The following is a 144179-nucleotide window of genomic DNA, read 5'->3' on the forward strand; positions in this document are numbered from 1 at the left end:
GTTTACAAGAGCCATTAATAATAAGAAAAACCTTAAACTCCTTCGCAATCAAGATGGCGGAAGTTAAGGTTAGAAATGTGCTGAGTCAGGCCTAAGACGACTTGAACAGACATCGACAATTGTATTCTATTGAAAAGCTGTCGCAGCTGAGTCACATAAGAGAAAATATTCACTCAAAAGTCGTTGAACGTTACTTCGCCCTCAATGAATACTAGAAAAGATCGAATCACAAGTCCTCGTTTACACCTATAGATTTAATATTTCTTACCAGCGCTATCAAGGATATACAGTTTAGCATTGCAGACAATCGAGCAACGAAAACTGATGATATTCAGAGAGCCCCACAAAAAATCACAATTCTCCTCAACTAATGAACTCAGTAGAATTCGCATTGAAAGATGTCCTTTTCAAAACATTTTAGACTACGAAATGTCCTGCCAACTTAAACTAGATAAATCTGTAGTTCATACGAAAAACTTTCTATCTGGTCATACTGTAACGAAAGACGATTTAGCAGCTAAGGTTGGTGTAGTATAAAAGCAGCATGTATTTGGAAAATATTGAAGAAAGATTTGGGGTTTGATGATCCTTTACACGAAACGAATTTTGTATAGTTGAAGGAGAAAGCAGCAGCGTTAGAAGAGTTGGAATCGAAATAGGGCGATTTCATGAACAATTGCTACAACATTATTTTTTCTAAATGTGGAAAGAAGAAGATCTTTTTATTTGCTCTTTATATGCTTTAGGGCCACTTAATCAGATGGTTAGCATTTCTCATTGAAAAAAATAAATATCCCCTTTTTTTCTTGACTGATAATTCTGTCACATTAAAAATCATAGATTAGCCATGTGCTGCAAATGATGCAACCCAGAAATTGTATTATGAAGAGCAAGTCCCTTTGACTGCCAAAAAGATGAAGATTCAAACATATTGAAAGTGATCTAACAGACCTCGGACGGTTCGGAGTAAGCAAGCTAAAATAATTTGGCAATATTGTAATCCACCATTTGAGACGTTAAACTGCCTCAGTGCAGTCATCCGATTTTAGTATATATACGATTTTTTCTGGATAGTTGATGGGTTAGAGCACAAGGCTGTCGTTCAGAAGATGGCGGTTCAAATCTCACTGGTGGCAGTGGGACTTGCATCGTGATTCGACGTCGGATATCAGTCGACTCTACTGTGAATGAGTACCTGAGTCAAATCAGGATAATAGTCTCGGGCGACCGCAAGGTTGACCACTTGTGCACTTGTAGGAAAAGTCGAGGCATCTGGAAGAATACTTAATACCAGATGCAAAGCTGAGAGATCTGAAAGTAGGGAACATAATAAAGTTCCCGACGGTTATAGGCCTGTTTGAGATACTATGATCAATAGGTAAACTATAATCAGTAAAAGGGGCACAATAGTTCTTTAAGGACGCGGTGCGACTTTCCATGAACAGAATAGTAATAATAATAGTGTATCGTTACGGTTTTGAATGAAGTGCTGCAACACACTTCAAGGTTCTGATCCAATTGGATTGCTGTGCCAACGATTATTACTATTATACTGTGTATAAGAATGTGTTGACATTCTTTTTGATATCTGTTCTGTGGTGTCTGTTTAAGGGTTGTCTTCTTTTGAACTATTGTAGTCATAAGTACACTCGAATAAATCAATCAAAGAGTAAGGTATCATCATCATCATGAACGGCGCAACAACCGGTATCCGGTCTAGGCCTGCCTTAATAAGGAACTCCAGACATCCCGGTTTTGCGCCGAGGTCCACCAATTCGATATCCCTAAAAGCTGTCTAGCGTCTTGACCTACGCCATCGCTCCATCTCAGCCAGGGCCTGACTCGTCTTCTTTTTCTAACATAGATATTGCCCTTATATACTTTCCGGGCTGGATCATCCTCATCCATACCGATTAAGTGGCCCATCCACCGCAACCTGTTGAGTCAGATTTCTCCGGAAGATTGTTGTAGTCTCCCATTTTTATTGTTTTCGTTTGGCCAGTGCGATTCGATGTTGTCCGTTCTTTGGTTTTTGGTGCTGACATCGCCACTATGTACTTCGTCTTGGCTTCATTAATGTGCAGCCCGAGATCTCGCGCCGCCTGCTCGATCTGGATGAAGGAAGACTGTACACCTTGGGTTGTTCTTCCAATGATGTCGATTTCGCCAGCGTAGGCCAGTAGTTGCGTAGTTTTGAAGAAGATGGTGCCTCTCGAATTTACATCGGCATCGCGAATCACTTTCTTCAGAGGCAGTTTAAAGAGGACGCATGATAGGGCATCCCCTTGTCGTAGACCGTTGTTGATGTTGAATGGTTTCGAGAGTGGTCCTGCTGTTTTTATCTGGTCTCGCATATTGATCAGGGTCAGCCTAGTCAGTGTTATCAATTTCGTCGGGATACCGAATTCTCTCATGGCCGTGTACAGTTTTACCCTGGCTATGCTATCATAGGTGGATTTAAAGTCGATGAAAAATGGTGCAACTGATGGCCATATTCCAACAGGATAATTTAATTGGAGCCAATGTCTAGTTTTCTTTCTTAAATGGCTTTGGAAATAGTTAACCCATGTGTTACCAGTTAAAATAATCTACGTTGCTTACCACCCGGGTACCTACGTTGAAGTATTAGACAGATATTGGTCAACCTAGGGTTCGCGAAGGTATTTTCAGCTGAATATAATATTGAATATAGTGGCTTTTGTATTATATTATTGAATTACAAATAGTGATGTTTGTAATCCTAAATCGGGTATAAAGCAAGTGTAGATTCCTTGAATTGAAAAGATAAGTAAAAACTAGGGTCTCTATATTCTTTGACATCTGAGAAACATTCTGGAACAGTTTTGGAACGAATGAATATATTCCGGAAGCAGTTTAGTATAGTATATGTCATTTGCTCGAAGAAGAAAGATATAGACGTTGCGCAGCTATTAATAACCACTATTATAAAATATCAGACAATATTTTGTATGGGGCATTTTGTAGATAAGCTGTCCAACCTACACAATTTCGTTCGAGATCTTTAGCTTCTTGCTGAGTATAAATTGACTAATAGTGTAATTACTATAAGGAAAAGTACACAAAAACCATATTTGTTAATCTTAAAACTAATTTTAAACTAGATAAAAGCAAATTAATAAAATTACTTAATCTAACAGAACCTTCTAGAGGAGGAGAAGGCTGTTGGAACTACAGAGCAGACAAGCGAGGACGGCTTTACGGTTTCTTACCAGAGCATTGCACTGTAAGACTGTAAGAGATTATATAAAGGGAACTTATCTGAACGGCGGGGTCGATGGGGACGGGCCCCTCGCTTAGGGCTTGCACTCAAACATTTCAAAAATGTCAAGTGATGACGGCTTTACGGTTTCTTATCAGGGCAAAGGCAAATCGTCAGACGCTGCCCCACCTCCGCCCTGGGAGCAGCGTGACCGTAGCGGCTCGCAGATGTTGAATGCTCCTTTATATAATTCGTAGAACACGACATGCCTACGAATTATATTGAGCGCAAATCCGCCTTATTGACCAGAGCTTGGTCAGAGCTGAAATATTCTTAGGACCCCATCATTCTCAAAACGAATACAGAGCAGACGTTACGGAAGAATTGTTGAAACTGTTGCTTCCCTGGTGAAAGTAGATGAAAGTTTAGCTATTGTATGTTGGACTTTGGCAATATTGGCAATTTGATGAATTTGAGGCATTTGTTTTGGGCAATTAGCACAACGATGCCACACTGGGGCAGCGTAATGGTAAAATTGTAAAATTGTAGTAATTTGTTAGCATAAAAAAGATGGGATTTCTTACACATTAGAGGGTACAGCGTGTGTATATGTACACTTTGAGACTTTCAACAAAACATTACCCATATGGTCTCTGAAAATTAGTTTCTTATCTAAAGTTAGACTAAGACAGGTTATGTAAGAATTCCAGGTAATATTTGTACCAAGGAAATTGAGATTTCTTTCAGGCAAGTTTTGTTTTTCAATTTTTCTGGGGTAAAAAATTGCTTGAGTTTTGGTAGCATTAATCTTTATACGCCATCGAAAGAAATATTGGTAAAATTTGTACAAAAAATTTTCCAAGTAGTCCAGTGCCAGAGTTGCCTCCCGACCGCTAGAATATGACATGTGTCGTAGTCGAAAACTGCTAGTTGACAAAGTATCATAGATCTACGGGAATGTCTGCAGTGAATATACAGGGTGCGGCAGCATAACTTTAAAATGCGCGCCACTCAGTTAGTTGATGTCATAGCGGAGCGCTAGTGGTCTCGTTCAAGAGGGGATACTGTAAAGTGTTGTCCCGACACGGTTCAGTCGCCATCATGCGTTGAAATAGTGGGGAGCGTGCCATTGCCGTTGAGGTTTACTTTTCAAGCGGATGTTCGGTTATTGCAACACAGCGTGCATTTCAGAATCGCTTTAATTTAGCCCCGTTGGCTCCCGTCCCAGACCGCAAATCAATTGTTACATGGGTCACTACATTCACCCAAAGTCACAGTGTGGTGTGCAATTGCCTCAGCTGGAATTATTGGTCCCTGGTTTTTTGAGGAAAATGAGGTTACAGTGACAGTGAATTCGGGCCGGTATGTAAACATGCAACAGAATTTTTTTTCCCACGGCTAGAAAATTTGAATTTGGGGGACACTTGGTTCCAACAAGACGGTGCAACAGCACACACTTCAAGAGCATCGATGGCTGTTTTGAGGGAACACTTTCCAGAGCGCCTGTTAAATGAAGAAATGCGTGTTTAAAATGTACAAGCTAAACTGAGACAAAATATGAAATTTATACCTCTCACTTATTTCGTGTTCGAAATGTGCAATGAGAGTTTAAGTGTTTCCGACTCATTGATTATCAATGCGCAATCGGATGAAAATTGTGTAATTACATAAGAGTTCTGGAAGAGGTTTAGTTAAACGTGTAGGACGAGCATGGTAACACGCAATTAGTAGACGTACTAACTTGTTACTATAGCTTGCAATCCTACACAGGAAAGATAATTGGCAATGGATCTTGACGAAGATCTTCCAAAATAGATGTGTTGTAAATATTTGTATGTGTGAAAACAGGTTTAGCTTGAAACCCTTCCGAGTCCAGTTTACGCTTGGAAAAGATAAGATCTGTTATTATTGTTTTAGATATCGATTGTGATAGATACGACGCGAGGAAATACAATAAACGTTAAGAAGTTAGATAGATTTGTTTTATTTTATTACAAAAAGTGAAATTAATTACTTTACATTTGGTCCTTCGAGCCGGATCTAGCGGCACTAATTAATTATTTTGCAATTGTTTAAAATTTTGTGAAAATGAGTGAAGTGTTGAAGCAAAAATCGATGGACATCTGTGCGAAGTTGCAGAGATTTGGGAAATTTCTGGAAAACATAGAGGAGAAATCCTTTGAGGAGATTGAATTACGACTCAACGATATAAAGGAACTGAAGCATAAATTTGAAGGTGTTCATGAAAAATTGAAAGAAATTGGTGAAAGTGATGAAAATGAAGTGGAGTTGTTTGAAGAGAAATACTATGAGAACATTAGCTTAGCAACTCAAAATCTTAATAGAAGAAGGAATAGTGATCTTAGTGTTTCACCTTTGCGATTTCATTCAACGACAATGGAGTCAAGTGCAAGAAGTGTTAAATTACCCAAGATTTCGTTGCCAGAATTTGATGGTGACATTTCAAACTGGCCATCGTTTAGAGATAGTTATGAGTCACTTGTGCATAAAAATGAATTATTGAATCCAGTATATAAATTTGCTTATCTTCGTAGTGTACTGAAAGGTGAAGCATTTAAATCAGTTGATGATCTTAGTGTGACAAACAATAATTATGATTTGGCCTGGAAGACTTTATTAGAGAGATATAACTCTCGTAAAAAGTTAATTAACATAAACTTGACATCATTGTTTGCGCTTCCACGAGTTTATCGGGAGAATTATACTGATTTGCGAAGGTTAGTAACATCTTTGAGTAAAATAGTTCATTCTTTGGCTGTTTTAGATGTACCGGTGAATTCTTGGAATGCAATTTTTGTGCATGTGGGAGTTGATAAACTGGATTTGGTCACAAAGAAGCATTGGGAAACTCAAACTAAGGATGTTGAGGATCCATCCTTCGATGACTTTAAGAGTTTTGTATTGGGACAGTGTCAAATCTTGGAGAATGTTGAACCAAAAATGCGTCCGTCTACCAGCCAAGGCAGCATCAAGAAGCCGTTTAAAAAACCAAATGTGATGGTTGCTCAAAGTAAATTCACTATGAAATGCATCAAATGCAATGAATCGGACCATTTAATTTATAAGTGTCCAGAATTCTTAAAGTTAAATATAAAAGATAGAATTAATATTATTAAGAATTTAAAAGCATGCTTCAATTGTTTGAAACCTTCACATTGCTCCAATATTTGTACGAAAAGAGGGTGTCAAAAATGTAATTTAAAGCATAATACATTGTTGCATATTGATCAAGAGCAGCCACTTGAAAAAAAGCCAAGGATAGAAACGAGTGTTAATAATGATCCCATATGACTAAATAATGTAAGTGATGCAATTCATCATCTACCATTCAAATCAAACGAAATTAATCAGGTTATAATTGGGACTGTGTTATTGAAATTATTTGACAGTAATAATGTTTGTTGCTATGGAAGAGCTATTTTAGATTCAGGTTCTGAGTCAAATTTTATAACATCTGAATTGTTGAGAAACATGAATTTTAATACAAACTATGAAAACATAAAGGTATACGGATTCAATGGCAAGGAGTCTAAAATTTCCAGATCTATTAATGCACGCATAAGCTCTTTGGATAATACGTACACAAAGCATTTGAACTTTCTATGTGTAGACCACATTATGAATAATGTTCCGGCTCAAAATATGCCTAAATTATTCTTGCCCATCGGGGATGATAGGTTAGCGGATATTAATTACTTTATATCAGCTCCTATTAATCTGTTGCTAGGCGTCGAATGCTTTTATGAATTTTTAAAAGGAGATAGGCTAAATTTGACTAAGGGATTACTGCTTCAGAACACTGTTTTTGGTTGGATGGTAACCGGTCATACAAACACAAAATCAAATGACAAAGTGTCATTATGTTTAGATATTGAAAGAAGTCAAGTAGAAATTTTAACGGAATTAAATAAAACTTTAAATAGATTTTAGGAATGTGAAACTATTCAAGATAACAAAATTGAAAAAGATAATCAAATTGAATTGCTTTTTGAAAAAACTAGTTCGAGAACTAATGAAGGTAGATTTATTGTTCAGCATCATTTCAATGAAAACATTAAAAATTTAGGAAGCACGTATACAACTGCTTTGAGAAGATTTTTAGGATTGGAGAAAAAATTACAAGCAAATAATGAATTGAATACACATTATTCAGAGTTCATGATGGAGTACTTAAATTTAAAACACATGAGGTTGGCATCGAATCAAAATGATTTTAGTGGCTACTTTTTGCCACATCATGGGGTATTGCGCCCTTCAGCTGAATCAACTAAGCTAAGGGTGGTTTTTGATGCATCTTGCATCTCATCTAGTGGCCTATCATTAAATAATTGTTTGTCATTAGGCCCAAAGTTGCAACAGGATATTTTTGATATTCTAATCAGATTTAGAAAATATAAATATGTATTAACAGCAGACATTAGAATGATGTACCGTCAAATTTTAATGAACGAATTAGATACCTGTTATCAAAAGATTTTATGGCGTCCGAATAGAAATGAAAAGATACAAATTTTTGAATTATTAACGCTTACCTATGGTACTGTGGATGCTCCGTATCTTGCAGTAAAATGTTTACAATCCCTTGCTAATTTAAATAAGAGGGAATATCCCTTAGAAAGCCAAATTATACTTTCTGATTTTTATATGGACGATTTAGTAACGGGAGCAAATTCTTTGAAGCAATTGGAAAAAATAGCAAATAACATAAGGGGTATACTATCACAAGCAAAACTTGAATTGCATAAATGGTATTCTAACTCTTATGATATAGTAAAAAACATATCACAAATGAGTGTAGACGATTTTAATTCAAAATGTAACTCAAAAGTACTAGGTGTATCATGGAATGTCTTGCATGATTATTTTGAATTTCCGAATTATTATTTTTGCAATATGAATAACATAACAAAGAGAAAAGTTTTAAGTGAGATCTCAATGATATATGATCCAATGGGATTATTGGGTCCAATATCGTTTAAAGCTAAATATTTAATGCAGCAAATATGGAAGTGTGAATTAAACTGGGATGATAATATTCCAGTTGAAATATTAAAAACGTGGACTATGCTTAAATCTCAATTTGGACTTTTAGAGAATATAAAGATTAATAGACCATTTGAAATGAATGAGTCCGAAGTTGTTGATTTAATTGGATTTTCGGATGCATCAACAATGGGATACGGTGCCTGTGTTTATATCAGAATCAAGAGAGAGGAAAATTATGAATTAAAGTTAGTATGTTCCAAATCTAGAATTGCTCCAATAAAGGGATTAACGCTACCGCGATTAGAACTAAATGGAACTGTGTTGTTAGCTAAATTAATGAAACGGGTAGTAACTACTTTAAAACTAAATCCCGACCCAAAGATTACACTCTTTTCCGACAGTATGATTGCCTTAAGTTGGATAAAAACTAAGGTATTACGTAGAGATATTTACATTAATAATAGGGTAAGTGAGATTTTGAATATTTCCAATCCTGAGCATTGGTATTACACAAATACGAAATCAAATCCAGCTGATTTCGTTAGTAGGGGCATGTTCCCAATCGACTTAGTTAAAAATAAAATGTGGTGGTATGGTCCAGATTTTTTGAAAGATTTTTCAAATTCTTGGATTTTACATAATGAGAAAAGGTTTCATAATAGCATAATTGTCGCGGAATCTATCAATAAAGAGCATGAAAAAATAGTTCAAGTAACAAACATTCAAATTTATAGGTTGGAGTTTTTAAAGAAGTATTCCTCTTTTTCAAAAACTAAAAGAATTCTTGCTTACATTTTAAGATTTTTTCATAACTGTAAAAATGCGGATTTAATTTTTAGGGGGTACTTAACTGTAAAAGAATTAAGACTCGCGGAAATGAAGTTAATAAAATATATACAACAACAATCATTTTCAAAAGAATTGATTGAACTGGAAAAAGGACAAGAAGTATCAAATCGATCCTCGTTACTCAGTTTAAATCCTTTTTATGATCAGAATAAAATACTTAGAGTAGGAGGAAGATTAAAAAATTCTTTATTAAAAGAAAATAATAAATTTCCAATCATACTTCCAACTAAAAATCACTTTGTAAACCTAATTATATTAGAGAAACACAAGGAATTGCATCATGGATCATATCAATTATTGTTATCTGAATTGAGACAGAAATATTGGATTCTTAACGGTGCGAATTACATAAAAAATTTAATTTCAAAATGCGTAGAATGTAGAAAATTCAAGATTAAAACTTATAATCAAATTATGGGCAATTTACCAGAAGATCGTGTTAGACCAAGTAGACCTTTTTCGGTTGCAGGCGTAGATTATGCAGGGCCGTTCAATACCAAATTTGGACCTTCAAGATCCACTACGTCTTGTAAGTCATATATTGTCTTATTTATTTGCTTCAGTACCAAGGCGATACATTTAGAATTAGTTCAAAGTTTAAGCACTGATGCCTTTTTTGCGGCGTTTAAAAGATTTATCGGTAGAAGGGGATTGCCTTTAAAAATATATTCAGACAATGGAACTAATTTTATTGGAGCTAGAAATGAACTGAAGGCTTTCTTAAAAAAATATACTGAAGAAGAAAATGTCCTAAATTTTATGAATGTAAACGAAATAGAATGGAATTTAATTCCGCCACGAAATCCACATTTCGGTGGATTGTGGGAAGGAAATATTAGATCCGTAAAAATGTATTTGAAAAAAATGACAGGATCTATTTTGTTATCATATGAGGAGTTTAACACAATTATTATTGAAATAGAAGCTTGTTTAAATTCAAGGTCAATTACGCCTATTTCGAATGATCCCGATGAATTGATGGTATTGACGCCAGGCCATTTCTTAATAGGTGATTCCTTAAGAACCATAAATATACCTAACGTTGATGAAAATATTAAATACTCAGAACGATGGAAGTTGTGCCAACAACAAGTTCGAAAATTTTGGAGAAATTGGCAGAAAGGATATTTAAATTCATTACAACAGAGAATTAAATGGAAAAAACCGAAGGTCAATATTGAATTGAATAATATAGTTATTATTAAAGAAGATCATTTGCCGCAGCAACAATGGCTACTAGGTAGAGTAATTGAAATTTATCCTGGCGATGATCAACGAATTAGGGTTGTAACTTTGAAAACCAAATCAGGAATTATAAAACGAAATATAACAAAACTTATTCCATTAATAGAATGCTGAGAAAACCAATTCTTAAAATTATCAAAATGTGAAAAAGGGCAAATATATATAAATGCACTCCCGGGCCGGGAATATGTTAAATGAAGAAATGCGTGTTTAAAATGTACAAGCTAAACTGAGACAAAATATGAAATTTATACCTCTCACTTATTTCGTGTTCGAAATGTGCAATGAGAGTTTAAGTGTTTCCGACTCATTGATTATCAATGCGCAATCGGATGAAAATTGTGTAATTACATAAGAGTTCTGGAAGAGGTTTAGTTAAACGTGTAGGACGAGCATGGTAACACGCAATTAGTAGACGTACTAACTTGTTACTATAGCTTGCAATCCTACACAGGAAAGATAATTGGCAATGGATCTTGACGAAGATCTTCCAAAATAGATGTGTTGTAAATATTTGTATGTGTGAAAACAGGTTTAGCTTGAAACCCTTCCGAGTCCAGTTTACGCTTGGAAAAGATAAGATCTGTTATTATTGTTTTAGATATCGATTGTGATAGATACGACGCGAGGAAATACAATAAACGTTAAGAAGTTAGATAGATTTGTTTTATTTTATTACAAAAAGTGAAATTAATTACTTTACAGCGCCTTATCTCAATTAGAGGCGATTTGGAATGGCCGGCACGCTCTCCCGATCTGTCCCCTTGTGATTTTTTTCTATGGGGTTTTTTGAAATCCCGTGTTTATGTGAACCGTCCAAGAACCCTACAAGATTTGAAGACCAACATCCAAGAAGAAATTGCCAACAAAACACCTGCTATGCTAACAAGAGTCATGACAAACGCCAGAAATCGGTTTACGCAATGTATGGAGAATGGGGGACGTCACCTAACAGATTTGATCTTCAAAACAATGTAAATAAAAACTTTAGACATGTAGCTGCTTTATTAAAAAATAAATAAATATTTTCCGATACATACAATAGTTTTTATTGAGTTTTGAAAAAAGGAAGTTATGCTGCCCCACCCTGTATTATATAATATAAGAAAGGGCTAAGACAAGAACTTTGCGGGACACCCGAGTGATATTTCTTTGCAGAGAGATGCAACCATTTATTTTCACTTTACATGTACAGTTGGCTAGGAAATATTTAATTATTAGAATAAGAAGGAGAGGAAAAGTGAACCTAATCATTTTACACAGAAGCCCAGCGTGCCATACTGTGTCGAACACTTTTTCGATATCAAGTGTCACCATACCCACAGATTTCTTTTCGTTAAATGGGGTTCAAATATCGTTAGTTACTCTAAAGAGCTGGTGAGAGACGGTAAATTCGGGATTATTTGTAATGTTCGCCATTTTCCAGGTTACTAGGAAATACAAGAGTTTGGGGCAGGAGTTAAAAATGGATGATTGAAGAACAATAGCTTACATACAAATTCTTTAAAACAACAATGGGAATCTTATCGTGACCGGGTGCTTTCTTAATGCTGATGTTTTTTTAAAATTCTGCACAAATCGATTTGTTTACAAAGATGTTTGGTAGGAAGCGGCGTGTTGGATTGTTTGTTCAACCAAAATATCATTAGCCCTACAACCTAAGTGGGCGGCTACCCTGGATCGGCGGCGAAGTGATCAGCAAGGAATTTCGCTTTCCCAGAATCGCTAATTATCAAGTTGTCGTCAGATTGCAGGGTTGCGATAGTCTGATTTCTAGTTTTTTTAATGACTTTGTAGACTTTTCAAAATTTATTGCATCCCTCCTCGCAATTTGACAACAAAGTATTCCCTTTCGAGTTCCGCATGGAAAAAAGTTTATGCTGCATCAATGCATTAAGAGGAGGAGGTGGAAATCTTCAAAAGACTCTGGCCTGGGCACCTCAGAGTGTGGCATTTTTACCCACTAAAGCCACCCCCAACTCCCCCTCCTACCCTGTGGAACCACCTTTAGGTATTACACCATGGGGCGGAGTTAGCGTACTTTAGCTAGGTCTCCTTCCGCCTACCCGCGGGTTTCGTAACCGCGCCGTCCTCACTTCTTCTGCTTTTCGTAGTTTATCCTGGATTACTGCAATCATGGAATTGAACGCATCCCAGTCTTCCTGAGAAGCTACCATTCTCCGGCCAAAATTTTCCGGTGCTAGCACTTCACCTAAAGCTTCCTCTAAGTTCTTCCTTTCTTCCACGAACTGGACACTGGAAAAATATGTGCGCTGGGATCCCGTCGCAGTTTGGAAAATTAGGTGAAGTGTCCAATTTAAACCTGTACAGGTATTGACGGTATCCTCCATGGCTGGTGAGAAAGTGGCTGAGATTATAATTGACCGGAAGGTTAAGCACATTATTATACATGACTTTCCACAATAGTGGGCCCAGTACAGAGCCCTGTGGGACACCCGCGGAGACAACGTACTCCTTGGGTCCATCATCGGTATAATACCACAGTGTTCGCTCTTTCAAGTAGCTATCGATAATAGCGGTGAAGTAGGTGGGAACACCAATCGTCGCCAGAGGCTTTCGTATAAGGCTCCAATTGGCCGAGTTGAATGCATTCCTCACATCCAGGGTGACCACCACACAATATTTGCTGGTACAACCCGTTCCGCGAATTGCATTTTCGGCCAAACCAGTAATCATTTTGATAGCATCAATGGTTAATCTGGTTTTACGAAACCCATAATACCTATCTAAAAGGCCCCTTGGCTCTCGACGACTGGCAGTAGTCTATTATAAATAACCCGCTCCAACGTTTTCCCCAGAGTGTCTAGAAGACATATGGGTTTATAGGAGGATAGTTCCCCTGGCGGTTTGCCAGCCTTAGGCAGCAGCACCAGCTTCTACCGTCTCCACGGTGCAGGATACCCTCCGACATGCACGTTTCGGACAGCTCCGCGAACATATCCGGGCTACATTTGACGGCAAATTTGAGGGCCTTATTCGGTGTGCCGTCCAGACCCGGGGCTTTACTGTCGCCTATTCGACTGCAGATCTCCAGCAGCTTGTCCCGGTGACTGGTGGAATCGGCGTCACATTAAGGGCATGCTGGAAAGTGTCAGTAACCCCCTCTTGTTGGGGCAATAACCCCTGGATTATTTTCAACAAGAGTGCGACCTTCCCTATAGGCTTGCTCCTTTTGCCCTTGATCGATCCTACCTATTGCCCTCTGAGCTATTCGTCTGTGGTGAGGTAAATTTATCGAAGGCTGGCAAGTTCACTATTCCCCCAATAATTGGGTCTTCTAGTGGGGAATGAGCATTTCCTAGGCATCGTCGTGTCACAGAGCCTTAGAGATGCTTGTTGTAACATGGAGAGCTCTATCCGTGGAGATGCCAGCTTTGCTAGACAAGTCTAGCCACACTTCCATGAATGTTTGTTCATCCATCGCTTTTGCAGACCATCCTGGTGTTCTTTTGGATTTCGGCTTCCGTCCTTAGTTTAAGGTGGTCGCTGTAGGTGAAGTCTTCGCTAACTTGCCAGGACAGTTCACGTGCCAGCGCAAGGCTAAAAGTCAGATTTACAACTGAACCAGTTCCCTTTTCGATATGTGTCTACATCGCCTTCGTTGGCCAGAACTACATCTAACTTGGCAAATACTTCTAATAATCACCGCACCCTTGCGTTAGGCTCTTTGCTGCCCCACTCGATAGGCGACGCATTAAAGTCACCGGCTATCACCTTTCGACCTCGTATCCTTGCGTCGTGAACAAGATCGTCTACCAGGTCTTCAAACTCAGGAAGTATGAGGCTCGGTGGAGCGTAGGAGCTGTATATGAATATACCGCTTATTTTTGGCCACACAAACCCACTAGACGCCTCACGCATGCTATATTGTATGGCTTGACGACGGTACGCCCATATCGCCGCTCCACCAATCGAATCTGTGACCCATACACCACTGTACAGATTTCTGTACGGTTCACTAATGATGGCAACCACCATCGCGGATTCGTAAGTGGTCTGCGCAAGCAAATCTTGTGCGACCCTGCAATGATTATGGTTTATTTGAATTAACCTCATTTTTTCACTCTAGTTAACGTCTTCCTAAATTTACCACTTCCGGCAATATGCCGGTTATCCCTTCCCTCCTTTCCTTCGGACAAAATGCATTTGGGGTCTCTATTGCACTCCTTGGCAATATGTCCTTTCTCCCCACACCTTCGACATCGATCGTATCGGTATGATCGATGCCGCTAGTGCATGCCTTCGCGAACTGTCCAAACATTAAGCATTTGAAGCACCTCTTTAAAGAGATCTGCTTCCTTAGTCGGTGAACAACCCATCCAATCAGAACCTTCCCTAAGGCCAACAACTTCTGCGCTGACTCCACTGGCAGTCGCATTGTGACCGTTTGAGCACCAACATACGCTTTTCTTAGGCTCAGAATAGATCCTTCGCTGAATTCCTCCAACTTGAATTGCTTCATGGCAGTGCAGATCTCTTCTCTGAATGTTACCTCATCGAGATCCTTGCACTGGATATAGATCTCATGTTTTTGGGAATGAGCCGCGACATTCTCCCCAAGTGAGTTTAAAATTTTGGTTACGAAGGCCGTCAGTTTTCCCCACGCTGGATTTTTTCAGCTCGAACATGAGATCCCCTCTCTGGGTCCTCCGGATTTTGCTGGCATTTCCGCCTAGATCTTTCAGGTCGGGGTCAGATTACACCTTCTTCAGTATCTCCGCATACGTTAGATGTTCTCTGTTGGAGATTACAATTGCCTCCGGGTGAATTCGCATTTTTGGTTTCTTGTTTATTTTCTTGTTCACCTTAGTCCGCTCTTATTTATTTTAATTCTTTGTTGGACTGGTCAAAACCCCTTTTTTAAGGTTTTGTGTGAAACAAAACCTTATTAGAATCGATTCGATGTCTGTCTGTCCGTCTGTCTGTCTGTCTGTCCTTTTTTGTTTTTTTTTTTTTGTTGAGGAGGTGGAAATCTTCAAAAAGACACTGGTCTGGACACACCAGCGTGTGGGATTCTTACCCACTAAAACCACCCCCGACTCCCTCCCGGCCCCCCGGAACCACCATAAGGTATTACATCACGGGGCAGAGTCAGCTCACTCTAGCTTTGTCAACTTTCTTCTATACGCGGCGCACGTGACCGCGTTTTTCTCCTTTCCTCTGCCTTTCGCAATTTATCTTGAATAGATGCGATCATGGAGTTGACCGCATCCCAATTCTCTTGATGTGCTAGCATTTTCGGTACCAGATTTTCTGGTACCAGCACCTCTCCTAGAGTCTCCTCTAGATTCCTCCTTTCTTCCACAAATCTCGGACAGTGGAAGAAAACATACTCTGGGTCATCTGGGACTCCATCACAATTTGGACAGTCGGGTGAGGTCTCCAATTTAAACCTGTGAAGGTATTGGAGATATCCTCCGTGCGTGTCCCGTGAGAAACTGGGTGAGATTATAATTAATCTCACCGTGTCGTCTCTCCAACCACTCCTTGATGGCAGGAATGAGCCTGTGAGTCCACCGACCCTTTCCTGAGTGTTCCCACCGCTCTTGCCATCAATTTATGGATCTCTCCCTCTCAGCCTTCTTCGTCTTCAATAAGGGAAGAGATTGGCTTCGCATGGTATATATTCGCCATCTCATCTGCCAAGGTGTCAATCGGTATCATTCCAGAGATGACGAATGCTGCATCATCTGAGACAGTCCTGAAGGCAGAGCATACCCTCAGAGCTGTCCTCCTGTAGACTGCATTCAGTTTGCTAGTATTAACTGACATCCGCAACGCCTCGCTCCAAACTGGGGTCGCATAGAACATGATTGTGGTCACCACCCTGGCTATAAGCAACCTACAGGTATGCCGTGGCCCTCCCACGTTCGGCATCATCCTGGCCAGGGCCATACTAGCTTTGGATGACTTATCACAAACATACTGTACGTGTTGCTTATAGCTGAGCTTCCTGTCTATCACCACCCCCAAGTATTTGATGGTCGGCTTGGAAGTGATGATATGATTCCCGATTCGAACACAGGCGTAATTTCTCTTCCGGCGCTTCGTGATGAGGACCGCTTCGGTTTTTTCCTCCGCATGCGTCAAACCAGAGCTCTCCAACCAGCATTTGACAGCACTGATTGCCTCGCTTGAGTATAACTCAGCATCTTCGAGATGCTTTGCGACAACAACCAGTGCTATGTCGTCAGCGTAACCCACCACTGTGGCTTCCTCCGGAAGGGGAAGATTAAGTACATCGTTGAACATGATGTTCCACAGTAGTGGGCCCAATACGGAGCCCTGCGGGACACCCGCGGAAGCAACGTACTCCTGCGGTCCGTCATCAGTGTCATACCATAGCCTCCTTTCAGTTAAGTAACTATCGACGATAGCAGCGAGATAGGCGCGAATACCAATCTTCGCTAGGGATTTCCGTATTAGATTCCAATTGGCCGAATTGAATGCATTTTTCACGTCCAGGGTTACTACCACGCAATATTTGCTGGTACTACCCTTTCCGTGAATTGCATCTTCGGCCAAGCCAGTAACCAATTTGATGGCATCAATGGTTGATCTGGCTTTTCGGAACCCATACTGCCGATCTGAAAGGCCGCCTTGGCTCTCAACAACCGGGAGTAATCTATTATAGATTACCCGCTCTAACATTTTCCCCACCGTGTCCAAAAGACATATGGGTCGGCATGACGATGGTTCACCTGGAGGTTTACCAGGCTTAGGCAGAAGTGCCAATTTCTGTCGCTTCCAAGCCGCCGGAAATATTCCTTCGGACATGCACGCTTCAAACAGGTCAGCGAACATGTCCGCCCTGGATTTCACGGCAAGCTTAAGGGCCTTATTCGGCACTCCGTCCAGGTCCGGCGCTTTATTGTCTCCTATTCTGCTGCAGATCTCCAGCAGCTCGTCTCTGGTGACTGGAGGAATTGCCGTCACATTCAGAGGTGGTTGGAATATGTCGGTGCTCTCCTCTTGCTGGGGGAATAACCCCTGGATGATTTTCAGCAAGAGGGTGGGATACGTGATCTGCGGAGAGGAGCGGCCTCTGAATCGTCCCATCACTATTCTATAAGCACTCCCCCACGGGTTGATGTCCGCTTCTGAGCAGAGCTCCTTAAAGCATTTTGTCTTGCTTCGCTGGATGGCGAGCTTGAGGGTTTTGCGGACTGCCTTATAGGCGCACTCTTTCTGCCCCTGATCGACTCTACCTACCGCCCTCTGAGCCGCTCTTCTGGCTCGGTGGCTGGCTGATCGAAGACCGGTCAGTTCATCATTCCACCAGTAGTTTGGTCCTCTACTGGGGAATGAGCACCTCCTAGGCATAGACGCGTCACATGCTTTGGCGATGCATTGAGCCAGATGGACGGCTCTTTCCGTAGAGGCGCCCGCTATATCACGTTTATCTAACCACACCTCTAAGAAGCTCTGCTCATCCAAAGATTTTGCAGACCAGCCTGAAACCTTTTTCGGTTTCGGGCATGATAGCTCTTTGCCCTGTGGCGACACATGTCTCAAAGAAGATTGCCTGGTGATCGCTGTGGATGTAGCGTTCGCTGACGCACCAGGACATACCACGCGCCAGCGCAGGGCTGATAAAGGTCAGGTCTACAACCGACCCTGACCCCCTTTCTGAAAGGTGTTTACGGCGCCTTCGTTAGCCAAAACCATGTCCAGCTGCGCAAAAGCCTCTAATAGACTGCGCCCCTTAGCATTTGATTCTCTGCTACCCCACTCTAGGGCCCAAGCATTGAAATCACCAGCAATCACCTTTGGACTTCGTCCCCTTGCGTCGAGAATAAGATTATCAAGCATTTGCTCGAATTCAGGCAGTGTCAAACTTGGTGGGGCGTAGCAGGTGTATACATATACACCACTTATTTTCGCCCACACAAAGCCACTGGCTGCCTGACTTGCAGTACATTGTATGGCTTGTCGACCACAAGCCCATATCACCGCTCCACCAGTCGAATCTGTGACCCATACGCCACCGTGGCGGTTTCGGTACGGTTCACTTATGATGGCAACCTCCATCTTAGATTCGAACGTGGTCTGCTCAAGTAAATCCTGAGCGACCCGGCAATGATTGAGGTTTATTTGAATAAACCTCATTTTCTCATTGCAGTGAGCGCCTCCCTAAATTCCGGACATTTGCCACTTTCGGCAATGTGCCGGTTATCCTGTCCCTCTTTGGCTACGCACAATAGGCATTTGGGGTCCCTATTGCACTCTCTGGCAATATGGCCTTTCTCCCCACACCTTCTGCATCGATCGGATCGATCAATGTTGCTGGTGCATGCCTTCGCGAAGTGCCCAAACATGAGGCATTTAAAGCACCTCTTTAGTGAAGTTTGCTCCCTTAAACGGCAAACAACCCATCCAATCCGAACCCTTCCGGCAGCTAACAACATCTGCGCTTCCTCCGCTGGCACTCGTATGGTGGCCGTTTGAGTGCCACCATAGGCTTTCCGTAGACCGACAACAGACTCCTCTGTAAGTTCTTTCAACTTGAATTGCTCCTTCAGAGCAGTACAAATTTCTTCTTTCGATGTTACTTCATCGAGATCCCTACATTGTATATACGTTTTTAAAATCATTTTTATTTTTAAGAAATAGGTAACAATAGTATATGGATTGAAAAAATGAACAATAAAAAACAATCTTTTAAAATAACAAAAATAACTTAAATCTAATGGCCACTGTGGGCTCTCAAAATTTTTGAATAACGATTTACAGACAGAGAAGAGAAACAGTAAGAAATGAAAATCTAATTTTACAATAAGTTGTCGGGAAATGGTCAAAAACCCGACAGAATTCACTTGGCCTTAGTGGCAAATAAAGAAATATAAAAAGTAATAATAATTATTTAATCGCTTCAAAAGACACTTTTAACTTAAATTATTGTTCTTAAAACTATCATAATTATAGATTTTATATTACACATTTTTTCTTTTTTTTTAAAATAATATCCATACAAAAAAAAACAAAGAATAATAACGTATGTATTTATAAGTTACAACTGGAGACAAAATCAGCACCCGTTCAATGTATACATATTTACAAAGCCCCACCAAGAAACAAATGGCAGGACTGAGCACGGCCACCGCTAACCGGCATCCCGCAGCCACCAGTACCAAGATTTCTCTTTTTCATCCCGCTTAATGTCAATTGCTCTCGCTCTGGAGTATCTCCAGTCGAATCCCGGAGGCCCCACTGTCAAATTCGGGGGGTATTCTATCCTTTTGTCCGTGGCCCGCCTATGTATATGATACATAACCGGATCACCGGCAGAATCAAGAATCAGACCATTCCTGTCAAGATACACGAACGCTTCGGGAGGAATGAAGCCTGTCGTGAGAGTTTTCTCGAAATACCCATCATTTGGGTAGAACGGCTGCGAAACCCAAGGGTTTTCACCATGCGAAGCAGATCGCACTATATGATTCCGAATCAATCTGACGATAACTGTATCGATTCTTGGCACAGCAGCAGCTGCATACATCACTTCATTAGTTACATAGTGCTCATAGTTTGACGAAGCAGTCCTATTAAGCCCCGTGCAAGCACGCAGACATTTCCTTTCAAAGATCCTTATTTTCTCCATTTGGCTAGCACTCAAATTAAACCAGATAGCACACCCGTAGGTAAGCACCGGTCTAACCAGAGTAAGATAGCAAATAATCTTAACCTTCCGGCTAAGATGTGGAGCATAAAAGAGTCTTCGAAGAGACATGAATGCCTTGCGAGCGCTTTCTAGCGCGACTTTAACGTGCTCGTTAAATTGGAGACGCTCGTCAAGACGCACACCCAGGTATCTAACGCACTTCTTATGAGGAATGCGCTCTGAACTATCCTCGTTCGCGACAATGTGGAAATCTCTCCAATTCCTTTTCAAGTTCCTACTGGCATACGCCAAGGAATTTCGAAACAGAATCGTTTCACACTTTTGCGCATTGATTTTCATCCGCCAACTGTTCGTGAAGAACTTAATATCATTGAACATCTTCTGAAGTTCAACTTGCACCTCAGTTACCTTCTTGTGCGCCGTGTAGGCTATCAGATCGTCAGCAAAGGCAACCAACGACCTTTTAGGAGATTTATTAAAATCGAAAGAATTGAGCAATTCGCCGGCAAATACCGCAAAAAGTGTAGGCGCAGTCACTGTCCCTTGCTGTAATCCATTCAGAACATGAAATTCTCTGTTAGTAGTGAGATTTCCGTCCGTAATAACAAAGCACTTGCCATACAGCATACTACACATCATCGCTACGAGGTGACTGGGAAACTCATTCTTCAGGAGCCTGAAAATCAGTCCATCCAACCAGACGGTATCAAAGGCTTTCTCCATGTCTATAAGGCAAGCGCCTACGCACTCACCATTGTTGATTCGCCAGCAAATATCAGACGTTACCTTCGTTATTGCATGTATTGTCGAATGTCCAGATCGAAATCCGAATTGCGCGTTCGGCAATAATTCCTTCTTCTTGATATGCCCGTTCAAGGCTTTCAATACCAAAACCTCAAACACCTTGCTGATGTTAGGCAGCAAACTGATTGGGCGGTAGCTTTGAGGGCTGGATGAATCCTTCCCTCTCTTTAAAATCGGGAATACTCGGGCTTTCTTCCATTGTCCTGGAAAGAAGGAATTGTTCAATAAATTATTGAACAAAATGCAATAATTACGAATGGCAATGTCTGGTAAATGCCTGAGGACCACATTGGGAATGCCATCCATACCGGATGATCTTTTATTGTTTACTGTTCTAAATATGGTGGTTAATTCCCCACATGAGACAAAGTAATCAAGCAGATTATCACTCGGTATGAGATCAGCCTGCAACGCAGAGCTAAATTGGAGAACTGTGGTGCCGTTCAGGCTATATTTGAAATTGTGGACATCTCGTTCTACAATTTCCGAAAGTCGCGTTGGCTCTAAGTCCGTTCTGGGCCGATGCACCGATTCAAAGTGCTCCCCTATAAGTTCGAGTTTCAGAGCATCATCCATCACGATGTAATTGCCTTGCGCATCAGCAGTTACACTATTCGTGTCTATACCTGAGTCAATAAGGTGTTGTATCTCGCTGCCACCGACTTTAATTCTCGGCACAGTTATTCGTGACTTCTTCCGGAATAACGTATTTATCTTAGTAAACATGGAATCTGGATCGCTTGGTGAAATACCCTTTAACTTCTCCCGCCACTGGGAGTTCACTTCATTTACGTAATGTTGACGGATAAGATCCCGCGCGATCTTTAGAAGTGATTTGAACTCAACCAATATGGGATGATGATAGTCCCCATATCTCCGATAGATTTTGTTGACGCGAGTGAGCAGAAGGCTTTTCACTTTTTTCAACCGTTTTATGGCTGCAGTTTCATATCCTTCCATATTATTGCGAGGTTTAATTTTAGGGACGATTTGTTCAATTGTTTCCAGCGTCAAGTTCTCCAGCTTGAGAAGATACTGAAGTATTTCCTCGTTGCTCAAGTTCCTGTCACCTGGTGCAATTGTACTATCGTTTTCCCCATCAAGAGGTGGGCATTCCTCTCGATATCCCCGAATAAACCTCTCTTGGAATTTCTTCCAATTTGTTTGTTTAAAGTTCAGCCTGTGGACACCACTGTCCATCGGCAGAAGGCGAACTCTTCGTCCATCAAACAGAACTTCAATAAGAATAGCGTTATGATCGCTATCGTAAGGAAGAGTCTGTAGTTTCCGTTGAGGATTCCTAAAATTAAAGTTCAAGCGCGCGTCAGCAATGCACAAATCCAGATAGGAATTTGCCCTGGGCCAGGTTGGACTCTCTGACCCATATAATTCGCATTTATACTCTATCTGGTATTGCTCTATCCAAGATTTGAGGAATACCCCTCTGGGATTGTTTGTGGCGTTTAGCCACGAGGTATGCTTAGCATTCAAGTCGCCAGCTATAATATAGTAATTATGCAGCCTATTCAGTTCGAGTATCGTAAACAGAGAATGGAATTCCTCCCTGAACTTGGCTCGGTTGTTTCCCACTGCATAGACTGACAGAATGTATAAATTCCCTCCTCTAGGCAGTGAAAAAAGAATACATGAGACTTCGATACACTCAAAGGTTTCAAATTCAGGCCTATTAATATGCCTGAAACGATAATGGCGACCCACAAGTATTCCGGTACCACCTCCCCCATCACAATTTCGTCTATCGTTCCTCACGAATTCAAAATCCTTGAATGTTATCGAATGCCTCGGATTGAGGTGAGTTTCTGAAATCAAGACTATGTCAGGCTGTTGTCTGGCAGCGAAATCAAGGAGCTCCGCTCTTCGATGGATTCCTACGATGGAATTCACATTAATCGCGATGATCCGGAGACCATCCAGTGGTACCGCTGTGACTGCAGACCTAGCAGCGGGCATGCTGTTTGTGTAAATATTCTGTTATGCTATTTATTTTTGTATTGTGTACGTGTAGCGTATGCTGCATGTTTTCACACATGGTTAGTATTTTATTGAGGATAGTGTTCATCCCGCCACTTGCATCTTGTTGGGGCTTCTTAGCTCCCCCTTGTCGAACTACTTCTGCAAATGGGATCCCCGAGACGATTGGTGCCGAAGGGACGGTACCATCCAACGCCGCTGACACCTTCGTTTTTTGGGCCGATCTCGGTGCTTGCTGCCTTGTGACCTTAACATTGCGGTATGCAGGACATCCACGGTACGAAGCCGGATGCCCTCCGCTTCCGCAGTTAACACAGAAAGTTTTTTCCTTGCCATCTGCTTCAGTCAGCGAACATTCAGCTGCGGTATGGTCTTTCCCGCACTTTACACATCGTAAGGTCATTTGACAGTTCACTGCCGAGTGACCATAGCGCTGGCATCTTCGACACTGGACTATTTCGCCCCTTAGCAGGCGCTCAAAACGAATGGCCTGGTAATTAAGCGACCTGATGCCGATCAGATCGCTTCCCCGGCTCTCCGGGCTTATCTGCACGAGGAAGTGCGGCAGGATTTGTTTTTCTAAAACGGACCTCCTCGTACTAAACCGTGACACTGAGAGGAACTTAACCACAGTTCCCGTCTCCCGGAGCATTTTGAGCACCTCGTCGGGCTCTTCCTCCGCATCCAAGCCTTTCAGAAGGAAGGTTTGCACCTTCTCTTCCTTTGGAGTGTAGGTGAAGTGAGGAGCCTTCACTCGCTCGAGGACCTCCCGTGCTTTTTTATAATCTGCAATTTTATTGCATTTGACTTGGGCTCTCTCGGCCCCCGTCTTTTTAATAACAAAATTTGAGAGCCCCGCGCTCCTATTAAGTAGAGTGGCTAAATCTCTACCACCTAATTTATAAACATTAATGGGGGGCACCCTTTCCCCCTTTTCTTTATTTCGGGTGCTAATTGTATCCCCAGTCGGACCATTTTTTAAATTTTCACTCGTACTTGCATTATTTTTTAAATTTTCACTGGTACTTGCATTATTTTTAACATTATTTAACATTTTTTCTTGAGTTTTGTTTTTTTTCTTTAATTTTTTGGAAACATAGACCAAAAACTCACCCAATTTTCCATCTTCACTATTGCAACTTGCCTGGTTAGCATCCTCTTCTGGGACATTTCCCTCGCCACCGTTGTCGCCGACTCTCGTATCGTCTGCTTTACTGCTCTCTATGTCCTCCATACGGACAGATTCGCTGTCGAGAACTTGTTCGCCCTCAAGGCAGCCCGGTTCTTCCATGATTGCAAAAGTAGTCGAAGATAGCTTAACCTTTTTTCTGGCTACCTTTGGAGACGGCGGGCCCGCCTCCCCAGCCATTAGCTGCTCTGTAAGCTTTTCATTTTTTTTTATCAATGTTGTCATTTGCTTTTTGAAATCTTCGAGTGTCTTCGCCAGCTCGCCATTTCTCCTTTCAAGATTGGCTATCCTCACTTTGGCTATTTTCAAGTCTGGATCCTCCTCGTTGCGGACTCCACGACCGATCCGAGTGCCCCTAGACCTTATGGTGGGGGGCCGGTCTGGCCCGCCACCCGCCGGCGGCTCACCGCTCATTCCCGCCAAGCCAAAAAAAACGAATGTTTTCTCAAAACTTTTTAAGGAAAAGTAACTTAGATAATAACTCAAAAGTAAATTAGTTTCGATTAAGTTTTAAATTATATATTATTAATTAAGTAATATAAATATCTTTTTATATTCTTGATAAAAGTTAATTTAATTTCAATTTTAAATTATTTTTATTAATAATATCAATTTGTAGACACGTCCGTTCTCTACAAATGTCAGCCTACTACCCTACATTGTATATAGATCTCATGTTTTTGGGCACGCACTGCGGCATTCTCCCCAAGTGAGTTTTTCACTTGAGTGCGAAAGTCATCAGTTTTGCCACCGCTGGATCTTTTCAGCTCGAACATGAGATCCCCTTTCTGGGTTCTTCAGATTCGGTTTACATTTCCGCTCAGATCTTTTAGGTCGGGATCAGCTTTGACCTTTTTGAGTATCTCCGCGTAGGACAGATTGCCCTTATTGGAGACGACGAGTTCGCACTTTTGCTTTTCGTTTGGCTTTTTTGTTGGTTACTTTAGTCCATCCATCGTTTTCGTTCGTCTTGGGCTTCGCAACGCTGGTCGAGTTTCCTAGATTCGCTGTATGCTTTCCTACTTCTGAACTGTTGGTGTTGGTTTTCAGGATGTCCTGCCCGCCTTTTTTTCTCTTAGGCGCCTGCTGATTATTTAAAGGATCCCCCTCTTTTTCACGTACTCGCTTATTTCGCTGGGATTCGATGGTAGTACGGTTAGGCGTCACTTGGGTCGCTTGTGATACTGTTGGCACAGCGGGGTTCGGCGTGTTGTTATTATTCTTCTCCTCCATCTGTGATCCATTATAGAGGACTCGAATGGCCCTCACCATATTCTTTTTGGCTTGGTGCACGTTGTGCTTGTCCTTGATAAACTCGGACAGCTCAACTATCTTTGCCCCAAGCTGGGTGAAGGGTAATTCCTCCGGATCGAGACTCCGCTCCTTATAAGCCCCGACAGGGTTACTCCTTTTATACGCTGTTTCACTTTTGCCAGTTATTGATCTTGCCTGTACTTTTTCCTTCATCGCCTTTAGCATTGGTGGAGATCTCAAAGTTGATGAGTTTCTTTTGAATGGATCCTTATCTTGTTCCTGGAGCACCTCTTGCTGTCGCGCATCTTGAGCATATGCTGTGGGTGTTGTTACAGTTTTTGTCGTCCAAAGATCCATCTTCAGTTCATCCTTGGTTGTTCTTGCTACTGATGTTCTCGGTAAGGTCGTACTTCGCTTGAACACTTCCTTCTCCAGATCCAAATCACTTGTAACATTATATGCCAAGGTGGCCAAGTTGTCCAGGGATATCGACGACCGGGAGCCCGCTTGCTCACTCCCAAAAGCCGCCGGTACTGGGGTTCTGAGCCCCTCCACCGTAAGTTTACTCCTTCTCTCGTCTTCCATGGTGGTTTTATGTTCTGGGTATCCTTCCCATAGCCATTTTGGTCCACGCACCAGAGATGAGCAAACACTAGCCCATACACAGTCAGAAAAGAAAAGTGCATGAACACATATTTACACATCAATAGGTATGCCCCTATCCGCCACCTGGGGTCGCGCCTGATGGGAGATCTGGCGACTCCTCACAGGCTGTCTGTCTGTTTGTTTGTCAGTCAGTCTGTCTGTCTGTCTGTCTGTCACAGGCACTTTTGTCAGAAACTGCTATACCGATTGACACGAAATTTGGTGAGAAGGTGGGACCCGTGGACTCCCAGACATGCAGTAAGTGATATTCTTCTACGTTGAGATTTAGGGGGGGGCCCATACATGTAAAAGGGGGGTGTAAACAGTTTTTTCACCAAATGTAGTCATGTGGGGTATCAAATGAAAGACCTCGATTAGTTCTTAGACGGACCCATTCTCAGAAACTACCCAACTGAAAAATCTGAAAAAAATCATGAAGCTGCCTCTATACGGTGCCCAGGTCTCAAAATACTCTCCATGTCTATATCTCTTCAAATTAAGTTATTAATGGTATATTACCATATTTTTGGGAAAATTCAGTAAAACCCCCCTTAAGTTTATCTCAGAGTTATGAAAGTTGGTAGTAGTATGAAATATAATATGAGACATATTATCCCCAAGTTTGATCGAAATCATACTATTATTAACAAAATTACAGTAGCTCAAAGTTGTCTTTACCGTGTAAATTTACAACCCGAAGTACTAAATCTGAGATGCTAAATGCATATTCTTAACGGGCTACGCACAAATGGGATAGTTCTACACTCAAAGATACTCACACAAGAAACAAACAAAACCTTTCATACCTGAAGCGCCCAGCTCCGGTTTCCCGATTTGTTGAAGGTTTGTTTGCAAAACAAAACCTTATTAAAATCGGTTCAATGTCTGTCTGTCTGTCCGTCTGCCTGTCTGTCTGTCTGTCTGCCTGTCTGTCACAAGCAATTTTCTCAGAAACGGCTGTACCGATTGGCACGAAATTTGGTGACAAGGTGGGAACTGTGACAGACATGCAGTGAGTGATATCCTTCTAGGTTGAATTTAGGGGGGTCCCCATACATATAAAAGAAGGGTGTAAATTTTTTTTCACCGAATGTAGTCATGTGAGGTATCAAATGAAAGGTCTCGGTTAGTACTTTACGAAGCCGGCCTTAGTTTTGAGATTTGTTAAAAAAGCGGGGAGTGGGAGGGGTGGAAATTGATGATTTCTTTAAGGGATCCATTCTCAGAAACTACCCAACCGAAAAATCTGAAGAAAATAATGAAGTTGCCTCTATGTAGTGCCTAGGCCGCAAAATACTCTCCATAACGATATCTATTCAAATTAAGTTAATAATAGTACATTACCATATTTTTGGGGAAATTGAGTGAAACCCCCCTTAAGTTTATCCCAGAGTTATAAAAGGTGGTGGTTGTATAAAATATAATATGAAGCATATTATCCCCAGGTTTGATCAAAATCACACTGTTACTAACAAAGTTACAGTAGCTTAAAGTTGACTCTCCCCTGTAAATGCAAATACATAACGGGCTACGTACAAATGGAATAGTTCTACACATAAATATGCTCACCGAAGAAGCAAAAATACCTGAAGCGCCCAACTTCCGGTTTCCTGACTTGTTTTGTTATGAATTGGGTTCAGGAAGTTACTAGTAAAAATAGATAATATGTTGCCAATAATGTGGGATTCCCTGATATTGCCTACGTTTAGGGATTTCAATTTTCTAAATGCACTCCAATTTGCGCGATTAAAGCAAGGCATTTCGGAAGCGGGAATGGATTCATCGAGTCCAATGGAAGTAATGACTAGAAGATGCGAATTCGGCGGACATAAGACTCTCACGTTGCCTATATGGCTTTTAACATCGCTAAGGAAACAGTCGAACGTCGAACCATAGCCATTGCCCGCGTAGAAGGTGTGAAAATGAGAGGCATGGATTAGCAAGATTCGTTCTCAAACTAAATCAAAATGGATCTTGCCAGCCTTGTTTGCTCTTGTGCAATTCCATAGCCTATGCCTAGCGTTTAAGTCTCCACAGAATAAAAATTTCTTATCGAATGTGGGAAGCTCAATATCCCTTTTGAAGGAGTCTAATTTTTCTCGAGTAAGTTTCGTTCCTGGAAAGTAAACAGTAAATAAATGAATAGTTGGGCCCGATAATTTAATCCGAACAGCCTCAATGATTTCAGTCTTGAGGAGTAATAGTGCTGAAAGCTGAATCGAATTTTTAACGCAGAGTGCACCACTTTGTCCTCTAACGCCTTCTCTGCCGTTTCTGTATATTTTATACCCATTAAAATGCAATTTGTCGGTGGTATTTAGCCTAATTTCTATAGTAGCACAAAGTTCTATATTAAGTGAATTGACAAAGTTATATGTTTCGGTAATTCTACTTTTGATGCTTTGTGTTTCCATGGTGACAGACTTATTCTCCTAGCCATAGATATACCTAACAGTAAATCTAAAAAGAGCGTTTTACTGATCCACACGGGTTTACAATTAGCTAAATTCTTAACTAGTTCTGCTGCTATTTTGGTTAAATCATTTGATGTGAACAGTTGTAGCCGAACACTAGGTTGGCTGCTATCTTTGCTGAGCGGAGCTGTTATGACCACATTTTTGGAGAGAAAGGGGAAACTTTGCTGTCAAACTTCAAAAGCTTTAGACACAAACAATGATACTATGATTCTAATATTTCTATTCGGTCCAGCCAATTTTTTTGTTATTTTGTTATACTTCAATCTCTTAGAACAATTGGTGTCGTTCAATAAATGCCGCTGGTGCATTCGACTTTATTTGTTTGATTTTCCTTGACGGTACATATTGTGTTGTCCACTACAAACGAGGGATTGCGCTCGTAGATGGCAACGGGATGAACGGTGCCCATATAATTGACAGTTCCTACATTCGGACCGGTATATTTCTGAGTGTGATAATTCCAATACGCAACAGTATGCACAATCGTTTTTAGGTTTTGTTTGCAAAATCGGTTCAATGTCTGTCTATCTGTCAGTCTGTCACATGTACTTTTCTCAGAAACGTCTATATCGATTGACACGAAATTTGGTGAGAAGGTAGGAACTGTGAACGCCCAGACATGCAGTGAGTGACATCCTTCTACCACCAGCTGTCCTGAATGGCACACATGAGCCCCTCTGTCTCAGTAAAGCTCGCCAGCACACAGTCATCTGTTCGACAAATGCAAATCGACAAATGGCTTCCAAAGACAGTTTGCGTGTTTACCGTGCATTGCCTTTGATTTCGATTCATTGATCCGCTCTTGGTCCGACTTCACATCACTCAGAGGATTGAAAGATCGATCCTTCAAGTTAAGTGGAGTCAGCCGACAGTCCGCCTTACAAACAGCCGCATGCAAGGAACTCGCCTACTCCTTCCTGTAAAAATAAGCTAGCGCTAGGAGTCGACTTGACGATGATGTTGTTGCGCTAAGTCAAATGTGTCAGCTCACATTTAGCGCGTAGGCCGTATTTTATTGCGAAATCATGCCCTTTAGCATCATTCAGTAGTCCTGAAAAGTGCAATGCAAAACCAAAGGGGTCTCAACGAATCCCACTGAAGGACGCGTCTCCGTATATGGATAGAGTCTGAGGTATTAGTACCCTCAGATTAACTCATTGACAAACTGGTATGCCACCCTTCCATTACTGTTGGCTAAAACTTTATTGTTTTCGGATCAATGCGATACAGACATAGGACATCGATTAGACAGGTATGCGGGATGCTGTCGAAAGCCTTGTCATAATCGATATAGCAACTAAAGGTTTCATCTAGTTGCTTATCCTACAACTACCTAGTCGATACTGAGTGACTTTTTGCAAGAATGCAGAATTCAGAATGCTGTTGATCTCGAGGTGCGTATTGGCCCTTCCACTAATAACGGGCTTTATGAGTTTGTAGAGGGTTGGTATGGAAGTGATCGAACTTGCGTCTGCGGGGTCCTGTACCGTGCCCTTTTTAGGGATAAGGTAGGTAATTCCCGCCTCCCCCCTCCGGCCGACTAATAACCTGATTTATGCTATGTGCCTACCGACTGTGTAAAATGCTAAATTCTTTATAGCAGAAATTTTGCACCCGATCCACACCGGGACCATTCCAGTTCTTCGAGGGGAACCTCCTCCTCGGTAAAAATTTACCGGAAGCTGGCGCTTTGGGTATAAAGATTTTGTGTTAATCTAATGTGAGAAACTTTCTACGCACATTTTTCTATTCGTATATGGTTAAAAGCCCAAAATATTCCTTCATGTTTTTTTTCCAAACTACAAGAAATATGTACATATTACAGACCCTCACCCCAAGCAAATAAACATTGCTTATGACCGAATACTGTACATATACTTCGTGCTTAAAAGAATACTGTAATGATACGAGTGGAAATAGGAGATCAGGCCGATCATCCTGAGTGGCCGATAACGACCTAGAGAGCAGAGCTATCCCCTATAATCTAAACAAATTGGCTAAGTTAACCGTGAAGGTCCACCCACAAAGATTGAAGCTCCATCAAAGTGCTCGGTCGACACGTTCTTGCACGCCTCTGTGTTAGCCAGGCTCGGGAATGTGGGGGAGTCCTTTGAGCGCTTTGATCCCTCACGCTTCAGTACTCAAAACAACGTGTCTATTCCGATGCGTGGGTCCGCACCGGATTCTAAAATAGACGTTAATCAGGATTTCGCGACGGCCTATCGAATGATAAACAGAACGCGAACTAAATTGGAAAATAGAAAGGAAAAGAAAAAAAAACGGCTCGACCACGGGCGTGGAGCCGTAAGTCTCCGGACCCGAGTGCCGCGATCAAGGAGGGGAAGATCCAGGACGGATCACCGCCTCGGATCTTGTACGAGGCGCGGCCCCTGAGGTTCCCACCCTTCCTCGACATCCTCAGGCCAGTTATTCATTTTGAGGATGTCCCTTTAAAAAAGAGGGGAGAAAAGAGGATACGAAAAGGAAGAAGTCCTCAAACTATGATTAGACTATTCACGCATCATTGTTCATTGTTCCAGCAAACTTCATAACATTAATTATAGCAAAAAAAATGAAAATAAAAATAAACAATAGGTAAAATTCAAAGAATAAAATAATTAAAAAAAAAGAATAAAAAAGAAAATAAAAACAATGACTCACCCAGGTCGCCACTCCGAGCTCGGATTGATGCTGGTTTACTTTGTTCAAAATTGTTTACTCTCTATTTTTAAGTAATTGCTTAAATACAAGAATTAGGAAATTAATGATCAATTTCTGCCTCTTCTGCTTTTGTATTAAAAAAAAACCAAGTCTCTTCTCTCTTGCATGGAAAACGATTATAATATATATATGCATATATTAACAACTCTAAGTGCAAGTTATGCAGCTAGCAGCTTTCGCCGTTGCGCATGCTCTGTGTTTTTCTCTAAATATAGTTATGAACATTTTTAATTCAATATAAAAACTACCTAAAGCCGTAATTTTCACTCTTGTGCACTGTGCTTGTTTAATTTTAGATTTATTCTAATTCGCATTTCAAATATTTCCGGTTAGAGCATTAACGAAAACGCAAAATTCACATAAATAATTTTTCCACCAATTCTCCTCCTCCATTCCAATGTAATTTCAAATTAAGTATAAACCTATGTTCTTTTTCACTTATTTACTTTTTTCTTTTTAAGTTTTTTGTTCTCCTCAGTATTTTGTATCCGCACGTTTCTTAGCCACAACAAAGCACTCTCCCTTTCTTCTCAAAACTTCACTTCCTTTGTTTGTCGCCGGACTCCTCCACTCCCTCAGAAAAGACCCTCTTCCTTCCTCCAGCCAACAACCTCCTCTTGCGCACTCCTTCAACGCTCCTCCACCTTCTTCCTTTTCATGCACCGCTTCAACCTCTTCCAGCCAACAAATCTTTTGCGCACTCCTTCAACGCTCCACCTTCTTCTTTTCCATGCACCGCTTTAACCTCTTCTAGCCAACAACTCTCTTGCACACTCCTGCAACGCTTCTCCACCTTCTTCTTTTCCATGCACCGCTTCAACCTCTTCCAGCCTTCTTCTTTTCCATGCACCGCTTCAACCCCCTCCAGCCAACCACTCTCTTGCGCACTCCTTCAACGCTCCTCCACCTTCTTCTTTTCCATGCGCCGCTTCAACCTCCTCCAACCAACAATTCCTGTAATTAACTCCCGCAAAACTCTCGGATGACCAAAAAGCCATCCCAACCTCATAAATTTTTTTCATCTGTGTGCAGAAAACTTCTACACACAGTGTTTTTAAGGTTTTGTGTGAAACAAAACCTTATTAGAATCGAGACGGTGTCTGTCTGTCCGTCTTTTTTTTTTTTTTTTTCCCGATGGAAGGTGGAAAGCTTCAAAAGCTACTGCAGGCTCCTGCCACACGGTTATGTGGGACTCTTACCCACTAAAACCACCTCCTTCTCCTTCCACTCTCCCCGCGGGACTCCCATTTGGTATTACGTCGCGGGGCTGGATCAGAATTTATTCTGCGCTCATGTCAACATTCGTGTTCCTCTCGCGTTCATTCTTTCGGATGACTTCCTCCTGCCTAAGCTTCTTTCCGATGGCTGCAATAACTTTTTCAACTTCGGTCCATATCCCCTTGGCTTTCACCATAAGCTCCATGATATTTTCGGGTGTAAAGTGCTCCCCGGTTGTAGCTTCTAATGTAGCCCTTTGGGTTTCGAATCTGGGGCAGTGAAAAAAGACATGTTCTGCGTCCTCTGGAATGTTTGCACACTGTGGGCAATATGGCGAATCATCACGCCCAAATCGATACAGATATGCACGATAGCCTCCGTGTCCGCTCAAGAATTGAGTTAGGTCGAAATCTACTTCGCCGTGAGGTCGTTCGATCCATTTCCGGATATCCCATATGATTTTGTGAGTCCAATCTGTCTGTCCGTCTGTCTGTCTCTCTGTCTGTCTGTCTATCACACCCGATTTATTCGCAAACGGCTGGACCGATTGTCACGAAAATTGGTAGGAGTATGTAATCTGCCGTTCCCTTTACATGCAGCAACTGACGCCATTTTGTGTTAAGTTTAAGGGGGGGGGGGGGGCTCCCCATACATGTGAATGGAGGGTGAAAATTTTTGTGGGATACCAAATGAAGGTAGGTCTCAATTAGCACTTTCCGAAACTGGTTCAATATTTGACATTGGGTGAAACATGGAGGAGTGAGGGCTCAAAATATGACCCCCAAAAAGTGTAACAGGTCTCGTTCTCAGAACCTATCCAACCGAAAAATCTGAAAAAAATTATAGTGGTGCATCTTTACGAAATCTAGGCCTCAAAATATATCCGGTTCCGATACCTGCACAAATAAAGTTAATAATAGTATATTTCCACATTTTAGAAATTTACCCGGCACCCCCCTTGTGTTCACCTCAGAAGTACAAAATTTGGCATGCGTGTAATGAAGAACATAAGGCACAATTTGGTCAAGTTTGAAGAAAGTCCAATTATTATTAACAAAGTTATAGGGGGTGAAACTTTACAATTTTTTGTGAATTTCGTGCAGTCTACAACCTGCATGACGTCATCATGATATATCAATTCGTCAATACCACAACGAAATGAGTTCTTATGAATTGGGTCGCAGAGAATTATTTTGTTTTAGTTTTTTAGTTATTTGCCAACCAGACATGTTTGCATGTAGGTATATAATATATGCGTGCTAATGAACTTTGCGGGTAGTGCCTAATTCAAATAGATATAAGAAGTAAATCGGAAATACGGGTACGATCAATTTATATACGTGCATATGTGTGTACAGTATTTGGAAATAGGCAGTTTGTTTGTTTAAGGTGAGCGTAATATCTTTGGCTGTAATATGTACGTATGTCTCGTAGTTTGGAAAAATATGAAGGATTATGTTGGATTTGTAGCTATATGCGGATAGAAAAATGTGCGTTGAAATTTCTTACATAAAATGAACACAAAACCTTTATATCCGAAGCGTGAGCTTCCGGTATTCCGACTTGTTTTTTTTCATGAAGAGACAACAATCGAGTTGCTCCCCGTCGCAGAATATAAAAAAAAACAAGCAAAAAGGTATCGCGAGAATTCAATCTTCCTCGTCTGGAGTTAGAGAACAAAGTGAAGATGAATCATTGAGGACGGAACGGCACAGCATATAGCCGACTACCTCCGTATTCCATCAAGGACTCATCTCACCCGTCACTTCATCCCTACGAAGAAGAAAGAATATTTAATTTTCTTCAAATTCTGAAACGAAGAGATAGCCGTTTCACATAAAGGTAGGGAAGGACACTCCTCAGAAGCTCGGACGGCAATACCTTTCAGCTTATAGCCGCAAAGGCCCGTAGATCCAGAGGCTTCCGGGAGGCAATCACCTACGAGACGTTAAATCTCAAGACAAACACAACAAACGGCTAGCTCTGATGGTATTCTACCAAGGATAGGACAGGAAACTCTACGTTACAAGGTGGGAAAGGAAATCGAGGCTTAGGAACACTTGCTTCCGGGGAAAAAGGCGTGAAACCTAAAACTAGAAATCTGAAGGCAAGTGTACGTGGAGCCTAGCCGGGAACAATATTGAGAATCTATTGATTCTCTATCCGACACCACCAAACGAAGTTGTGAGCCGGAATAGGCTATCTTCCACTTGATTCAGGAAACCTGCAAATAAGAAATTATGTCTGAATCCTGGAAATGTTGGGCCCCACGTTGGGCGCCATTTGTAATGATGCGAGTAGATAGAGGAGATCAGGTCGATCATCCTGAGTGGCCGATAACGACCTAGAGGGCAGAGCTATCCCAAAAATCTAAACAAATTGGCTAAATTGACCGTGAAGGTCCAATTTAGTTCGCGTTCTGTTTATCATTCGATAGGCCGTCGCGAAATCCTGATTAACGTCTATTTTAGAATCCGGTGCGGACCCACGCATCGGAATAGACACGTTGTTTTGTAGTAGTGAAGCGTGAGGGGTCAAAGCCCTCAAAGGACCCCCCCACATTCCCGAGCCTGGCTAGCACAGAGGCGTGCAAGAACGTGTCGACTGAGCATTTTGATGGAGCTTCAATCTTTGTGGGCGGACCTTCACGGTCAATTTAGCCAATTTGTTTAGATTTTTGGGATAGCTCTGCCCTCCAAGTCGTTATCGGCCACTCAGGATGATCGACCTGATCTCCTCTATCTACTCGTATCATTACAAATAAGCGTGAGGGATCAAAGCGCTCAAAGGACCCCCCACATTCCCGAGCCTGGCTAGCACAGAGGCGTGCAAGAACGTGTCGACCGAGCACTTTGATGGAGCTTCAATCTTTGTGGGCGGACCTTCACGGTCAATTTAGCCAATTTGTTTAGATTTTTGGGGTAGTTCTGCCCTCTAGGTCGTTATCGGCCACTCAGGATGATCGACCTGATCTCCTATTTCCACTCTAATCATTACAATACATATGTACATATAAAGTACGTATATTGAATACCGCTTTTTCAATGTACAAATATATCTATCTAAATTAGGCACTACCCAAAGCTTCATTTACATATACATATAGATACATAGATATGTCAGCCTGGAGTAATTGATATTGATATTTAAATGATTAAAAAACTAAAACTAAATGTTTCCCTGCGACCTCCCATTCACAATAGGTTACTTTATTAAGGTATTGACGAATTGATCTTTATAATGACGTCAAACACATTGTAGAATACACGAAATTCACACAAAATGTAAAAGTTTTAAACTCTGTAACTTTGTTAATAATGGTTGGATTTTCTTCAAACTTCCCAAAGTGATGCCTTATATTATGCCCAATTTTGTAGTTCTAACATGAACTTAAGGGGGGTTTACGGCAAAAACATCGGAACGAGGTGTATTTTGTAGCCTAGACTACATTGAGATGCACCACTGTAATTTTCTTCAGATTTTTCGGTTGGATAGGTCCTGAGAATGAGACCTGTTACACTTTTCATGACAATCGTTTCAGCCGTTTCCGAATAAATCGGGCGTGACAGACAGAAAGACACACAGACGTTGCCTCGATTCTAATAGTTTTGTTTCGCACAAAACCTTAAAAACGGCAAAATTGGCATGGTGGCATGGTGGGTGCTTTCGGCGGTGATCTACTCAGCATGCTGGGCGAGTAACCCCTAAAATTCAACCCAATATTCTTTCGCTTCCGTCACCGAAAACTGTCCTGTATGGACGCTCTGTTGGAATTCCTCACGTACGTTGCATTCTGAACACGTCTGGAGTGACTTTCGCCTTACCTTCGTAACCGACTGCATATGAGAGAAAGTTTCTGTTTAATGTATCCAGATTTCCAACTACGGGTATCTCACTGGAATGGCGTAGTTCCTGTAAACACTCTGCACTTTCACCCGTCTGTTGCTGCATTGCCAGTGCCGATTTGAATCAGCCTTTGTGTGTCAAGCCGGTGTTGCAGACAAATTCTCCATGGCTGATTTCTTCTGTTACTCCAACCAATAACGCGAAAGCGAATACTCTGACTCCGCAATCTGATAGCCGCGACTGCACCACAATGCATAAATGATTGTAGTTATCCGTGCCGGAATATTATTCTTCTCCTTTGTGGTGGTGCATTTTATACATAACTGCCAGGTGTGGTGATAGGTTCCTCATTGAGTAATCTGCAAAACTGCAAAGTCTCTGCACTCTCCTCGCCTACCCCCTGAGACGCCGCGGTGGCGTACAGCCATTCACACTGAAGCTATCCATCCCTCCTCCTTTCACAACCAGGCTTGCGACCGGCTACGGCGGAGTTGGATTTATTTTTTTTTTGTTCATTATTTTTAGTTATTATTTTATTTCCTTTCCTCTGGTTCTCCTTCTTACATAATTATGATAGTTAGCTTTTATTGATAGTTACTTAGTTGTATCATGAAACACGATTTTGCTTGAATCGGTAATTTAAATTTCGGAATATATAATATTTAAGTTAATAATATTATATTAGCATATTTTAGAAATTTAGTCTCCCTTAAATCATATTATAAGTACAAAGTTTGCCAGTGGTATAAGGGATAGCATGACACACAACGCTGAGAAGAGGGAAGGAAATAAAACTATTATAAAGTTATAGCATCTTTTCGTTTATTCTGAGTATTTTTCAGGACCCAGTGCGGACTGACACACCGGCAAAGACACGTGAATCTTTGCATGATGACACGTAAAGTATCGACATGTTCAAAGAACCCCCCACATTCCTGTCCCTGGTTAGCGCAGAGGTGTGTAAGCACGTGTCGACGGAAAACTTCTATGGATTTTGAAATAATAAAAAACTTGTTGTTTCTTTTTCGTTGGTGTAAATATTTATTCTTGCGAATACTGATATTTCGGTTTCCTTCGTCAGTTCAGCATGTACTGATGAAGGGAACAAGTGGATATTACACAGTGCAATAATTATAAAGGTATCACGTTGCTGAGTACCATCTATAAGATATTCTCCGCTATATTGCTAGACCGGATAGCCCCATACGCCCAGAACATCATTGGCCCGTACCAAAGAGGCTTCAATCCAGGCAAATCAGCAACAGATCAGATTTTCTCTTTGCGACAAGCGATGGAAAAACTGTTGGAATATGCACAACAGTTGCACCATCTATTCATCGACTTTAAAACCGCCTATGATAGCATAGCCAGGGTAAAACTGTACACGGCCATGAGAGAATTCGGTATCCCGATGAAATTAATAAGACTGACTAGGCTGACCTTGGCCAATGTGCGAGGCCAGATAAAAGCAGTAGGATCACTCTCAAGACCATTCGACATCAACAACGGTCTACGGCAAGGGGATGCGCTATCATGCGTCCTCTTTAACCTTGCCCTCGAGAATCCATGATGCTGAGGTAAATGCAAGAGGTACGATCCTCTTTAAGTCCACCCAACTACTGGCCTATGCTGACGATATCGACATCATGGGAAGAACTACCCGAGACGTACAAACTGCCTTCATCCAGATCGAGCAGGCGATAATCGGCGCGAGATCTTGGGCTGCACATCAATGAAGGCAAGACAAAATATATGGTGGCAACGTCAGCACCGAAGACGAATCAACCAACAACATCAAACCGCACTGGTCAAACACAAACACGAAGAAGAATAAGGATAGGAGAATACAACAGGGTCCAAAATTACAACCGATAACAGCTACGATGATGAAATCCGCGCACGGTTGTTGTGAGCCAACAGAGCCTATTTCAGCTTACAAAGACTGTTCCGTTCGAAACGTCTCACCATAGGGTCAAAGCTCTTACTGTACAAGACAATGATCTTGCCAGTCCTCATGTATTCCTCGGAAACTTGGGTTCTTAGCAAGAAAAATTGCGAACTCTTGGCCGCGCTCGAGAGAAGAATTCTCGGCCCCCTACATGAGGATGGACGATTCCGTAGCCTACATAACGACGAAATCTATGAGTGATACTGTGGCGCGGCCTCTCGTCCTACTCGGCCTTCGTACAACCCGCCGAGAGGAATTTGCTGCCAGCCCCGCGGAGCTGGTATACGGGGAGAACCCAAGACTCCCAAGCGATCCGGTCTTCGACAAGAGATCGGGTCTCACGGAGTCGGGGTTGGTGCGTCTGCTGAGGGACAATCTCCGACGCATCAAAGCGCCACCACCCACTCGACACTCGTCCATACCTGCTTGTTCGCCCAAGGAACTGGACACATGCACGCACGTGCTGATCAGGACGGATGCCGTCCGGAAGCCGCTGCAGCCTCCATATGAGGGCCCGTACCGCGTTCTCGAGAGGGGAGAGCATTTCTTCCAGCTCGAGATCGGTGGTCACAAAAAGGCGGTCTCTTTGTCCAGGCTGAAACCCGTGTGCGCCCCGAAGCAGCGTCGTGTCCGCTTTGTGGATTAACGGCGAACGAAGTTCCGGGATCCGTCGCCGAAACCCCCTAGGTTTCGTCTGGGGGCGGAGTGATGTGGCGCGGCAGGATCTGCGGCATTCGAAATTTATTTCGAATGTTGCGGATGCGGACGGGTAGATGGCGAACTCTCCACTCACTCATTTTGTGAACGCACCAAGGGAGTGGAGAATTAGCGGTGGAAAAATGCCGTTGGTTGGGACAGTAAGGACCGCATGGAAATAAGTCGGTCTCTTCTGTTCCCAACCGCGGCGGTGTAAGCACTAAATAAAAAAGTGATCTTTGTGCGATTGTATATAGTACTTTGCCTACTTAGTGATAGATTTTAATCAATCATTTTAGATAATAAATATTATGAAAACATAAGAAAATCACGCTCACTAGAAATTGTATTCGAAACAATATAATAAAACTTAGAAAAGTGACTGAACAGTGGTGACCCCGATAGAAACTACAGAAGAGGGAAAGGATCGCAGTGTTTTCCCAAAATCTCGGTCTACAGTCCGGTGCGCGTAGCACATTCATCGAATTTGCACTTTTCTCGCCCGAAAACGAGTCGAGGGCTGCGTCGCTAAAACGTCTGGGATTGTATGAAAACATTTCGCTCAGCCATCGCATAGCGAACTAATCCCCCAGTGCACCCAGGCAGAGCCACGCAGCAGGGACAGGAGTGGTCGCGGCAACGATCAACAACAGCAGCAAACGGCCGTCCCCAGTACCGCCAATGCCGCAGCTACAGCCCGACGAATTCGAACCAGCGCCGCCGTCGAGGAGGACCCCAGCTCGGCTTGAAAGTAGCGAAAATCTCAGGCTTCATATTTTATCCACGGAAGGAACTAGTTTATATTTATTGCGACGTCGTTACTATTGTACTTTATCCTAAAAAGTGAAATTATTATTATCTCATCTCTATACTCATTTTATATCCTTATCAAATTTAATTGTTATCATTAGTTGTGCAATATTCGCACTAATTGTTAATTATATTAAAAGTTAAAAAGTGATAATAAAAATTAAAGCCGCTGCAAGAGACGGCGTTGAGGTGTTTCGCATCGCGGGTTCTCCGTTTCCTTGGTGTTTTTGGTCTGCGCTGGAGAGCGTCCGCTTCGGTCGTCATTTTTCTCGGTTCGTGCGTGCATTTGTGGGTGCGGCCTGCCGTGTCGGAGTAAAATTCACCGCGTTTCATTATAAACTCACCGCGTCTGCATCACAAACTCGTACTTTTCGGTAAGCAAAATGTCGTTTGACAGCAAAGACGCGGCAGGCCCATCGGACCCACAAGTGACCGCCCTCGCCGGACGCGTTCCTCCGTTTTGGCGGCGGAACCCCGAGCTGTGGTTCGTGCATTTGGAAGCGCAGTTCCAAATGTCCGGCATCACATCGGACGCGACCCGTTTCAACTACGCGGTGGTCGGCCTAGACGAAGAGTCCATACTTCTGGTGTCCGACGTAGTGAAGTCGGCATCGTACTCGCAGCTCAAGAGCGAGTTGATCAGGCGCCTGTCGGCAAGCGAGTCGGCAAAATTAGACCACTTGCTGGCGGGTTTAACGTTGGGTGATCGAACTCCCAGCCAATTGCTTCGTGAAATGAGGCAATTGGGTGGGAGCAAGATCGGCGACGATCTGATCAAGTCGCTCTGGCTGCGGCGGCTCCCGGAGGGCACCCAGGCGATCCTAGCCTGCGTCTCCGGTTCCTTGGAGGAACTAGCAGCGACGGCCGACCAGGTACAGGAGGTGTACGTTCGCCCAACCATAGCGGCCGTTCAACCACAGTCGGATGAGGTGAGCGACTTACGGCGCGAGATAGCGGCTTTAACTGCCAGCGTGGCCGAGATGCGGGCGACGTTGGACGCTCAGCGTTCGGGCGCCAGATCGCGAGCTCGCTCACGGTCTGCCACACGAAAAGGGCGTTCGGGTAGCAGGTCGTCAAGACAGCCTGCGGACCAAGGTATTTGCTGGTACCATCGTAACTTCGGAGATAAAGCGACAAGATGTACGCTACCTTGCAAATTCGCGCCTACCGCAAAAAACTAGGTCCGCGGGGGGTCTTGGCGACGGCCACCCAGAGCGCAGCGCCACGTCGCCTAACTATTTTCGACCCCCTCAGCAGACGCAACTATCTCGTCGACACGGGTGCGGAGTTTTCGGTTCTTCCCGTACCCCGGCATCATCGACTATATCCACAACCCCTCAAACTGGCGGCAGCAAATTCCTCCCGCATCAATACATACGGGTACAGGCAAGTGGACGTGAGTCTTGGCTTGCGTAGGACGTTTCCGTGGCGTTTCATCCTGGCGGATGTCAGCTTCCCCATATTAGGCGCAGACTTCTTGTGTCACTATGGGTTGCTGGTGGACTTGCAAAATAAGTCCCTTATAGACCCCACAACCAACCTAAATTCGTTGGGCCAAATGGTATCTCACGCTGACAATAACCTTTCCGTTCTTTTGGAAGACATCTCCGACTCTCGTGTTCGGACACTCCTCCAAAAGTTCAGCCAGATTACTACCAACTGTAGTCTCTCCAAACCAGTGAAGCACAATGTGCAGCACCACATAAATACTACTGGTTCCCCGATCTTCTCAAAGGTGCGTCCTCTACCACCCCAGAAACTGGCTATCGCGCGGAAAGCATTTGAACAACTTGTTCAACAGGGTATCTGCAGGCCCTCAAACAGCTGTTTGTCTTCCCCTTTACATATGGTCCCTCAGCCAAATGGCGAATGGCGTCCCTGTGGGGATTACAGAAGGCTAAACGCACAGACTGTTCCTGACCGATATCCGATTCCACTCATCCACGACTTTGCGCATCACCTCGCGAATTGCCGCATCTTTTCGACCTTGGACTTAGCCAAGGCCTACCACCAAATCCCAGTAGCTCCTGAAGACATTCCAAAGACGGCAATATGCACACCCTTTGGACTCTTCGAGTTGACCCGAATGACTTTCGGATTGTGCAATGCGGCGCAAACCTTTCAAAGGTTCATCCACTCAGTCCTGCGAAACCTTGATTTCTGTTTCGTCTATTTGGATGATGTTTTGGTCGCTTCTTCCACTGAGTCTGAGCACTTAGCCCATCTCGAGTGCATTTTTCAACGTCTCCTTGAGGCCGGTTTAGTCCTAAACGTTGAGAAATGCAAATTCCTTCAACAACAGGTGAGATTCCTCGGCCACTCCATTTCCTCTGAAGGAATACAGCCCGACCCAGACAAGGTGCAAGCAATCACAAGCTTCCCGCGTCCAAAAACAGTGAGGGAGTTGAGGAGGTTCTTGGGCATACTAAACTTTTACCGTCGTTTCCTGCCCAAGGCCGCCCATCCCAGTCCGTTTTGAACGCGTACTTGTCTGGCCCCAAAACAAAAGACACACGAGAGATTGTGTGGTCTGAAGAGGCTGTCCGCGCGTTCAACAAATCCCGACAGCAACTGGCCGATGCTACACTTTTGGCATTTCCTCAGCAAGATGCACCCCTAGCCGTTTTTGTTGATGCCTCTGACATCGCAGTAGGTGCTGCCCTTCACCAAAAGGTGGATCAAGTTTGGCAGCCGTTGAGCTTCTTCTCGAAACAGTTGAATCCCGCTCAACGGAACTACAGTACCTACAATCGCGAACTGCTCGCCGCGTACTTGTCCATCAAATACTTCCGTTTCTCCCTAGAAGGCAGGCCGTTCACAGTGTTCACGGACCATAAGCCTCTCACTTATGCTTTGAAACAAAAACCCGACAAAGCGTCCCCACGTCAGCTTCGACACCTGAGCTTCATAAGCCAGTTCACGTCAGACATCCAGCACGTGTCCGGGAAGGACAACATTGTTGCTGACGCTTTGTCTCGTGTCTCCGAAGTTAACATCCCCGCCTCACTCGATTTCTCGGCTATTGCCAAGGCGCAGGTGGATGACGCAGCACTTCAGAGCCTCAAGTCCAACCCCAAATACAAATTTCGGGAGTTGCCCATCTTCGGCTCAAACCTCTCGCTCTGCTGCGAAGACTCGGAAAAGGGACCTCGGCCATACATTCCGGCCACATTTCGCAAGGAAGTGTTCCACGCAGTTCACGACTTGGCGCACCCCGGCATCAGGACAACAAACCGGTTAGTCACCGGAAAATACTTCTGGCCCTCCATGAACAAGGATATCAATTCCTGGGCCAGAGAGTGCATCGCATGCCAGAAGTGTAAAGTCTCCAGGCATGTAAGGAAAGAAGTGGGCTCATTCCCCCGCACTACCAAGCGTTTCCACACCATACACCTCGACATAATAGGGCCTTTGCGAGACTCGCACGGTTACAAGTATTGCCTCACAATCATCGACAGGTTCACGCGGTGGCCTGAGGCAATACCTCTGAAAGACATTACGGCGCAATCTTGTGCCGAAGCCCTCTGCCGAGAGTGGATACCTCGCTTTGGCGTCCCTGCAGTGGTCATCACTGACCAGGGAATGCAATTTGAGTCCACCCTTTTCTCCGAGTTAGGCACACTCCTGGGTTTTAAACGCCAGCGGACTACTGCATACCACCCGCAATCCAATGGGATGCTAGAACGTTGGCACCGGACGCTGAAAGCCGCCATTATGGCACGCGACGACCCGTCCTGGACTCAAGTCTTGCCTCTCGTCCTACTCGGCCTTCGTACAACCCGCCGAGAGGAATTTGCTGCCAGCCCCGCGGAGCTGGTATACGGGGAGAACCCAAGACTCCCAAGCGATCCGGTCTTCGACAAGAGATCGGGTCTCACGGAGTCGGGGTTGGTGCGTCTGCTGAGGGACAATCTCCGACGCATCAAGGCGCCACCACCCACTCGACACTCGTCCATACCTGCTTGTTCGCCCAAGGAACTGGACACATGCACGCACGTGCTGATCAGGACGGATGCCGTCCGGAAGCCGCTGCAGCCTCCATATGAGGGCCCGTACCGCGTTCTCGAGAGGGGAGAGCATTTCTTCCAGCTCGAGATCGGTGGTCACAAAAAGGCGGTCTCTTTGTCCAGGCTGAAACCCGTGTGCGCCCCGAAGCAGCGTCGTGTCCGCTTTGTGGATTAACGGCGAACGAAGTTCCGGGATCCGTCGCCGAAACCCCCTAGGTTTCGTCTGGGGGCGGAGTGATGTGGCGCGGCAGGATCTGCGGCATTCGAAATTTATTTCGAATGTTGCGGATGCGGACGGGTAGATGGCGAACTCTCCACTCACTCATTTTCTGAACGCACCAGGGGAGTGGAGAATTAGCGGTGGAAAAATGCCGTTGGTTGGGACAGTAAGGACCGCATGGAAATAAGTCGGTCTCTTCTGTTCCCAACCGCGGCGGTGTAAGCACTAAATAAAAAAGTGATCTTTGTGCGATTGTATATAGTACTTTGCCTACTTAGTGATAGATTTTAATCAATCATTTTAGATAATAAATATTATGAAAACATAAGAAAATCACGCTCACTAGAAATTGTATTCGAAACAATATAATAAAACTTAGAAAAGTGACTGAATAGGCTCAATAGGTTACGGTGGGCGGGTCACTTAATCCGTATGGATGAGGATGATCCCACCCGGAAAGTCTATAAAGGCAATATCTATGGTAGAAAAATAAGACGAGGCAGACCCTGCCTAAGATGGAGTGATAGCGTAGGCCAGGACGCAAGACAGCTTTTAGGGATATCGAATTGGTGGACCTCGGCACAAAACCGGGATGTCTGGGGTTCCTTATTAAGGCAGGCCTAGACCGGATACCGGTTGTTGCGCCGTTGATGATGATGATGAATAGAGTAGCTTACCACGGGTGAGTTTAGTTGTTTGACTACTGAGTCAAGGCTCGTGAGAAAACCTCTGTGTCCGACAGGGAGGTAGTATTTGTGAATCAAGAACTCCGGCCGTCGTCCGCCGAACTGCTAACATTCGGGTTAATTCCAGCACGTGCCATCCCATTGAAATTACTATTCTGCAGTCGGTGTTTACGACTGGGAAACCTGTCGTGTAAGTTTAGTTGGTTGACAGCCTGTCGGGGCCAAGGTGGTGCAACGCCTAACTCGCATCGTAACAAGCGGTTGACGCTACTTGTTGGCGTACACCAATCCGATACTCCCCAACAACATCGGGATATTCGTCAAGGATCTTGGAACAGCCAGAGTCGCTTTGGAGAGTGTTTTCTGGGGCTGGTAGCTGACACTGTCTTAATTCCAGTGATGAGCCGGATAACGAAAGCGTGCGAGGCTTCAATGCCCCGGAGGTGTTTCAGCTGGGACAAGCCCTTCTAATAATTGGTGGACGGCAGAAATTGCTGCTAAGACTGCTAAGACTCGACATCCCAGAAGAGTCGCGCCTGATCGATAATGCAGGGGACGTTGCAACACTTGTTGCCGATCCCAACGTTGAACAGCGCAAAGCAAACTTGAGATGAGCTTCTTCGGGCAAATCAAAGCAGTAGTGGATAGGGCTACAGCTGCCGTCTCGGCCTTGGGTCGGTTGACGGCGACTGTTGGAGACGCCTTTTTATGAGAACAACGCAGTCCGTTTCGAATGCGAATATTTAAGAGATGTGGTGCACCCTTACCGAGTAGCAACTCTTATGGTATAATGAGCCGAGAATGATGATGAAGATGGACTGCGCGGATAATCGGCAATTTAGACCCGCGTTGTGCTGAGGTTGAGTACTTCCTTACCCAGCTTTTAAGTGGGCCTGCAGGTTTTCAGTCTTACCTGCACAAGGTTGGGAAGGCATGATCTCTTCATTGTGTGTTCTGTAATGGAGTGGCGGACGACGCCGAATACAGCTTTTTCTTTAGTGAAAGGCGGGATGGCTTTCGTCAGCAGCTTTATGAAGACACAGCGGCGCTCTCTCTGGGCAACATTGTTAAAGAGATGTTGGGGAGCGCAGGTAGATGGAGTAGAGTTGCGCATTATGTCTGGGCACCACTGGTTACAAAGAAGATTGAGCTCGACTGACGGAGGGACCGGATGGCAGGGGGTTTCCTAAACTAACAAGTCTCTTTGTCCTCGCACCTCCCGTTGATAAGAGAAATTCTCTGGCTTGAAGACTTCTAAGCCGGGGAGCACGAAGGAGTACCGCGAAATAACGTTTCAAACGGTCCCAGGCTAATTTTCCGATGACAGGGAGGTGTCAATCCTCCGCGCGAAGTAACACTTCACGGTGGTCCCTATGTGGGGAATGATGGGTGCATCACAGCCCCATGTGTACATAGTTAAAAATCCAATTGTCTTCTACTTTTCAAAAAACATTTACACAAATAATTTGATCTGGAATGCACTGGAAAGCATACGCTTCACACGGAAGCTGGCGCTTTGGGAATAAAGGTTTTGTGTTAATCTTATGTGAGAAACTTTCTACGCACATTTTTCTATTCGTATATAACGAAAAACCCAAAATATTCCTTCACATTTTTTTCAAACTACAAGTGGGGCGTTCCGATATCACCCGCGAGCACCACGAGTTCGCACGGACAACGAGCGCGATCAAAGTCGTTCCTTTTTGCTTGTGAGCGTTTATTTGTCAGAACTAGATTTTGGGGAGGTAATTATTTATGTAATTGTATGTATTGTATGCAATGTGATTTAATGGAATATTCTGTTTGTTCCTCAGCTGATTTGACATTTCGTTGCAATATTTTTATGTCACAACTCGAAGGCAATCAAAAACTGACATAATAGTCGCGGTTCGGGTGGAGCACTGTGACCGACGTAGCTACAACCTGGTATTTGTTCCCTTTCATAAATTCAAGCGACATGTGTATGAATTATAATCAGAACAAAAACCGGCTAGTGAAGTCCAGGCCTAAACCGGCTTAGATTTTGTTTAAGGAAGAAGGTTCATGGTTCTGTCGATCATAACTGTGGAAGTAAGTTGCTTCCCAACTAGTCCGGTCCGTCATCAAGTGGATCGCGCCAGTACTAAGAACCTTAAAGTTGGAAATAAGCCAAACTGAGTTATGTATAATATTCCAACATTCCGAGCAAATCAACGCTGCTGAAATTTCTTGAGAAAATTCCAGCAACGAAAACGGACGTCGCGTTCCAGTTTGGCATTCATTTATCCGCGGAAATTCTTGCCGTCTTAAATTACCCAATTTCCTACCGTAAGTTCCAGTTCAGTTAGTTCAGTTCCGTTAGTCGTTGTTTTAAGATCGTCACGCTTTCGGATAGTTTTTGCTAATAAAAGTTTTGGTCGGAAATAGTTTTCGCTTTTAAGGTTTTGTGTAAAACAAAACTTTATCAAAATCAATTCACTGTCTATGTCTGTCTGTAACACGCACTTTTCTCTAAAACGGCTAAATCAATCCGAACGAAATTTGATGGCTAGATGGGAACTTAGAAATCCTTGAATGAGTGACATAAATTTTAGTGGAGTTTAAAGGGGGGCTCCCCATACATGGAAAGGGGGGATTTAAAAAAAAAATTCACCGAATATAGTTGTGTATGAAAGGTCTCAATTAGTACTTTTCGAAACTGACATTAGTTTTGGCGCGGATTGCAAAATGTGCGAGTAAGGAGTCAAAAGGTACGCACTTAAAGTGAGATAAGACTCATTTTCGAAAACTACCCAGCCCAAAAATTCGAGAAAAATCAGGATAGTGCGCTTAGATGAAATCTAGGCCTCAAAATATGTCCCATTCCGATATCTGCTCAAATAAACTTACTAATAATATATTACCAACTTTTAGAAATAGACTGAAAACCCCCCTTAAGTTCATCCTAGGAATACTAAATTTCGCACCGACATAGAGGACCGTTTCGTGCATGCCCATGCCACATCTATTAGTGTCAAAGCTATAGCAGTTCAAACTTATCAATTTCCTGCGAATTTACCGAATCCTAAGCAATACAAATAAGATGCTGACGTCATAATTAACGAGAATAATTGACATTGGAATGAAATATTAAAATTCCATTTATGACTACTACTCCCTAGTCCTTTTTAAGGTTTTGTGTAAACACAAAACCTTATTAAAATCGGTTTACTGTCTGTCTGTCTGTCTGTCCGGCACACGCATTTTTCTCGGAGACGGTTATAGCGATTGACACAAAGTTTGGTAGAAACATGGGAGCTGTGAACGCTCACGCATATAGTGAGTTACATCCTTTTACGACGAATTTAAGGGGGGTCCCCATACATGCAAAAGGGGGGTGTACATTTTTTTTTTCATCAAATATAGTCAAAATCGGAAAAAAATCAGGGGGCTGCCACTATATGGTGCCTAGGCTCCGAAATACCCTCCATACTGATACCTGTTCAAATAAAGTTAATAATAGTGTATTACTATAATTTTCAGTGATTGACAGGAAACCCCCCTTAAGTTCACCCTAGAATCACAAAATTTTGCAGCAATGTAGGCTACAGTATAAACAATGATCCTGCCGAATTTAGTGAAATTGCACTGTGGCGCGGCAGGATTCGCGGCATTCGAAATTTATTTCGAATGTTGCGAATGCGAACGAATAGATGGCGCGGATCTGTCCACTTTGCGGAACACGCCACATGAGTGGGGGACCGGCGAGGAAAGTGTGCCATGAGTTAGGGGCAGAAAAGAAACAGATGAAGCGAGACTTCTCTTCTGCCTCTAACGTTTTGATTATTAAGTTGCCAACCGCTGACTAAGTCGGTCACATTCATTTTACGTTTCATTTTCATTTGTACAGTTGACTTGTAACCAAACATATCATCTTAAAGTAAAATTTGTATTTCAAATATATATTATAAAAAGTAAGCTCGAAGGTAAATTTAATTACAATCGCCCGAAATACAGGAAACCTTTGCCTTGCTTGAGTGTGTTTTGGTTTCAACGCGCGTATCTGCATTGCACAATTACTGGCACTAGTAGAGCCAACTAAAGTGGTGACCCCGAAAGGAAACACGGCAACCAACGCACCCAGTTAGAGCCGAGCGAAGAAAAGCTAACGCCAAAGTAGCAAGCAATTCAACGTCATTTGCAACAGTAACAACAGAACCCGGCACAGCAGTGGTAAAATCTACAGCAACGAATTGAACAGTGGCAGTTGCAGCAACAGCACCAGCAGAACTCACAACAGCAACCGACTCAGCAGCAATTCCAACAGAATTTACAACAACGGCAGCAGCAGTCGCAACATCAGCAATCACAACGACAACCAGCTCACTTGGACGACGTCGCCGCAGGTAACCGGAGCCGCCGTCAAGAATCCATCGCACGTTTAGAGGGAAATTTCAAGTTTAAGTATTTATTATCATTTTTTTTTTTTTTCTCTTCGAGTTATTTTGTTTACATATAGTATAATAAAAGTAAAATCGCCGCAAGAGACGGCATTGAAGAGTTTCGCATCGCGGGTTCTACATTTCCTGGGTGTTTTTGGTCTGCGCTGGAGAGCGTCCGCTTCGGTCGTCGTTTTTTTTTCTCGTTTCGTGCGTGCATTTGTGGGTGCGGCCTGCCGTGTCGGTGTAAAGTTCACCGCGTTTCAGTATAAACTCACCGCGTTTGCATCTCAATCTCGTACTTCTCGGTAAGAAAAATGTCGTTTGACAATAAAGACGCGGCAGGCCCATCGGACCCGCAAGTGACCGCCCTCGCCGTACGCGTTCCTCCGTTTTGGCGGCGGAACCCCGAGCTGTGGTTCGTGCATTTGGAAGCACAGTTCCAAATGTCCGGCATCACATCGGACGCGACCCGTTTCAACTACGCGGTGGTCGGCCTGGACGAAGAGTCCATACTTCTGGTGTCCGACGTAGTGAAGTCGGCATCGTACGTGCAGCTCAAGAGCGAGTTGATCAGGCGCCTGTCGGCAAGCGAGTCGGCAAAATTAGACCACTTGCTGGCGGGTTTAACGTTGGGTGATCGAACTCCCAGCCAATTGCTTCGTGAAATGAGGCAATTGGGTGGGAGCAAGATCGGCGACGACCTGATCAAGTCGCTCTGGCTGCGTCGGCTCCCGGAGGGCACCCAGGCGAACCTCGCTTGCGTCTCCGGTTCCTTGGAGGAACTGGCAGCGACGGCCGACCAGGTCCAGGAGGTGTACGTACGCCCAACCTTGGCGGCCGTTCAACCACCGTCGGATGAGGTGGGTGACTTGAGGCGCGAGATTGCCGCTTTAACAGCCAGTGTGGCCGAGATGCGGGCGACGTTGGACGCTCAGCGTTCGGGCGCCAGATCGCGAGCACGCTCGCGGTCTGCCACCCGAAAAGGGCGATCAGGTAGCAGGTCGTCAAGACAGTCCACGGACCAAGGGATTTGCTGGTACCACCGCAGATTCGGGGATAAAGCGACAAGATGTACGCTACCGTGTAGATTCTCTCCTACCGCAAAAAACTAGGTCCGCGGGGGGTCTTGGCGGCGGCCACCCAGAACGCAGCGCCACGTCGCCTAACTATTTTCGACCCCCTCAGCGGGCGCAGCTACCTCATCGATACTGGTGCGGAGGTTTCGGTTCTTCCCGTACCTCGGCAACATCAACTTTTCCCTCAACCGCTCAAACTTGCGGCAGCAAATTCCTCCCGCATAAACACGTACGGGTATAGGCAAGTGGACGTGAGTCTTGGCTTGCGTAGGACATTTTCGTGGCGTTTCATCCTGGCGGATGTCAGCTTCCCCATACTAGGCGCAGACTTCCTGTGTCACTATGGATTGCTGGTGGACTTGCAAAACAAGTCTCTTATAGATTCCACGACCAACCTTAATTTGTCGGGACATATGGTATCTCACCCAGGCAATAATCTTTCCGTTCTTTTAGAAGACATTACCGACTCTCGTGTTCGGGCACTTCTCCAAAAGTTCAGCCAGATTACTACCAACTGTAGTCTCTCCAAACCAGTGAAGCACAATGTGCAGCACCACATTATCACTACTGGTTCCCCGATCTTCTCGAAGGTGCGTCCTCTACCATCTCAGAAACTGGCAATTGCACGGAAAGAGTTTGAACAACTCGTTCAACAGGGTATCTGCAGGCCCTCAAACAGCTGTTGGTCTTCCCCACTGCATATGGTCCCTAAGCCAAACGGCGAATGGCGCCCATGTGGGGATTACAGAAGGCTAAATGCACAGACTGTTCCTGACCGATATCCAATTCCACTCATCCACGACTTTCCGCATCACCTCGCGAATTGCCGCATCTTTTCGACGTTGGACTTAACCAAGGTTTATCGTCAGATCCCTGTAGCTCCAGAAGATATCCCAAAGACGGCAATATGCACACCCTTTGGACTCTTCAAGTACACCCGGATGACTTTCGGATTGTGCAATGCGGCACAAACCTTTCAAAGGTTCATTCACTCGGTCCTGCGAAACCTCGAGTTCTGTTTCGTATATTTGGATGATGTTTTGGTCGCTTCTTCCACTGAGTCTGAGCACTTAGCCCATCTCGAGTGCATTTTTCAACGTCTCCTTGAGGCCGGTTTAGTCCTAAACGTTGAGAAATGCAAATTCCTTCAACAACAGGTGAGATTCCTTGGCCATTTCATTTCCCCTGAAGGAATACAGCCCGACCCAGACAAGGTGCAAGCGATAACAAGCTTCCCACGTCCAAAGACAGTGAGGGAGTTGAGGAGGTTCTTGGGCATGCTGAACTTCTACCGTCGTTTCCTGCCCAAGGCCACCCATCTCCAGTCCATTTTGAACGCGTACTTGTCTGGCCCCAAAACTAAGGACACACGAGAGATCGTGTGGTCTGAAGAGGCTATCTGCGCGTTTGACAAATCCCGTCAACAACTGGCTGACGCTACACTCTTGGCATTCCCTCTGCAAGATGCACCCCTAGCCGTTTTTGTTGATGCCTCTGACATCGCAGTAGGTGCTGCCCTTCACCAAAAGGTGGACCAAGTTTGGCAGCCGTTGAGCTTCTTCTCGAAGCAGTTGAATCCCGCTCAACGGAACTACAGCACCCACGATCGCGAACTGCTCGCCGCATACCTGTCCATCAAATACTTCCGTTTCTCCCTAGAAGGCAGGCCGTTCACAGTGTTCACGGACCATAAGCCTCTCACGTATGCTTTGAAACAGAAGCCCGACAAAGCGTCCCCTCGTCAGCTTCGTCATCTGAGCTTTATAAGCCAGTTTACGTCAGACATCCAGCACGTGTCCGGGAAGGACAACATAGTTGCTGACGCTTTGTCTCGTGTCTCCGAAGTTAACATCCCCGCCTCACTCGATTTCTCGGCTATTGCCAAGGCGCAGGTGGATGACGCAGCACTTCAGAGCCTCAAGTCCAACCCCAAATACAAATTTCGGGAGTTGCCCATCTTCGGCTCAAACCTCTCGCTCTGCTGCGAAGACTCGGAAAAGGGACCTCGGCCATACATTCCGGCCACATTTCGCAAGGAAGTGTTCCATGCAGTTCACGACTTGGCGCATCCCGGCATCAGGACAACAAACCGGTTAGTCACCGGAAAATACTTCTGGCCCTCCATGAATAAGGATATCAATTCCTGGGCCAGAGAGTGCATCGCATGCCAGAAGTGTAAAGTCTCCAGGCATGTAAGGAAAGAAGTGGGCTCATTTCCCCGCACTACCAAGCGTTTCCACACCATACACCTCGACATAATAGGGCCTTTGCGAGACTCGCACGGTTACAAGTATTGCCTCACAATCATCGACAGGTTCACGCGGTGGCCTGAGGCAATACCTCTGAAGGACATTACGGCGCAATCTTGTGCCGAAGCCCTCTGCCGAGAGTGGATACCTCGCTTTGGCGTCCCTGCAGTGATCATCACTGACCAGGGAATGCAATTTGAGTCCACCCTTTTCTCCGAGTTAGGCAAACTCCTGGGTTTTAAACGCCAGCGGACTACTGCATACTACCCGCAGTCCAATGGAATGCTAGAACGTTGGCACCGGACGCTGAAAGCCGCCATTATGGCACGCGACGACCCGTCCTGGACTCAAGTCTTGCCTCTCGTCCTACTCGGCCTTCGTACAACCCGCCGAGAGGAATTTGCTGCCAGCCCCGCGGAGCTGATATACGGGGAGAACCCAAGACTCCCAAGCGATCCGGTCTTCGACAAGAGATCGGGTCTCACGGAGTCGGGGTTGGTGCGTCTGCTGAGGGACAATCTCCGACGCATCAAAGCGCCACCACCGACTCGACACTCGTCCATACCTGCTTGTTCGCCCAAGGAACTGGACACATGCACCCACGTGCTGATCAGGACGGATGCCGTCCGGAAGCCGCTGCAGCCTCCATATGAGGGCCCGTACCGCGTTCTCGAGAGGGGAGAGCATTTCTTCCAGCTCGGGATCGGTGGTCACAAAAAGGCGGTCTCTCTGTCCAGGCTGAAACCCGTGTCCGCCCCGAAACGGCGACGCGTTCGTTTTGTGGATTGACGGCGAACGAAGTTCCGGAATCAGTCGCCGAAACCCCTAGGTTTCATCTGGGGGCGGAGTGATGTGACGCGGCAGGATTCGCGGCATTCGAAATTTATTTCGAATGTTGCGAATGCGAACGAATAGATGGCGCGGATCTGTCCACTTTGCGGAACACGCCACGGGAGTGGGGGACCGGCGAGAAAAGTGTGCCATGAGTTAGGGGCAGAAAAGAAACATATGAAGCGAGACTTCTCTTCTGCCTCTAACGTTTTGATTATTAAGTTGCCAACGGCTGACTAAGTCGGTCACATTCATTTTACGTTTCATTTTCATTTGTACAGTTGACTTGTAACCAAACATATCATCTTAAAGTAAAATTTGTATTTCAAATATATATTATAAAAAGTAAGCTCGAAGGTAAATTTAATTACAATCGCCCGAAATACAGGAAACCTTTGCCTTGCTTGAGTGTGTTTTGGTTTCAACGCGCGTATCTGCATTGCACAATTACTGGCACTAGTAGAGCCAACTAAAGCACTATTGCTAACAAAGTTATACTAGTTCAAAGCTGTCGCTCCTCTGCAAATTCAAGACTATAAATGTCAATATCACTTGAAAGTGGATATTTTCACATAACTTACGCATGTTTTACGTGCTACATGCTAATGGGACAAATGCACACTCAAATCTCTTTATAAAAGAAATACACAAAACCTTTCATACCTGAAGCGTCTAGCTTCCGGTTTCCCGACTTGTTTGTATCTGTTGTAGGTTAAATTCTTCGTATTTGCTAATAATATTAAACTAAAAGTCTAAAGCGTATAAGGTTGACTATTATCAATACAGGGCTTTCCATTAAATTATTAATTTAAACTGCTTTCTAAAAACATGGAGCTGTCATGCACCCATCGCCCCTCACATCTTCTTCTTTTTCTTCAGCAATGAAACATCTTCGTCTCCATTACCGCAAGACGCGTTCATTGTCTTTTATAATCGGCCAACACTCACAGCTATACAGAGTGAAAGACGGACGACATTGCGGTAAATTTTAGATTTTAGACATTCGCTGATACGTCGATCACAAGGAACACCAGTTGTCGAATGCCACTTCATTCAGGTCGCGTGGAACAATTTCATTGCGCAGTTTTCCATTGGCTGACAGCATTGACTTGAGATTGATTCGCTCAGTTCTGGGCAGGTTACTGCAGGTGGCAGCACTGAGCAATTTAAATATCTCGAGTCAATGCTATCAGCCAATGGAAAGCTGCGATATGCTCCTTACAAAGGAAAACACAAAACCTTTTATGCCTGAAGCGTCAAGCTTCCGGTTTCCCGACTTGTTATAAACAAAGGAAGAATGTCTATTTGTCCATCTTTTCACCACTTTATATCCAACTTGTTAGAGTCCAGACATCCAAAAGGTATTAAATGCGTAAACTTTTTTAGGGTTTTCTAAATTTTCTTGACTATTTCTTTCTATTATTAGGTTGATGTAAAAAATGCGTTTTTCTTTAAATCTAGCAGCCTTTTAATTCTTTATGAACCCTGTTGTTCTGGTTTTCTCATAGCTTTCTCGCTTTTCGTTTAACTTAGTTACAACTTTTTTCTTGGTATTGTCCAAATTTTCTCTGGTTTTTGAAAGGCTGAACTTCATTTGGCATATGTTTTATCGTGGAATGGTAACGATGATTATAATTTCTGACAGCTTGCTGTAAAAGTCTTTTTGGTGAAATTTTTGATTTACCCGCTCAATTTCTCCGCAACTGTATTATGGAGTCTTTCTACCTCGACGATGCCTGTCTGACTATGTGGTCTTGTTATCTGTTATCTATCTTCGGATTGAAGAAATTCTTTCACTTGAACTGCATTTAGTTCGTTTCCAGCAATAATTTTACCTTGTTTGCTCTTTTGGCGAAGTGAGCACATCTTTTCCAGTAATTGTAGTAAAATAAATTGGATCAATTTTAACACTTTTAAAATTTCTGATATTTTCGATCACAAGACTAAAAGATGAACCAGTATCTATGAGTGAAATGTATTTGATATTATTTAAAGTGACTTCCGAGGCTAGTCGATAAAAAACTGATAGTTTATTTCGGGTTGGGTGTCCTCGACATTATTATTTTCTCGATTATTTTGCCGTCGGCTCCTCTGACTTGGATTATTAGTTTGTATGTTTTCAATTTCCATGGGTTCTTCCTGATTTCGTCTATACCTATCTGACCTACGCTGAAATGAGTTATTTTTCCGATATCAAATTTTACCCAGTCCTACTTAATATATAGGGACGCTGGTGGTAGTGGCCATTGGTAGGTTAATGGGGGAATCCATCGAGAACTCGCTGTTTTGGAGAAAAGTGCATGTGACAGACAGACAGTGAATCGATTTTAATAAGGTTTTGTTTGACACAAAACCTTAAAAACGAATTAGAGAATCTTAGAGCGAAATTAAGAAGTATCGAATTCAAAAGTAGAGAAAAAAGAGGATTATTGGACATTGTGGCAATCGCCCATAAATGGTTTTTTGCCACAATGGACGATACCGATAGACAAAAAATAATGAGTCACATGGCCGTAATTACTGCAAATCAGGACGAATTGGTAGAAAACGTTAATAAAGAAATCAAAATTAATTCATACTTTAACGAAACAATTACCAATTTCAGAAATATTGTAGAATCTGACAGGAGTCGTATAACCAACACTTTCCAGATGTTAACTGAATCGTTAAGCATTTACTTATTTTGGATTAAATGCTTAAAATAGAAATGCTCAAGGCTAGGAATTGTTCATCCTAGTATGCTTAATACAGACGAAATTAAGGCAACGATTCTAGAGTTTTACAAACTGAAAATCGTGAAAACAGGACTCCTTGGACATGACAAAACACAATAGTAATTGCAATCAAAATCCCAGGTTTATTAGCTATATTTATACTAATCTAAATCTATACTATCTATAGCCATAATTAGAATAGTATAGTATATAGTATAGATTTAGATTAGTATAAATATAGCTAATAAACCCACTGATGAGCAAGCATGTTAGCACTGATGAAGGGAACAAGTGGTTCCCGAAATATTAATATATTTGCAAAAATGAAAATATCAACACTAGCGAATAAGAAACAAGTCGGGAAACCGGAAGTTGACGCTTCAGGTACGAAAGGTTTTGTGTATTTCTTAGTACATAGCACGTAATATATGCGTATACAATATTATGTGAGAATATCCGCTTTCAAGTGATGTTGACATTCATAGTCTTGAATTTGCAAAGAAGCGACAACTTTAACGTATTATAACTTTGTTAGCGATAGTGTGATTTCCACCAAACTTGGTAAGATCATGCTCTATCTTATACCCTATATTGTTGTTGTTCGTGGTGCTAGCATGAACTTAAGGGGGGTTTTGCAGCAAATTTCTAAAAATTATAGTAACATACTATTATTAACTTTATTTGTGCAGATATTAGCATGGAAGGTATTTCGGAGCCCAGACGCCATATAGTGGCCGCCTCTTGATTTTTTTCAGATTTTTCGGTTGGGTAAATTCTGAGAATGGCCCCCGTAAAGGAATGGTCACTTTCAACCAACGGCACTTCCCACCTTTCCAACAAATGATCCTTTAAATAATCAGCAGGCGTCTAAGAGAAAAAAAGGCGGACAGGACATTCAGAAAACTAACACCAACAGCTCAGAGGGAGGACAACGTACAGCGAATCTAGGAAACTCGACCAGCGTTGCGAAGCCTAAGACGAACGAAAACGATGGATGGACTAAAGTTACCAACAAAAAAGCGAAACGAAGAGCGTAAGTGCGAACTCGTCCAGATGCAATTGTTATCTCCAGTAAGGGCAATCTGCCCTACGCGGAGATACTCAAAAAGGTCAAAGCTGATCCCGACCTAAAAGATGTGAGCGGAAATCTGAACAGAATCCGAAGAACCCAGAAAGGGGATCTCATGTTCGAGCTGAGATCCAGCGGTGGCAAAACTGATGACTTTCGCACTCAAGTGAAAAACCCACTTGAGGAGAATGCCGCAGTGCGTGCCCAAAAACATGAGATCTATATACAATGTAAGGATGAACTCACATCGAGATTTATACTGCTCTGAAGGAGCAATTCAAGTTGAAAGAACTTACCGAGGAGTTTTTGTGGGCTTACGAAAAGCCTATGGTGGTACACAAACGGCCACAATATGAGTACAAGCGGAGGCAGCGCAGATGTTGTTGGCTGCCGGAAGGTTTCGGATTGGATGGGTTTTCTGCCGTTTAACAGAACAAATTTCACTGAAGAGGCGCTTTAAATGCCTCATGTTTGGGTACTTCGCGAAGGCATGCACCAGCAGCATTGATCGATCCGATCGATGCAGAACGTGTGGGGAGAAAGGCCATATTGCCAGAGAGTACAATAGGGACCCCAAATGCCTACTGTGTGAAGAAACACAGGGACAGGATAACCGGCATATTGCCGGAAGTGGTAAATGTCCGGAATTTAGGAAGGCGCTCACTGCAATGATAAAATGAGGTTTTTTTTCAAATAAACCTCAATCATTGCAGGGTCGCTCAGGATTTACTTGAGCAGGCCACGTTGGAATCTGAGATGGAAATTGCATTATAAGTGAACCACATAGAAACCGTCACGGTGGCATATGGGTCACAGATTCGACTGGTGGAGCGGCAATATGAGCTTGCGGTCGACAGGCCATACAATGTACTGCAAGCCAGGCACCCAGTGGCTTTGTGTGGGCAAAAATAAGAGGTGTATATGTATACAGCTGCTACGCCTCACCAAGTTTGACCCTGTCTGAATTCGAGCAAATGCTTGATAACCATGTTCTCGACGCGAAGGGACGAAGTCCAAAGGTGATTGCTGGTGATTTCAATGCTTGGGCCCTAGAGTGGGGTAGCAGAGAATCGAATATTCGTTTTGAGAATGATGGGGTCCTAAGTCCGCATCAACTTAATGCTGGATCGGATCAAATGGCAAGCAACTTACTCCCTCTTTCCTGGTCCACGGACCCCTCGCTTAGGGCTTGCACCCAAACTTTTCAAAAAAGTGAAGCGATGGCGGCTTTACGGTTTCTTACCAGGGCAGAGGCAAATCGTCAGACGCTGCCTCACCGCTGCCCTGGGAGCAGCGTGACCGTAGCGGCTCGCAGATGTTGAGTGCTCTTTTATATAATTCGTAGAACACGACATGACTACGAATTATATTGAGCGCAAATCCGCCTTATGCACCAGAGCTTGGCCAGAGCTGAAATATTCGTTTTGAGAATGATGGGGTCCTAAGTCCGCATCAACTTAATGCTGGACCGCCATCGCTTCACTTTTTTGGAAAGTTTGGGTGTAAGCCCTAAGCGAGGGGTCCGTGGACCAGGAAAGAGGGAGCTTCCCATTTGATCCGATCCAGCATTAAGTTGATGCGGACTTAGGACCCCATCATTCTCAAAACGAATATTTCAGCTCTGGCCAAGCTCTGGTCAATAAGGCGGATTTGCGCTCAATATAATTCGTAGTCATCTCATGTTCTACGAATTATATAAAGGAGCGCTCAACATCTGCGAGTCGCTACGGTCACGCTGCTCCCAGGGCAGAGGTGAGACAGCGTCTGACGATTTGCCTCTGCCCTGGTAAGAAACCGTAAAGCCGCCATCGCTTCACTTTTAGAGAATCAAATGCTAGGGGCGCAGTTTAATAGCTGCTTTCGCGCAGATGGAAATAGTTTGGCTAAGGAAGGTGCCGTAAACGCTACACCCACAGCGATCACCAGGCAATCTTCCTTGAGACATGCGTCGAGCCACAGGGCAAAGACCCATCATGCCAGAAACCGAAAAAGATTTCAGGCTGGTCTGCAAAATCTTTGGATGAGCAGACCTTCATAGAGGTCTGGTTAGATCAACCTGATAAAGCAGGCGCCTCTACGGAAAGAGCCGTCCATCTGGCTCAATGCATCGCCAAAGCATGTGACGCGTCCATGCCTAGGAGGTGCTCATTCCCCAGTAGGAGACCAAACTACTGGTGGAATCATGAACTGACCGGCCTTCGATCAGTCTGCCACCGAGCCAGAAGAGCGGCTCAGAGGAAGGTACGTAGAGTCGATCAGGGGCAGAAAGAGTGCGCCTATAAGGTAGCCCGCAAAACCCTCAAGCTCGCCATCCAGCGCCATCGTGATGGGACGATTCCGAAGCCGTTCATCTCCGCAGATCACGTGTCCCACCCTCTTGCTGAAAATCTTCCAGGGGTTATTCCCCCAGCAAGAGGAGAGCACCGACACATTCGAGCCACCTCTGAATGTGACGGCAATCCCGCCAGTCACCAGAGACAAGCTTCTGGAGATCTGCGGTAGAATAGGAGACAATAAAGCGCCGGGGCTGGACAGAGTACCGAATAAGGCTCTTAAGCTTGCCGTGAAATCCAGGTCGGACATGTTCGCTGAGTTGTTCGAAGCGTGCATGTCCGAGGGAATGTTTCCAGCGGCATGGAAGCGACAGAAGTTGGTGCTTCTGCCTAAGCCTGACAAACCTCCAGGTGAACCATCGTCATACCGACCCATATGTCTTTTGGACACGGTGGGGAAAATGTTAGAGCGGGTAATCTATAATAGATTACTCCCGGTTGTTGAGAGTCAAGGCGGCCTATCAGATCGGCAGTATGGGTTCCGAAAAGCCAGATCAACCATTGATGCCATCAAATTGGTTACTGGCTTGGCCGGAGATGCAATCCACGGAAAGGGTAGTACCAGCAAATATTGCGTGGTAGTAACCCTGGCCAATTGGAATCAAATTCGGAAATCCCTAGCGAAGATTGGTATTCCCGCCTATCTCGCTGTTATCGTCGACAGTTACTTAATTGAAAGGAGGCTCTGGTATGACACTGATGACGGACCGCAGGAGTACGTTGCTTCCGCGGGTGTCCCGCAGGGCTCCGTATTGGGCCCACTACTGTGGAACATCATGTACAACGCTGTACTTAATCTTCCCCTTCCGGAGGAAGAAACAGTGGTGGGTTACGCTGACGACATAGCACTGGTTGTTGTCGCAAAGCATCTCGAAGATGCTGAGTTATACTCAAGCGAGGCAATCAGTGCTGTCAAATGCTGGTTAGAGAGCTCTGGTCTGACGCTTGCGGAGGAAAAAACGGAAGCGGTCCTCATCACGAAGCGCCGGAAGAGAAATTACGCCTGTGTTAGAATCGGGAATCATATCATCACTTCCAAGCCGACCATCAAATACTTGGGGGTGGTGATAGACTGGAGGATGTCAGTTAACAATAGCAAACTGAATGCAGTTTACAGGAGGACAGCTCTGAGGGTATGCTCTGCCTTCAGGACTGCCTCAGATGATGCAGAATTCGTCATCTCTGGAATGAAGCAGATTGACATCTTGGCAGATGAGATGGCGAATGTATACCATGCGAAGCCAATCTCTTCCTTATTGCAGACGAAGAAGGCTGAGAGGGAGAGATCCATAAATAGATGGCAAGAGCGGTGGGAACACTCGGGAAAGGGTCGGTGGACTCACAGGCTCATTCCTGCCATCAAGGAGTGGTTGGAGAGACGACACGGTGAGATTAATTATAACCTCACCCAGTTTCTCACGGGACATGGAGGATATCTCCAATACCTTCACAGGTTTAAATTGGAGACCTCACCCGACTGTCTAAATTGTGATGGAGTCCCAGAGGACCCAGAGCATATATTCCTCCACTGTCCGAGATTTGTGGAAGAAAGGAGGAATCTGGAGGAGACTCTGGGAGAGGTGCTGGTACCAGAAAATCTGGTGCCGAAAATGCTAGCACATCATGAGAATTGGGATGCGGTAAACTCCATGATCGCATCTATTCAAGATAAATTGCGAAAGGCAGAGGAAAGGAGAAAAACGCGGTCACGTGCGCCGCGTATAGAAGAAATGGGATTAAGCTAGAGTGAGCTGACTCTGCCCCGTGATGTAATACCTTATGGTGGTTCCGGGGGGCAGGGAGGGAGTCGGGGGTGGTTTTAGTGGGTAAGAATCCCACACGCTGGTGACAGACAGTAAACCGATTTTAATAAGGTTTTTTAGTTACACAAAACCTTAAAAACAAGTTTTTTATTATTTCAAATAATTAATCGCTGGAAACACCGCATAATTACACTCATATAAACTCATTACTCCAATGCCTACAGAGTCAAATTAAAAAATTGTTTTGGTATATATATATATTTTCAATATAAATGAAGCGAAATATGAATACAATGGCAATATTCAATCAGAGAGAGCTACAGCCTTTGAATAATTGTATAACTAATGACAACTGTAAACTTATTGTAAATAAATAATCAATTGTAAGAAAAAACTATCATATTATGTAAAAATATAGTAAATCATTGCGATCGCGGGCAAATTAAATTCAATGAAAATTTTATATTAAATTTAAATAATTGTTCTAGCAAAATAAATGTCAAAATGTCAAATAACTTCGAAAATTTTAAAAAAGCCATTTCAAAAATTTGTTGAATTTAGGAGAATTCTTTTTAGATGAGGAGAGGGAAGTTATATATAATATTCCAAATTCCGAGCAAATAAGAAATATTATAAAACAGGTAAATTCAAACGCTACTGAAATTTCTTGAGAAAAATCCAGCAACGGAAGTTCGCCACACGCCACGTTCCAGTGTTGCATTTACTTATCCGCGGAAATTCTTAGCGCCTTAAATTACAGAATTTGTAAACTATAAAAGATAACACCCTGCGTAAATTCCAGTTCAGTTAGTTTAGTTCCATTAGTCGTTGTTTTAAGATCGTCTCGCTGTCGGATAACTTTTGTTAATAAAAGTTTTGATCGAAAATAGTTTTCTTTTTAAGGTTTTGTTTGTGTTCAATGTCTGTCTGTCCGTCCGTCTGTCTCTCTGTCTGTCTGTCACAAGCACTTTTCTCAGGAACTGCTATACTGATTGACACGAAATTCGGAGAGCAGGTGGGAACTGTGGACCCCCAGACATGCAGTGAGTGATATCCTTCTGGTTTGAATTTAGGGGGGGGGGGTTGCCATACATGTAAAAGGGGGGTGTAAAAATTTTTTTCACCGAATGCAGTCATTGTGGGGTATCAAATGAAAGGTCTCGATTAGCACTTTTCGAAGCCGGTCTTAGTTTTGTGATTTGTTAGAAAGGCGGGGAGTGCGCGGGGTGGAAACTGATGATTTATTTAACGGACCCATTCTCAGAAACTACCCAACCGAAAAATCTGAACAAATTCATGAAGCTGCCTCTATATGGTGCCCAGGCCTCAACGTACTCTCTATATCGATATCTGTTCAAATTAAGGTAATAAGAGTATATTATAATATTTTTTGGAAAATTGAGTAAAACCCCCCTTAGGTTTATCCCAGAGTTATTGAACTTGTCCGGATAGCTGAGTGGTTAGAGCACAAGGTTGTCGTACGGAAGATCGCGGTTCAAATCTCACTGGTGACAGTAGAATTTGCATCGTGATTTGACGTCGGATACCAGTCGACTCAGCTGTGAATGAGTACCTGAGTCAAATCAGGGTAATAATCTCGGGCGAGCGCAATGCAGACCACATTGCCTCCTACAGTGTACTGTAGTGTCCCGTTACGGTCTTGAATGAAGTGCTCTAACACACTTCAAGGCCTAGATCCAATATGGATTGTTGCGCCAACGATTATTATTATTATTATTGAACTTGGTAGTGGTATAAAATATAATATGCAGCATATTATCCCCAAGTTTGATCCAAATCATACTATTAGTAACAAAGTTACAGTAGCTTAAAGTTGTCTTTACTCTGTAAATTTACAGCCCGAAGTACTAATTCTGACATGCTAATTGCATATACATAACGGGCTACGTACAAATGGGATAATTCTACACTCAAATATACTTACAGAAGAAGCAAACAAAACCTTTCATGCCTGAAGCGCCCAACTTCCGGTTTCCCGACTTGTTTCTCATTATTATTATTGTTCAAATCGGCTGACTGTTCGTGTGACGGGCATTTTTCTCGGAGATGGTAATAGCGATTGACACCAAATTTGGTAGAAAGGTGGGAACTGTGAACGCTCACACATGCAGTGAGTTACATCCTTTTATGTTGAATTTAAGGGGGGGTTACATGCAAAAGGGGGTGTAAATTTTTTTTCACCGATATAGTCATGTGGGGTCTCGGTCTCGGTTAGTACTTTTGGAAGCCGGTCTTAGTTATGACATTTGTTGGAAAGGTGGGGAGTGCGAGGGGTTGAAAGTGATCATTTCTTTAAGGGTGCCATTCTCAGAAACTACCAAACCGAAAAATATGAAAAAAACCAGCAGGCTACCACTATATGGTGCCTGGGCTCCGAAATACCTTCCACACCGATATCTGTCCAAATAAAGTTAATAATAGTGTGGCGGGGCAGGTTTCGCAGCATTCGAAATTTATTTCGAATGTTGCGAATGCGAACAAATAGATGGCGCGGAACTCTCCATTTTTTTAGAGCTCGCCACGGGAGTGGATGACTAGCGGTGAGAAAGTGCCGTTGGTTGGGACAGGAAAAGACCGCATGGAAATAAGCCGGTCTCTTCTGTCGCAACCACCGGGAGACACACGCAGCTTCTCACGCGGCCCATCAAATAAACACGAAAAACCATTCACCGTTCCCCTTATAGTTAAACTCGCAAAAGTAAGACGTGGAATCCTGCGATTGAAGTTAAATTGAATAATAATAATAATAATAATAATCCGCCGAAGCCGGTCCCAAGCCCGGTTGTGAAAGGAGGAGGGATGGATAGCTTCAGTCTGAATGGCTGTACGCCACCGCAGCGTCTCAGGGGGTAGGTGAGGAAAGTGCAGGAACTTTGCAGTCTTGCAGATTACTCACTAAGGAAGCTATCTACACACCTGGCAGCTAGGGATAAAATGCACCACCAACAATGAGAAGAAAGAGAAATTTGAGGTCCGGTACGGATAACCGGCGGGAGTCGTCTGACTTGGTGACTGGGTCGGGCTCTCGTAATGGACAGCACGGCGTCGAAACCGCTAGTCGTGGGGCGGTTCGACGTCTAGGCGCCACGACGACCAGGAGCACAGCTCCGCCTGCTGCAGCTGTTTCGCCACAATCTGTGGCGACCACTTCAGCAGGTTCGCGTAGGAAGCGGATGAAATGGACTGAAGAAATGAACCTCTTCATCATCCGCTCCTACTACGAAATAACGGCGGGGGCGGGTATAACATCTTACCGCCCCTTGTTGCACCAGAGATTCGTCGAGCGATTCCCGCAATTCGCGCACGTGACTGTGCAGCGAGTCGCAGACCAGTACCGCTTCATCACTCGCAGTGACACAATCCCGGCCACCATCAGGGAACGTGTTCGACTTGAAGTCATCGGGGAAACTGGTGACCGAGAGTCGATGGGGGCAGAGGCGGCGGCATCAACAACACCACGCCGCACTGCAGGCAACAGGTTCAGTACTCGCCGAAGCACTCTTCTCCACCGTCCAGCTGAGGTTTCCGCTGAAGTTCGGGACGAATTCCAAAGAGCGTGTATAGAATTCTCGGATATGGATCCTTTGCATAGACCAGGTATTCCCAGGCTCTATGCATCTCCAGCAACTCCGGGAATTCTATCTCAAATCAATGATGAGATTGCATCTCGACTGTGTGCTGATATGTCGCTGCTGCAACTACAATCACTTGTGTATTGTGGTGCAGTTGCGGCTATCAGATTGCACGGTCAGAAGATTCGCTTTCGCGTTATTGGTTTGAGTGACAAAAGAGATCCACCATGGAAAATTCGTCTGGAACGTCGGCGGGACTCACTAAGGCAGGACATTGCTAGACTGATTCAGATCAGCACTGGCAATGCCAGCCGACGGGTGAGAAATAAAGTGCAGAGGGTTTACCGGAACTATGCCATCCCCTGTGAGACACCCGTAGTTGAAATTCTGGACACACTAAAACAGAAACTTTCTGTCATATGCAGTCGGTTACGACGGTATGGCGAAAGTTATTCCAGACGTGTCCAGAATGCAACATACGCGAGGAACCAGCGGAGCTTTTTCAGATCTCTCAACGAATCCCAACAGAGCGCCCAGACAATACAGTTCTCGGTGACGGAAGCGAAAGAGTATTGGGGTGGACTTTGGGGGTTACCTGCCCAGCATGCTGAGCATGCTGAGTGGATCACCGCCGAAGGCACCCGCCATGCCAATACACCTGGCATGAATTTCGCGGATGTTACCGAAGAGGAAGTTCGACGAGCTATAAACATCTCGAAGAACTGGAGGGGCCCAGGTCTGGATCGGGTGCAGAATTTCTGGTATAAGAAATTTACCAGCGTACACAGTCGGTTGGCACGCAGTATAAATGAGGTCATGAGTCGGCCGGAGGAATTTCCACCTTTCCTCACTGCGGGGATTACCTACCTTATCCCTAAGAAGGACACGGTGCAGGACCCCGCAGACACAAGACCGATCACTTGCTTACCAACCCTCTACAAATTCATCACGTCCATTATTAGTGGAAGGATCAATGCGCACCTCGAGACCAACAACATTCTGTCCGAGGAGCAGAAGGGCTGCCGAGTTGGGTCAAGGGGTTGCAAAGAGCAACTCATTATCGACTCGGTAGTTGTAGGACAAGCAACTAGAGGCCAAAGAAACCTCTTCAGTTGCTATATCGATTATGCCAAGGCTTTTGATAGCGTTCCGCATACCTGGCTAATCGACATCCTACATCTGTATCGCATTGATCCGAAACTAATAAAGTTTTTGGCGACAGTCATGGAAGGGTGGCATACCACCTTGTCAGTCCGTACATCTGAGGGTGCTAATACCTCAGAGCCCATCCGTATTCGGAGGGGCATCTTCCAGGGGGATTCATTGAGTCCTCTTTGGTTTTGTATGGCACTGAACCCCCTTTCATGGCTACTGAATGATGCTAGAGGGCATGGTTTTGCAATAAAATATGGCCTACGTGCTAAGTGCGAACTGACACACTTGATGTACCTAGATGACATCAAGCTGTATGCTGGTACTGACAACCATCTTAGAAGTCTGTTGCGAATAATAGACATGTTCAGCCGTGATATTCGGATGGAGTTTGGATTAGACAAATGTCGAATCCAAGCCATTCGCAAAGGTCATCACGAGCCGCATGCCGGACATAGCATTGGTGACCTCCACATCGAAGCTATGACCGAGACAGACTTCTACAAGTACCTAGGAATTCTGCAAGGAACCCATGCTCGAGTTGGTGATCTGAAGGAAGCTCTGCTGTCCGAATTCCTGCGACGTGTAAAGCTGGTGCTGAAATCGCATCTCTCGGGGAAGAATAAAATAAGCGCGTTGAATGTATTCGCCATCCCTTCACTGGCTTATGCATTCGGAATATTGCCGTGGACGAAGACGGACCTGGAAAACGTCCAGCGGCGGATACGGACAACTATGTCCAAATTCCGAATGCATCACCCAAAGTCTGCCGTGGAGCGGATGAACCTGCCTCGTGACATCGGAGGTAGGGGCGTGGTTGACGTGGCGGCACAACATCATCGCCAAGTCGACTCGCTGCGCGCTTATTTTTACAGTAAAGAGCAGGCGTGCCCCTTGCATGCGGCTGTCTGTAAGGCAGACTGTGGACTGACTCCACTTAACTTGAAGGATCGATCTTTCAATCCTCTGAGTGGGGTGAAGTCGGACCAAGAGCGGATCGATGAATGGAAGTCGAAGGCAATGCACGGTAAACACGTGAATTGTCTTTGGCAGCCATTTGTCGATTTGCATCTGTCGAACAGATGGCTGTGTGCTGGGGAGCTCTTTGCTGAGACGGAGGGGTTTATGTGTGCCATTCAGGATGGCGTGGTCGCCACCCGAGCTTATAAAAAGCTCATCATGAAAGAACGGGTGGAGAACGACCAGTGCAGAATGTGTGGTTCGGCGTTAGAGACGTTGGACCATCTCATTTCTGGCTGTACTGTTATGGCACCGGTGCAATACATCACCAGGCATAATGCTGTATGTAAGGTTATCCATCAAAACCTTGCATATAAGCATGGGCTGATCACGGGGACATGTCCGGTTTACCGATATGAGCCGCAAGCAGTACTTGATAGTTCTGCTTACAGCATGTATTGGGACCGGCAAGTTCTGACTGATCGCCATACAGCACACAACAAGCCTGACGTACTGTTAGTTGACAAGACGGGTCGCTCCGCGTATGTTATTGATGTTGCTATCCCCCATAATAGCAACATTGAACGGAAATACGTGGAGAAGAAGGTGAACTATGAGCCATTGGCTCGGGAAATCAAAGAAATTTGGCGTCTCGAGCGGGTGGTTGTAGTTCCCATAATATTGTCAGCTACAGGTATTGTACCTAAATCCCTGACGGCTTCCCTTGATGTCCTGGGACTTTCGCACAGTCTGGTTCAAACCATGCAGAAGTACACCATTCTGCATACGTGCTCGATGTTGCGGGGAGTACTCGACGGATTCTCCCACTGACCTACCACCGGCCACCACCACCAGTGCCCCTTTTAGTTTTTAAGTAGGCAGGATCGTCCGAGCCTAAATGCTTGGCACTTAGTGCTAGTATTAGGTAAAATCCGGCATCTGCCGAGATTGTGATAACTCGGAAATAATATTATTATTAAGCCGGTCCCAAGCCCGGTTGTGAAAGGAGGAGGGATGGATAGCTTCAGTCTGAATGGCTGTACGCCACCGCAGCGTCTCAGGGGGTAGGTGAGGAAAGTGCAGGAACTTTGCAGTCTTGCAGATTACTCACTAAGGAAGCTATCTACACACCTGGCAGCTAGGGATAAAATGCACCACCAAAAAATGAGAAGAAGGAGAAATTTAAGGTCCGGTACGGATAACCGGCGGGAGTCGTCTGACTTGGTGACTGGGTCGGGCTCTCGTAATGGACAGCACGGCGTCGAAACCGCTAGTCGTGGGGCGGTTCGACGTCTAGGCGCCACGACGACCAGGAGCACAGCTCCGCCTGCTGCAGCTGTTTCGCCACAATCTGTGGCGACCACTTCAGCAGGTTCGCGTAGGAAGCGGATGAAATGGACTGAAGAAATGAACCTCTTCATCATCCGCTCCTACTACGAAATAACGGCGGGGGCGGGTATAACATCTTACCGCCCCTTGTTGCACCAGAGATTCGTCGAGCGTTTCCCGCAATTCGCGCACGTGACTGTGCAGCGAGTCGCAGACCAGTACCGCTTCATCACTCGCAGTGACACAATCCCGGCCACCATCAGGGAACGTGTTCGACTTGAAGTCATCGGGGAAACTGGTGACCGAGAGTCGATGGGGGCAGAGGCGGCGGCATCAACAACACCACGCCGCACTGCAGGCAACAGGTTCAGTACTCGCCGAAGCACTCTTCTCCACCGTCCAGCTGAGGTTTCCGCTGAGGTTCGGGACGAATTCCAAAGAGCGTGTATAGAATTCTCGGATATGGATCCTTTGCATAGACCAGGTATTCCCAGGCTCTATGCATCTCCAGCAACTCCGGGAATTCTATCTCAAATCAATGATGAGATTGCATCTCGACTGTGTGCTGATATGTCGCTGCTGCAACTACAATCACTTGTGTATTGTGGTGCAGTTGCGGCTATCAGATTGCACGGTCAGAAGATTCGCTTTCGCGTTATTGGTTTGAGTGACAAAAGAGATCCACCATGGAAAATTCGTCTGGAACGTCGGCGGGACTCACTAAGGCAGGACATTGCTAGACTGATTCAGATCAGCACTGGCAATGCCAGCCGACGGGTGAGAAATAAAGTGCAGAGGGTTTACCGGAACTATGCCATCCCCTGTGAGACACCCGTAGTTGAAATTCTGGACACACTAAAACAGAAACTTTCTGTCATATGCAGTCGGTTACGACGGTATGGCGAAAGTTATTCCAGACGTGTCCAGAATGCAACATACGCGAGGAACCAGCGGGGCTTTTTCAGATCTCTCAACGAATCCCAACAGAGCGCCCAGACAATACAGTTCTCGGTGACGGAAGCGAAAGAGTATTGGGGTGGACTTTGGGGGTTACCTGCCCAGCATGCTGAGCATGCTGAGTGGATCACCGCCGAAGGCACCCGCCATGCCAATACACCTGGCATGAATTTCGCGGATGTTACCGAAGAGGAAGTTCGACGAGCCATAAACATCTCGAAGAACTGGAGGGGCCCAGGTCTGGATCGGGTGCAGAATTTCTGGTATAAGAAATTTACCAGCGTACACAGTCGGTTGGCACGCAGTATAAATGAGGTCATGAGTCGGCCGGAGGAATTTCCACCTTTCCTCACTGCGGGGATTACCTACCTTATCCCTAAGAAGGACACGGTGCAGGACCCTGGAGACACAAGACCGACCACTTGCTTACCAACCCTCTACAAATTCATCACGTCCATTATTAGTGGAGAGGATCAATGCGCACCTCGAGACCAACAACATTCTGTCCGAGGAGCAGAAGGGCTGCCGAGTTGGGTCAAGGGGTTGCAAAGAACAACTCATTATCGACTCAATAGTTGTAGGACAAACAACTAGAGGCCAAAGAAACCTCTTCAGTTGCTATATCGATTATGCCAAGGCTTTTGATAGCGTTCCGCATACCTGGCTAATCGACATCCTACATCTGTATCGTATTGATCCGAAACTAATAAAGTTTTTGGCGACAGTCATGGAAGGGTGGCATACCACCTTGTCAGTCCGTACATCTGAGGGTGCTAATACCTCAGAGCCCATCCGTATTCGGAGGGGCATCTTCCAGGGGGATTCATTGAGTCCTCTTTGGTTTTGTATGGCACTGAACCCCCTTTCATGGCTACTGAATGATGCTAGAGGGCATGGTTTTACAATAAAATATGGCCTACGTGCTAAGTGCGAACTGACACACTTGATGTACCTAGATGACATCAAGCTGTATGCTGGTACTGACGACCATCTTAGAAGTCTGTTGCGAATAATAGACATGTTCAGCCGTGATATTCGGATGGAGTTTGGATTAGACAAATGTCGAATCCAAGCCATTCGCAAAGGTCATCACGAGCCGCATGCCGGACATAGCATTGGTGACCTCCACATCGAAGCTATGACCGAGACAGACTTCTACAAGTACCTAGGAATTCTGCAAGGAACCCATGCTCGAGTTGGTGATCTGAAGGAAGCTCTGCTGTCCGAATTCCTGCGACGTGTGAAGCTGGTGCTGAAATCGCATCTCTCGGGGAAGAATAAAATAAGCGCGTTGAATGTATTCGCTATCCCTTCACTGGCTTATGCATTCGGAATATTGCCGTGGACGAAGACCGACCTGGAAAACGTCCAGCGGCAGATACGGACAACTATGTCCAAATTCCGAATGCATCACCCAAAGTCTGCCGTGGAGCGGATGAACCTGCCTCGTGACATCGGAGGTAGGGGCGTGGTTGACGTGGCGGCACAACATCATCGCCAAGTCGACTCGCTGCGCGCTTATTTTTACAGTAAAGAGCAGGCGTGCCCCTTGCATGCGGCTGTCTGCAAGGCAGACTGTGGACTGACTCCACTTAACTTGAAGGATCGATCTTTCAATCCTCTGAGTGGGGTGAAGTCGGACCAGGAGCGGATCGAGGAATGGAAGTCGAAGGCAATGCACGGTAAACACGTGAATTGTCTTTGGCAGCCATTTGTCGATTTGCATCTGTCGAACAGGTGGCTGTGTGCTGGGGAGCTCTTTGCTGAGACGGAGGGGTTCATGTGTGCCATTCAGGATGGCGTGGTCGCCACCCGAGCTTATAAAAAGCTCATCATGAAAGAACGGGTGGAGAACGACCAGTGCAGAATGTGTGGTTCGGCGTTAGAGACGTTGGACCATCTCATTTCTGGCTGTACTGTTATGGCACCGGTGCAATACATCACCAGGCATAATGCTGTATGTAAGGTTATCCATCAAAACCTTGCATATAAGCATGGGCTGATCACGGGAACATGTCCGGTTTACCGATATGAGCCGCAAGCAGTACTTGATAGTTCTGCTTACAGCATGTATTGGGATCGGAAAGTTCTGACTGATCGCCATACCGCACACAACAAGCCTGACATACTGCTAGTTGACAAGACGGGTCGCTCCGCGTATATTATTGATGTTGCTATCCCCCATAATAGCAACATTGAACGGAAATACGTGGAGAAGAAGGTGAACTATGAGCCATTGGCTCGGGAAATCAAAGAAATTTGGCGTCTCGAGCGGGTGGTTGTAGTTCCCATAATATTGTCAGCTACAGGTATTGTACCTAAATCCCTAACGGCTTCCCTTGATGTCCTGGGACTTTCGCACAGTCTGGTTCAAACCATGCAGAAGTACACCATTCTGCATACGTGCTCGATGTTGCGGGGGGTACTCGACGGATTCTCCCACTGACCTACCACCGGCCACCACCACCAGTGCCCCTTTAGTTTTTAAGTAGGTAGGATCGTCCGAGCCTAAATGCTTGGCACTTAGTGCTAGTATTAGGTAAAATCCGGCATCTGCCGAGATTGTGATAACTCGGAAATAATAATGGATTACTCAATAAGGAAGCTATCTCAACACCTGGCAGCTAGGGATAAAATGCACCACCAAAAATGAGAAGTGTCCGGATAGTTGAGTGGTTAGAACACAAGGCTGTCGTACGGAAGGTCGCGGTTCAAATCTCGCTGGCGGCAGTGGGATTTGTATCGTGATTTGATGTCGGATACCAGTCGACTCAGCTGTGAATGAGTACCTGAGTCAAATCAGGGTAATAATCTCGGGCGAGCGCAATGCTGACCACATTGCCTCCTACAGTCTACTGTAGTGTACCGTTACGGTCTTGAATGAAGTGCTCTAACACACTTCAAGGTCCTGATCCAATATGGATTGTTGTGCCAACGATTATTATTATTATAAAAATGAGAAGAAGGAGAAATTTAAGGTCCAGTACGGATAACCGGCGGGAGTCGCCTGACTTGGTGACTGGGTCGGGCTCTCGTAATGGACAGCACGGCGTCGAAACCGCTAGTCGTGGGGCGGTTCGACGTCTAGGCGCCACGACGACCAGGAGCACAGCTCCGCCTGCTGCAGCTGTTTCGCCACAATCTGTGGCGACCACTTCAGCAGGTTCGCGTAGGAAGCGGATGAAATGGACTGAAGAAATGAACCTCTTCATCATCCACTCCTACTACGAAATAACGGCGGGGGCGGGTACAACATCTTACCGCCCCTTGTTGCACCAGAGATTCGTCGAGCGTTTCCCGCAATTCGCGCACGTGACTGTGCAGCGAGTCGCAGACCAGTAACACTTTATTACCCGCAGCAACACAATCCCGGCCACCATCAGGGAGCGTGTTCGACTTCAAGTCATCGGGGAAACTGGTGGCCGAGAGTCGATGGGGGCAGAGGCGGCGGCATCAACAACACCACGCCACACTGCAGGTGACAGTTTCAGTACTCGCCGAAGCACTCTTCTCCACCGTCCCGCTGAGGTTTCCGCTGAGGTTCGGGACGAATTCCAAACAGCGTGTATAGAATTCTCGGATATGGATCCTTTCCATAGACCAGTTATTCCCAGGCTCTATGCATCTCCAGCAACTCCGGGAATTCTATCTCAAATCAATGATGAGATTGCATCTCGACTGTCTGCTGATATGTCGCTGCTGCAACTACAATCACTTGTGTATTGCGGTGCAGTTGCGGCTTTCAGATTACACGGTCAGAAGATTCCCTTTCGTGTTATTGGTTTCAGTGACAAAAGGGATCCAGCATGGAAAATTCGTCTGGAACGTCGGCGAGACTCACTAAGGCAGAACATTGCTAGACTGATTCAGATCAGCACTGGCAACGCCAGCCGACGGGTGAGAAATAAAGTGCAGAGGGTTTACCGGAACTATGCCATCCCCTGTGAGACACCCGTTGTTGAAATTCTGGACACACTAAAACAGAAACTTTCTGTCATATGCAGTCGGTTACGACGGTATGGCGAAAGTTATTCCAGACGTGTCCAGAATGCAACATACGCGAGGAACCAGCGGAGCTTTTTCAGATCTCTCAACGAATCCCAACAGAGCGCCCAGACAATACAGTTCTCGGTGACGGAAGCGAAAGAGTATTGGGGTGGACTTTGGAGGTTACTTGCCTAGCATGCTGAGTGGATCTACGCCGAAGGCACCCGCCATGCCAATACACCAGGCATGAATTTTGCGAATGTTACCGAAGAGGAAGTTCGACGAGCCATAAACATCTCGAAGAACTGGAGGGGCCCAGGTCTGGATCGGGTGCAGAATTTCTGGTATAAGAAATTTACCAGCGTACACAGTCGGTTGGCACGCAGTATAAATGAGGTCATGAGTCGGCCGGAGGAATGTCCACCTTTCCTTACTGCGGGGATTACCTACCTTATCCCTAAGAAGGACACGGTGCAGGACCCCGCAGACACAAGACCGATCACTTGCTTACCAACCCTCTACAAATTCATCACGTCCATTGTTAGTGGAAGGATCAATGCGCACCTCGAGACAACAACATTCTGTCCGAGGAGCAAAAGGGTTGCCGAGGTTGGTCAGGGGGTTGCAAAGAGCAACTCTTATCGACTCGGTAGTTTTAGGACAAGCAACTAGAGGCCAAAGAAACCTCTTCAGTTGCTATATCGATTATGCCAAGGCTTTCGATAGCGTTCCGCATACCTGACTAATCGATATCCTACATCTGTATCGCATTGATCCGAAACTAATAAAGTTTTTGGCGACAGTCATGGAAGGGTGGCATACCACCTTATCAGCCCGTTCATCTGAGGGTGCTAATACCTCAGAGCCCATCCGTATACGAAGGGGCATCTTCCAGGGGGATTCGTTGAGTCCCCTTTGGTTTTGTATGGCACTCAAACCCTTTCATGGCTAACTAGAGGGCATGGTTTTACAATAAAGTATGGCCTACGTGCTAAGTGCGAACTAACACACTTGATGTACCTAAATGACATCAAGCTTTATGCTGGCACTGACAACCATCTTAGAAGTCTGTTGCGAATAATAGACATGTTCAGCCGTGATATTCGGATGGAGTTTGGATTAGACAAGTGTCGAATCCAAGCCATCCGCTAAGGTCATCACGAGCCGCATGCCGGACATAGCATTGGTGACCTCCACATCGAAGCTGTGACCGAGACAGACTTCTACAAGTACCTAGGAATTCTGCAAGGAACCCATGCTCGAGTTGGTGATCTGAAGGACTCTCTGCTGTCCAAATTCCTGCGACGTGTAAAGCTGGTGCTGAAATCGCATCTCTCGGGGAAGAATAAAATGAGCGCGTTGAATGTATTCACTATCCCTTCACTGGCCTATGCATTCGGAATATTGCCGTGGATGAAGACCGATCTGGAAAACGTCCAGCGGCGGATACGGACAACTATGTCCAAATTCCGAATGCATCATCCAAAGTCTGCCGTGGAGCGGATGAACCTGCCTCGTGACATCGGAGGTAGGGGCGTGGTTGACGTGGCGGCACAACATCATCGCCAAGTCGACTCGCTGCGTGCTTATTTTTACAGCAAAGAGCAGGCGAGTCCCTTGCATGCCGCTGTCTGTAAGGCAGACTGTGGACTGACTCCACTTAACTTGAAGGATCGATCTTTCAATCCTCTGAGTGGGGTGAAGTCGGACCAAGAGCGGATGGATGAATGGAAGTCGAAGGCAATGCACGGTAAACACGTAAATTGTCTTTGGCAGCCATTTGTCGATTTGCATCTGTCGAATAGATGGCTGTGTGCTGGGGAGCTCTTCGCTGAGACGGAGGGGTTCATGTGTGCCATTCAGGACGGCGTCGTCGCCACCCGAGCAGTACTTGATAGTTCTGCTTACAGCATGTATTGGGACCGGCAAGTTCTGACTGATCGCATACTGCACACAGCAAGGCTGACGTACTGTTAGTTGACAAGACGGGTCGCTCCGTCTATATTATTGATGTTGCTATCCCCCATAATAGCACCATTGAACGGAAATACGTGGAGAAGAAGGTGAACTATGAGCCATTGGCTCGGGAAATCAAAGAAATTTGGAATCTCGAGCGGGTGGTTGTAGTTCCCATAATATTGTCAGCTACAGGTATTGTACCTAAATCCCTCACGGTTTCCCTTGATGTCCTGGGACTTTCGCACAGTCTGGTTCAAACCATGCAGAAGTACACCATTCTGCATACGTGCTCGATGTTGCGGGGAGTTCTCGACGGATTCTCCCATTGACCTACCACCGGCCACCACCACCAGCGCTCCTTTAGTTTTAAGTAGGTAGGATCGTCCGAGCCTAAATGCTTGCACTTAGTACTAGTATTACGTAAAATCCGGCATCTGCCGAGATTGTGATAACTCGGAAATAATAATGTTATAAAGTTTCCAAATTGAATAATAACAATAATAATGTTTCAAAGTAGTGTTAATTAAGATTAGGAACATGAAATGTGGAAAATGATTATAACGGAATATATCGAAAACCCATTTATACAGAAGTGATTTCCAAGTTTTTGTCATATACATAAATATGAATTTACTGAGTTTGATCACAAGGGTGTAAAGAATCGTAGTAACTGCGAATGCCCAGACGATACTGAAATTTTCTTAAAGTTGTGGAAACGGAATTCGGAAAACAAGTTAAAAATATAAGTTAACATAGAACATTAGCAATAGCGAAAGTTTGGTGATTGAAAGTCAATCCAATCCAAAGTGACAGTAAATAATACTAAAATAGTATATTACTATAATTTTTTGTAATTGGCTGGAAACTCGCCCCCTCCCCCCTAAATTATAATACGTCAAATTTGACTATGATTGGTTTATAGAATATACGGACGGTCCGTGACAACGAGAACGAAGGAGAGTACTTCTCTCTCTTGTCATACTAATAGACACGTGCTTTTGTGATTTGCAAAGTGAAGTGGTAGCAGAAGTGAAACCGGTGTCGGCGCGCTCTCCTGACCTAGGAGCCAATTCTTGACAGAATTCTGAGAGCAAAATTCTTGTCCAGGTTACGAAGCACACAGTGCTATACACTAACACACACACAATGCTATACACTAACGGATACTTCCGATATAGTAGAGAAGGATCCTTTTCACGAGGAATTACTTGCAGACTTTTGTTAGTTTTGCACTGACACATCATACATCCTGGCAATTAGCGATTACTTCACATATCATAACCACCTGGCAAGTGACGGAAGCGACAGGGCAGAAGACCAGCCCGCCGAAGGCGAAAATCGAAAACAACGTCAGGATGGCCCGCGAAATTGATGGATTGATGGAGTTAGGCAAAAACCTCCACGCAATGCATCGCCAAAGCATTTGAAGCGTTCTTGCCTAAAATGCGTACATTCCCCTGCAGAAACTCAACTACTGGTGAAGTGGTGAACTGGTCAGCCTTCGGTCAGCCTGCCACCAAGCCAGGCAAACAGTGAGAAGGCGATAGGGAGAATTGCTCAGATGCAAAAAGAGCACGCATATAAGGAAGCCCGCAAAATCGTCAAACTGAATATTCAGCGAAATAAAAGGGAATGGTTTGAACGAAGTCTGTTTGGAGACGGTGAAAATCTGTAAAAAAAGCGAGGATCCAACTCTCCCAGTGATTCAGGATAAATTGCAAAAGAGGAGGAGGCCAAGAACACAAGTCCATAGAATTTAGACCCAACTAACGTGAGTTGTCCCGTGATGTAATATCCAATCGTGGCTCCAGGGATAGGGAGGGGAGTCAGGGGTGTCTTTTGAACATTTCTACCTCCTTAAAAGACAGATAGGCAACGAATAGATTTCAATAACCGATTTTAATAAGGTTTTCTTTTACAAAAAACCTTAAAAATTAATGAATGAATTAATGAATAATGGATACAATTTAAGCCCATTTTCCATTTAATTCGTTATTATCTATTAATAATGTTTTTCTTTTAAACGCAGAAAAATTATGAGTTGAAAGACAAAATCTAATCCAGGAAAATTCAAGGTCAAAGGGAAAGAAGATATGAATGTATCAGCGCACTTAAATGATAAGAATAGTGTACACACGACTGTATCTATTTCGCGGAAAAATTTAATTATGTAGATCAAGTCAGTGTATATAAAGCACTTAATTTTCAAATATTCATTACTTATTAGATGGACATTTGTTGCTATGAAAAGCAAGTTTGCCTTAATTTGTACAGCATAGGGTCTGGCCGCAGGCAATATACATTTTAAAACTGACCTAACCTGCTGATACTGCATGTTACCAGTGAAGTGTAAAGATTGCCACCATAAGTGTCCATAAAATGAAATTCTTTTCTTGAAATTTAGAAAACTTTCCAAACGATTCAGTTTGACCGTAATTATCTGCAATTTGTAAAGTTGGTGCTAGGGTCTCATAGTGAGGGAAAATGGGCGATATTGTTGCAATTAGTGAAGTAATAAAAGTAATTATGCATATGTTGTACACAATGAACTATAGTTGCAGTTTTTCGGTAGTGTCCGGTGAAGATAGTTCAAAAAGTATTTCTGTATACCCTTCGAGATGTTTCTTGAGTTCACCATCAACGGAAAGCCCTACAAAGGTGATAAACATCTTCTACAAATATTAAGTAACTGAGAGTTCTCTCTAATAAGGGCTTCTTTAAGTAAATCGGTCGTTAAGTTTGAGAATTATGATTCATGGCAAGTGGAAAATACTAATTACAAAAATATAATATTTGTTAGTGCGACCGGAGGATCATCCAGCAGACATCACTTTGAACACTTTCATCCGCAGCCTATGCTGGACTTGTTCGGGACAAAGGTGTATTGCATGGAAGGAGGATGTGGGTGCTGTACAGTTACTCTGCGTAGCCACCACCCCGTGTCAGATGAATACTTAAGTCGTGGCGTCAATTCGGTTCGTACCAAATATTATTCCACAAAAAAAAATAGTAGCACTTTTCACAGAAACGTACTGATCATAACAATGACAAATATTATTCCGCCTTGAACTACAGTGCTTGGTCCTCCTCAATGTCTGTCATGGCTGCGACATAATAACGATTGAAGGACTCGGTGATCAACGCGTAGGGTATCATCCGCTTCAAAAGCGGTTAGCTCAGCTCAACGGAACACAATGCGGTTACTGTTCTCCAGGATTTGTTATGAACATGTTCGGCAATTTGGAGTTGTCTAAAGGAAAGATGACTGCGAGGGATATAGAGTATTCATTTGATGGCAATATTTGTCGCTGTACAGGGTACCGACCTATTCTCGATGCAATGAAGTCGTTTGCAACAGATGCGGAATTTGGTTTTGTTGATACTGAGCAGGATATTGAAGATTTGAAATTATGTCCTAAAATTAGAAAAGTGTTACGATGCCCGATTGGAAGTGATGTTAGAGCTAATGATGGTCGGAGATGGTATCACCCTCGGAAGCTGGAAGAAATATTTGATATTTTCGAAAAAAATCATAACGATCCATATATGTTGGTGGCAGGGAACACTGCCCATGGGGTTTACCGGAGAGATCCTAACATCAAAACTTTCATCAATATAAATAACGTTTACGAGCTCCACACCCACAACTTCGGAAATACTTTAGAGCTGGGGGCAAATGTAACGATTGCGGAGATGATTGAAATTCTACGAAATATTTCTCCATCAGGTGGTTTCAACCATTTTTTAGAGATGTTGAAAGTTCTGAATTTGGTTGCACATGTGTCGGTGAGAAATGTATGTAATTCTAATAATTTCGAAACAGGATTTTACAATTTTATTATTTTTTCGATGGACTTAGATCGGGACCATCGCTGGAAACTTAATGATGAAGCATGAACACAATGAATTCATTTCGGATATCTTCATGCTGCTTGTCACAGCACGTGCCCGAGTCGTTATTGCTCGCTCGATGAACGAAACAGCAAGTGTATCTCTGCCGGAATTTTTAAGACATGATATGCGACATTGGGTCATTACAAAAATTATTCTTCCATCTTTGAATTTGGCTTTATTCGGAGTATACAAAGTAAGATATGAATGCTTTATATTAAAAATAGTTGGTGTCCAAGTAATTTTTAAAAAAAAAACATTCAATATGATGTCAAATCGATTCAATGTCTAGTTAATATTTACACAAACTGTTTTCTCAATTTGTTGCCGATTTTGTCACCAAATATTTAGGCAAAGTACAAAGTTACCCCTCAGAGCCTCACTTTTGAAGTTTTGTGCAACAAAACCTTATTAAAATCGGTTTACTGTCTGTCTGCCTATCTGTCACAAGCACTTTTCAAAACGGCTAAACCGATTCAAATGAAATTTGATGGACATATGCGAATTACGAAATCGCACGCACCCAGTTTCTGATATTAATATACAGAGCGCCCTTTCAAACTCTATGTATATTAATATTAGCAACTGGATGCGTGCGATTTCATTGTTTGCATATGTCCACCGAATTTCATTTGAATCGGTGTAGTCATTTTTTAGAAAAGTGCTTGTGACAGACAGGCAGGCTCTCCATACAAAGGAAAGTGTACATTTTTTTATCTAATTGAGGGTATCAAATGAAAAGTTTCAACTAGTACTTTTCCAGCTGCAAAGTGCTCGAGTGAGGGGTCAAAATGTACAAATTTAAAGTGAGACACGACTAATTTTTGGAAAGTACCAAACTCGAACATCTGAAAAAATTCAGGCTAATGCGCCAATATAAAATCTAGGCCTCAGAATGCATCCCTTTTCGATATCTTCCCAATATAATAATTTACTATATTACCAACGATACATGTAAATCCTGCTCTTAGTATGAAAATTATGATAGTTCAAAGTTACCACAGTAGTTGAGGTACGACTGAATTTCTAAAATTCATATATCAAGAAGCTTCTTTTGACCAGTCGTTTTTAATATAATAATCGTTGGCACAACAATCCATATTGGATCAGGGCCTTGAAGTGTGCTAGAGCACTTCATTCAAGACCGTAACGGTACACTACAATAGACTGTAGGAGACAATGTGGTCAGCATTGCACTCGCCCGAGATTATTACCCTGATTTGACTCAGGTACTCATTCACAACTGAGTCGACTGGTATCCGACGTCAAATCACGATACAAATCCCTCTGCCACAAGCGAGAGTCGTTTTTAAGGTTTTGTGTAAAACATACAAGCAAAGGGGAGGTGTACAATTACCTTCACCGAATATAGAAATACAGGGATATCGTATGAGGGGTCTTGATTAGTACTTGCCGAAGCCGGTCTTTATTTTGACATTTGGCGAAAAGGCGAGGAGTGCGGGGACTTAATGTCACGGACCCATTCTCAGAAACTACCCAACCGAAGAAACCGAAAAAAAGCGTAAACTGCTCCTATACGGTGTCGAGACCCCAAAATACTTGTCATACCGATATCTGCTTTTAAGCAGGTTAAGAAAGGTTAAGAAAAGTACAGAAAAAATCCGACTAGAACCTCCAAAAGTTGATCCTAGAACCATAAAAAATATGCCCTGGTTCAAAATCGTTCGTTATGGAGAAATTTACAGTGACTATAACTTGTCTCTTCCGTAGATATTTACTGCAACCCAAAACATTGAATATTAATAACATAAGTAGCCTAACATACTAAATGCATATACATACATTAAGGGTCAGGTACTAGCGCAAATATGCTTACACAAGAAATACATAATGCCTTTTATACCGGAAGCGTCCAGTGTCTGGTTTTTCACTTGTTCATGTCTGTAGGCAGCAGTGAGTGGGACTCATACCAAGACCACCCTCCCCTTTGCCATTCTGTCAGCCATTCATGTCTTGCTGCTCTGCATATTTTCATTTTTTCTCGTATGAACATCACACCACAGTTGCAAAGGAATCCATCAGAAACATCCGTAAAATGAAACATGCTAATTCGTCTGAAGATTTTCAGAAAGCGGTACTAAGTGGAAGGTCATGTTTGCCATCTTCCGATTGCTCCTACATGTTTGTGCTTCCTCCAAATATGCTATTCAAGATCGAACAAAACCAAAAAAGTTGCCTTGGGTTATTCCACGACTAACTGATATCTTTTCTGATGTTTGTGAGGATACCGATAGCTTCGTGCTCCAAATCTGCATCACTGTTCTCAGGAGACGAACGGCAATCGGGTCGATTTTGCCCAAGCATAACACTTGTAGTAACCACGGGTGTAAGCTGTCGAGATATTTTGTTTCCGGCAGGCAGCCGGCTTTACTGCTCTGTATCTATTACAAACTCTTTTTCACAATCCTTGAAGTCTATTGTCTATTTATGAACATCAATGGAATTGAAATGAAAACCTTATCAATGGCGGGAAGACAAGTATATAATTGGTGGCCATTTTGAAGAGCAAGAAGCAACCTGTTCCTTGGGTATGGGTTAGGTTATCTCCATGTTAAAATATGATGGAACTAAGTTTGGATCGGCAATCTTCAGATTAAAATGACTTACCATTATTTCACGAGTGCTCTTAAACTGCTTTAGGCACAAGTTGTAAATCCTGTCTACTTCTGGCAACTTCTAACGACCTGCCTTTTCTAGGGCTCCTTCACGTCAACTTCAGTTATATCAGGTGCGGCCATTTGGAGGAGTACCTTGGATAAACGCAAAAGCTATGCAAGCAATGCTGCTTTTATATTGTAACGAGTGGAATGGCTACACTTCGCCAGAAGCCTGCTATCTGATCCAGATCAAGGTTGTTTTCCCGAATGACTTTTCGAAGTGAAAGCCTCTTTAGTTTTGTAAGAAGAAGATGCTGTCTGCCCTTGGCTGGAAGCTCTTTTGATAACTGCGGATGTAGTAAGAGCAGAATCCAAATTGTTGCGATAGTAGTTTCCAATGATATCGGCAACATATCTGTGCACTCTTGGTGATGAGCTTCGGAACTGTATCTGCGCGACGTGGCCAATCTCCCTTCTATACTTTTCGTCCTTGGCTTTCATGAAGTGTCTGTGAGGTGAAGTATTACAGTTGCTCCTTTGGTCAGTCCGTTAAGTAATGACTCGACACTGAGCTCAAGTACCTCCTTGAAAGGGTAACTCAATTACTTTCCGATATCGTTAGGTAATGGTTGAGAACATTTTGTCCTGAAAATGACCTAATTCCTGGGAATGGGTTATAAACACATCATAAAGTCGATTCCTGCATCCTGCGGAGAGTCATTGTACTACTATGCTACCGAAAAATTGTGGATTACTATTCAATTATTACTATTATATTACAATCAAATGCATTCTTTTTCTGAGTTTTTCTTTGAGAAACAATCGGTTAGACAATAATATCAGGCTACTATTAGGACAGGTAATAAATTGTCGCAGCGAATGTGATCCCACGTCGAATGTACCTTCCGTCCAACTGAAAATCGACGACTGGAGGACACGTAACAAATATATGTTTGACATTGACATCGACGCCTTTAACAAATATTTGACTAACGGTGAACTGGTTTACGAGTTATTATTTCAATTTAGGATACTTCGCTCTCAGCAAATAATATGATAGATAGGGTATATTCTCAATAATTCTTTAATTAACAACTCCAGTTGTAGTTGACGGAGCTGTGAAGAGGGGACAATTCAGCACAAAGTATTTGTTTGCAGGATGCGGAGCGTATAGTCAGCAAAGGATCTTGAAGAGTGAAGGGATCAAACTGCTGTGGGACCACACTATTGCCACCGACCATAGTATTGGTCATAATAGACTTGATCTAGTTCTACTGCTGAATTCTTTTGAAGAACAGCAAGAAAAAATCCGAAACTGCTGTCTACGGTGATGGAGACTACAAAAGATCTAGGTAGTCCCGGTTATGATTTCAGTGAGAGGTTAAGTCCGGCGAAATTTGCATAAAGGACGGAAAAGTCTCTACCCAAGGGCCTGCACTATAGTCCGAAGAGTCCTATCCGGTAACACGGCCTAATCGGTTATGTTATCAATTTGTACTGTCTTGAATATGCATTTACCTGCAATAAATTTTCGTATGGTGGCACACATTTTGCGTTAAAACGCATCATCGTTGTGATGCGGGCCTGCTGTATCATTAGGTTAGTCGCTCTCGGTCTTGGCTAACTGGGTAAGAGTGATCGCGGCTTTTTGCTATAAGTAATGAGGATATGGATGATTTGTGTCTCACTACTTCCAGTATTGCGTGCAGGCAGGTGAAACAACCATTTTATCAGCCATGTGAGACAAGTAAGAGGTTGTGATTGATTGACAACATGCTTGCCACAATGATGATGCAGTCGTCGGCAGATAAATTGCAGGACTTCGCCTCAAGTAGTTGTTAGTGGCATGAAGGCACAAAGAAATCGTGCAGTAGTCAGCAAAAATATTAAACTTTATTGACCGGGTGTTTGGACGAAATGTATTGCCTTGCACGTAATCCCGCTTAATTTTCCCTCGTAATGTCCGGATAGCTTAGTTAGATGCAGGGCAGTACCTTACAACTTACTTGAAAATACCATTGACCATTTGCCAACTTTTCATTTAGTTATATGGTTGTTTGTTCAGCTTACAAAAACTGTTCTACTCGAAAAGCCTCACCATAGGGTCAAAGCTCTTACAGTGCAAGAAAATGATCTTGCCAGTCCTCATGCTCTCCTCGGAGGACTGGGCTCCTAGCAAGACAAATTGCGAAATTCGCGGCGTTCAATTGAATTTTGTATATTTACGTTGCTATGATACCGGCGGTATTCAACTTACGTACTTATCTATGCATATATTCGCCGTATGGAGTAAAGGGGGAAAATTTGGATGCCTGAGATCAGTTTAAATAGGTATGTGCATATACACACATGTACACATCAGTATGCGTTAATAGGATGTTTAAGATCAGCATAATATTTATATACATATATCTGAAAATTTGGTGTAAGATGATCCAATATTTTCATTTTTTACCTATCTACGGAAAGAAAAACCTACATGTAGGTAGAGTTCGAAATTTCAACCCTACCCGTCAGGCGACCGGATGAATATGAAGGTCCGATTCAGAATTTTTCCAACCAATTCAGAATTTCTTGCTTGGGATATGAAACCAGACTAGCTGGCGATTTCGAATAGTATAATTTATACCCTTGTCGGGTTTAGATTTAAAAAAAAAAGCAAAATGCCACTTGTAGTCGATTTCGATCACGCTATTCTGCGAGGTAGAGGCGCGAGGCAGGGTCTGATGAGATCGCCCCCACACTGCGATTGGAACAGACCAGCCACACAATTTTTCCCGTGTAGTGCTCCATCAAGAAGAATATATATCTACGCTAGTACCAGTGGTATTCAGCTTTTGTACTTATATATGTCCATTTGTATGCTTTGGCGCATGGAGTAAAGTGGAAATAATCAGATGCGTCCTATCAATTTAGATAGATATCTACGTATATTTATTATGTACACATTAGTATACAGCAGTAGACGATCTCCCTGCCTGCTTAAATTTCATAACTTTCCAAACTAACTAACTAACAGATTTTCCAAATCGATTTCAGAATTTTCCATTTCAAATGCAAACTTTTCCATTTTCAATTCAGATTTTTTTTAATATTTTACTATCAAGTTTTATGTCAACTTTTTACTTTTTGAGATCCCTAAAGGCTATCTGGGGTCTTGCCCTACGCCATTATTCCATCTGAGTCAAAATCTATCTCGTCTTCTTTTTCTACCATAAATATTGCCCTTATAGACTTTTCGGGCTGGATCATCCTCATCTGTATGAATTAAGTGACCGGGCTACTGCAACCTGTTGAGTCGGATTTGATCCACAATCAGGTGGTGGTGGTGGTATCACTAATTAATTTAACCATTATAGGGACTACGGAGTCATCAACTGAAGATGAGCCATGTTATTGCCAAATTGCCTTGTACAGGGGAAAAGGCGCATTGATATCTGCGCTCTGCAAGAAACCCGTTGGTCTGGTACCAAAAGCTGCGACATTGAACGCGAACGCGGTAAAACTTCTCTATTTTGGTAATCCACACACTCAATATGGTGTTGGCATTGCCATCTCAGAGGGTCTCCGTGATGCCATTAAAGAAGTCGAACGATTTGATGATCGGCTGATGAAGCTCACCATTATATCGCACTATTCACTTCTTCACCGCGTATGCACCACAGACAGGTCGACCTGATGCCGAGGAAAATGGCTTCTGGTAACTTCTCGATGAAAAGACTTGTCACGTGCCTGCTGACGATTATATAATCATTGCCGGCGACCTTAATGGTCAAGTGGGTGAAAAGGCAGACGGTAACAGGTGCCATTGGGGGAAGGGGTTCGGAGCGCGCAATGAGGGTGGCGAGCGCATTTTGCATTTTGCATTTTGCGGACACCCATGACCTTGTACTTATGATTACATGGCTCATCAAACGATTGTCTCACCTTCCTACATTTTATAGTGGGAACAGTGAAACGCAAATCGACTATATTCTCAACAGACGCCAACATTTTACCACTGTCACTGATTGCAAAGTCGTTCCCTATGAGACCATCGCACCTCAACATCGGCCGCTGATTGCCGTCCTGCGAATTAAGCCACCGATAAAACAGCGTGAGGAACGCACTGGCCCGCCGCGCATTAAATGTTGGCGATTTGATGAGAAGTAAGAAGAAACGGTCTCACTCATACGATTGCCGACCATTACGAATGTGGAAAAATCGTGGAACCAAATGAAAGACACAATCCACAAAGCGGCCTCTGCAACCCTCGGGGTCACCAAGCCGGGTAAGCGGTACATCAACCGAGATACTTGGCTTTGGAATGATGATGTTGAAATGAAGGTCCGTGAGAAGAAACGCCTCTACCACAAATTTCTCGACGATAAAACGCCTGCTAATTGACAAATTTTTAAGAATGCCAACCGGGAAGCAAAGTAAGCGGTCGCTGTCACCTGAGCGAACCATTTCTTTACGATAAACTGGACACTCGGGATGGCGAGAGAGATCTGTATCGACTTGCTAAAACCCGGAATGAATGCACACAGGATATCGAACACTTCAGTTGCGTTAATGACAAGAACGGTACTTTGCTTACCAACCGTCGAGTCGCAACGGGCAGATGGCGAGAATACTTCGAGCAGATTTCAACTGAAGAATTTGTTCATCCTCCACTTCCACAATCATTGCCGACATTTGGAGTAGTTCCACCAGTCAGCGGAACTGAAGTCGACGAGGCAATAAAACAAATGAAATGGGGGAAAGCAACAGGACCTGACGACATCGCATCTAAGCTCTTAGCTGGGACCCAACACTGTGGCTCAGTAAATTCTTTAACCGGGTTAAAGGAAGGAAGGAAGAACACCATCTGACTGGCAAGAAAGTACCACTGTTTCAATATGGAAAAACAAAGGTAGTCCAGCAGAATGTTCAAATTACCGTCCGATCCGAAGATTTTTGAATGCATTCTTGACAACCGTATTTGCGAAATCGTTGAAATAACCGTTAATCAAGCTGGATTTGTCAAGAACTGCGGAACTACTGACGCAATACACACTGCGCGGTTACTCATGGAGAAACACCGAGAGAAGCATCGCCTTCTTTACATTGCCTTTCTGGATCTAGAGAAAGCGTTTGACCGTGCACCACACGAACTCATTGCTGGGTTCAATTGCTCTACCACGATCCGAAAAGTAAAGTTCTGCTGGTGTTCATCAAGGAAGGGCCCTCTCACCACTCCCCTTTGTTCTTGTTATGGACATCGTCACACGGGATATCCAACGTTCAGCGGCCAACACACTGCTTTATGCAGATGCTGTTTTCCTAGCATCTGATAGCAAAAATGATCTCGAGCAACTTGTTCAAAAATGGAATGACCGCCTCATGCAACACGGTCTCAGATTGAATTTAAGCAAAACTGAATTTTTGACGACCGATCCCCATGAAACAGGCACAATCACTGTCAGCGGCAATGATCTGCCCAGAACTGAGCGATTTAAATACCTCGGGTCAACGCTATCAGCGAATGGAGAACTACGTTATGAAATTGCTTCACGCATTAACTCAACCTGGATGAAGTGGCGTTCCACAACTGGTGTTCTTTGTGATCGACGTATCAACGAACGTCTCAAATCTACCGCAATGTCGTCCGTCCAGTCGCTCCCTATGGTTCTGAGTGTCGGCCGACTATAAAAGATAATGAACGGCGTCTTGCGGTAATGGAGACGAAGATGCTATGTTGGACTGGTGGCGTCACACGTTTAGATCACATCCGAAATGAGGATATCTGCGATCGTTATGGGGTTGCACCGATCGTGGAAAAGTTGCGAGAGAGGCATCTTCGATGGTATGGTCACGCAATTCGTGCAAACGAGAATTCACTTGCCAAGATCGGTCTCAAAATCGAAGTCGATGGTAAACGACCAAAAGGCAGACCTAAACAACGGCGGCTTGATACGCTAGATGGGGATTTGAAAGCTTCGAGATTGCACCCAGATCAGGCATTCGATAGAGCCAAATGGCGAAACCGATCACGACGAGCCGACCCCGCTTTTGAACGGGACAAAGGCTGAAGAAAGAGAAGAAGAAGCACAATATTTATGTCATGGATATGTATGTTCATATGTATATCTGTATGAAGGAATGTATATGTTAATGAAGGAATATTTGCAGTTTTAGCTATGTACGAATGGAAAAACGTGCATAGAGAGTCCCTCAAATACAACTGAAGCCCAACCTTTATACCCGAAGAGCCCAATTTCCGGTATCCCGACTTATCTCTATAGAACAGAAGAGGGAATGTAAATTTCTCTTGCCCCAAATATAACCATTATTATTCTGTTGGAAGTTGTACCGCGTCCTTAAGGAATTACCATATGCGATATCAAAAAAAAGGTCTCGAATAGCACTTTTCGAAGCAGGCCCAAGATTTCGGATCGGTTGTAAAGTAGGATAGTGCGCGCTAAAAAGTACACTTGCTGAATCGCGGAAGCTAACCACCCGAGAAATCTGAAATCATGAAGACCCGTCTTTGTATATCCTGTTCAAACTTTTAAAATTTATGGGAAAGCCCCCTCAAATTCATCATGAATTTACTGTACCCCAGACGGTATTTTTCGCACCGGAGGCCTAGTTTTGTACCGTTTTGTTTATTGTACAGTCGCGTCGTACAGGGTACGACTATCCTACGACTCTTAGAGACCTAAGTGTTTTGCCTGTGGAGCTACATTGTGCATCACTCTTCCCTACAATTCACTGCTTACCCCAAGAAACAGATTACTCAACTATCAAAATGAACAATTTGGTACAAAGAAAACACACATTCCGAAGTTGTATTTGATCCAATTGTATTTATAGTCAATGTTGACTGACCTGAGTAAGAAATAATAATAATCGTTAGCACAACAATCCAATTGCATCAGGGCCTTGAAGTGTGTTAGAGCAATTCATTCAAGACTGTAACGGTACACTACAGGATTGCAGCACCCTGTAGGAGGCAATGTGGTTAGTATTGCGCTCGCTTCGCTTCAGCACCTTCTTGCTAGGTTACACCAATGAGCTTCTACCTTGGAGAATCTCACACTTTCCGGGTATATTCGGAGAAATTTTCCATCTCCACTTCGCTTGTATGGGGACCCTTAAACTAGACAATAGATATTGCAATAATGAATTTCATATGTATGTCCACCAAATTTAAACCCGACAGGTGTAGCCGTTGCCGAAAAGAGAGTGAATGGGACACACGGACCGACAGTAAACCGATTTCAATAATGTTCTGTGTTATGCAAAGCCTTAATAAATAAAGCATTCCGTTGACTTTGGATACTATTGTTCACTCCTCCAGTGTTCTGTATTATTAAAAACTGTTTCTTCTCTCTTTCAGATTTTACCGCGCGCTCAACATGCACATGCGTTTTTAAATGCCGGATTCCTTTTTAGTGTCTCTGGAGGAAAAATTCGATCATCGAAAATTGTGTTCGGAGGTATTAATAGCCGATTTAACGAATCCATTGCTACGGTAGACTTCTTCAAGGGTCGAAACCTGTTTGATCCCAAAACTTTCGAACAAGCGCTCAATATCTTAGATACCGAGCTTCAACTAGATTGGGTACTTCCAGCGCCATCCCCAGAATACCGTAAGAAGTTGGCGCTGGGTCTTTTCTATAAATTTGTCTTGAAGAATGCACCCCCGGATTTCATAAAGCGGTTTTACCGAAGTGGCGGATATTTTCCAAAACGTCCTCTCTCGAGCGGAACACAATATTTCGATACCAAAAAGGAATTGTGGCCTGTAAACAAGCCGGTCCGAAAGCTAGAAGCGCTTTGGCAATGTTCTGGCGAAGCAAACTACTCGAACGACCTTCCCCACATGCCAGATGAAGTCTGGGCTGCTTTTGTCCCAGCAACTCAAGTTCAAGCTACAATTGCAAGCATTGATGCTTCCGAAGCACTTGCAATGGAAGGGGTGGTTGCTTTTTATTCGGCGAAAGATATACCTGGGACGAATTCGTATGTTGCAATCGGATTGTTCGGTATTATTGAGAATGAAGAGTTATTTTGCGAAAATGTAGTTAATTATCATTCGGAACCTGTTGGAATTATATTGGCGGAATCAATCACTGCTGCAATAGCTGCAGCAAGCAAAGTGAACATTTTGTACGAGCATAATGAAAATAGGCGATCGTTAAGGCCAACTCTAAAAGATGCTATTAGAATCGAAGATATAAGTTACTACGAAGATAGTGATGATGACTTTGTTGATTTGGAAGAAGAGCTTTCAAATGAAAAAAGATTCAGCAAAACGAAGCGGATTCGAGGTCACTTCGAACTGGGGCTACAGTTTCACCTTTCAATCGAATCTAATACAACAGTTTGTATTCCCCGCGAAGGTGGGCTATTTTTGTATTCATCGACTCAATACATGGATCTGGTACAAACAAGCATCACTAACGCGTTAAATCTTCCGGACAACCGGATAGAAATCGAAGTTCGGCGAACTGGAGGCAGTTTCGGCAGTAGGATCTCGCGCTGTAACCATGTTGCTGTCGGTTGTGCTTTGGCGAGCTGGTTATCAAACCGCCCAGTGCGATTTGTGCAGACCATAGAAAACAACATGAGGATATCTGGAAAAAGATTTGCTTGTATTGCTGATTATACGGTGACTGTCGATGAGCAAGGAAGAATACAATCTTACACGCTAAACTTTTACGAGGACATGGGCTTTTCAATCAACGAAAGCCCCATCGATGATTTTACCATTCCAGCTATACCAAATTGTTACAATAAAACTAGTTCTTGGCAGATCAAAGGAAATAATGTTATTACGGATGCACCGTCGAACTCTTGGTTCCGTGCCCCAGGAACTCTTGAAGGTATTTCTATGACAGAGAACGTTATGGAGCATATTGCATGGGAGATTAGCATGGATCCAATGGACGTTCGTTACAATAATATTCCAGACGACAGTTACATGAAAAAATTGCTACCAGATTTCATCAAACAGACAGAATACCGTCAACGACGCAACGACATAAATGCTTTCAATAAAGAGAATCGTTGGAGGAAACGGGGAATCGGAGTATCACTTATGCGGTTTCCAATTATATATTTTGGTCAAATATCGGCTGCTGTGGCCATATACCATTATGATGGTACCGTTCTAATTAGTCACGGTGGAGTTGAAATAGGACAAGGAATCAATACGAAAGCTGCTCAAGTTGCTGCTTACACGCTTGGTATTCCTCTGGATATGGTTGCGGTGAAAGCTTCTAATACATTTGATGGTGCCAACAGTATATGTACTGGCGCCAGCGTAACAAGCGAAACAGTTTGTTTTGTAAGTATTTTAAAATACCAATTCATAATCTCTTAATCAATTAATAATGATAAATATACTCCGCTGTATGAGTTTGGGGTAACCGTTTTATCTTCAACGGACCGTCAGCCTGCCAGCCTGTTTAAAAATATAAGTAAAAATAATTTGTTGGCCACCAGAGTCAGCTAATTGAGATTAAATTGCTTTCAAATTTGTATCCTCAGTTCCTTGTTAATTGCATTTATATTTCTTGGCCTTTTTAATGGGTTCGGATTATATTTTGCCTAATGTGCTATAATGCAATCGCTGATCGTCTATCCCTTTTTAAAGGTAAAAAGCATTAAGGAAATGACGAAATATTAATCAACGTTACGTGCCGCGTGCACAGCTCTTGAATGATGAGAAGATGGCATCATTTAAATTTAGTACTAAAGTAAAAAAAAATTGTCTTAGTCTGCATGACATAACGAATGATAATGGTACTAAACTCGTAAGATTCGCATAGGGTAGAAAAAAATTTACCTAAAAAACTACAACTATTATACATTATCGTGATTTAGACAGTTTTCCTTTTTAAAATAATATGCCTTCGCGAGTCAAATATCTCGCTGCCTACTAGTATTATTTTTGTATCCCTGGGGTGTCTGCCTGCATTTTTCGAACGTTTCTATAAAAACTTTGAGATTGCCGTCCCGTGTGGGGAGGAATGTTATAAATTCCTAGAGATTTTCGTTGTTTTTTCATAATAATAGTAATAAAAGTCGTTGGCGCAACAATCCATATTGGACCAGACCCTTGAATTGTGTTAGAGCACTTCATTCAAGACCGTAACGGTGCACTACAGTACACTCTAGAAGGCAATGTGGTCACCATTGCGATCGCTCGAGATTATTACCCTGATTTGACTCAAGTACTCAACTATAGCTGAGTCGACTGGTATCCGGCATTCAGTCACGATAACAAATTCCTCGTCGTTACTTTACCCGTCTGCCTCGGATTCGGACATATGGCGTTGGATTGCACTAGCACCATTGATAGATCTAAACTGTGTCGATGATGTGGGGAGGAAAATTATTTGGCGAAGGACTGCAGTGAAAACCCTCACTCCCTTCTATACAGGAAAACCAAAAGTCGCGATTGTAACCACATAACGGGTAGCACCAGGTGCCCATCCTACAGGATAGCTTTAAGTACCCTACGTAAATGAGAGTCATCCAGCTGAATCTAAATTACTGCCCAGCCGCTCAGGACCTGCTAGCACAGAAAGTGTATGAAGAGGAAATCGATGTTGCTATTGCCTGCGAACAATATAAGAGCCTGCATCACGGCGTCTGGGAAAAAGACATAACTGGAAAGGTTGCGGTGTGGGCTTGCGGTAATCGAACCTTACAGCAAGCAATGAAGCACCGCGAAGACGATTTTTTGATGACCTCTACATATACAGCTGTTATGCCGCCCCAAGTATGACAACACTAGAGTATTGCAACATGATAGATTGACTGGCGAGAGACGTTAAAGATCGCAACGACAAAATTATTGCTGGCATTTCTGGAGGTATTGCAATGAAACACCGAATTTACTGGAACGGTCATAGAAAAAGTATCGCAGCTGCCTCAACAGATTTACCGAGCATGTGACGCTTCCATGCTAAGACGTGCACACTCTCGGAAGTGAAACCCTAACTACTGGTGGAACGCTGAAATTGCGAAGTATCGTACGAAATGCTTGAAGGCCAGAAAGCGGAGTCAACGCAGAAGAAACATGCCAGAGTATCAACAACGGTACCTCAAATATAAGCAGGCACGCCAAAAGTTGCAGTGGGCCACCACGAAATGTAAAAATTATTGCTTCAAGCGACTCTGTGATGAAGCAGACCAGATCCATGGGGAGGAGCGTACAGGTCCGTTATGTCGGCAATAAAACGTCCCCTCCTATTATGTACCCTAGATTATTGTGGGAGACAGTTTCGACATTGTTCCCCCAACATCCGGAAACAATCTTCCCAATGATACCAATGAGCGTCGAAGACATACCTCCAGTAACCACAGACGAAGTTTTGGACGCGGTGAAAAGGGTCCAGGATACCGAAACGGTGCTGAAACTAGAAATGAGAATGGCACCAATCATATTCACACGGGTGTTCTCAGAATGCCTAAAAGAGCCCGGAGAGTGGAAAATACAAAAGTATTGATCCCGAAGATAGGTAAACCAATAGGTGAATCAACATCCTATAGACCTATCTGTCTTGTGAGTACAACAGGCAAGGTTCTCGAGCGGGTAATCTATAACCGTCTATATCCAATATCCATAAATTGAATAAACAGTTTGGCTTCCGGAAGGCTCGGTCAGTGGTTGATGCTACCAAATTGGTTTTTGAGCCAGCCAGAAAAGCCTAGGACGAAGGGAAATACTGCGCATTGGTGACTAAAAACCCCATTTAAAGCTTACTGGGCAGAAAGCGGTGACTATCAGCTCAACACTGGCAAGGATGCTTCCAAATGTAGGCGGCCCAAAGCAGAGTCAACGATTACTCTTATCGCGAGTCGTCAGGTCTGTACTTTTACACGCGGCACCAGTGTACGTGTCGACGATAAAAATCGAAAAAGATCGCTGACAGCTTCAAGCTTCATATCGATTAAACACTCTCCGACCATATTGCGCCTGTCGAACAAAATCTTATGAAGAGATATGCGTGATTGCGGGGATAATCCCGGTAGATATTCTAATCTATGAGGCAAGTCATCTGTACGAGAATCAGAAAGCGAGCCTAAACGAGCAAAGTGAGCGTATGCGGTCATTGGCTGCATGGCAAACAGCATGGGAACAGGCGGAGAATGGCCGGTGGACACACAAGCTTATTCCTGACTTAAGTATGTGGACTATGAGGAACCACGGTGGGACGAGTTACGATCTGACTCAGTTCTTATCCGGACTTGGTGGATACAGGAATTACCTCTTTAGGCTCGGTCCAGATGAATCACCTGATTGTCCTGGGTGTGAAGGTGCAGCCGAAAATGCAGAAAACGTGTTCTTCGCCAGCCAAAGATTTAAAGGCTCAAGGAGAAAGCTTGAAACAAAGCTAAATACCCGTTTAACGATGGTAAATCTGAAAAGGTATATGGTGCAATCAAATACAGTAGTTGCAATGGTGAAACGGTTCCATCAGCAGCTAAAAGCAGCAGAAGCGCATCGGAGACATAGAAGGGAAGCTACTTCAATTAACGCCACACAAAGCGGTAGCAGCTCGGTTAGAGTGAACAGCTAAGAACTGAACAGTCCGCAAAGCAATACCAGAACGGTGATCCCGCCGGAAGAGTGTGGAGAAGATACGGGAGGTTTTAGTCGGTAAGAGTCCGGCGTGCGTGTCCTAGATTGCTGATGCATATCCATGATGGATTTCCCCAAGTTAGACGGACAGAGGGAGAGATGGACAAACGAACGGACGGACAGACAGACATTGAATCGATTTTGATAAGGTATTGTTTCACACAAAACCCTAAAAAGGCAGAATACGAGAAGCTCGACGTTCCGGATATAAAGGTTTTGTGTTCATCTTGTTTGAGGAACTTCTTATGCCCGTTTTTCCATTCGTACATAGCTTAAAATTTAAAATAGTCCTTCATATATATCAAAGCAGCAAAATATGCACATATGTATATTGAAGCCATAAATTAAACATACATATTTATATGTATATCCACGCATCTTTGTAAATTGATTGCACATATTTGAATATATCTAATACCGCGCAAATTGCAGCTGGTTCTAACGTACATATACAGATACCTATTCAAATTGGTCAATAATCGCAATTCCATTAGCATATACATAGGCATATGTGTATCTACATCGAGTAATCGACACTGATATACAAATAACTAAAACCAGAAAAGCTAAAAAAGGTAAAAGTCAGATGTTCATATGCCTCCCACCGTTCAAGCGAGCCGCCTTTATATGATGATCACGTCATACATATCTGCAATAGTGAGTGCAATAAATTCGTATGAAAAAAAATCCCCTTCCGTAACTTTCTTAATGATAATTGGGTTTCCTTCAAACTTTCCAAAATTATGCTTTGTATGATCGCTAATAATGACATCAATTGTGTATTTCTATGGTGAACTTGAGGGGGGTTTCGGGTCAATTTCTAATATAAAGTAAAATGCTATTTAATAATAGCATCCCATTCCAATATCTGCTCAAACAAAGTATTAACTTTGGGACATTGATTTCGTACAGATGCACCATTTCAAATTTTGTTTGGATAGATAAGTTCTGAGAACGAAACGTGTTTCCCTTTTTGGCGCTCGATTTCAAAAATAGGACCAGTTTCAAAAAGTACTAATTGATCCCTTTCATTGATATATCACTGTGGGGGGCCATATTCTCTGAAACGAAATTTGCTCCCCCCTTCGCATATATGGGGAGCCCTTCTCCCTTAAACTCAACTGAAAATTCCGCCACTTGCTACATGTAAAGGTATTCAACGACCACACATTCTTACCAAATTTCATGACAATTACGTTTCTAAGTAAATTGGGTGTGACAAACAGAGAGTCATTGAACCGATTTTCATATTTGTTTCATACAAAACCTTAAAAAGAACACTTGGTTGAGATGCCACTTCAACGAACCTGTAGGAGTTGGAACAAGCCATTAAAGAAGAATGGCAGCCGATTCTGCAAGAATTCGCCAAAAATTTATTAACTAAATTTAATTTACAGTTTACTTTTTATTTGTTTTTTCAACTGTAGATGTTATTTATGCTGGTTGGATGTTATTTCCAATAATATCCTCTCTCTACACATTGAAATGACCGCTTAGTTTAGATGAATAGTTTTACATAACATTAACACTTCAGTAAAACCAGAAGTAGCTGTTGGAGACATGCATGTGCGATTTTTTGCTCCCGAGTGTAATTGAGGAAACTTTGTTTTTGATGGGGATGCCCCTGAATTGGCTCAAAGTCCTTCAATCATGTGTACTTATGACATTTTATGAATTCGCAGAGCTGGTAAGGTTCCCATAAACTCGGTTTCTTTCTCATCTACTCCACATAAATTCCTAAAGCTGAATTCTCCAAAGTCAATACCGACATCATCACATCTGGGTATTAGAATTCTCCTTAAATTATGGCTTTTGTCTTAGGAAGCCACTGCTGGGTTATATTATATTAAACTATCATACACACATATATAGATACATACTTCTAGTCTTTGGTTAATTTTATTATTTCATAAGTAACAACAAATTAACTTTACACAGGCTGTTCGGAAAGCATGCAATCAACTGCTTTCTCGCATGAAACCGGTTCGTGACAAGTTAGACAGCCCCACCTGGTTAGAGATAGTACAAAAATGCCACGAAGAGAATATCAACCTCTTTTCGAGACAAATTCACAAACTGGGAGATCTAGGGGAATATAATGTGTGGGGATTGGCCTGCACTGAAATGGAGGTCGATATTCTAACCGGAAAATGGCAAATAACACGTGCTGATATATGGGAGGACACTGGCGAAAGCCTGAGCCAACTCATCGACGTTGGACAAATTGAAGGTGGCTTTGTTCAAGGTTTGGGTTATTGGTTAACAGAGAAGCTAGTGTACGACCGCCAAACAGGTGAGCTGATGACATTCAATACTTGGGAATATAAGGTACCTGGTGCGAAGGACATTCCAATTGATTTCCGTATAAAGCTTATCCAAGACAGGCCTAATCCTCATGGATTTCTACGTTCGAAGAGTAAGTAACATCCATTTAAAAATATTTCTGATAAATTTGCCAAGTAAAAATACATGTTTTTAGCAACGGGTGAAATGGGAATTTGCATGTCAATCTCTTCCGTCTTCGCTTTGAGGCATGCATTGAATTCGGCTAGAAAAGACGCTGGCATCAATGAGTGGTATGAGCTCGGTAAGTAAAACATTCGTCATCTGTAGCTTTCTTTTAATTCACTTTAATTCATAGGAGCCCCAACGACCATCGAGGAGATTGTTCTTGCTGCTGGACACACTGCAAAGGATTTCAAGCTGAACGTTTAACACTTTAAAGATGTGGTATTCCACTGAAACTATCAGGTTTCCTAACGCAAATAATGTATTTCACCATAGAGTCACCTCTCAAAAACTAAAAGCCTTTTGTGTTGTTTTTAAATAATTTCATAACAATATCAACATGACTATTTGTTACCGCTTTCAAATAAATTGAAAGTTTTAATAGAATCTTTTAATTAAAGTTTTTTTACATTTACTATGGCAGGGTCGAAAGTAATCATTCTGGAATATATCCATACCCAATACTTCCCCCATTTGCGCTTTAAATTACGTTTTGCGACTCCTCCCTAGATAGGTAGATATTCTTAGGTCTACCGATATAATTCATCTCCAACTTCGTTGTCCCAAATACTACCACATTGACGATCTACCTATCAGGCGAGCTCGTTGAGCATCAGCCTCTCGACCTCATTGCCCCGTTGAATTGCGGTTCCTCCTGAATGTTTGCATTGGTTTTTGCACAGCCCCACCGGCGTAGGTACAGTATGCAAAATTCGTATTCGTACACCCATTTTTTTACCTATTATTTGTTATTTTTAAGTCAAATATAACATTAAGAGATAAATAAATTGTATATTATTATAGCAAATGAAGAGGTTAATTCATGTACATAATAACAAGTATAAAATATATTTTAAACTTAATAATAAAAACAGTAATTCATATAAAACTCAAAACAAAATTCGTATTCGTACACCTACAGACTTCAAAAAATGTGCTAGAAATATAGTGTTAGTACTTCGTGGGAAATCCTTTTTGTTTTATTATTGCTCTAAGCCTATTTGGCATTGATTGAACTAATTTTTGGGTTAAGTTCGGTGAAATATTTTGCCATTCGGTCTGCAAGGCAGTTTTCAGGTCTTCTTTATTCTTAATACTGTAATTTTTTAGATTCTTCTTGAAAATAGACCATAAATTGTCTATTGGGTTAACGTCAGGACTCTGTGGAGGCGTGTTTAAACACTTTCGACAATTGTAGAGTAGCCAAAGCCGCGTGTGAAGTTCCGTATGCTTCGGATCATTGTCCTGTTGAAATATATACTTCCTACGAATTCCTAAATTTTGTGCACTCTGATGTAAATTAGTTTTAAGAATTTGCACATATTGCTTCGCGTTCATTATTCCATCAATAAAATGCAAGTTTCCAACACCAGAAGCTGCAAAACATCCCCAAATCATCAACGAGCCACCTCCATGCTTAAATGTAGGAAGCATGTTTTTTGGATATAGCCTCGTATTTTTTTCTCGCCATATACGAACCCGTCCGTCCGACAACTTTAGATTAATTTTGCACTTGTCTGAAAAAATTATTCGTTTCCAATAACGAAAATCCTTGTTTAGATATCTTTTTGCAAAGTTTAACCGTTTTCTTCTATTGACATTATTGATAAATGGCTTAGAAGCGGGAGTCCGGCTCTGTATACCGAATCTACGCAAATAATTCCGAACACTTTGGGGTGTAATTTTAATTTGGAACTGGTTTTGCAAAAGTCCTGCTAATTTCACTGCACTTATCGTGTTATCCTGTCGAACAACACGCCGAACAAAGGATTGGTGTCTCCTTAACAAAATTAATCTGTTTCCATTTCTTTTTTTCTTCTCGATTCTACCAGACGAATTGTAAATCTTTACTACAGATTGAATTGTCGAGTGACTCCTATGCATAATTTTTGCGATTTGTCTCAAGGATTTACCATCCTTGTATAGCTGTATCACTATCTTACGATCACTGTTCGAAAATTCACTACCTTTTCGACTCATTTGGAAAATTTGTTAAAGAATCAACTCTTTATTTGTAATTCCCAAAACACTTTAGCTCGAACTGTCAACCACACTTTTTCAAGAATTTACCGTTAGAATTTTATAGTGCAAAATGATTAGTATCGTACAGGGATTGAGTTCAAGCCGCTAGTCGGGGTGTACGAATACGAATTTTGCTTCGATTGAATTTGGAAATTGTTCTCTTGAACAAACGGATGTAAATAAAATTTAAGATTAATGTTCTATAACAACTACATACATATTTATGTAAAAAATTGTTATATAAGATTGAACGAATTTTCTATCATTTCTCAGAAATAACCCAAAAACCCGCAAAATATAGGATGTACGAATACGAATTTTGCATACTGTATATACTTGGATCGCATTAAATGTAATGGTAATAAAGCTTAAGTAGAATCTCGTTGAAGATCAAATAAGAGAATATAAAATAACAAAATGAAAACGAGACCGTATGTATACCTCACAGCTCTGATGAGGTGTGAGCAGGAGATAAATGAACACTGGTAACAGTAAAAACATACATCCGAAGCAGTTATTATATTTACTGCCCCAACAAAATTTAACTGACTGCCCTGTATAATACAGAAGTGTAGCGTTCCGTTCTAACTGTAGTAACAGTGAAAGGAAATATGCGGAAATGCAGAAAAGTTACCACTGGCAACGGTGTTCTTCATTAAGCAAGATTATCTGTGGGAGCTGCTTACAGCTTATTGAAATCAGGGTTAATTCAAAAAGCGAAACGGACAAAACCAAAACAACAGTAAGTAAGTCGGGAAATCGGAAGTTGAACGCTTCAGGTATGAAAGGTTTTGTGCATTGTTTACATAACCACATTTAAGTGGGCATTCGTCCCATTTTTGCCTAACTCATAATGTTTATGGATTTATAATAGTTTGTCAGACTATTCACTTTAGTATAATACTGACATTCAAAGTCCTAAAATGCACGAAATTTGCACAAAAGTAACTTTCTTAGTGCAATTTTCACCAAAATTGGCAGTACCATCATGCTCTATGTTTTTGCTCGTCGCAACTGGAAAACATCGGCACCAAAGATTTGATGTCTGATGCGTCCGTAGGCAGGGCAATTACATAGTAAATGTTCCGTGGATTCCGCTTCCTCATTACAGGAGGGACACGTATTATTTTGAATAACTCCTATTTTGAACATATGTCCAGCTAGTCGTCCTGCTTTTCGACAGGATAAACTGCGCGGTATGCATGTTAGGTTCTGACTGGACAAATTTGGTGTGTGTAGCAGCATTTAGGCTCCACCACCTCTCATTGTGGGAAGCCAGTGCTGCTGATACTCTAATTGATGCTTCCGGTCCTGACATGGGGGAGATTGAAACAGTAACTTATATACATGCAAAAGGAGGGTGTAAATTTTTTTTCAATAAATATACTCATGTGGGGTATTAAATGAAAGGTCTCGGTTAGTAATTTCCGAAGCTGGTCTTAGTTTTGACATTTGGTGGAAAGGCGGGGAGTTCGGGGGGTAGAAAGTGATCGTTTATTTAACGGGGCCATTGTCAGAAATCGCCCAATCGAAAAATCTGAATAAAAATCAAGATGGTTCCACTATATGGTGGCTAGGCTTCGAAATACCTTCCATATCGATATCCCTTCAAATAAAGTTAATAATAGTATGTTACTATAATTTTCAGTAATTGGCTGCAGAACCCCCTTAAGTTCATCCTAGCACGCGAAATTTTGCAGCAATGTAGAGCTTCATCCTTCCAAGTTTGGTGGAAATCGCACAATTACTGGCAATATTATAATAGGTCGAAGTTGTCACTTGGAAATCCAAGATTTTGAATGTCAATATCACCCGAAAGTGGATATTCTCACATAATATATGCGTATACTGCGTGTTACGTACTAATGGGACAAATTCACACTCAAATGTCTTTATAAAGGAAATATACCAAATCTTTCATACCGGAAGCGTCCAGCTTCCGGTTTCCCGACTTGTTGTGAATAATACCATTGCGGTTTTATTTGGATTAACTGAAAGACCATGCCTTAGGTACCAACTAACTATCAGATCAACAGCACGTTGTATACTTCTACACCCCGTTCTAAGATCCCGATCAACAACAAGCACAGTCACTTCGCCAGCATAAGCTTGAGCATGTATTGGCAAATTTTTCAGTTCGCATAGTAGTGAATCGATTAGCATACTCTTCAGAAGTGTCGACAGCACACCTCCTTGGGACTTTCAACCAGTCTCTCCAAACCTTTCAGCAAGAATGAAGTTAAATGGATCTGTATGAAGTTCTTTAGAATCGAATACTCATCTTTCTCAGGCTTCTTTATGAGGACTACATTAACCTTGAGGTAGGCGCATAGTCCAGAGCAAGACTTCCTAGAAAAATATTTTTTAGCAATCGTTCTAAGTGCTCCATACCCTTTTTAGTATTGCTGGATAGATGCCATGCATGCCAGGTGCTTTGAAGTGTTCAAAGGACAGTATGACAGCTTTCAACTTTTCATTGGTAACAACCGCTTTCCCAGTGTTCTGATTCACCTTGCAGCACTTGCGTGCTAAAGGGGTAGCAAGAACCGTCTCCTCCCCCCTATCACTTCCCTCACCCGTTCTCCCGGAGAGGGTCTTTACTGATTCCTCCTTGGAGCTCGTTTTTCTAAGAGAGTCTAACTTGATCGACTCATCCTTTTTAAGGACTCTGCATAGCGTTGAAGTCTCTCTTTTGCCTGCCAGTTCCTCACAGTAAACCCTAAAGGAGTCTTGTTTTAAACACCTAACGACCCTCTTATATTCAAGCTCAGTTCAGGAAGTTTATGCGGTCTTTGTTTTTATTGCTTTTGCAAGCACCGTTCAGAAGTCGTCTGGTTGAGCTGTACTTTATTGTCGAGGATTCATTGGTCTTTGCATTGCAGACTGTTCACTTGCAATAGTCAGATTGAATTCTAGGCATCGGTGATCTGACAGTGAGACTTCGTCTGGCACTCGCCAGTGTGTAATCAACTCTAACACTGTTGAGGTACAGGTTGTTAATTCAATTACTTCACTTCTTGTCGGTCCCACGAACGTAAGGGCGCACCCTATGTTTGCAGTTGTGAGACCAGTTTAAGTGATGAAATCAAATAGCTTCTCTCCTCTTGGATTGTATTTGCTACTGCCCCAACAAATATTTTCAGCGTTCGCATGGCAACCTATTAAGAGCTCGAGACCACTTGATTCTGCATAGACTACCAGATCCCTTAGTTCTTGCGTCGACGGAGGATACAAAGAATCATAGGGTAAATAAGCGTAGGTAACTATGATGTTTTTCCTCTCGCCATTAATTTGGTATTGTACGATGACCGTAATTAAGTCATGGGAACAGAACTGTCTCAGGATGGTTGCCTTTAACCGTCTTGACTTCAGAATTCAAGCTCTCGATCTGGTTCCCATGTCCTCATCCATGAAGGGGTTCATCTCATCCCGCCGAGCATTCGTCTGTTTTCCACTTAACGTCTTCACTGGTTTGTGGTGTTCGGTTTGCATAGATTCGATCACTCGAACTAGCATCAGGTCAAGTGGGAGAGCGCCCCCAAGATGCTGCAATTTGCTCTATATTGTGTGAGTCGAAAACCATCATTGTTCTTCGCTCTCAAAATGGAGATGATGCTCTACAGTTTCCTGATATGATTGAATTTCAATCTATCTAGAAACAAGTGGGAATACCGGAAGCTCGCGTTTCAGGTATAAAGGTTTTGTGTTTATCTTATGTAAGAAACTTCAACGCACATTTTTCTATCCGTATAAGTTAACTAAATTGATAAATTTACAGGTTTAAAAATATTTTTTTATTCGGGATGAACCCCTCTATTTTCTTTGAGTTTACAGAATGACCTAAACTAACTAAATACTAATTACGATAATGTCACTTAGCCTAAATTTGCTGATTACGAATTTGTATACACTATATATATCACTGTAAATTCAAGTAAATGCACCAGACACTGAGTCTGCATATTTACTCAGGTTGCATTTTCATGTGTTAACTTATATAGCTACAAATCCAACATATTCTTTCATATTTTTCCAAATTACAAAACATACATACATATTACAACCACCCTAAACAAACAAATTGCCTATTTCCGAATACTGCACATATATATACACGTATATAAATTGAAATAATAATATAAATTGTACACATATTTCCGATTTACTTAGTGCGAAAAACCTGTCCCCTTCCAGTTTGCCAACAGGCGTGGCCACGGCACCTCACACGCCCTCCTAGTTCTCAAAACCGACATCCTAACCTAGTTAAACAAAAGCATCCCCACCACCGCTTGCCTCCTTGATATCCAAAAAGCCTTCGATACAGTCTGGCACGAAGGCCTCACCTACAAACTCTCCCACATTTTCAAATTCCATCCGCAATTATGCAAACTGATCATCAACTACCTGTCCGACCGTCAAGCCCGAGTACGTATCCACGATACCCTATCCGACCCATACAATCCTCCAGCAGGCATCCCCCAAGGCTCAGTACTGTCAGCAACTCTATTTTCCCTTTACACCGCCGATATACCACTCCAACACCCCACCAACTCTCCCCTAACGGTCAAAACCGTCCAATACGCTGACGACTTGATTCTTTACACCTCGTCCCGAAACATACAATCCGCCCAAAACCGCATCAGTACCACAATCCTAACGCTCAACAAATTCCTCCAATCCTGGAAACTCCTTCTCAACCCCAGCAAATGTGAAGCCATCGTCTTCCGCGGTAGAGCCACCTTTACCCGCAAGATGCGAGCCGACACCCGCAACCTCAAGATCAAAATCGGAACATCCACCATTCCCTCCGTCCAATCCACTAAATACCTGGGAATAACCCTCAATACCCGCCTATCACCCGTGCCCCAGGTAAATTCCATCATCACAAAAACTCTAACAGGACTAAAAACCTTATGGCCCATCCTTAAGAAAGACTCCGCTATCTCCCCCAAAGTCAAACTCTACGACTACAAGCAGCTGATCCGTCCCCTAATCACATATGGATTCGTCGCATGGTGCGACGTCTCTTCATCCCAAATGGAACGTCTATGAGTGCGTGAAAGGAGGTTCTTCCGCCTATCCCTCTCCCAATCATATCTCCACCCCAACCAAGCCGTCTATAACGAGGTAAAATGCTCCCGCATAGACCAGATCCTCTTCACCTCAGTGACCAAATTCCTCACCAAATGCCAAACCCACGAAAATAGCCTCATCCAGTTCTACTCCCACATCCGCAACCATAACACGAACCCCCCATACCGTCACTATTCCCTCCCTGCAGACCTCCTAACCCTGTCCTCTCAGAACAGCAGCTATCACAACGGCAAACTGATATTATTTAACCGCCCATACGATCGACATCGGCCTGGCCTCGTCTACTCCACCGCCCAATAACAACACCATCCCCTATATGTATCCTTCCTCCACCCATTCACGCAAAACAATAATCTCGCCGCATAAACTATAAAATAAGAGGGGTTTTTCCTGACTTTCCCCTCTATAGCATAAGTCTTAGGATAAGTTAGTATTACCTTAATTTAAGTCCAGTAATTAACGAAATGTTAGTCTCTAGGAAAAGTTCTATACTGTTAGAGATAAGTTTAGTATTAAGTTTAGCCATAAGCTATGTACAAACCAAATATGATCAATAAATTGAATGTGTTAACAAAAAAGTGCGAAAAACCATACATATGTACATATATAGTGCGTATATTAAATGCGGCTGGTTTAGTGTACAAATTAATCCATTTGAATTACTACTATACCTACATACACACATGTCACATGGTGTAATTGATATACAAATGACGAAACTAAAACATTCATATGCATTCACTTCACTAATTGGGCCCTTTCATTTGAAACCTCACATGACCACAATTTATGAAAAGAAATGTTGCACCCTCCATTCACATGTATGGAGAACCCCCCTTAAACTTAACACAAAATGGCGCCACTTCCAACATGTAAAGGGAATAACAGATCACATGTTTTTACCAATTTTCATGATAATCAGTCTTGCTGTTTCCGAATAAATCGGGTGTGACAGGCAGGCAGGCAGACAGACAGACGGACAGACAGACATCGATTCGATTCTAATAGGGTTTTATGTTTACGCAAAATCTTAAAAAATGGAGCACCATATGGTGACTCCCCCTGAGCACATTCAGACTCTTTTGGTCCAGTTCGAATACCAATCTAAGGCTCTCCAGGTATGTAGATTTGTCCTTCCTGGTGTGGCGGCAGATCGGAGGCGCGACATCATAGATGGGTGGTATATCGGATATCGGTTTAGAACTGTCTGAGCATTCAGACACCTATAATCTCCGCATGGCCGCCATTCGCCGTTTGGCTTAGGGACCATGTGGAGCGGAGAAGACCAACAACTGTTTGATGGTCTGCAGATATCCTATTTCATCAAATTTTCAAACTCCCTCTTCGCAACAGCAAGCTTCTTGGGTGAAAGAGGACGCATCTTGGTGAGCCGGTGGTATTGATATAGTGCTGCACATCGTGCTTCACCGGCTTGGAGAAACTTCTTTCCGTAGTGATGTTGCGAAACTTTCGGAGGAGTGCGCGGATGCGATGGTTGCGAACGTTCTCGAAAATTATCAACGGAATGTCATCTCGGCATGTGGAAATCTTCCCTGACGTCTGTAACGAGGTTGCTGAGTCTATTGACGTCCTGTTCTGCGAATCAACCGGCAGCCCATAGCGACACAGGAAGTCTGCCCCTAATATGGGGATGCTGATGTCCGCTAAAATGAAGCGCCGCGAAAACGTTCGGCGGAGTCCGAGACTCACGTCCACCTGCCTATAGGCATAGGTCCTGATGGGAGATGAGGTCCTGTCCGCTAAACGCAGGTTTTCAGGATAAGAATGTTCGGACGGAGTACAGGGAGAACCGACACCTCAGCGCCCGTGTCGAGCAGGAAACAACATCTGCTTAGGGGGTCAAAGATTGTAAGGTGGCGTGGTACTGCGCTTCGGGTAGCCATCGCCGAGGCACCCAGTGAGCCTAGTTTTTTACTGCGCGAAATGTGCAGGCGGCGCGATATCTTGGGCTGCACATCAATGAAGGCAAGACAAAATATATGGTGGCAACGTCAGCACCGAGGACGAATCAACCAACAACATCAAACCGCACTGGTCAAACACAAACACGAAGAAGAATAAGGATAGGAGAATACAACTTTGAGACCGTTGACAATTTCTCCTATCTAGGGTCGAAAATCACAACCGATAACAACTACGATGATGAAATCCGCGCACGGTTGTTGTCAGCCAACAGAGCCTATTTCAGCTTGCAAAGACTGTTCCGCTCGAAACGTCTCACCAGAGGGTCAAAGCTCTTACTGTACAAGACTATGATCTTGCCAGTCCTCATGTATTCCTCGGAAACTTGGGTTCTTAGCAAGAAAAATTGCGAACTCTTGGCCGCGTTCGAGAGAAGAATCCTCCGAAGAATTTTTGGCCCCCTACATGAGGGTGGACGATTCCGTAGCCTACACAATGACGAAATCTATAAGCGATACCATGACCGTCCGGTTGTGGATAAAATCCGGCTCAATAGGTTACGGTGGGCGGGTCACTTAATCCGTATGGATGAGGATGATCCCACCCGGAAAGTCTATAAGGGCAATATCTATGGTAGAAAAAGAAGACGAGGCAGACCCTGCCTAAGATGGAGCGATGGCGTGGGCCAGGACGCCAGACAGCTTTTAGGGATATCGAATTGGTGGACCTCGGCGCAAAACCGGGATGTCTGGAGTTCCTTATTAAGGAAGGCCTAGACCGGATACCGGTTGTTGCGCCGTTGATGATGATGATGAAATGTGCATCCGGTGGTATATTTAGTCGCTTAGGCTCCGTATTTTCGATGGTACCGGCAAACGGTCTAAGTCGATGGGGATCCCGGTGGACCCAAACGTCACCTTAGGGAAGCAAACCTCGACCGTGAATGCGCTCGAGATATACGAGAGACTTTAGCAGCTCCGAGCCGACCTTATCCTCACCTAGCTGCTTCATTTCTCGCAGTAACTTTCATTCAGCAAGTGATCAGCTGCTTCTTCAAGCGTACGTACGAGTACTCCCGCAAATTGCGCCTCCAATCGGCGAAATCATGCAGTCGGATTGCGTCGCCAAAAGGTTCGTTGATGCCTCAGATACTGCGGTAGGCGCCATTCTGCACCAACGAGTGAATCAAATTTGGCAACCGTTGGGCGCCTACGATCGAGAACTACTCGCCCCATACCTCGTTATAAAATACTTCCGTTTCTCCCTTGAGGGGTTCACGGACAACAAGCCCCTTACATTCGCGCTTAGACAAAAGCCCGACAAAACGTCCCCTCGCCAACTTAGGCACTTGAGTTATATAAGCCAATTTACTTCTGATATCCAGTATGTGTCTGGTAAAGACAATGTTGTCGCAGACGCTTTATCTCGAATTTCGGAAGGCACAGTCCCCGTCTCGGTCGATTATACGACAATGGCCGAGGGCACAAAAAAACGACACAAAGCTTTAGAGCCTGAATTTCAAATATAAATCCAAGGAGCTTCCTATTTTCGGCTCAAACTCTTACTTACTCTGGGAGACCTCGAATAAGGGACCCAGGCCATTCATTCCGGCCGATTTTCGGAGGGAAGTATTCCACGCGATTCACGATCTCGTGCACCCAGACATCAAGACAATGAACCGGCAAGTCACCGAAAAATATGTCTGACCGTCCATGAACAAGGACGTAAATTCTTGGGCCAGACATTGCATCGCGTCCCAGAAGTGCACAATCAGCAACCACGTTCGAATATAAGCTTTCCTCTATCAATCAAGCGCTTTCACACCATCCATCTCGACATCATTGGCTCTTTGCGAGATTCTCACGGATTCAAGCATTGCCTCACAATCATCGACAGGTATACGCATTGAAGCAATACCTCTCGACCGAGGTCCTTTGTCGAGAATAAATTCCGCGCTTTGGTGTTTCAGCCGTCATCATCACGTCTCCTTGGCTTTAAACGGCGTAGGACTACTGCATACCATCCACAGTCCAGTGGTATACTGGAACGTTAGCACCGGACGATGAAGACAGCTCTAATTGCCCGCGACGATCCATCGTGGTCGCGGTCCTTGCCTTTCGTCCTCCTCGGCCTCCGTACAGCCCAGCCAGAGGAGTTCGCGGCCAGCCCAGCGGAGATGATTTACGGGGAGAATCTACGCCTCCCCGCCGATCCTGTTCTGGACATCAGAACAGGGTTAAACGACTTGGGAATGCTGCGTATGTTCAAACTTGACGTCCGAGGCGGGTCTAAGTGGGTTTCCTTGTTGAGGCTGAGGGCCTTCGACGAGCCGGTCGCTGCTACGAATGAGCGCCCGCGAAGCGTCAGATTCGCCCGGTAACCCCCATTGGCGGAATCCCGCGGACGGTTTGTTTCGCTGAACCCGCGCGGTTTCATCTGGGGGCGGAGTGATGAGGCGGCACATCGGAGGCGCAAACCTAAGCACCTACGTGAATTCGCCTCCATGGCTGCATTCAATGGCCGCAGAAACAGCTGACGGACTGCCATGAGACGGGGGAGAGTTGAATCACGTCCGCCGACCGGAGAGAAAGAAATGTAATGTTAACGGATTGAATATATCGGAGCTCAAAATGGAAATTTAATGTTAACGGATTGAACAATATTGGAAGTTAAAATATAATACGGTGACGTTGTTATTAATATAATAGTGTTTAAATTTCGTGACGCCAAACTGCCATTCATGATCTTCACCCTCCAGTGTCCGAAGTCCATGCCCGGGTTCTGTTCACTCCACACGCGATGATGTCCTCTGCCTTCATTTGAGGGCCCGGTAACCAACATCCGACATGTTCTGTCCTGCGCAGTTCAGTGTTGACAATAGCGAACTTGGGCAGACCGCCAGAACTCAAAGGATTACCTGCTGGAGCTATTTTAAGTAGCTTCAACAGTACATTCCAGTCCATCGCGAAAACCTTGATTATTAATTAAATTTTGGCTTCCTTGCCATTCTTAGAGAAAACTCCCACGGCAGCAGTCAGAACTGAAGCTACAGACTGGGCGTACGTCCTCTTCCTTCCCGCCTTCGTTTCCGTAATCCTATGGGAGGCGCCTGCTTCATTCATTCATTATTCTCTCTCGCTGATTTGATCACCTTCCGGCACATCCCCGCGAATGTAGGCCCTGGTGCGGAGCACAGTAAAGCATTGGCCACCGCAGATGTATTGATCTTACGCTTGTTGCTTGCATTACCGCTGACGGAAGAGTCTAGTGTGTCCGCCGAATATTCCGCTCCCTTGCGTCCGATTTTTTTAGACATTACCGCACCTAGTGGTCCTCATTCCCAAGGTGCTTCATCTTCCTTCGCAGTGTCTTCTTTTGCCGACGGCTTGAGACCTTTTCGGGTTAACAGTGTCCGCTTGGGCCCATTTCCACATACGGCGGATTTCCAGTTTCTCCCAAATTAAGAGTTTCCGAGCTTCCTTTCTGGCTAGCTTCGTCGTAGGCACTAAATGTAAGCATTCCATTGAGTCGGAAAGCATGCCTTCTACAGATTTATCCATAAGGGGGCAAGAATATGGTGAGGCCTCTAAAATCCGCTCCAGGCCTGCATCCAAAGTCTGTGACTTCTTACCATTTGGAGATTTTAAATTCCTTGTTCCCATATTCATATTTGAACACACTTAGTGTAGTAGTAAACTACTACAGACTCCTATAGTATAGTCTATATTACTGCAAAATTTGATGAATCTAGGATAAAACTGTACTTATAATAAATATGGAAATATAATATTATTAATTTTATTTAAACAGGTGTCGGTATGAAGAGCACTTTGCGGCCTTAGATACCATGTGCATGAACCACCATATTTTTTTTAGATAGTTGGGTTAGACAGTTTCTGAAAGCGGGTCATTGAAGTAACAGACTTTTTCGGACCCCTGCACTCCTCCCCTTTGCAACCAATGCCAAAACTTATATCAGTTTTGGAAAGCACTGTTCGAGACCTTTCATTCCCTATGTTTCACCTAATATCAAAAGTACTAAGAGCCCTCTCATCAACCCCACATTACCATATTCTGTAAATAAAAATTTACGGCCCCTTTCACCCTTTTGTTCCTTAGAATTAACAATCGTCACATGTTGTATGTAAACACAGACCACATGTTCTTACCAAATTTCGTGACAAGAGCGGGTGTTGACGGACAGACAGACAGACGGACATTGAATCGATTCCAATAAGGCTTTGTTTCGCACATAAAAATGGTCACTGGTTGGTTATTGTTTGGATTACGAAGTGCACGTATGTAAACTCGTACCCATATTTCCGGTTTACGTCGTGCACAAAAGGATACGTATGCACATACAATATATAGTACGTATATTATAATATATACGGCTGGTTTAATATACAAATATATCTATCTGAATTAGGCACTACCCGCAAACGCACGCACGCATATACTATATACCTATATACACACATGTCTGGTTGGAGTAATTGATATTCATATACAAATGACTAAAAAACTAAAACAAAATAATTCTTTCCGACCCCATTCATAAGAACTCATTTCGTCGTCGTATTGATGAATTGATATGTGATGATGACGTCATACAGGTTGTAGAATGCACGAAATTCACAAAAATGGCAAAGTTTGATCCGCAATTACTTTGTTAATAATGATTGGATTTTCTTCAAGCTTGACCAAATTGTACATTATATCATTACACCTATGCCAAAGTTTGTACTTCTTGGATGAACATAATCGGGGTAGCCAAAATGTGGAAATATACTATTAACTTTATTTGTGCAGATATTGGAACCAGATGTATTTTGAGGCCTAGATTTCGTAGAGATGCACTACTGCGATTTCTTTTTCAGATTTTTCGGTTGGATAGGTTCACTTTTCGTGGGTGATATTTTGAGCCCCCACGCCCCTGCATTTCATCCAATATTAAATATGGAACCAGTATCGAAAAGTACTAATTGAGCCCTTTCATTTGGTGCCCCAATAGCCACATGTTATGAAAAAAAAAATGTTACACCCTCACATGGGCGGGGTGCCCCCCCCCTTAAACTTAACCCAAAATGGCGCCATTTGCTGTATGTAAAGGGAACAGCAGATCACACACTCCTACCCATTTTCGTAACAATCGGTCAAGCAGTTTCCAAATAAATCGGGTGTGACCGACAGACAGAAAGACGGACAGACAGACACACAGATGGACAGACAGACATCAAAGCGAGTCTAATAAGGTTTTGGTTCACACAACACCTTAAAAAGTTAAATGTAAGCAATTATTATATATTGAGAGGAGTGTAATGTGTGATGCCACACTTACCGCCATATATATATGCTGATGAAGTTTGTTTTCTAAGGTTTTGTGTAAACACAAAACCTTTTCAAAATTGGTTTACTGTCTGTCTGTCTGTCTTTTTTTTTTTGGATGGGGTGGAAATCTTCGAAAGGCACTGGCCTGGACACAACAGCGTGTGGGATTTTTACCCACTAAAACCACCCCCGACTCCCTCCCTGCCCCGCGGAACCACCATCAGGTATTACATCACGGGGCGGAGTCAGCTCACTCTAGCTTTGTCACCTTTCTTCTATACGCGGCGCACGTGACCGCATTTTTCTCCTCTCCTCTGCTTTTCGCAGTTTATTTTGGATAGATGCGATCATGGAGTTTACCGCATCCCAATTCTCATGATGTGCTAGCATTTTCGGCACCAGATTTTCTGGTACCAGCACCTCTCCTAGAGTCTCCTCTAGATTCCTCCTCTTTTCCACAAATCTCGGACAGTGGAAGAATACATGCTCTGGGTCCTCTGGGACTCCATTCCAATTTGGACAATCGGGTGAGGTCTCCAATTTAAACCTGTGAAGGTATTGAAGATATCCTACGTGCCCCGTGAGAAACTGGGTGAGATTATAACTAATCTCACCGTGTAGTCTCTCCAACCACTCCTTGATGGCAGGAATGAGCCTGTCCACCGGCCCTTTCCCGAGCATTCCCACCGCTCTTGCCATCTATTGATGGATCTCTCCCTTTCAGTCTTCTTCGTCCGCGATGAGGAAGAGGTTGGCTTTGCATTGTATATGTTCGCCATCTAATCTGCCAAGATGTCAATCGGCATCATTCCAGAGATGACGAATGCTGCATCATCTGATACAGTCCTGAAGGCAGAGCATACCCTCAGGGCAGTCCTCCTGTAGACTGAACTCAGTTTGGTAGCGTTCCCTGACATCCACAACGCCTCCCTCCAAACTGGGATTGCATAGAGCATGATCGAGGCCACCACCCTGGCTATAAGCAACCTAGAGGTATGCCGTGGCCCTCCAATGTTCGGCATCATCCTTGCCAGGGCCATACTTGCAGTGGATGATTTGTCGCAAACATACCGCACATGTTGCTTATAGCTAAGCTTCCCGTCTATCACCACTCCCAAGTATTTGATGGTCGGCTTGGAAGTGATGATATGATTCCCGATTCTAATACAGGCGTAATTTCTCTTCCGGCGCTTAGTGATGAGGACCGCTTGCGTTTTTAAGGTTTTGTGTAAACACAAAACCTTATTAAAATCGGTTGACTGTCTGTCTATCTGTCTTTCCGTCTTTTTTTTTTTTTTTTTTTTTGTTGAGGAGGTGGAAATCTTCAAAAAGACACTGGTCTGGACACACCAGCGTGTGGGATTTTTACCCACTAAAACCACCCCCGACTCCCTCCCTGCCCCGCGGAACCACCATAAGGTATTACATCACGGGGCGGAGTCAGCTCACTCTAGCTTTGTCACCTTTCTTCTATACGCGGCGCACGTGACCGCGTTTTTCTCCTCTCCTCTGCTTTTCGCAGTTTATTTTGGATAGATGCGATCATGGAGTTTACCGCATCCCAATTCTCTTGATGTGCTAGCATTTTCGGCACCAGATTTTCTGGTACCAGCACCTCCCCTAGAGTCTCCTCTAGATTCCTCCTTTCTTCCACAAATCTCGGACATTGGAAGAATACATGCTCTGGGTCCTCTGGGACTCCATTGCAATTTGGACAATCGGGTGAGGTCTCCAATTTAAACCTGTGAAGGTATTGGAGATATCCTCCGTGCCCCGTGAGAAACTGGGTGAGATTATAATTAATCTCACCGTGTCGTCTCTCCAACCACTCCTTGATGGCAGGAATGAGCCTGTGCGTCCACCGGCCCTTTCCCGAGCGTTCCCACCGCTCTTGCCATCTATTTATGGATCTCTCCCTTTCAGTCTTCCTCGTCCGCGATGAGGAAGAGGTTGGCTTTGCATTGTATATGTTCGCCATCTCATCTGCCAAGATGTCAATCGGCATCATTCCAGAGATGACGAATGCTGCATCATCTGAGACAGTCCTGAAGGCAGAGCATACCCTCAGGGCTGTCCTCCTGTAGACTGAACTCAGTTTGGTAGCGTTCCCTGACATCCACAACGCCTCCCTCCAAACTGGGGTCGCATAGAGCATGATCGAGGTCACCACCCTGGCTATAAGCAACCTAGAGGTATGCCGTGGCCCTCCAATGTTCGGCATCATCCTTGCCAGGGCCATACTTGCAGTGGATGATTTGTCGCAAACATACCGCACATGTTGCTTATAGCTAAGCTTCCTGTCTATCACCACTCCCAAGTATTTGATGGTCGGCTTGGAAGTGACGATATGATTCCCGATTCTAATACAGGCGTAATCTCTCTTCCGGCGCTTAGTGATGAGGACCGCTTCCGTTTTTTCCTCCGCAAGTGTCAGACCAGAGCTCTTTAGCCAACTTTTAACAGCACCGATTGCCTCACTTGAGTATAACTCAGCATCTTCAAGATGCTTTGCGACAACAACCAGCGCTATGTCGTCAGCGTAACCCACCACTGTGGCTTCCCCCGGAAGGGGAAGATTAAATACATCGTTGTACATGATGTTCCACAGTAGTGGGCCCAATACGGAGCCCTGCGGGACACCCGCGGAAACAACGTACTCCTGCGGTCCGTCATCGGTGTCATACCAGAGCCTCCTTTCAGTTAAATAACTATCGACGATAGCAGCGAGATAGGCGGGAATACCAACCTTCGCTAAAGATTTCCGTATTAGACTCCAATTGGCCGAATTGAATGCATTTTTCACATCCAGGGTTACTACCACGCAATATTTGCTGGTACTACCCTTTCCGTGAATTGCATCTTCGGCCAAGCCAGTAACCAATTTGATTGCATCAATGGTTGATCTGGCTTTACGGAACCCATACTGCCGATCCGAAAGGCCGCTTTGGCTTTCAACAACCGGGAGTAATCTATTGTAGACCACCCGCTCTAGCATTTTCCCCACCGTGTCCAGGAGACATATGGCTCGATATGAGGATGGTTCACCTGGAGGTTTACCTGGTTTAGGCAGAAGTACCAACTTCTGCCGCTTCCATGCCATTGGAAATATCCCCTCGGACATGCACGCTTCGAACAACTCAGCGAACATGTCCGGTCTGGATTTCACGGCAAGCTTAAGGGCCTTATTCGGTACTCCGTCCAGACCCGGCGCTTTGTTGTCTCCTATTCTACCGCAGATATCCAACAGCTCGTCTCTGGTGACTGGCGGAATTGCCGCCACATTCAGAGGTGGTTGGAATGTGTCGGTGCTCTCCCCTTGCTGGGGGAATAACCCCTGGATGATTTTTAGCAAGAGGGTGGGGCACGTGATCTGCGGAGATGAACGGCCTCTGAATCGTCCCATCACGATTCTGTAGGCATTCCCCCACGGGTTTATGTTCGCTTCTGAGCAGAGCTCCTTAAAGCACTCCCTCTTGCTTCGCTGGATGGCGAGCTTGAGGCTTTTGCGGGCTGCCTTATAGGCGCGCTCCTTTTGTCCCTGTTCGACTCTACCTACCGCCCTCTGAGCCACTCTTCTGGCTCGGTGGCAGGCTGATCGAAGGCCGGTCAGTTCATCATTCCACCAGTAGTTTGGTCTTCTACTGGGGAATGAACACCTTCTAGGCATGGACGCGTCACACGCTTTGGCAATGCATTGAGCCAGATGGACGGCTCTTTCCGTAGAGGTGCCTGCTTTATCAGGCTGATCTAACCACACCTCTATGAAGGTCTCCTCATCCAAAGATTTTGCAGACCAGCCTGAAATCTTTCTCGGTTTCGGGCATGATAGCTCTTTGGCCTGTGGCTCGACACATGTCTCAAAGAAGATTGCCTGGTGATCGCTGTGGGTGTAGCGTTCACTGACGCACCAGGACATACCACGCGCCAGCGAAGGGCTGACAAAGGTCAGGTCTACAACCGAGCCTGACCCCCCTTTCTGGAAGGTGTTTACAGCACCTTCGTTGGCCAGAACCATGTCCATCTGCGCAAAAGCTTCTAATAAACTGCGCCCCCTAGCATTTGATTCCCTACTACCCCACTCTAGGGCCCAAGCATTGAAATCACCAGCAATCACCTTTGGACTACGTCCCCTCGCGTCGAGAACAAGGTTATCAAGCATTTGCTCGAATTCAGACAGTGTCAAACTTGGCGGGGCGTAGCAGCTGTATACATATACACCACTTATTTTCGCCCACACGAAGCCACTGCCTGCTTGACTTGCAGTACATTGTATGGCCTGTCGACCGCAAGCCCATATCGCCGCTCCCCCAGTCGAATCTTTGACCCATATGCCACCGTGACGGTGTCTATACGGTTCGCTTATGATGGCGATTTCCATCTCAGATTCGAACGTGGCCTGCTCAAGTAAATCCTGAGCGACCCTGCAATGATTGAGGTTTATTTGGATAAACCTCATTTTCTCATTGCAGTGAGCGCCTTCCTAAATTCCGGACATTTACCACTTCCGGCAATATGCCGGTTATCTTGTCCCTCTTTTACTTCGCACAATAGGCATTTGGGGTCCCTATTGCACTCTCTGGCAATATGACCTTTCTCCCCACACCTTCTGCATCGATCGGATCGATCAATGCTGCTGGTGCATGCCTTCGCGAAGTGCCCAAACATAAGGCATTTAAAGCACCTCTTCAGTGAAATTTGTTCCCTTAAACGGCAAACAACCCATCCAATCCGAACCCTTCCGGCAGCCAACAACATCTGTGCCGCCTCCGCTGGTACTCGTATTGTGGCCGTTTGAGTACCACCATAGGCTTTTCGCAAGCCCACAACTGACTCCTCGGTGAGTTCATTCAACTTGAATTGCTCCTTCAGAGCAGTACAAATTTCTTCTTTCGATGTTACCTCATCGAGATCCTTGCACTGAATATAGATCTCATGTTTTTGGGCACGCACTGCGGCATTCTCCCCAAGTGAGTTTTTCACTTGAGTGCGAAAGTCATCAGTTTTGCCCACGCTGGATCTTTTCAGCTCGAACATGAGATCCCCTTTCTGGGTTCTTCGGATTCGGTTTACATTTCCGCTCAGATCTTTCAGGTCGGGATCCGCTTTGACCTTTTTGAGTATCTCCGCGTAGGACAGATTGCCCTTACTGGAGATAACAATTACATCTGGACGAGTTCGCACTTTTGCTTTTCGTTCCGCTTTTTTGTTGGTAACTTTAGTCCATCCATCGTTTTCGCTGGTCTTGGGCTTCGCAACGCTGGTCGAGTTTCCTAGATTCGCTGTACTGTTTCCTCCTTCTGGCCTGTTGGTGTTGGTTTTCAGGATGTCCTGTCCTCCTTTTTTTCTCTTAGGCGCCTGCTGATTATTTACAGGATCCCCCTCTTTTTCACGTACTCGCTTATTTCGTTGGAATTGGATGGTAGTACGGTTAGGCGTCACTTGGGTCGCTTGTGATACTGTTGGCACAGCGGGGTTCGGCGTGTCCTTATTATTCTTTTCCTCCTGTGATCTATTGTAGAGCACTCTAATAGCCCTCACCATATTCTTTATGGCTTGGTGCACGTTGTGCTTGTCCTTGATAAACTCGGACAGCTCAACTATTTTTGCCCCAAGCTGGGTGAAGGGTAATTCCTCCAGATCAGGACTCTGTTCCCTATGAGTCCCGGCAGGGTTACCCCTTTTACACGGTCCTTCACTTTTGGCGTTTGTTGACCTTGCCTGTACTTTGTCCTTCATCGTCTTTGGCATTGGTGGAGATCTCAAAGTTGATGAGCTTCTTTTGAATGGATCCTTATTTTGTTCCTGGAGCACCTCTTGCTGTCGCGCATCTTGAACATATGCGGTGGGTGTTGTTACAGTTTTTGTCGTCCAACGATCCATCTTCAGTTCATCCTTGGTTGTTCTTGCTACTGGTGTTCTCGGTAAGGTCGTACTTCGCTTGAACACTTCCTTCTCCAGATCCAAATTACTTGTAACATTATATGCCAAGGTGGCCAAGTTGTCCACCACCGAGGCACTGCGGTCGAGGGATATCGACGACCGGGAGCCCGCTTGCTCACTCCCAAAAGCCGCCGGTACTGGGGTTCCGAGCCCCTGCACCGTAAGTTTACTCCTTCTCTCGTCTTCCATGGTGGTTTTATGTTCTGGGTATCCTTCCCATAGCCATTTTGGTCCGCGCACCAGAGATGAGCAAACACTAGCCCATGCACAGTCAGAAAAGAAAAGTGCATGAACACATATTTACACATCAATAGGTATGCCCCTATCCGCCACCTGGGGTCGCGCCTGATGGGAGATCTGGCCACTCCTCACAGGACTGTCTGTCTTTCCGTCTGTCTGTCTGTCTGTCAGTCTGTCTGTCTGTCCGTCCGTGACACGCATTTTTCTCGGAGACGGTTATAGCGATTGACACCAAAGTTGGTAGAAAGGTGGGATTTGTGAACGCTCACGCATATACTGAGTTACATCCTTTACGATGAATTTAAGGGGGGGTCCCCATACATGCAAAACGGGTTTGTAAATTTTTTTTCATCAAATATAGTCATGTGGGGTATCAAATTAAAGGTCTCGGTTAGTACTTTTCGAAGCCGGTCTTAGTTTTGACTTTTCTTGAAAAAGTGGGGAGCGCGGGGGGTTGTCATTTTTTTAACGAACCCATTCTCAGGAGCTACCAAACCAAAAAATCTGAAAAAAATCAGGGGGCTGTCACTATACGGTTCCTAGGCTCCGAAATACCCTCCGTATCGATACGTGTTCAAATAAAGTTAATAATAGTATATTACTATGATTTTCAGTAATTGGCAGGAAAACCCGCCTTATGTTCATCCTAGAATCACAAAATTTTGCAGCAATATAGCCTAGAGATGATCCTGCCAAATTTGGTGAAAATCGCGCTATTACTAACCAAGTTATACTAGGTCAAAACTGTCGCTCCTCTGCAAATTCAAGACTATGAATGTCAATATCCTTTGAAAGTGGCTATTTTCAGATAATATATGCATATTTCACGTACTACATGCTAATGGGACAAATGCACACTCAAATCTCTTTATAAAAGAAATACACAAAATCTTTCATACCTGAAGCGCCTAGCTTCCGGTTTCCCGACTTGTTTCCTCTGCAAGTGTCAGACCAACCAGAGCTCTTTAGCCAACTTTTAACAGCACCGATTGCCTCACTTGAGTATAACTCAGCATCTTCGAGATGCTTTGCGACAACAACCAGCGCTATGCCGTCAGCGTAACCCACCACTGTGGCTTCCCCCGGGAGGGGAAGATTAAATACATCGTTGTACTTGATGTTCCACAGTAATGGGCCCAATATGGAGCCCTGCGGTACACCCGCGGAAACAACGTACTCGTGGGGTCCGTCATCGGTGTCATACCAGAGCCTCCTTTCAGTTAAATAACTATCGACGATAGCAGCGAGATAGGCGGGAATACCAACCTTCGCTAAAGATTTCGTATTAGATTCCAATTGGCCGAATAGAATGCATTTTTCACATCCAGGGTTACTACCACGCAATATTTGCTGGTACTACCCTTTCCGTGAATTGCATCTTCGGCCAAGCCAGTAATCAATTTGATGGCATCAATGGTTGATCTGGCTTTACGGAACCCATACTGCCGATCCGAAAAGCCGCCTTGGCTCTCAACAACCAGGAGTAATCTATTATAGATTACCAGCTCTAGCATTTTCCCCACCGTGTCCAGGAGACATATGGCTCGATATGAGGATGGTTCACCTGGAGGTTTACCTGGTTTAGGCAGAAGTACCAACTTCTGCCGCTTCCATGCCATTGGAAATATCCCCTCGGACATGCACGCTTCGTGCAACTCAGCGAACATGTCCGGTCTGGATTTCACGGCAAGCTTAAGGGCCTTATTCGGCCTTACTCCGTCCAGGCCCGGCGCTTTGTTGTCTCCTATTCTACCGCAGATATCCAACAGCTCGTCTCTGGTGACAGGCGGAATTGCCGTCACATACAGAGGTGGTTGGAATGTGTCGGTGCTCTCCTCTTCCGGGGGGAATAACCCCTGGATGATTTTTAGCAAGACGGTGGGGCACGTGATCTGCGGAGATGAACGGCCTCCGAATCGTCCCATCACGATTCTGTAGTCATTCCCCCACGGGTTTATGTTCGCTTCTGAGCAGAGCTCCTTAAAGCACTCCCTCTTGCTTCGCTGGATGGCGAGCTTGAGGTTTTTGCGGGCTGCCTTATAGGCCCACTCTTTTTGTCCCTGTTCGACTCTACCTACCGTCCTCTGAGCCACTCTTCTGGCTCGGTGGCAGGCCGATCGAAGGCCGGTCAGTTCATCATTCCACCAGTAGTTTGGTCTTCTACTGGGGAATGAACACCTTCTAGGCATGGAAGCGTCACACGCTTTAGCAATGCATTGAGCCAGATGGATGGCTCTTTCCGTAGAGGTGCCTGCTTTATCAGGCTGATCTAACCACATCTCTATGAAGATCTCCTCATCCAAAGATTTTGCAAACCAGCCTGAAACCTTTTTCGGTTTCGGGCATGATAGCTCTTTGGCCTGTGGCTCGACACATGTCTCAAAGAAGATTGCCTGGTGATCGCTGTGGGTGTAGCGTTCACTGACGCACCAGGACATACCACGCGCCAGCGAAGGGCTGACAAAGGTCAGGTCTACAACTAAGCCTGACCCTCCTTTCTGGAAAGTGTTTACAGCACCTTCCTTAGCCAAAAGTATGTCCATCTGCGCAAAAGCTTCTAATAAACTGTGCCCCTAGCATTTGATTCCCTACTACCCCACTCTAGGGCCCAAGCATTGAGATCACCAGCAATCACATTTGGATTATGTCCCCTCGCGTCGAGAACAAGGTTATCAAGCATTTGCTCGAATTCAGACAGTGCCAAACTTGGCGGGGCGTAGCTGCTGTATACATATACACCGCTTATTTTCGCCCACACAAAGCCACTGCCTGCCTGACTTGCAGTAGATTGTATGGCCTGTCGACCGCAAGCCCATATCGCCGCTTCACCAGTCGAATTTTTGACCCATATGTCACCGTGACGGTGTCTATACGGTTCGCTTATGATGGCGATTTCCATCTCAGATTCGAACGTGCAATAATTGAGGTTTATTTGGATAAACTTCATTTTCTCATTGCAGTGAGCGCCTTCCTAAATTCCGGACATTTACCACTTCGGGCAATATACTGGTTATCCTGTCCCTCTCACAATAGGCATTTAGGGTCCCTATTGCACTCTCTGGCAATATGGCCTTTCTCTGCACACGTTCTGCATCGATCGGATCGATTAATGCTGCTGGTGCATGCCTTCGCGAAGTGCCCAAACATAAGGCATTTAAAGCATCTCTTCAGTGAAATTTGTTCCCTTAAACGGCAGACAACCCATCCAATCCGAACCCTTCCGGCAGCCAACAACATCTGTGCTGTCTCCGCTGATACTCGTATTGTGGCCGTTTGAGTACCACCATAGGCTTTTCGCAAGCCCATAACTGACTCCTCGGTGAGTTCTTTCAACTTGAATTGCTCCTTCAGAGCAGTACAAATTTCTTCTTTCGATGTTACTTCATCGAGATCCTTACATTGTATACAGATCTCATGTTTTTGGGCACGCACTGTGGCATTCTCCCCAAGTGAGTTTTTCACTTGAGTGCGAAAGTCGTCAGTTTTGCCACCGCTGGATCTTTTCAGCTCGAGCATGAGATCCCCTTTCTGGGTTCTTCAGATTCGGTTTACATTTCCGCTCAGATCTTTTAGGTCGGGATCAGCTTTGACCTTTTTGAGTATCTCCGCGTAGGACAGATTGCCCTTACTGGAGATAACAATTACATCTGGACGAGTTCGCACTTTTGCTTTTCGTTCCGCTTTTTTGTTGGTAACTTTAGTCCATCCATCGTTTTCGTTGGTCTTGGGCTTCAAAACGCTGGTCGAGTTTCCTAGATTCGTTGTACGGTTTCCTCCTTCTGACCTGTTGGTGTTGGTTTTCAGGACGTCCTGTCCGCCTTTTTTCCTCTTAGGCGCCTGCTGATTATTTACAGGATCCCCCCCTTTTTCACGTACTGGCTTATTTCGCTCGAATTCGATGGTAGTACGGTTAGGTGTCGCTTGGGTCGCTTCTGATACTGTTGGCACAGCGGGGTTCGGCGTGTCGTTATTATTCTTTTCCTCCATCTGTGATCTACTGTAGAGCACTTTAATAGCCCTCACCATATTCTTTATGGCTTGGTGCACGTTGTGCTTGTCCTTGATAAACTCGGACAGCTCAACTATTTTTGCCCCAAGCTGGGTGAAGGGTAATTCCTCCAGATCGGGACTCTGTTCCCTATAAGTCCCTGCAGGGTTACTCCTTTTACACGGTCCTTCACTTTTGGAATTTATTGACCTTGCCTGTACTTTGTCCTTCATCGTCTTTGGCATTGGTGGAGATCTGAAAGTTGATGAGCTTCTTTTGAATGGGTCTCTTCCTTGTTCCTGGAGCACCTCCTGCTGTCGAGCATCTTGAACATATGCGGTGGGTGTTGTCACGGTTTTTATCGTCCAAGAATCTGCCTTCAGTTCATCTTTGGTTGGTCTTGTTATTGGTGTTCTCGGTAAGGTCATACTTCGCTTGAACACTTTCTTCTCCAGATTCAAATCACTTGTAACATTATATGCCAAGGTGGCCAAGCTGTCCACCACCGAGGCACTACGGTCGAGGGATATCGACGACTGGGAGCCCGCTTGCTTACTCCCAAAACCCGCCGGTACTGGGGTTCCGAGCCCCTGCACCGTAAGTTTCCTCCTTCTCTCGTCTTCCATGGTGGTTTTATGTTCTGGGCATCCTTCCCATAGCCATTTTGGTCCGCGAAAAGTGCATGAACACATATTTACACATCAATAGGTATGCCCCAATCCGCCAGGTGGGGTCGCGGCTGAAGGGAGATCTGTTCGCTCCTCACAGGCCGTCTGTCCGTCCGTCCATCTGTCCGTCTTTTTTTTTTGTTTTTTTTTTTTGAGGAGGTGGAAATCTTCAAAATACTCTGGGCTGAGCACGCCAGAGTGTGAGATTTTTACCCACTAAAACCATCCCCGACTCCCCCCCTACCCCGTGGAACCACCTTTAGGTATTATATCACGAGGCGGAGATAGCTTACTTTAGCTAGGTCTCCTTTCGTCTACCCGCGGGGTTCGTAACCGCGTCTTCCTCACGTTGCTTTTGCATTTCGCAATTTATCCTTGATTGCAGCGGTCATGGAATTGATCGCATCCCAGTCTTCCTGACAGGCTGCCGGTCATAGCACTTCTCCTGGAGTTTCCTCTAGGTTCCTCCTTTCTTCCACGAACCTAGAACACTGGAAGAAAACGTGCGCTGAGTCCTCTGGGAGCCCGTAGTTTGGACAATTAGGCGAGGTGTCCAATTTAAACCTGTACAGGTATTGACGGTATCCTCCATGGCCGTGGAGAAACTGGGTGAGATTATAATTAATCTCTCCATGCTTTCTCTCCAGCCACTTACCGATGGAAGGGGTCAACCTGTAAGTCCAACGACCATTTACTGACTGCTCCCATCGTTGTTGCCATCTGCTTATGGATATCTTCCTTTCGGCTTTTTTCACCTGAGATAAGGGAGAAATGGACCTGGTGTTACCAATCGGGTCAATCGGCATCATTCCCGAGATGACGAACGCTGCATCGTCTGAGACGGTCCTGAAAGCAGAGCACACCCTTAGGGATGTTCTCCTGTAAACCGTACTCAGTTTATGTGTATTGCCTAAAACCAGCAACGCGTTTCCCCAAACTGGGACTGCATACAGCATGATAGAACTATGAGCAGCCTGCAAGTATGCCACGAGCCTCCTACGTTCGGCATCATCCTTCCCAGAGCAATACTCGTGGTGGATGCTCTTTTACAAGTGTGCTGCTTAAAATTAAGTCCTCCGTCTATTATCACCCCCAAATATTTGATGACCGGCTTGGAAGTGATGATACGATTCCCGATTCTAATGTAGGCGTAATTTCTTTTACGGCGCTTAGTTATGAGGACCGCTTCCGTCTTTTGATCAGCGAGTGCCAGTCCAGCACTCCCTAACCAAGCCTTAACAACACTGATTACTTCGCTTGAGTACAACTCAGCATCCTCGAGATGCTTTGCGACCACAACCAGTGCTGTGTCATCGGCGTAACCCACCAACGTGGCCTCCTCCGGAATCGGAAGGTTGAGTGCATCATTATATATGATGTTCCACAGTAGTGGGCCTAGTACAGAGCCCTGTGGGACACCCGCGGAGACAACGTACTCTTTAGGTCCATCATCGGTATCGTACCAGAGTGTCCGCTCTTTCAAGTAGCTATCGATAATAGCGGCGAGGTAGGTGGGAACACCAATCTTCGCCAGAGACTTTCGTATAAGGTTCCAATTGGCCGAATTGAATGCACTCCTCACATCCAGGGTTACCACCACACAATATTTGCTGGTAGAACCCCTTCCTTGAATTGCATTTTCGGCCAAGCCAGTAACCATTTTGATGGCATCAATGATTGATCTGGCTTTACGGAACCCATACTGCCTATCTGAAAGGCCTCCTTGGCTCTCGGCAACTGGGAGTAGTCTATTATAAATAACCCACTCCAACATTTTCCCCATAGTGTCTAGAAGACGTATGGGTCTATAGGAGGACGGTTCCCCTGGAGGTTTGCCAGCTTTAGGCAGCAGCACCAGCTTCTGCCGCTTCCACGGTGCTGGAAAGATACCCTCGGACATGCACGTTTCGAATAGCTCCGCGAACATATCCGGTCCACATTTGACGGCAAGTTTGAAGGCCTTATTCGGTATGCTGTCAAGGCCCGGGGCTTTGCTTTCGCCTATTCGACTGTAGATCTCCAGCAATTCGTCCCTGGTGACTGGTGGAACCGGTGTCACATTCTAGACACGCTGGAAAGTGTCAATACCCCCCTCTTGCTGGGGAAATAACCCCTGGATTATTTTCAACAAGAGTGTAGGGCACGTGATGTGCAGAGACGATCGGCCTCTGAATCGTCCTGTCACGATTTTATAGGCGCTACCCCGCAGATTTATGTCCGTTTCCAAACAAAGTTCCTTAAAACATTCTTACTCCGCTGGATGGCAAACTTGAGGTTCTTGCGAGCTTGCCTGTAGGCATGCTCCTTTTGCCCTTGATCGATCCTACCTATTGCCCTCTGAGCCGTTAGTCTGCCTCTATGGCAAATCGATCGAAGGCGGGCAAGTTTACTATTCCACCAATAATTGGGTCTTCTGGTGGAGAGTGCCTGAGAGATGCTTTGTGTAACATGGAGAACTGTATCCGTGGAGGTGCCTGCTTTGCTAGGCAGGTCTAGTCACACTTCCATGAATCTTTGCTCATCCATCGCTTTTGCAGACCATCCTGGTGTTCTTTTGGATTTAGGCTTCCGGGATGCGGGTCTCCTGCCTGGTGGCTCCGTCCTGAGTTCAAAGATGATAGCCTGGTGGTCGCTGTACGTGAAGTCCTCACTAACTTGCCAGGACATATCACGTGCCAGAGCAGGGCTGACAAAAGTCAGATTTACAATTGAACCAGTTTCCCCTTTCCGATAAGTGTTTACATCGCCTTCGTTGGCCAGAACTACATCTAACTGGGCAAATGCTTTTAATAAGCACCGCCCCTTTGCGTTAGTCTCTTTGCTGCCCCACTCGATAGCCCACGCATTAAAGCTACCGGCTATCACCTTTCGAGCTCGTCTCCTTGCGTCGTGAACAAGATCGTCTAACAGTTCTTCAAACTCAGGAAGTGTGAGGCTCGGTGGAGCGTAACAGCTGGATACGAATATACTGCTTATTTTTGCCCACACAGACCCACTAGCCACCTGACGCATGCTATATTGTATGGCTTGACGACCGCATGCCCATATCGCCGCTCCACCAGTAGAATCTGTGACCCATACACCCCGTAGAGATTTCTGTATGGTTCACTAATGATAGCAACCTCTATCGCGGATTCATAAGTGGTCTGCGCAAGCAAATCTTGTGCGACCTGCACTGATTAAGGTTTGTTTGTATTAACCTCATTTTTTCACTGCAGTTAACGCCTTCCTAAGTTCCGGGCATTCACCACTTCCGGCAATATGTCGGTTATCCCATCCCCCCTTTCCTTCGCACAAAATGCATTTGGGGTCTCTATTGCACTCCTTTGCAATATGCCCTTTCTCCCCACACCTCCGACATCGATCGGACCGATCGATGCCGCTAGTGCATGCCTTCGCGAAGTGTCCAAACATTAGGCATTTGAAGCACCTCTTTAAAGAGATCTGTTCCCTTAGCCGGCAAACAACCCATCCAATTCGAACCTTCCCCACGGTCAACAACTACTGCGCTGATTCCATTGGCAATCGCATTGTGGCCGTTTGAGTACCGCCATATGCTTTTCTTAGGCTCACGATAGATTCTTGCCTGAATTCCTCCAACTTGATTTGTTGCTTCAAGGCAGTGCAGACCTCTTCTCTGGATGTTACCTCATCGAGATCCTAGCACTGGATATAGGTCTCATGTTTTTGGGAACGAACCGCGACATTCTCCCCAAGTGAGTCGTTTTCCCTATGCTGGATTTTTTGAGCTCAAACATGAGAGCCCTTTCTGGGTCCTCCGGATTTTGCTGACATTTCCGCCTAGATCTTTTAGGTCGGGGTCAGATTTCACTTTCTTCAAGATCTCCGGATACGTTAGATGTCCTCTGCTGGAGATTACAATTGCCTCCGGACGAATTCGCATCTTTGGCTTCTTGCCTCTTTTCTTGTTCACGACCTTAGTCCAACGACCGCTCTTATTTTCTTTCGGTTTCGCTTCGCTAGCTGACGTTCCTACTTTGGGCCTTTTGGGCCCTTCTGAACTTTTAGTTCCATTGGTTAGATTGGTTGAGACCTTTTTCCTTTTTGGGGCTTGTTGATTCCCCAAAGCTTCCCCCTCCTTGTCTCGCACTCGCTCACCTGATTGGAGATCGATGATCTTGTGCTTTGGTGCCACTTGGGTCGCTTGTGACACTGTTGGGGCTGGGATGCCCGGCTTTTCCTTAGGTGTTCTTACTTCTTCCTGGGACCTATTGTAAAGCACCCTGATGGCTCTCTCCATGTTCTTAATGGCTTGGTGCACGTTGTGCTTATCCTTGATGAATTCTGCATGAAGCTGCATAAAAGGTGGTTCTTCTGTGTCAGGGCTCTGTTTTCGGTGAGTCTTGGCCAGATTACTCCTTTTACTGACTCCTTCGCCTTTTTCAATTACTGAGCTCCCTTGTACTTTCTCTTTTTCTTTTGCCGGCTTTGGTATTGGAGGCGATTTTAAAATTGATGAGCTTCTCCTGAATGGATCTATTTGCTGCTGCTGGAGTACCTCTTGATCAAATGCGATGGGTGTCGAAATCGCCTTTTTTGGCCAGCTATCTCCTTTTAGCCCATCATTGGTGTTCTTGGCAGAGTTGTGCTTCGTTTGAACACGTCCTTCTCCAAATCTAAAACACTTGTAGTATTAGATGCAACGGTGGCCAAGTTGTCCATCACCGAGGCACTGCGGTCGAGGGATATCGACGGCCGGGAGCCCGCTTGCTCACTCCCAAAAGCCGCCGGTACTGCGGTTCCGAGCCCCTGCACCGTAACTTTACTCCTTCTCAATTCGTCCATGTTGGTTTTATTTTCTGGGTGTCCTTCCCATAGCCATTTTGGTCCACGCACCAGAGATGAGCAAACACTAGCCCATACACAGTCAGAAAAGAAAAGTGCATGAACACATATTTACACATCAATAGTTATGCCCCAATCCGCCAGCTGGGGTCGCGCCTGATGGGATATCTGGCCACTCCTCTGTCCGTCTGTCCGTCTGTCCATCTGACCATCTATCCGTCTGTCTGTCTTTTTAAGGTTTTGTGTAAATCAAAACCTTATTAAAATCGGTTCAATGTCTGTCTGTCTGTCTGTCTGTTTATCGGTCATACTCATTTTTCTCCAAAACGACTAAACCGATTCGAACGAAATTTGGTGGACAGATGCGAGCTATGAAATCCCACGCATACAGCGAGTGGCATAAATTTAGGTGGAGTTTAAAGGGGGGCTCCCCATACATCCAAAAGGGGGAGTGAAAAAAATTTTTCACCGGATTCAGTCGTGTAGGGTATCAAATAAAAGGTCTCGATTTTTACTTTCCGAAACTGATATTAGTTTCGGCGTTAATCGCAAAGTGCGTGAGTAAGGAGTCAAAATGTACGCACTTGAAGTGAGACAGGACTCATTTTCGGAAACTACCCACCCTAAAAATCCGGAAAAAAATCAGGCTTGTGCACTTAGATGAAATCTAGGCCTCAAAATATGTCCCATTCCGGTATCTGCTCAAATAAACTTACTAATAGTATATTACTAACTTTTAGAAATTTACTGTAAAACCCCCCTTAAATTCATGCTAGGACTTCCGAATTGCACCAGCATAGAGGATAATATTTCCTATATATGCGCAAAATTTGGTGGAAATCTGGCAATCAATGCCAAAGTTATAGCAGTTCAAACTTAGCAATTTTCCGCGAATTTACTGCTTCCAGAGCCATGCAAATCAGATCCTGACGTCATAATTACCCGGAATAATTCACATTCGCCTGAAATGACAAAGTCGCATTTATGGAGAATCTACTTATCTGCAGCTCTTTTTAGGATTTTGTGTAAAACACTTATGTGAAATCTAATCTTCGAGAGATGTCCCATTCCGGTATCTGCTCAGAAAATTTTCTAATAGTATATTATCAATCTTTAGAAATTGACTAAAAAACTCCCCTTAAGTTTATTTGTGTGAAACAAAACCTTATTAGAATCGAGACGGTGTCTGTCTGTCCGTCTGTCTGTCTGTCTGTCTGTCGGTCACACCCGATTTATTCGGAAACGGCTGGACCGATTGTCACGAAAATTGATGAGAGTATGTAATCTGGTGTTGCCTTTACATGCAGTAAGTGGCGCCATCTTGTGTTGAGTTTAAGGGGGGCTCCCCATACATGTAAATGGAGGGTGCAAATTTTTTTTTCACTGAATGTAGCCATGTGGGGTATCAAAGGGCTCAAAATATGACCCCCAAAAAGTGTAACCGGTCTCGTTCTCAGAACCTATCCAACCGAAAAATCTGGAAAAAATCACAGTGGTGCATCTCTACGAAATCTAGGCCTCAAAATATATCCGGTTCCGATATCTGCACAAATAAAGTTAATAATAATAAAGTTAATAATAATATATTTCCACATTTTAGAAATTTACCCGGCACCCCCCTTATGTTCATCCCAGAAGTACAAAATTTGGCATGCGTGTAATGAAGACCATAATGCACAGTTTGGTCAAGTTTGAAGAAAATCCAGCCATTATTGACAAAGTTATAGGGGGTGAAACTTCACATTTTTTTGTGAATTTCATGCACTCTACAACCTGCATGACGTCATCATCACATATCCCTTCGTCAATACCACAATGAAATGAGTTCTTATGAATTGGGTCGCAGAGAATTATTTTGTTTTAGTTTTTTAGTTATCAGTCAACCAGACATGTGTATGTAGGTATATAATATATGCGTGCTAATGAACTTTCCAGGTAGTGCCTAATTCAGATAGATATAAGAAGTAAATCGGAAATATGGGTACGATCCATTTATATACGTGCATATATGTGTACAGTATTCGGAAATAGACGTTTGTTTGTTTAGGGTGAGCGGAATATCTATGGCTGTAATATGTAAGTATGTCTCGTAGTTTGGAAAAATATGAAAGATTATCTTGAATTTGTAGTTATACACGGATAGAAAAATGTGCGTTGAAATTTCTTACATAAGATGAACACAAAACCTTTATACCCGAAGCACGGGCTTCCGCTATTCCGACTTGTTTATATTTGATGTTGGTTAAATTGTTGGCATTTGCTAATAATATTAAACTCAGAGTGTGAAGCGTATGAGGTTGACTGTTTGAATACAGGGCTTTCCACCAAATGATTTATTTAAATTATTTTATAAAAAATAGAGGCCAATAGAATTTTCAACTATGTGACACGGAACTGTCCGGCTCATCGCTCCTCACATCTTCTTCTTTTTCTTCAGCCTTCAGTTCACAAGCGGGGTCGGCTCGTCGTGATCGGTTTCGTCATTTTATTTTATCAAATGCCTGATCAGGATGTAATCACGAGACCGTCAAATCCCCATCCAGTGTATCATGCGACCATTGCTTTGGCCGGCTTTTTGGTTGTTTACCATTGATTTCGATGTTCTGACCAATACTGGTTGTTGAATTCTCGTTAGCGTAAATTACGTAACCACACCATCGAAAACGCCTCTCTCGCAGTTTTTCCACGATCGGTGCAAACTCATATCGATCGCGGATATTCTCATTTCAGACGTGATCAAAACGTGTCACGCCAGCAATGCAATGCAACATCTTCGTCCCCATTACCGCAAGACGCCGTTCATTGTCCTTTATAGTCAACACTCAAACTAGCGGCAGACGGACAACATTGCAGTAAATTTTAAATTTAGGACGTGCGCTGATACGTCGCTCACAAAGAACACCAGTTGCGGAATGCCACTTCATCCAGGTTGCATTAATGCGTGAAACAATTTCATTACGCAGTTCTCCATTGGCTGGTAGCATTGACTCGAGATAAATATTTAAATCGCTCAGTTCTTTCAATGGCAGTAATCTGCCCCTCCAGATATTTAAATCGCTGAGTTCTGGCAATGGCGGTAACCTGCCCAGAACTGAGCGATTTAAATATCTCGGGTCAATGCTATAAGCCAATGCTCCCCGTTATGCTCCTCACATAGGGAAACACAAAACCTTTTACACCTGAAGCGTCAAGCTTCCGGTTTCCCCACTTATTTTTTTTTGAGGAGGTGGAAATCTTCAAAAGACACTGGTCTGGACACACCAGGGTGTGGGATTTTTACCCACTAAAACCACCCCCGACTCCCTCCCTGCCCCGCGGAACCACCATAAGGTATGATGGGACGAAGTCAGCTCACTCTAGCTTAGTCACCTTTTTTCTATACGTGCGTTTTCTCCTCTCCTCTGCTGGGCGAAGTGAGCTCACTCTAGCTTAGTCACCTTTTTTCTATACGCGCGTTTTCTCCTCCCCTCCGCTTTTCGCAGTTTATTTTGGATAGATGCGATCATGGAGTTCACCGCATCCCAATTCTCTTGATTTGCTAGCATTTTTGGCACCAGATTTTCAAGTACCAGCACCTCTCCGAGAGTCTCCTCTAGACTCCTCCTTTCTTCCACCAATCTCGGACAGTAGAAGAATACATGCTCTGGGTCTCCATTGCAGTTTGGACAATCGGATGAGGTCTCCAATTTAAACATGTGAAGGTATTGGAGATATCCTCCATGCCCCGGGAAGAAACTGGGTGAGATTATAATTAATCTGACCGTGTCGTCTCTCCAACCACTCCTTGATGGCAGGAATGAGCCTGTGAGTCAACCGACCCTTTCCCCAGCGTTGTCACCTCTCTTGCCATCTATTTATGGATCTCTCCCTCTCAGTCATCTTTTTCCGCAATGATTAGGAGGTTGGTTTCGTACTGTATATGTTCGCCATGTCATCTGCCAGGATGTCAATCGGCATCATTCCAGAGATGACGAATTCTGCATCATCTGAGACAGTCCTGAAGGCAGTGCATACCCTCAAGGCTGTCCTCCTGTATATCGCATTCAGTTTGTTAGGGCTAACTGACATCCGCGACTCCTCGCTCCAAACTGGGGTTGCATAGAGCTTGATCGAGGTCACCATCCTGGCTAGAAGCAACATAGAGGTATGCCGTGGCCCTCCCACGTTCGGCATCATCCTGGCCAGGGCCATACTAGCAGTGAATGATTTATCGAAAATATACTACACGTGTTGCTTATAGCTAAGCTTCCTATCTATTACCACCCCCAAGTATTTGATTGTCGGCTTGGAAGTGATGATATTATTCCCGATTATAATACAGGTGAAATTTCTCTTCCGGCGCTTCGTGATGAGGACCGATTCTATTTTTTCCTCTGCAAGTGTCAACCCAGAGCTCTTTAACAGCACCGATTGCCTCGCTTGAGTATAACTCGGCATCTTCGAGATGCTTTGCGACAACAACCAGCGCTATGTCGTCAGCGTAACCCACCACTGTGGCTTCCCTCGGAAGGGGAAGATTAAGTTCATCGTTATACATGATGTTCCACAGTAGTGGGCCCAATACGGAGTCCTGCGGGACACCCGCGGAAACAACGGACACCTGGGGTCTGTCATCAGTGTCATACCAGAGCCTTCTTTCAGTTAAATAACTGTCGACGATAGCAACGAGATAGGCGGGAATACCAGCCTTTGTAGGAGATTTCCGTATTAGATTCCAATTGGCCGAATTGAATGCATTTTTCACGTCCAGGGTTACTACCACGCAATATTTGCTGGTACCACACTTTCCGTGAATTGCATCTTCGGCCAAGCCAGTAACCAATTTGATGGTTGACCTGGCTTAACGGAACCCATTCTGCCGATCTGAAAGGCCGCCTTGACTCTCAACAACCGGGAGTAATCTATTATTGATTACCCGCTCTAACATTTTCCCCACCGTGTCTAAAAGACATATGGGTTGGTATGCAGGTGGTTCACGTGGAGGTTTACCAGGCTTAGGCGGAAATACCAACTTCTGTCGCTTCCGTACCGCTGGAAATATCCCCTCGGACATGCACGCTTCGAACAACTCAACGAACGTGTCCGGTCTGGATTTAACGGCAAGCTTAAGGGCGCGTTATTGTCTCCTATTCTTGCGCAGATCTCCCAGCAGCTCGTCTCTGGTGACTGGCGGAATTGCCGTTACATTCAGAGGTGGTTGGAATGTATCGGTGCTCTCCTTTTGCTTGAGGAATAACCCCTGGATGATTTCCATCTGTCTGTCTGCCCGGTGCTCAGAGGTGGCCGTGAGGAAGGTGGGTCGTCAACCCTATACGCCAAACCAAAACCAAGTGGCCGAGGAGAACCTCCATAGTGGTGGCACCGGGAGACGCTGTATTCACTTTGGTTTGCCGGCCGTGATGCAGTAGGCGAATGCTCCAAAGACCTAATCAGGGCGATCAGACCCCAATCTGCACGAGGACTCATCTGAAGTGGCAAATTGGTCACGAAACCTTACCAGGGGTATACTGGTACCATGGGAACCGGAAAAGCCCCTGGACTCACATACTTCGGGTGAACTCCTGTTGCATGTGAGGACAGCTCGGTTATTTACGGTTGGGCCCCCTAGTGGGAGTTTCATGGTGGTTGTGGTTGTGTTCAAGCGAGGAGAGACCTTCGGGCCTCGACATGGTGTTACGTATCAATACGGGTGCCGTACTCCATAGTTCGGTAGAGATTTAGGTAATTCTTGCATCCACCAGTATGAATGCTAAGCCATGCACTTGGTATAGACTGGTACCGTTGTTGCTTGTCTCAGCGGGGCTCTGATTGTGGTCACAAAACCATTCCGCGTCTGAAGAGGACAGGAGGATTAAGTCTCCACGACAGGAACCTACGTTAAACACCATCACACCAGCACAGTTGTTGTCAGCCAATAGAGCCTATTTCAGGTTACAAAAACTGTTCCACTCGAAACGTCTCACCAGAGGGTCAAAGCTCTTACTGTACAAGACAACGATCTTGTCAGTCCTTATGTATTCCTCAGAAACTTGGGTTCTTAGCAAGAAGAATTGCGAACTCTTGGCCGCTTTCGAGAGAAAAATCCTCCGAAGAATTTTTAGCCCCCTACATGAGGATGGACGATTCCGTAGCCTACATAAAGACGAAATCTATGAGCGTACCATGACCGTCCGATTGTGGATAAAATCCGGCTCAATAGGTTACAGTGGGCGGGTCACTTAATCCGTATGGATGAGGATGATCCAGGCCGGAAAGTCTATAAGGGCAATATCTATGGTAGAAAAAGAAGACGAGGCAGACCCTGCCTAAGATGGAGCGGTGGCGTAGGCCTGGACGCCAGACAGCTTTTAGGTATATCGAATTGGTGGACCTCGGCGCAAAACCGGGATGTCTGAAGTTCCTTATTAAGGCAGGTCTAGACCGGATACCGGTTGTTGCGCCGTTGATGATGTCTGCCCGTCTTTTGGTTTTTTTGCCGATGGAAGGTGGAAAGCTTCAAAAGCTACCGCAGGCTCCCGCCACACGGTTATGTGGGACTCTTACCCACTAAAACCACCTCTTCCTCCTTCCACTCGCCCCGCGGAGTTCCATTTGGTATTACGTCGCTCTCGTTGCTCATGTTCCTCTCGCGTTCATTCTTTCGGATGACTTCTTCCTGCCTAAGTTTCTTTCCGATGACTGCAATCACTTTTTCGACTTCGGTCCATATCCCCTTGGCTTTCACCACAAGTTCCATGATATTTTCGGGCGAAAAGTGCTCCCCGGTTGTTGCTTCTAATGTAGCCTGTCTGCCCGTCTGTCCGTCTGACTCTCTGTCTGTCACACCCGATTTACTTAGAAACGGCTGAACCGATGGGAACATGATCATGTGGGGTATCAAATGAAACGGCTCAATTAGTACTTTTCGAAACTAATATTGGGTTAAACATTGGGGAGATAAATTCCATTCAAGAAGAATCTAATTCTCCCTAGCCCTTTTTAAGGTTTTGTGTAAACACATGTACATTTTTTTTTCATCAAATATAGTCATGTGGGGTATCAAATTAAAGTACTTTTCGAAGCCTTTCTTAGTTTTGGCATTTGTTGAAAAGGTGGGGGGTGCGGGGGGCAGAAAGTGACCATTTTTTTAACGAACCCATTCTCAGAAACCACCCAACAGAAAAATCTAAAAAAAAGGGGCAGGGAGCTGCCACTATATGGTGTCTAGGCTCCGAAATACCCGCCATACCGATACCTGTTCAAATAAAGTTAATAATAGTACATTACTATAATTTTTAGTAATTGGCAGGAGTTCATCATAGTTCATCATAAGTTCATCCTAGAATCACAGAATTTTGCAGCAATATAGACTACAGCATAGAGTATAATCCTGCCAAATTTGGTGAAAATCGCATTATTACTAACAAAATTATACTAGGCCAAAAATGTCGCTACTCTGCAAATTTACGACTATGAATGCCAATATCACTTGAAAGTGGATATTTTCACATAATATATGCATATTTTACGTGCTACATGCTAATGGGACAAATGCACACCCAAATTTCTTTATAAAAGAAATACACAAAACCTTTTATACCTGAAGCGTCTAGCTTCCGGTTTCCCGACTTGTTCATATTTGATGTTGGTTAAATTGTTAGCATTTGCTAATAATATTACAATCAGAGTGTGAAGCGTATGGGGTTGACCATTATCAACACAAGGCTTTCCATCAGATGATTTATTTAAATCGCTTTGTACAAAATAGAGGGCAATGGAATTTTTAGCTATATTACACGGAGCTCCTCACATCTTTTTCTTTTTCTTCAGCCTTCAGTTCACAAGCGGGGTCGGCTCATGGTGATCGGTTTCGTCATTTTATTTTATCAAATGCCTGATCAGGATGTAATATCGAGACCTTTAAATCCCCATCCAGTGTATCAAGCCACCATTGTTTGGCCGGCTTTTTGGTTGCTTACCATTGCTTTCGATGTTCTGACCAATACTGGTTGTTGAATTCTCGTTAGCGTGAATTACGTGACCACACAAGCGAAAACGCCTCTCTTGCAGTTTTTCCACGATCGGTGCAAACCCATATCGATCGCGGATATTCTCATTTCAGACGTAATCAAATCGTGTCACGCCACCAGTGCAATGCGACATCTTCGTCCCCATTACCGCAAGACGCCGTTCATTGTCCTTTATAGTCGGCCAATACTCAGAACTATAGAGAGTGGCAGACGGACGACATTGCAGTAAATTTTAGATTTGGGACGTACGCTGATACGTCGATCACAAAGAACACCAGTTGGGGAATGCCACTTCATCCAGGTTGCATTAATGCGTGAAACAATTTCATTACGCAGTTCTCCATTGGCTGATAGCATTGACTCGAGATATTTAAATCGCTGAGTTCGGGCAATGGCGGTAATCTGCCCTTCGAGATATTTAAATCGTGCAGTTCTGGCAATGGCAGTAACCTGCCCAGAAATGAGCGATTTCAATATCTCGGGTCATGCTATAAGCCAATGAAGAACTACGTTATGCTCCTCACATAGGGAAACACAAAACCTTTTATACCTGAAGCGTCAAGCTTCCGGTTTCCCGACTTGTTTGATTTATTTTAGTTATTTGCATATCAGTGTCCAGGTAGACATACGTATGCATATGTATATGCTAATAAAGCTTGCCGATAATAACTTATATAATAGGCATGTGTGTTCTGACTACCAGCGGTTTTTGGTTTATGTACCTAACATATATATGTATGCTTTTGTGCACGGATTAAAGTGGAAATTCATGAATGCAGTAATAGACAATGTTTGTTTAACGGGAAACACAGTATTTATGTCGTTAATTTGAATGTATGACGGAATAATAATAATAATCGTCGGCGCAACAATCTATATTGGATCAGGGCCTTGAAGTGTGTTAGAGCACTTCATTCAAGACCGAAACGGTACACTACAGCATACTGTAGGATGCCATGTGGTCAGCATTGTGCTAGCCCGAGATTATTACCCTGATTTGACTCAGGTACTCATTCACAGCTGAGTCGACTGGTATCCGACGTCAAATCACGATACAAATCCCACTGCCACCGGTGAGATTTGAACCGCTTATTCCGTACGATAGCCTTGTGCTCTAACCACTCAGCTATCCGGACACGGAATATGGAATGGAAAATCGTGCATAGTGAGTTTCTCACATAAGATGAACACAAAACCTTTATACCCGAAACTTCCGGTATCCCGACTTGTTTCGGTCGTAAGTTTGGCCCGACTAAAGTTAGAGGTTTTTAAATATTAATTTTCAGCGTAGGGTCGTCGCTCTTTCAGTCAGATTGGGTCGTTTCCCATAGGCTTGAATACATATCACAGTAGCGATGACATAGCTGTACCATCAACAATATTGGTCATGATTATTCTCATTTCAGAGGAGGTAATAGCCAGTTATTCTACTGATCTAATATAAAATATTCGTCTTTATAGCCGCGGGGCATCTTTCATTGTTTTTGCTGACTGCCCAATACTTAAAACTACAGAAAACGTCTAGGTGAAGGGCGGTCCCGTAAGTTTTTGAATCTAACGCACCAGTTGATCATCAAGAATGCCAACTATGTGCAAGTTTTTCCAGGTCGCGCTATTACGGGAAATTATTACACGGCAGGTATGATTGAATCGCTCATTTCTGGGCTCATTGACAGAAAAGTTGCCTGCTTTAATAAAGCCCGCCGCAGGAACTCTGTTTTATTTTTCAAATTTAGCCGTGAACATACATGAAGAATTCATGTCAAATTTTCCGGATAAGTTGTTAGAGGTCAGCTTTACTGAGGAACAGTAACACCTCCCGTCGATGGCATGAACAAACGCGAGTTGTGAAAGGTGAAACGTTCTACCGCCGAGAAACTTATGACAGTGCAGTTTCTTCTCTTGAACTCTTATTGGTACATTGTCTTTTTAGAGACAAGTTTCACTCTTAATGAATGCTGCCGGGCTTGGCGACTCCAAAAGTTGTGTAGGCTACTTTTTTTAGCACATTCTCGGCTCTATACATGGGTACATGGATACAGATACATGAAGTATCTTCAACCCACGTTTTGATTGGCAGCCATAAGAACCAAATAATTTCGCCTCCTTCCTCTATCATTTGGTTCGTTAGTTCTCTCTCCCAGGATGTCGGTCGAGTGGGGCGCCCAAAAGCACCTTACGCAGATCTCAGTAAGGAAGGGTTACGACCGGCTGGGGGTAGTTGAAATGCATTGCAGGTATTCACCAGCGATGGTGCGTAGGTATGGTTGACGCGCTATATCCTACAAGGGGTGAATAGTAACCATATATATATATATATATTAACAACAAAATACTGAACATTATTTTGATTAGATGGTACTGTTCATTCTATTCAGATTCCGTTTTGTTGAATATAAATATGTAAACAGGGATAAATTCATATTTTTCCCAGGCTGTTCGAAAAGCGTGCATTGAACTATTATACTCTCTCGTATGGAACCCGTTCGTAATACGCTGAATAGGCCAACATGACTAGAGCTAGTACAGAAAAGCCATGAACGAAACATCAATCTTTTCTCTCGTGAAATCCATAAACAATGATGTATGAGGGTTAGCCTCCAGTGGGATGGAGATCGATATTCTTACTGGAAAGTGGCAGATAACACGGGTTGATATATGGGAGGACACAAGCGAAAGTCTAGTCCACTTATTGATGTAGGACAAATAGAAGGTGCATTTGTTGAAGGCCTGGGCTATTGGTTAACATAAAGGCGATCGCCAAACAGGGGAACTCAAGACCTTCAATACATAGGAATACAAGGTGCCAGGCGCGTTGGATATTCCGATTGATTTCCGGGTCAAACTTCTCCGTATGGATTTCTGCGATCGAAGGGTAAGTACCGTCTTTCTAAAAAAAGAAAGTTCGTGATTCAAATCTCACTGGGGGCAGTGGAATTTGTATCGTGAATTGACGTCGGATACCAGTCGACTCAGCTGTGAATGAGTACCTGAGTCAAATCAGGGTAATAATCTCGGGCGAGCGCAATGCTGACCTCATTGCCTCCTATAGGGTGCTGTAATCCTGTAGTGTACCGCTACGGTCTTGAATGAAGTGCTCTAAGACACTTCAAGGCCCTGATCCAATATGGGTTGTTGCGCCAACGACTATTATTATTATTTATATAGTAAAATTAATATGAAGAATGTATATTTTAGCAACTGGTGAAATGGGAATTTGTATGTCTGTTTCCGCTCTCTTTGCTTTGAGACATGCATTGGATTCGGCCAGAAAAGATGCATGCTAGATGAATGGTTTGAACTCGGTAGGTCCATTACAGTACTTAGCTTTTCCAATTTTGATCTGATTCAATTCTATTTACAGACCCCCAACTATAGAGGATATTGTTCTTATTGTAGGACACAGTAAAAATGACTTCAGGTTTAATGTGTAACTATTATGCGCTATGGACTTTTTTGAGTAATAACATAGCAATCTAAAGCACAGACATTAGCAACATATTAGCACTTTGGAGAATGCATGACTAAGAACTTTTAATTCTAATCTTTAGTTGCCAGAATATACTCGCCGCCTTAATTTCAGTAATGATGGAAATCACTTCGCTAGAGCAATCTAATCTAGTAAAATTTACAACAAAGATTTTTGAAAATAACTCGTTATTTTTAACTATAGGTAATTCGAACTTAATTCAAGTTCAAATACACTAAAAAGCCCTATGACGTCACACGTCAATAAATCATCCAATTGCCGTTAATAAGCATTATTTGTATTCTTCTTACTGCCAAGAAGAAGTGAAGTAATTGAGCTAACAATCTGAACTTCAAAGTTTTTGGAGTTGATTAGAGGTTGGTGGGTGCTAGATGAAGTCTGATTGTCAGATCACAGATATTTGGAATTTAGTCTGACTAGTGCAAGCGAACAGTATGTAATGCAAAGACGCGGTCAACGCGGTAAAACGGTTCTATGGTGCTCTTCGCTCTTTGGTGTCAATGATAGAGGACGCAACTCTGAAAAGCGAGCACGACATGGGAGTGTTTTTGGACATTAAATGGGCGTTTGACTGTGCGTGTGACTTCCAAAAGCTCTGTAATGCCGTCAGAGAGCAGGGTGTTGATGAAAATTTATTTAAGTGGATCTACGCTATGCAAACGCAGAGATTGCTATGTGTTGAAGTGGATGTTGATCGCTACCTAACAACGGAAGTGACGAAAGGCTGCCCTCAAGGAGATGTGATATCGCCATTTCTGTGGAGCATGCTGATCGACTTAGTGCTATGCCAACTGCAAAATCTGCAACTACACGTTCGATCTTATGCGCCTGACGTGGCTGAGCTGGTTGTTGGTGGAGATCTCGGAACGTTATGTAGAAATACGGGGCAATCGAGTACAATGGGCCACTAGAGTCTGAGTGCTAAGGCGCTTTACCTCCCTTCTAGATACACACACACTGCATCCTCTGCGCAGCTTTGACGTTTAAATTAAATTAAGAATTAATCAAAAATTCGTTCGTCATTAAAGGTGATCACAAGGAGGAAAAGCCAGAAATTTTGATGGTCATTGAGTATTTATTTCAGCGCAGCAAATATGAATATATGTAGCTTCGAAATAATAATAAAAGTTTGTGGATGTGGTGTAATCGTAACTTCGTCCGAATTCACGAACTCAGAAAGGAGATTTTTTGCAAGGTCAGCAGCAACGCCACCGCTCAACGAAGACTTCCGAAACAGAGAAAGGTGAGGATTGCTAGGAGAAAATGTGTAATGGGAAAGCGATATGGGCGATGGTCCTGAGTGGCCGGAAATGACCAAGAGAAAAGGCTATCCCAAAAACAAACAAAAAAAAATATGGCGAAATTTACCGTGAAAGTCTGCGCAAAAATATTGACGCTTCAAGAAAGTACTCCCTCGACACATGTTTCATTATCATCATCATCATCGTCAACGGCGCAACAACCGGTATCCGGTCTAGGCCTGCCTTAATAAGGAACTCCAGACATCCCGGTTTTGCGCCGAGGTCCACCAATTCGATACATTCGACACATGTTTGCTTGCCTCTATACCAGCCAGGTTCGGGGATGTGGGCGAGGGGTTCCTTTGAACAGTGTGATCTCTTTCGTGTCCTTCGCCCATGCATGCACCGAAACCTAGAAGTTCAACAAACATGGGAATTCGCACCAACCTACCGAAAGAGCAACCCGGGGGCTAAACCTGAAAAATGGAAAAAAAGAAACAACTGCTCGAGAGTGCGCATGGAATCGTAAAACTCCGGACCGGAAGGCCACGATCAAGAAGGAAGATCAACGACGGATCGCATTTTCAATCGATGTTTCTCCTGCTTCAAAATGTACTATGAGACGCAGCCTTTGTACTGTCTTGGCATCCTCAAGCCATTAGATTTGAGAATGCCCCTGTTTTAGGTGAGTGTTCCTGGTTGTGAAAGAAAAAGGGAAAAGAAGGTACTCAAACAACAAGAATCTATCCCAATCAATCAAAATAAAGAAAAATAATAGAAATAATATAAAATAAAATAAATAATATGGATAACATGAAATAAGTGTGGATAGCTCAGGGGGTACGTGAGGAAAAAGCAGGAACCACACCTGGTAGTGAGGTGTAAAATGCAAACCGATTTTATGGGAAGAAGGAGACATTTAAGGTCCTTTGCGGATAACCGACAGCATGGCGTCAGAACCGGTAAAAGTGGGACAGCTCGACGTCTGGGCGCCACTGTAGTGACCACCAGACCCGCGTAGGCAGCGGTTTAAGTGGACTGAGCATATGAACCTCTTTATCATCCGCTGCCACTAGGAAATAACAACGGCGGAAGAAAGTACAACATCTTGTCGCCCACTGTTGAAAGCTTTCCGAAATACGCGCACGAGATTTGTTATTTGTTTCGGAAGCGGTTAAAAAATGAAAATAAACTTGAACTAGGAAAACATTCTTTTTCCATTAAATAAAACTTTATTTGAAATGCGGTGCATAACCAAACAGTGTAACGAGCTAATTGCTCGAGAAGTTATGTATACCAGGCTTTTATTAGAAATTAGGGGGTAGAGCTTTCTCGAATTCAGCATGTATACGCATCTTGAAAATACCTATCATTTGACATCACACTCAGCTGAATGCGATATCATATATGAGGCCATGAAGGATATTTTGAACATTTTCCGTTATAGTTGATGCTTAATGCTAGTACTAAGACACCTCCTTAGGCTCCTAAAATTTGCTCGTGGTATTATAACAATAATCATAATCGTTGGCGCAACAATCCATATTGGATCCGGGCTTTGAAGTGTGTTAGAACACTTCATTCAAGACCGTAACGGTACACTACAGTACACTGTAGGATGCAATGTGGTCAACATTGCGCTCGTCCGAGATTAATAACCTGTTTTGATTCAGGTACTCATTCACAGCTGAGTCGACTGGTATCCGACATCCAGTCACGGTAGCAAATCCCTCTGCCAACAATGAGATTTGAACCGCGACCTTCCGCTACGACAGTCAAACGCTCTAACCACTTGAGCCATGTGGACATACAAGCTTTTATGGATTTTCAATAGAAGATGGAGGTGGTGTTGCCCGCGGTCGCGAAGGGAACTACCACTTTGCCGGAATTTTATAGGAGGTGTACGGAACTTTGTGATGCAATTATAAAACTCACTTCGTATTGACTTGAACATATCTCTGTTCTCCGAAATTAATTATTTTTATATTTTGTAAAAAGGATTCAAATGGAACCATGAACCATTTTTTTTAACATATCGACGCTGTAGAAACTCACATAAATGTAAGTTTCAGTTTTAAATCTACCTTTGAAGAAATTCATTGTGAGGACTCGTTAACTGCCCATAATATTTGGCCTCCAGTGATAAGATCAACAAAATGTTTGCTATGATTCACAGTTTTGTGGGTCTATCCATGACCAGCCAGTTTCGATTAGCCTTTGTAGTAATCGGAAAAAATTATTGATCCCACCGCCACAAGTGAATCGATTAGTACTTTCCGAATATGATATTAGTTTAAACGTAAATTGTAAAGTGCGCGAGTAAGGAGTCAAAATGTGGACCCTCAAAGTGAGACAGGACACATTTTCGGAAACTACTCAAGAAAAAATTCTGAAAATGATCAGGAAATCTTAGCTTCAAAATATGTTCCATTCCGATATCTGTTCAAATTAACTTACTAATAGTATATTACTAACTTTTACAAATTGACGGTGAAACCCCCTTGAGTTCATTCTAGGGGTACCAAATTTTGCACCAGCATAGAGGATAACGTATCGTATACGCATGCCATAATGTAAATCCGACCATTGGCGCCAAAGTTATCGCAGTTCAGACTTATTAATTTCGAGCAAATTTACTGCATCTAAAGACATGCAAATAAGATGCTGATGTCATCATTAACGAGTGAAATACTAAAGTCCCATATCTGAAGAAGTTACTTCTCCGCAGCCCTTTTTCCCTTCCCCTATTAGGTGAGCTCTTTTCAAGGTTTACTGTCTGTCGGTCTGCTCACCTTTGTTTTGTGTAAACACAAAACCTTATTAGAATCGAGTCGGTGTCTCTCTATCTGCCGTCGGGAACGGCTAGACCGATTGAGCTTTCCGCAAGTCTTTAATGCAACGCGATTCGTCAAACCGTTTCCTCAGGAGTACAGCTTGCGACAAATATGCATTCGATCGGACCACGCTTCTAGATTTGGCAACCCTTTTATAAAAATTATAAACTTGTTGTTTATGGCTAAAACCCCAGAGGGAAGTCAATCACAAAAACTTTATTTAATTTCATAATTTAACTAATTTTATTACATCAAGTTGACGAGAAACTATACAACTTTGTATTGACTCTTTTCTTAACTTCAATGACATGTCAAAATTAATTTTTTAAATTCCATTATTATTTCAAAAATCATAGCCTACCCCGCCATGGAGAACACCGGTGATGGCAACTGTCAATCGAATGAACAACATTCGAAATAAATTCGAAATAAATTTCGAATGTTGTTAACCCCGCCGCGCCGCATCACTCCGCTCCCAGACGAAACCTAGGGGTTTCAGCGACTGAACTCGGAACTGCGTTCCCCATCATACGACGAAGCGAACGCGACGTTAATTTGGGGCGCAACCGGGCTTCAGCCTGGATAAGGAGACAGCCTTTTTATGTCCCCCGATCTCGAGTTAGAAGAAATGTTCTCCCCGCTCGAGAACACTGTACGGGCCTTCGTATGGAGGCTGCAGCGGCTTCCGGACAGAATCCGTCTTGATCAGGACGTACGTGCACGTGCCCAGCAACTTGGGCGCGCAAGCAGCCGCGGACGAGTGTCATGTTTGAGGTATGGCTTTAATGGGACGGAGATTGTCTCTCAGCAGGCGCAGCAATCCCGAGTCTGTGTCGAAGACCAGATCACTTGGGAGCTTTGAGTTCTCCCCGTATACCAGCTCCGCGGGGCTGGCAGCAAATTCCTCTCGGCGGGTTGTTCGTAGGCCGAGCATGATGAGAGGCAAGACCTGAATCCAGGACGAAACATCGCGAGCCATAATGGCGGCTTCCACCGCCCGATGCCAACGTTCTTGTATCCCATTGGATTGCGGGTGGTAAGCCGTAGTTCGCTGATGTTTGATTCCCAGGAGTTTGCCTAACCCCGAGAAAAGCGTGGACTCAAATTGCATTCCTTGGTCAGTGATGATCACTGCATCGCCAAAGCGAGGGATCCACTCTTGACAGAGGGCTTCGGCACAAGATTGCACAGTAATGTCTTTCAGAGGTATTGCCTCAGACGACCGCGTAAACCTGTCGATGATTGTTAGGCAATACTTGTAACCGTGCGAGTCTCGCGAAGGGCCTACCATGTTGAGGTGTATTGTGTGGAACCGCTTGGTGGTGCGGGGAAATGAACCCACTTCTTTTTTTACATGCCTGGTGACCTTACACTTCGGATATGCGATGCACTCTCTGGCCCAGGATTTGACATCCTTATTCATGGAAAGCCAGAAGTATTTTTCGGTGACTAACCGATTTGTCGTCCTGCCTGGATGCGCTACGTCGTGAACCGCGTGGAACACTTCCTTGCGAAAGGTGGCCGGAATATATGGACCGGGGTCCCTTTTCCGAATATTCGCAGCAGAGAGAGAGGTTCGAGCCGAAGATGGGCAACTCCCGAAATTTATATTTGGGGTTGGATTTGAGGCTCTGAAGTACTGCGTCATCTACCTGCGCCTTGGTGATAGTCGAGAAGTCGAATGAGGCGGGGATGTTAACCTCGGAGACACGTGACAAAGCGTCAGCAACTATGTTGTCCTTGCCGGACACGTGCTGCATGCCGGACGTATCGAAGCTGACGAGGGGGCGCTTTGTCGGGCTTTTGTTTCAAAGCATATGTGACAGGCTTATAGTCCGTGAACACTGTGAACGGCCTGCCTTCTAGGGAAAAACGGAAGTACTTAATGCTCAAGTACGCGGCGAACAGTTCCCGATCATAGGTGTTGTAGTTCCTTTGAGCGGGGTGTAACTGTCTGGAGAAGAAGCTCAATGGCTGCCAATTCATAATCATCATCAACGGTGCAACAACCGGTATCCGGTCTAGGCCTGCCTTAATAACAAACTCCAGACATCTCGGTTTTACGCCGAGGTCCATCAATTCGATATTCCTAAAAGCTGTCTGGC

The 144179-nt window shown here is 44.1% G+C and overlaps 1 protein-coding gene and 1 pseudogene across 1 annotated transcript; both read left to right on the forward strand.

Annotated features, from left to right (window-relative positions):
• Positions 1-6712: 6712 nt before the first annotated feature.
• On the forward strand, positions 6713-76889 carry LOC119658004. Its single transcript, XM_038065262.1, has 5 exons — positions 6713-7126; positions 7172-8961; positions 9067-10321; positions 48697-48841; positions 76879-76889. The coding sequence occupies exons 1-5, from the start codon at positions 6713-6715 to the stop codon at positions 76887-76889; spliced, it is 3615 nt and encodes a 1204-aa protein (XP_037921190.1).
• Positions 76890-77467: 578 nt separating this feature from the next.
• Positions 77468-97106, forward strand: LOC119658082 (annotated as a pseudogene).
• Positions 97107-144179: the final 47073 nt, after the last annotated feature.

The sequence above is a fragment of the Hermetia illucens genome, chromosome 1 (assembly GCF_905115235.1).
Source record: "Hermetia illucens chromosome 1, iHerIll2.2.curated.20191125, whole genome shotgun sequence".
Taxonomy (NCBI): domain Eukaryota; kingdom Metazoa; phylum Arthropoda; class Insecta; order Diptera; family Stratiomyidae; genus Hermetia; species Hermetia illucens.

Bases quoted from the DNA above. Each gene is read 5' to 3' on its own strand.
- LOC119658004 (XM_038065262.1), top strand. From the start codon at position 6,713: ATGAATTTTAATACAAACTATGAAAACATAAAGGTATACGGATTCAAT. The intron at 8,962-9,066 runs GTTGGAGTTTTT...TTTAATTTTTAG, and splicing joins ACAAACATTCAAATTTATAG to GGGGTACTTAACTGTAAAAG. The intron at 10,322-48,696 runs GTAATTGAAATT...CGAATTGAACAG, and splicing joins AACAATGGCTACTAGGTAGA to TGGCAGTTGCAGCAACAGCA.